Consider the following 144,179-nt stretch of genomic DNA (forward strand, 5'->3'; position numbering starts at 1 on the left):
CTTGTAATCGTTTATCTAAGTTTTTGTTTCACTGTCATGAAAGATTAGCAAACATAATATAAAGATGATAAATTTTCAAACTTTTTAAGGAAACATTCCCTTTGGTGAAAGACATTTTCCTTCAAATTAAGAATGTTTTATTTTAAATGAAAGATTAATAAATCCTTAACTTTACGTCTTGTTATTAAATACAAAAGTCTAAAATGAAGGTTAAAATCGGGAATCCGGAGCGGGTACCTTTTTTTCGCTCCGATCCGGATTCCTTTTTCGCTCAGCTCCGCTCCCGGAATGGTTCGTGGCCTAAGAAATCCGGCATATAAACTATTCCAGTGTACGGGGAATGGGAGACACTGTATTCTTGCAAAGAGTAGTGTTACTGTTTTTCTTCTTCCGTCGCTAAGAAGATTTAGTAGTAGCCAGCCTTGAAATAAACAAGTCTCATTACTGGCTGGCTTTCCTATGTATGACACACGATTCAGAGATGCCGCCCTCAAACCTTAACTCGATGGTTGAAGCCGCTCCTCTAGGGAAGAAGAGCCTCATTGGAGAAAGTGATGCTAATGCAAATCAACAGATATGGGGAAGTTCGGATGTCAACGAAAAGGGTGAGCTAAATATATTATAACGTGCAATCTGGCGATTTGTAATAAAAGGGTTAAACCGACCTTTATTACCAGGAACAGGCAGGAGGTACAAGATAGGACCTTTGTGTTGGAAGATATAATTGGAAGAATATGCGACTGGGATGTGTTGGATGACCAGAGTTTCTCTGATCGTCGTTATAGTAGTTTCAGCCTTGGAGAAAATACTGCAGAAGTGGTACCTCGGCTAAACAGAAGAAAGGCAAATTCTGCACGTCGATCCCTTCTAGACCAGAAAAGGAAGTGGAAACTATGGAGGATATAGACAAGCGGAGCACGAAGGCTCTGAATGATGCTTGTGTCACCATGTCCTAGTGGTAAGCCAATGCGCAAACAGCGACCGCCATGGTGGACCACAGAGCTGGTTGGTCTATGGAAGGACTGCAGAAAACTCTTCAACAGAGCACCACACGATTGGGACATCTATAAGCCTGAGGTAAGAAAATATACGGGCGAGCTGAGAAAGGCTCAGAACAAATCCTGGGTAGAATTCTGCAGCTTCGTGGAGGATACATCTGAAGTTCTAGGGCAAGGAAGATTCTGTCCTCGAGACCTATTACCGTGGGGTATATTCAGAAGTCAGAGAATGTATAGACAATGTGTAGACAGGAAACACTGGAACTACTCATTGATACACATTTCCCAAGAAATTCTCCAACGGACGAGGTGGTGCCAGAAGAGGTTGTCACTGGTATGCATTCCTCGAAGGCTATAAGGGAAATTGTGTTTGAGCCGAAAATCCCTTGGGGGATAAGAAGTTTCGACTCACTTAAGTCGCCATGCCCTGATGATGTATCACCGGTTGAATTACAATCTCTGTCTGATAGACTGGTTCCCTGGCTTGAGGAGATATACTCTGCTTGTATCAGAATGTCATACAATATATACCTGTGGGCTGGAGGGCCACGAAGGTCATTTTCATTCCGAAAGCAGGAAAACCTAACCACACGAAGGCGAAAGATTTTCGTCCTCTTAGTCTGTCATCCTGCCCTTGCGGTTAAGGGAAAGTTTTCCAGCACTCAAAGAGATATACTTCAGGAAGCTCTACGTGCAACAGCGAAGTGGGCTACCGAAAGCGGTCTAGGTATAAATCCGTGCAGGACAGAAGTAGTTCTTTTAAGCAGGAGATACAAGTTGCCTACAGTAGAACCTGTTTTCTTGGGTGGAGAGAATGTTCCATTTACAGAAAACGCAAAATACCTGGGTGTTTTGCTGGACAGGAAATTGAACTTTAAATACAACATTTTGGAAAGGTCAAGAAAGGCAACTTTTTCCCAATACACCTGCAAGAGAGCCATTGGCAAAAGTTAGGGGGTTTAGACTGCGCAACATGCATTGGGTATATACTGCAGTTGTCAGACCTATAATGCCATATGGTTTGTGGTCTAGTGGATGGCGCTTCAAAAGTCCACCTACTGCTCAATATTTAACCGAATCCAAAGGATGGCTTGTTTGTGGCACACAGCCGCACTGAGGACGACACCATCTGATGCGCTGAATTTAATGCTACATCGTATGCCTCTGGACATTGTGGCTAGACAAATGGCAGCGACCACTGCCGTGAGGTTAAGGGTGCTTTCTCATTGGTCATGTGGCGGTTACGAACACTGTGTTATCCTTGATATAATATCCGATGTTCCAGGTAGTGTGGATTAGACCCCACATGTGCCGCTTTTTGATAAAAGGTACTGTATTCCTGATAGAACCGATTGGAACTACGATATCCCCGGTAATAGGAGTTACATAGAACTTCTATACGGATGGTTCCAAACTAAAAGACCAGGTGGGCTTTGGGCTTTAGAATTGGTCATTTCGAAAAGGTTACCCGACCACTGCAGTGTGTATCAAGCGGAGATCCTTGCAATGAAGGAAATGGTGGAATGGCTATGATATAATGTCATTATGACGATTGGCATAAATATCTTCTCAGACAGCCAGGCAGGCATTAAATCCCTGGAGAACGTATTTTTGAATACAAAAATCGCCCTCGACTGTTTCAGATCTCTCAACGAGATGGCTGAAAAGTTCAAAATCACCTGTTATTGCAAGACTAGGACAAGGGTATGCTTCTAGCGACATGTAAGCTAAGTTTTCAGGACCAGGCCCGAAGGACAACGAATGATGGATGGTTACAATGAGAGGGCTGTGAGCATTCCAAAACTATGTGGCCTAATCCAGATTTGCAGAGGTCTACCGCTTTCTTGTCATTGGCAAGAACAGACGTCTCAGTCATTGTGTGCGACATGAAAGGTCACTGTGTAATCGGAAAACATGCCGACAGAGTGATCGTTGCCAGCAACGACTTTTGCAGAAACTGTGAGGACATCGAAGAAGAAGAGAGTATAGAACACCTTCTTCTAATATGTCCCGCACTAGCAGTCAGAAGAAGTTTAGGTTCTCATTTCTTTGAGAACCTGTCTGATTTAGCGGATGTGAACATTCCCAAGTTGTTGGGCTTTTTAATGCGATCTGGATGGTTCAACGATAGGAACTAGAAAGCATATCCTTCTTCTGTTCCTGTGGCATCACAATGGACGAAAACGTCTATATGAGTCTGATGGCAGACTGCCACTTAAACCTAACCTAACCTATGGCCAGTTTACTGTCCTTAAAGGTGTTCACACTCGACGTCCTCGCGGTAGCACCACAACACCTCGCACATTCCACATTTCAAATTTACCCAAAATTGGTATAAAAATTTTACTACGCTTTATGAAAAATGTCTATTCTTTTATGAAATTTTGCTAAACTATGGTAACGTATCCGTATTTACTTATATATGGGTATGGATATTTCCAAAAAGGTTTTCATTATAACCGGTTTAAAAAACTTAAAATCTCTTTCAAAAATACTCGCTAAAGGAAAATTACATACTTAAATGTAATATGGGACATACCAAAAAAAAAAATTTTGCATGGAAAACACATGTTGTAGCAAATTTTTACTGCAGCTTATTACCATATATTTTGAGTACATGTCAGTAGGAAGTCTAACACGTTATTAGAGCAAGTTTAATATAAAATTTTTTAGTTAGTGGAGAATGAAATGTGGTGTACATGATCCTTAAAATATGTAAAGGCATTTTTAGACATTTGTAATAGGATATTGTAATATACAATGTATAGATATACTCCATTACATTACAGTTAGTATGTTTTGTTGCGACCTTTGTCATAAATTTTCGTTAACGAAACTTATTTAGTTTTTAGGAAATTCTTATGTTGAAATTAATAATTTTCATAAATGATGGCAAATGGTGATCACGGTACCCTATTTTAATACTTTTTAACAGGATTCAGCAAAACAGATGATAACTTCTTATCGAAAAATGTTTGATAAATTTGTGTGTTTTTTATGATGAATGTGTTTATCAATGCTTGTATATACGTGGATTTTTTATTTGTGGGTTTCTCTTAAACTGAAACAAAGCAGGCGAATTGTGTGAGTCTGTATGAGAGTGGGTGCATTAGAAAAGTGTGTCTGTATGAGTGTGTGTCCGTTAGAAAAAGGTGCGTCTGTATGAATGTGTCCATTAGAAAAGTGAAGGATTTTTTTGTATGTTGTATTGTGGCATGTCGATCGTTAGCTGTTTGCTTTATTATTTGGCAGTTTGCTTTATTACTTGATAGAATATGGCTCGTCAGAGAGCAACCGAAAAAAATGTGGGTTCATATAGCCACAAAAATAAAATAAATCAAATGGCCCTATGGTAAAAAGCGTGACTGTATAATCAATTGAAGATGTAGAAGGAAACGAATAAATTGTTTTAGCAGTCTGCTTTAATTTTTAAAGGTTAATATTTCAGAAGGAATTTTAATTATTTTCCTAACAAAAATATCATTAAATTTTCTCGCAAAATTTACAGATTATGTGAGCATTAATAAATTTTTCATTTTTGATGCATAGAATACAACTAACAGCTGAAAACGTCATTTAAGGTAAATTATATTTAAATAAATTTGATTACTTTGTAGTTACTCCAATAAGTTGTTATTTTTTAGTTTTGATTTTAGACATTCTCTGTGGAAAATTAAAACTCTATTTGCATCAAATGAATATCCAAAGCAGCAGATAAATATCCATTTAAGGTAAGTTCTATTTAAATTTTCTTAATTATGTTATAGATACTTACTTCAACAAATTATGTTTTTTGTTTTGTTTTCATATAAGACATTGTATACGGCAAATGGAAACCATAAGTAATCATGGCTTTTTGCAACGAATATTAGAATTTATTGAATGCCTATTTAAAGTACAGGGTGAATTATGCCATGACTTATCCGAATTAACTAGTTTACATTTTTGTATAATTAAGTTTAAATTATTTAATTAAAAATAATAATTAAAATTTTAAAAACAAAAAATTAAGTTAAACTATATGATAAAGAAATTTGAAAACAAAGGGAAGGAATTACTAAAAAAATTTAATTAAAAATTTTAATTTATTTAAAATTCATGTGGAAGAGTATTCCAAAGACGTTCTAATCTTGCAAAGAGATAATTTGAGCTGCAATTGGCGAAGAGTTCACATCCATATATCAAACCGGGAACTACGAAGATTTTCGCTAAAGGTGCTCGTATTTGAATTGAAGTGAAGGAGTGTGTGGCCCATGGTGCACGCAGCTTCGCATATGTTTGACCGACAATGATATTCACATGATCAGACCAACATAATGTCTTGTTAAACACAACACCTAAGTTCCTCACGCTAGATATGATATCAATATTCTGAATATTTATCACTATATCCGGATCTTGTATGGAGAAGTGCTTATTTTTATGGATTATTATTTCGACTTCTGGGGATTTAAAAAAAGTCCATTCGCTGTAGCCCACTTATACACTCGGGAAAGGTCTTCTTTGAGTTTCGTTATGCATTCACTAATCTTATGAATGGAACCACCTATGTACATTTGTATGTCTTCTGCACACATCATAACTTCGCTGTGAATTAATTGAATCGGAACATCATTTGCGTATAACGAAAACAGTAACGGTCCGATTATCGAACCTCGTGGAACTCCTTTAAGATTGGCAAAAACAAGTCGAAGGATACGGATAACAACTCATCTTAAAAAAAGGAAATTTTTGAGATACAATTATTTTTAAATGTGAATAAAAGTCAAGTGCTTGACTGAAACTTAAAACTTTTTCTGATGGTTACGCCAGGATTCGATCCCAGGCGTTCATCGTCATAGGCGGACATGCTAACCTCTGCGCTACGGTGGCCTTCAGTTGGTATTGGTAAAGCATTCATGGGAACTAGTTATTTCTACTACCTAATGCAAATAAAACCTTTTATATATGTATATCCTCTATTTGCATTTGGAGTACATTAAATATATTACAATAAAATATGACTATCAGTAAAATATTCAGTGTGAACATAGGGCATCAACAAGCTCTCTCCATTAAGCTCTATCGTTGAACAAAGCCTTGGCTTGACCTTGGCGTCGTCAAATTTCTTCATTTGAAATACGGTTTGGCCAGAAAATTCGAAGTATTTGTCGTAGGCAGCGATTCATAAAAACTTAGATTTTGCGGGTAGTCGCTTGTGTCATGCTCCAAGTTGTGCAGCCATATATAAAATTGGATTTCAAGCTACTGGTGAAGATTCTGACTTTTGTATTATGTGAGATGTAACTGCATCTCAAAACTTTGTTGAGTTTAAAAAAGGCGTTTTCAACCTTGTTGCTACGTTCGGGTATGTCTGCTTCCGATCCTTCGTCCTTTGTTATTTTTTTTCTGCTTAGATAGGAAAAGTGTCGACGTCTTGTATCGAATTTTATGTTCCTATCCTCTTCAATTCGGCTTTGCTATGGTTATCTTCAGGCCTACTTTGGCAAGGCGATGCGCAAAGACACATAGTCACCAAGGAAGTTGTATTTACCCCAGCGAATGCCATAGAAAGGCTCAGAATTTGTCGCCTCTAAGACGAAGTCTAATAGAATAAAAAATAGCGTTAAGCGATAATATGCACTCCTGCTTCACTCCTTTATCGCTTCCGAAAGGACGACTTTCTTTTCCATTGAAACCGGGCTGAAGCTTCAGCAATCCCTTCAGCTCCCTAATTAGCGTCACGGTCTTCTCTGGGATGCCCTTATTCAACACCGTACTCCACATAGAGCTTCGCGAAACTGTGTCAAAAGCAAGCTCGAAGTCTATGAATAAAAGGTAAAGGTGTGTACAAAATGCTGTCAAGTGGGCGAAATTAGCTGCAGCAGAAGGCTTGCCATTACCTTATTTATTGCATTTATCAGAGTTGTCCACTGGTTGGCGTCACCCTTCTTTAGAATCATGACCATGATTCCCTTCTTCCTTTCTATAGACAAATCCTCTCTGATGATTGGGGTGACTGATTGAGCAATGGCATGTGCTCCATTTCACAACAGTTCGGTAGGTACGTTGTCAGGACAGGCTGAATTGACGTTTTTGAGTGAGACCAAAACCGCTCAATTTCTTCGCAGGTGGGTGGTGCTGTAGATATATCCTTGCGTCGGTTTCGGTATATTGGGGGATTAAGAGGACCGGAGCTTACGCAAATAAACCCTAACTTTTATTTATTCTCCTTATATTTGAAACGGTGAAATTAATTTTTATTAAACAAGAAAAGGAGATTACTTTTTAAGATATACATGACTATTCCGAAATCTTTATGTAATAAATAAGGGGTATCATACGTCAAATTTGTATAAAATTGGTATCAGAACGCGTAAGTATTTTCTTTAAAATTATGTTCAAAACATGCTGAAATTGATTGAATACAGATATCCCAACTTCTTGAACATTTCAATTATATTTGAGATAACTCTTGGAGACCACCGTGGCGCAGAGGTTAGCAAGTCCGCCTTCGACGCCGGACGCCTGGGTTCAAATCCCGGCATGAACATCAGAAAAAATGTTCAGCAGTGGTTTTCCCTTTACCAATGCTGGTTACATTTGTAAGGTATCCTGCCATATTAAATCTTCTCTACCAAATGGTGCCGCTACGCGGTATGCAGTTGGGAATAGAGCTGGCAAACAATCGATATTCGTAACATTCGATATTTTCGATAGTTTTAATAATAAATATCGATAGTATCGATACTGTCGATAATTTTCCATCCCCTATGTTTCCAACGAAAATGAGGAGCAAAAATTAGGAGATCGATTTATATAGAAGCTATATTCATGCACAGACCAAATAAAACCAAGGTGAATAAAGTCAGTAGGAAGTCATGATAGAAATCATTGTACAAAATGTTAGCCTAATTAGACGAAAATTGCACCTATAGAGGCGCGATGTATCTTAAAGGATACATTCAGTGTCGGATTGCTTATTTTTGTTAAGTTTATTAACTTTTTAACTTTTGCGATAGTATTCATCGGAAAAATGTCAATCGATATTCAGTCAAAAAATTAAATATCGATAGTGCCATCGATATTATGCAGCTTTAGTTCGGACGCGCATAAACAAGAAGGTCCCATATCGGACTGCACTCATTGATATGAGAGAAGTATCCCCTGTTCCTTCATGGAATGTTCTTGAGAATTCAGTAGAGTATTAGTATTTCAACTCAGTCGCATATACCTAAAATAAGAAATTGTGTATACCAAACGGGGTCTACATTGCGAACCCAAGGACTGAGATCTGTTTTAGATTGCCTGACCATAAAACGGTCCTATAGGAGAAGATCCGGTCGATCACGGAATGCGTGAGATGGTATGGTGTTTACGTGAGGACATCGAGTAACAACATCTTTACGGACAGTAAACAGGCCATAAGGGCAATAACAACCAGGACGGTAAGATCACGAACAGTCTTGGAATGTTAGAAGGAGATTAAAGCCTTCTCTAAGGATGCACGATCCACATCGTTTGGGTGCCGGGCCATAGCGGAGGAACTGGGAATGATAAAGCAGACGATTTGACAGTGAAGGCCAGAGAACCGCCGTCAATAAACTTGGTTAACCCTAAGCATTTCGGGTCCACGCAGTCCGATTTAAGGGTGTGGGCGACGAATGCGCATGTAAAACTGTGGAACAGCGAAACGGTCGGTAGAACGTCGAAAATCTTATGGGGAGATCCAGAATGTAATAGGAAAGGAAGTAAGCAGGAGGTCAGTATAAAAAAAAATCGGTGCGGCAAGTGATGGCATGTGTAGGGCATGCGGGGAAATGATGAGACGTTGGAGCATTTCTTTTGTCAATGCCCGGCTATCGCGTCTAACAGATACCGGTACTTAGATGGGGACACAATCACAAGCAACTGGGATATAATAAGCATATAGTTTTAAATATAACAAGTAAAAGCGTGCTAAGTTTGGCCGGGCCGAATCTTGGGAACCCATTTCCATGGATTCTGCTAAAATTTTACATAAAATAAGTTTAGTTGAAGGGTATTTTTTTAATTTTATTTTTGAAGCGTACTTGGCACAGTTGTTCGAAGTCCTAACAGACTACACTACATGCGAAATTTCAGGCAAATTGGACGAGAATTGTTGCTTCCAGGGGCTCAAGAAGTCAAATCGGGAGACCGGTTTATATGGGAGCTATATCAGATTATAGACCGTTTTGGACCGTAATTGACGCAGTTATTGCAAGTCTTAACAAAACACTGCATGCTCAATTTCAGCCAAATCGAACAAAAATTGCGGCTTGCAGGGGCTAAGTTAGATATTGAGTTTGTTTTACTTACTTTGCTTCACTGAAGTTGAGCCTGGGCCTATTTCATTACAAACCATTTCCAATCATCTAAGCCACACCCTAGAAAAAAATGCGTGACATCAGTCAAAAAATATTTATTTTTGCTTTTGACTATTAATTATTTTTACGGCCACGTTTTATTTTCTACGACAAATTCTTTCGATTATCTTTCGAAGACACTAAAATAACCCATAATTGTATACCCACCACCATAGGATGGGGGTATACTAATCTAGTCATTACGTTTGTAGCGAAATCACTAAAGCGGTCGAACACGTAGAGCTAGCCGCACAAATACTTTATATTGATGTAGGTCGTTGGGGATTGCCAATGGGTAATATCGGTTCAGATTTGGATATAGCTCCGATATAAACCGATCTCCCGATTTGACTTCTTGAGCCCCTTGAATAAACAATTTTCACCCGATTTGGCTGAAATTTTGCACATAGTGTTCTATTATGACACGCGACAACGGAGCCAAGTACGGTCGAAATCGGTCTGTAACCTGATATAGCTCCCATATTAACCAATCTCCCGATTTGACTTCTAGAGTTCTTATAAGCCGTAATGTTTGTCCGATTTGGCTGAAATTGTGCATGCGACTTCCAACATCTGTGCCAAGTTCGGTTCAAATCGGTCAAGAACATAATATAGCTCCCATATAAACCGATCTCCCGATTCGATTTCTTGAGCCCTTACCAGCCTCGATTTTTATCCGATTTGGATGAAATTTTGCATAAAGTGTTCTGTTATGACTCTCAACAAGTGCGCAAAGTACGGTCCAATTCGGTCTATAACTAGATATAGCTCCCATATTTTAGCAGAATCCATGATGGTTGGTTCCCAAGATTCGGCCCGGCCAAACTTAGCTCGCTTTTACTTGCAAGTATTTAGAGCGCACAACAAGCCGATTACTAGCTTAGGTGCACGTCCAAAGTGGCATAGGGCGGATTAATATTCGCACCCTCTTTTTTTATACCTACCACCATAGTATGGCGGTATACTAATCTAGCCATGTCCGTTAAGGATTGAAAATGGATCATATCGGTTCAGATTGAAATATAGCTTCCATATAAACCGATTTCCAGTTTTAACTTCTTGAGGCCCTGGAAGCCACAATTTTGTCCGATTTAGCTGAAATTTGCGTGTGATGTTCTGTTATGACTTCCAGCAGCTGTGCTAAGTACGGTCTAAAATCTGATATATTGGGTTGCTCAAAAAGTAATTGCGGATTTTTTAAAAGAAAGTAAATGCATTTTTAATAAAACTTAGAATGAACTTTAATCAAATATACTTTTTTTACACTTTTTTTCTAAAGCAAGCTAAAAGTAACAGCTGATAACTGACAGAAGTAAGAATGCAATTACAGAGTCACAAGCCGTTGAAAAATTTGTCAACGCCGACTATATGAAAAATCCGCAATTACTTTTTGGGCAACCCAATAGCCCTGGAAGCCGCAGTTTTTGTCCGATTTGGCTAAAATTGAGCACGTAGTGTTCGGTTAGGACTTCGAACAACTGTGCAAAGTACGCTTAATGTTCAATTTAAAAACACACTGTGTGTGGTTACAACACGAAAAAATCGCTTTGACTACCATTTAGCTCCATCAAACTTTTTTTTTTTTTTTGATTGTTTTCGTTTTATTTTCTTTTAAGCTTATAAAAGTAAATGCAAAAGCAGTAATTATCGAGATTGTAGTGGGCATAAAATCCGTTAGGAGCTGACTTTCTGTAATTATTTATATGGGATGCCTTTGGGGTAATGAGACAATTTGTAACTAAAGATAATAAATTAATGCAAATGTCATGAATTTGAACTTATAGCGATACAAATGGGAAAGTTATTTTTTAATACCAGCGAATAAGGGGCAAAATATATACAAAACAGTTACAAACAGAGGAGCATTCAAATGGTGGGGACACGGCGTGCAGCATTAGGGCTTAAAAGCGATGCATTGCCATCGATGGCGTTGAGACGATTCATAGAAATATTGTTATGCGTGTAGGTTGACATTGTTCCAGTCTGGACATTTTTCATGGAGCCAGCGGGCCGAAGTCCTGCAAATGAATGATGTTTTGCATCAGAACTGTGGTGATTATGTCCCTCGTATAGTGTTTACTTACCAATTTTCTCCAGCACGGAGTGCCACACGCGTTTCTTAAAAACGAATATGAAGAAGACGGAAACACCCAGCAGCACATTGAAGGAATCGCTTATGGCCCAAAAGAATATCTTCTTATGATCATAAAAGATTATACTAAGCAATTCGAGGAACCAAGTAATTCCCATAACCACAAACAATTTCGTATTCATCGCAAAGCGGGCCTTATCGACGAAAAAACGCCTGCGCATAATCGGTTTCTCAGCATTGGAACTCTGCATGCGGAAGATTTCGCGTTTCACCCGGTTGCAATAGCGTAAAGTTAGTATAAATAGGATGAGGTTGATTAGAAAGAGTATGCCCACGGGCCCCGAGAAAAATAACAAATTAGCCGATCCCGCTGAATCATCTGCAGTCATAAAAAAATTCACTATGAATGTCGTTGTGTATGCTTCCCCGATTCTGGAACTACTTACATGTAAACCAGCATCGGCCGTGTCCGAAGTTGGGTCGAATATTATCGCTTAAGACATCAGATTTCGTCAAAGTTACTGTGATAACTGTAATGGCCGTCGGCAGACCCCATCCGTAGAGCGAGTACCACAAAAATCGTTTGTTTTGACTACTTTTAAATGTATGGTGTTTCTTTTTTGCTGAACTGAAACAAAAAAGAGCACAAATAACATTTATTAAAACAATTAGATGAAACATAATATGCATTCATTTTTAACCAAAATCTGAGATTCGTACCAAAATGTTTGAAGATTTGTGAATCAGAGTATAAAAATTTACACAGTTATGCTGTTCACAGATCAAATATTAGTAAGACTTCGTTTGTATACCCTCCACCATAGGATGGAGGTATACTAATTTCGTCATTCTGTTTGTAACACATCGAAATATGCGTATGAGACCCCATAAAGTATATATATTTTTGATCGTCATGTTATTCTAAGTCGATCTAGCCATGTCCGTCCGTCCGTCCGTCTGTCTGTCGAAAGCATGCTAACTTTCGAAGGAGTAAAGCTAGCCGCTTGAAATTTTACAGAAATACTTTTTATTAGGGTAGGACGGTTGGGATTGTAAATGGGCCAAATCGGTCCATGTTTTGTATAGCTGCCATATAAACCGATCTTGGGTTTTGACTTCTTGAGCCTCTAGAGGGCGCAATTATCGTCCGATTTGACGAAATTTTGCACGTAGTGTTTAAGTATCATCGAATCGATCAATAGCTTTATACCTGTAAGCGGACTGTTGTAGTCACAGATTGTAAGTAAAACCCCAACATGGAAGTAAAAGAAAAAATGAAAGTTTTTCTATTTAAGTTTACGCTAGCTTATTTGCAGCATTCACTTCTTACCGCGTCAGTCCCTTTATGTCAAGTGGAGTTGCAGCCGCAACCGTTGAGTGGAGAGGACGAGCTTTCATTTCGCCCCTCGAAGAAAAAAATCCATACGGAATAGGTAGCTATTGAGAAAATTTTTAAAGCCTTTCAGGAGTAGGCTCAAAACGGACTCCAAAGACCCAACAATTGCGGTGGTGGCATCAGACCGTAGTATGTTGTCCTTCCCTCCTATAGGTGCACCCGTAGTCGAGAGTAATGCTTCAAGCGCACAACCAGTCGACAGACAAACAAATTAGAAAGAGACGGATAAACCAGAGGGGTGCACAGTTCGTCCCCAACCTTTAAGTAAAGGTGGTGTTTCCTATTCAGATTCAGACAGCGACAGTGTCAATGAAACAGTCATCGCAGCTGAATCGAGAGATGAGGATAGCGGGATAGGGGCAGAAGTGAGCGATGGCTTTGCTAAGCTCACAAGCAGACCGAGAAAGCGATGCGCAGCAGACAGAGGAGTGTGTAACGGTAGCACACCGTAGATGCCAAGTGGAGTATCTGGTACCCGAATGGGTTTTCGAACACGTGTTAAACTCTGAAGGTGGTCCACCCATACAAATTATGAGCTGCGAAAGTATAACGGGGACATCTTAACGTGCGCTTTGCGTCAGCAGAATGTATGAATACAGTCAGACCATGAGACCATAAACTACTCCCAAGAAGCCCATTTACTCAAGATTTTGAGGGCAAAGGTCCTAAGAGCCTGCGTTATTTGTCATAAAAATTTGAATTATATACCAAAAAAATTCGGAATTTTTGTATTACTTTATACATTTAGATATAAAGAGAAGCGTATAGTAATAGTATTCTATTCATGGACAAATGTTGATTCGGTGAGTCCTTAACACTTAACACTTCAAACTAACAAATTCATAAAAGGATTAGATCGGATGCGTGTCAATTGATAGCGAAGTTGTAGTGTTTGTCATAATATGACGTTTAGGTGTGGGGAATAATTTTTGAGTAGCCCAGTACTGCAATCCTGTAACTTATAGCAAACATCGTTTAGTTAAATTTGTCTACAAAAAAACGTTTGCACTAACGATTATAAATGGTTCACTGTTGATAGAAATTGACAAAACAAAATGTGTGAAATATTTGTTTGACGGCGTCGGCATCAGCAATCATGTGGCCTTTATATGTTGATGAAATCTTGTCATAATAAAAGCATTCATTTAAAGAGACTTTTTTGAGAAAAATATCCCAGTATTTCATTATTCTTATTGCATGTTCAATAAATTTTGAATATTTATAATAGCGTAGCTTGCTATTGCTGGCGCAGAAATGTCAAAAATTTGGATGGAGAGAAAGTTTCTATTTGGCACAGAAAAATGTACATTTTCATCGGTGTAAAAAATATCTACCAGATAATTTTTTACATCTAACCATAATGAATTGCTATCGTTTGGCACCTCCATTGTGCACCAACTAATAAAACTTGTGAACTATGGTATTAATTTCGAGGTCCAGTTAGCCGAAAAACAATTTAAAGCAGAGGAATTGGAAGTAGTACTCCATGGGAACATTTGTAAAACGCTGAATTACCATTGGGAATCGTAAAATTATTCATTTCCCTATGCAATTGGATTTCATATAAAAAACCAAATGATGCACAGTAAGATGGAATCAAAAAAAAAAAAGTAAAAGCGTGCTAAGTTCGGCCGGGCCGAATCTTATATACCCTCCACCATGGATCGCATTTGTCGAGTTCTTTCCCGGCATCTCTTCTTAGGCAAAAAAAAGGTTATAAGAAAAGATTTGCTCTGCTATTAGAGCGAGACCTGGAGACCTGTGTAAAATGTCAGCCAATTCGAATAAGAATTGCGCTCTTTGTGAGCTCAAAAAGTAAAATAAAGAGATCGATTTATATGGGAGCTGTATCGGGCTATGGACCGATTCAAACCATAATAAACACGTATGTTGATGGTCATGAAAGAATCCGTCGTACAAAATTTCAGGCAAATCGGATAATAATTGCGACCTCTAGAGGCTCAAGAAGTCAAGATCCCAGATCGGTTTATATGGCAGCTATATCAGGTTATGAACCGACTTGTACTTTATTTGACACAGTTGTTGAAAGTAACAATAAAAAACGTCTTGCGAAATTTCAGCCAAATCGGATAGGAATTGCGCCCTCTAGAAGTTCAAGAAGTCAAGTCCCCAGATCTGTTTATATGACAGCTATATCAGGTTATGAACAGATTTGAACCATACTTGGCACAGTTGTTGGATATCGTAACAAAACACGTCGTGCAAAATTTTATTCCAATCGGATACGAATTGCGCACTCTAGAGGCTCAAGAAGTCAAGACCCCAGATCGGTTTATATGGCAGCTATATCAGGTTATGAACCGACTTGTACTTTATTTGACACAGTTGTTGAAAGTAACAATAAAAAACGTCTTGCGAAATTTCAGCCAAATCGGATAGGAATTGCGCCCTCTAGAAGCTCAAGAAGTCAAGTCCCCAGATCTGTTTATATGACAGCTATATCAGGTTATGAACCGATTTGAACCATACTTGACACAGTTGTTGGATATAATAACGAAACACGTCGTGCAAAATTTCATTCCAATCGGATAAGAATTGCGCTCTCTAGAGGCTCAAGAAGTCAAGACCCCAGATCGGTTTATATGGCAGCTATATCAGGTTATGAACCGATTTGAACCATACTTGGCACAGTTGTTGGATGTCATAACAAAACACGTCGTGCAAAATTTCATTCCAATCGGATAAGAATTGCGCTTTCTAGAGGCTCAAGAAGTCAAGACCCAAGATCGGTTTATATGGCAGCTATATCAGGTTATAAACCGATTTGAACCATACTTGGCACAGTTGTTGGATATCATAACAAAACACGTCGTGCAAAATTTCATTTCAATCGGATAAGAATTGCGCACTCTAGAGGCTCAAGAAGTCAAGACCCAAGATCGGTTTATATGGCAGCTATATCAAAACATGGACCGATATGGCCCATTTACAATACCAACCGACCAACACTAATAAGATGTATTTGTGCAAAATTTCAAGCGGCTAGCTTTACTCCTTCGGAAGTTAGCGTGCTTTCGACAGACAGACGGACGGACGGACAGACGGACGGACGGACGGACGGACGGACGGACGGACGGACAGACGGACGGACGGACAGACGGACGGACGGACAGACGGACGGACATGGCTAGATCGACAAAAAATTTAACGACGATCAAGAATATATATACTTTATGGGGTCTCAGACGAATATTTCGAGTAGTTACAATCAGAATGACGAAATTAGTATACCCCCCATCTTATGGTGGAGGGTATAAAAAAACTGGCAAAAATTTGGCGTTTGAGAGCGGGTAGAAATGACTCTTAAAAATATTGAATGGTTAGAGCTGAGGTGATTTTTGAGGACTATCCAGCAAAGAAATGTGGAAATCGGACCACAAATGGAGAGTTTGCAGCTTGAACAAATTTTCGAAATGCTGGGATGGCCAACTTTAGGGGCCTTGGGCCTTGATATTTTATCGTTTCCCTAAATTTTAAAGAATAATCTCTACCCTAAAACGGCAGACTTCTTTTTCTTGGTGGCCGGTCATAACGCCCAATTTTTTCTGGGTATTGTGACCTTCTTGTAGGCGGACATAACGTCTAATTACCAAGATGATACAAGGCCCAATAAATGTGTTGCCGCAACCTAGGTGACTCCGGACAAAGTAATAAAAAAAGTTTCAACAAAACAAACATTAATTCTTAATATTTTTTAGAATAAAAAAACAAGAAAAACAAGAAAAAAGGCGTTTGGATACCCACCACCTCGGGTATATATGTAAACCACCTTTCATCAACATCCGGTGAAAAATGCATACTTATGCCCCATAGCAGCTATATCGAAATATGTTCCGATTTGGACCAAATACTAATAGGTACAAGTCATTGTTCAATTGCGTATAACAAAATATTGGTCTTTTTAAGCAGCTATATCTAAAAATAAAAATGTCGAAGAGGCTAACACAACTCACCGTCCTAAATTTCAGCGACATCGGACAATAAATGCGCTTTCTATGGGCCCAATACCTTAAATCGAGAGATTGGTCTATATGGCAGCTATATTCAAATCTGGATCAATCTGGGCCATATTGCGAAAGGATGTCGAAGGGCCTAATACCACTCACTGTCCTAAATTTCAGCGACATCGGACAATAAATGCGCCTTTTATGATCCCAAAACCTTAAATCGAGAGATCGGTCTATATGGCAGCTATATTCAAATCTGGACCAATCTGGGCCATATTGCAGAAGTATATCGAGGGGCTAAACTCACTGTCTCAAATTTCGGCGACATCGGACAATTAATGCGTTCTATGACCTAAGACCTTAAATCGGTTGATCGGTCTATATGCAAGCTATATCAAATCTAAACCGATCTGGGCCAATTTGAAGAAAAATGTCGAAGGGCCTAGAACAAATTACTGTCCCAAATTTTAGCAAAAATGTCGAAGGGCCTAGCACAAATTACTGTCTCAAATTTTAGCAAAACGGTATAATAAATGTGGCTTTATCGGGCCAAAGACCCTAAATCCGCGGATCGGTCTATATAGGGGCTATATCCAAATCTGAACCGATCTGGGCCAAATTGAAGAATAATGTCGAAGGGCCTAACACAACGCACTGTCCCAAATTTCAGCAAAATCGGAAAACAAATGTGGCTTTTATGGGCCTAAGACCTTAAAACCATCCTTCGGTGGTGGTTATAATAACATGTTTTTATTTTTATAGTAGACTGTTGTATCCAATTCGAGGTCTTTAAATTAAATCAAAAAAACACAAAGACCCCGAGCTTGAATTGAAACAGCAAAATTTAAAATGAAAATGTTATTGATATGCTGTCTTTAAAGAAATTTTAATAATTTTCTGACAAAAATGTCATTGAAAATTAAAAAAATAAACAAAAAGTTTAGTTAAAATTTGGTCTTAAGAAAAAATTGCATGAAAATTTTGTTTAAAGGAAATTTTTTTAAATTTTTATCTTAAGAACAAATTTTATTAGAACTTTGTGTTAAGAAAAAAAGTCATTCCAATAAAACATATGTCATTAAACTTTTTAAAAATTTCATTGAAATTTTTACCTTTAGAGAAAATTGCATCGAAATTTTGTCTTTAGTAAAATGTAAGAAAAATATCAATAAAAGTTTTTTTTTTTAAATATATTCTTAAAAAATTTTCTTGAAATTTTGTGTTTATACAAATTTTTATTACAAATTAGTTTTTGAAAAAGGATTTCATTTTACAATTCTTTGGAAAAAACTGCATTTAAATTTTGTTTAAAGATTTCTTTGAAATTTTGTATTTCATTTCATTACAGTTGTATGCTTTAGAACAAATTTCAGAACAATTTTAAACTACAAAAAATGTCATTGAAGTTTTGTTTTTAGAAAATTTTTATTAAAATCAAGTCTCTATGTAGAATATCCTTCAAAATGCGTACATAGTTTGGGATTCATAAAGGAAATAGGTGTGCAAAATTTTGAGAAGATCGATTGATAAATGCGTTTGCAAAAGCTCTGGAAGTGAAATCGGGCGACATTTCATGTGGGAGCTATATCGAAATCTGAACTGATTTCTATGAAATTCACTAGTAATCAGAAGAGTCACAAGAGAAACCTTCGTGCTTAATTTCACGAGGGTCAGTTGACAAATGATATTATTGCAGCATTGGCCCAAATCGGACGAACATATACGAGGTCTGATCAAAAAATAACCGTTATATTAAACATTTTGTGAGTTACGTATTTTCGATTTTTGCATTTTTTGTCTGTTCTATTGATACACATGGGTGTTATTTATGTTGGACATATCAGCCATTTTGGATTGTCAGTTTTGTGTTTGACAGATAAAATGTTAAGTCAATTTCTTGTGCTCTTTGATTTTTTACTATTCAGAAAAAGGGATCAAAGAAGCTATATTAAGCTTTGTGTATCGAGATTTGGGAAAAAATGGAAAAATGTTTAAGGGGGACAAGATAGTAATTGATGAATATATAAATATTTTTTGAAAACATTTAAATTAACGGTTCATTTTGTTCAAACCATGTATACTTTGTTGGGTCGCGGATCGTAACCTTGATGAGTTACAAACGGAAGGACTATTACTTTGAAGGGAACAACATAGATATTGATGAATAGATAAAAATTTTAAATAATGCATTTATTTTTGTATCAGACCTTATATATGATAGCTATTATATATCCAATTCTACAATTTCAATAGATTAACTTAACCCATTGACGACGAATGTCTAGAAAAATACCCAAAAATAGAACTGTTTTAGAAAAATTCTAGCTCGAGTTAGGAAAGTGGTAATCTAATGACATTTGAATTGGTGTAAGGTGAACGAATGAAACACCTTAAAAATTTTTTCTCGTCATATTGAAACATGTTTTGAGGGAAAATTGGCTTGTCGAAAATCGACAGTTTTTTATAGCTCAAAAATCTAACAAAAAATTTTCTCAAAATTTTTAGGATTGAGATTTCTGGAAACCATTTAAGAGCTTTCTAGCATTAAAAAAAATTGTCAAAAAACTGCCGGAGTCGGAGTCGAGTAAAAATTGTTCGATTCCGCAGCCCCGGCCGCAACACTTTGGAAGTCTGAAGTACAATATTAAATCTATTCATGTACTTTTCAACTAAAAATATTTACTAGAGTAAGTACAACCTTTACATTAATTTGCTATGTATTTGAATGAACCCGCTGATTTTCATAAAACAGCAAATTTCTGCTTGGTAAAGAACCTCCAAGCCAAACCAAAATTGCAAGCTCTAAAGTACCAAACTCTCAAAATTTTGCTCGCTCTCTTCTGTTGGCAAATAAAGTATGCGAACGATTTCTTTTAACAATTTGCACAAATATTTGAGTACGCGACATTGTGTGTAATGTTTTTATTATTTTAAAACTAGAAACGGCCATAAAGCCCAATGGACGTTCCGACCGTTTTTATGGCGTCCTCAATGTCTAAAAATGAATTGGGCGCTATAACCGCTTAAACGTACGTCATAAGGCGCAAATTTTTTTCGAGCGTTATGATCGGTCACCTTTTTTCGATTATATCCCACTGTGTGGCGTTAAATCAATCAACGACCAGTTTATTTGTCAACAATTTTTTGGAAAAAAAACCTGTCCCCTTTTGACTATAATTTGTTTCGATCGTTCGCTAGCTTTATAGATAAATAAAACGCTCTTCCCGCTATATGCTTTGTATTTTAATGTTGGCAGCACTGACACATATCCAAAAAAATCAATTATCAACAAAAAATACAAATTTTGCCTATGAATATTCCACTAAGGGCCAAATTTGTCACATATCAATGAGTGCAGTCCGATTCGAGTTTTTAAGCTCAATGATAAGTGGCCTCCTTTTTATAGCCGAGCTCGAATGGCGTGCCGCAGTGCGACACCTCTTTGGAGAGAAGTATTTACATGGCATAGTACCTCACAAATGTTGCCAGGAGAGAACCCAGGCGTTCAGCGTCATAGGCGGACATGATAACCTCTGCGCTACGATATCGACACTACAAACAAAATAAGTCATTTCTATTTAAAATAAATGGTTATCGGAGTTCATAAATAAAATTTTATTAAAATCCTAAATAATTAAACCATTCCAGAACGTTTAATCATTTAATAAATATGTAGAGTTCTTCCTTTTTTAGTTAAGTCATTCTAATTGAATGGTGACATCATATCTTTTAGTAAACGGCGATAAGATTAGCCGTTTAGCTAATCGGGAACGGCATTTTTGTCCATAAAAAATAAGCGAGAAAATCGGCTTAATGGGTCAGCAACAAAATACTCTTCAAGTCTATATATATAAGGTGTGTTCGCGTACTTTTCCGGTCAAAAAATATGCAGAAGAGTAAGAACAGCCTTTATTATCTTTTGCTATTTTTTTTAAGAAAACAGATAGTTTTCATAAAACATCTGTTCGAAGTTGCAAATTGCTCCTGGGAAAAATTCCTCCAGCAGAACAAAAACTCTCAATTACCAAATTCTCAAAATTTTGATTGCTCCCACGCACTCTCCCTCTCTTGACTTCCGGTAAAAAATTGTAAATTTCCACAAATTTTTAGTACACGAATACACTAATAAAACGAGTGTATGTTTGTTTGTTCCGTATAGATTAAACGGAAATTTTTACAGATTGTGAAAGTTGGTCGGGAGGGAACTATAGGCTATATAATTTGTTGATATCTGATACGAGGCGGGCGTTCTCCCTTACTCCAACACCTTGGATATCAAAAGAAAGGTATTGGAGAGTAGACTACGAATATGTTATGGAGCATTGGGTGCAAGGTGCCTTCCAACCCCAAAACAACCACTAAGCCGGGAATATTAACGAACAGTAACATTATGCGGTTAAAATTAAATATATTTGAGAGTATTCACTAATACTTAATATTCACTTCCGGGACCAAGTGTCAGAGGGCTACCCAAACCGTTAAAACGCACCGCGAACAACCCCCCAAAGAGATATATTGACCGATCATGACAATATGGGACTCAAATAGAAGGTTTTTTGGAGTATAATACGAATCTGATAGTATATTTATACCCTACACTACCACTGTGGTACAGGGTATTATAACATAGTGCACTTGTTTGTAACACCCAGAAGGAAGAGAGATAGACCTATTGATAAGCATACCGACCGACTCAGAATCACTTTCTGAATTGATTTAGCTATGATTTTTTTTCTGTCGGCCTGTCCACGTTAATATCTAATAAGATCTAATAAAGATTTGGTACAGGCATGTTTCGCGGCCTAGAGACGAAACCTATTGAAATTGGAAAAATTCGGTTCAGATTTGTATATAGTTCCCATATATATGTTCGTCCGGTTTGGACTAATATTGCAATAATTTGGTCATTTTTTAACCAATTCTGTCGAAATTTAAAAGGAAGGATTTTTTATGACTCCCGGAATTACCGGTGAATTTCATAGAAATCGGTTCAGATTTAGATATAGCTGCCATACATGTATAGCCCCCGATTTTCACTCCTTGAGACACTGTAAGCGCAATTACTGACCAATCTTCCCAAAATTTTGTACAACACTTTCCTCGACAACTACCACAATATCTATAGAGTTTGGTCGAAATCAGTTTAGATTTAGATGTAGATATGTTCGACCGATAGAGTGCTCTTTTGTTAACCGATTCTCTCGAAATTTGGCAGTTAGAATCTTCTTAAGACTCTTAATATGGAAATCGGTTCAGGTTTATATTTTGCTGTCATATATCTATATTTCCCGATTTTCACTTTAAGAGCCATTGCAACCGCATTTATTAACCAGTCTTGCCAAATCAATCCAATGGCAGCCGGTTGTACGTGCTGGATTGGCCCGATGGAATCTTTTATCGACAAGGGCTACCGCCTCAGTGTCCAACACACTGATACAACAACAACAACTACCACAATATCTAAGCTCCCAAATATATGTTCGTCAGATTTTGGGTAATTTGCAATAATGTTGTCATTTGTCAACCGTAGTTATTGCAGTTTGGACATATTCTCTCGAAATTTGATCAATTATTTAATGATCCATCGAAAACTTCCGCCGAGGTCCATCAAAAGTGATTCATAATTAGATATAGCTCCTACTTTATGCTTAAAGGGTTGGTGGAGGGCAGGCACGTAGACAAGGGTGCGGGGGCCTCTGGCCCGAGCCAACCCAACCCCACCCACCAAAATGATTTTTTTGAAAGAAAAAATTTTAATTAAATTTATTCTAAACAAAAAATTTCACCAACATTTTTTAAAAAGAAAAAATTGCATATTTATAATATTCTCCAAAGACCACATTTTGCTGAGGCCGGGGCCGTCTTAAAACTATTTTTCTTAAGGTCAAAATTGTAATGAAATTTCTTTGTAAAAGCTAAATTTGAATAAAAAAATTTCTAAACAAATTAAATGAAAAACAGAATTTCAGCGCAACATTTTCCAATGACAAAAATTCAGCACGGGCCCGACTCCCTTTGAAACTATTTTTTAAAAGCAAAATTCCTTAAAAATTTTTTAAAGATAACATTTCAATTAATTTTTTTTAAATAATAAAAGTTACATTATATTTTTTCCTAAAGACTAAATTTTAATGATTTTTTAAGGATTCAGCGAAAAACACTCTAAAGATAACCTCGAGAAATCTCGAGATTATTTTTTAAAGCCAAATTTTCAATAAGTTTTCCAGTTTTTTTAAGTTTTTTTTATTAAGCTTATCTGTCCCAAATAATATTTTCCTAAAATTTTTTCTGTAGATAAATTTCAATAAACATTTTTAAATACAAAACTTAAACCCATTACGCCTCACAATCGATTCCGTTATCTTGATGAAATTTTGTATATTCAGAATTTAACGAATTTATATTGACGTAGCAATTTCTTTAAATATTTTGAATTAAAGCCACTACAACAAAAAAATCATTTTCTTAATATTTTATGACCATTTGGCGAAGAAAGCTGGATTTAATGATTTGGGCATAAAATCGTACCTGCTGTCAAAAGAAGTAGGATTATTGCCATTAGCTTATTTTCTTTTGTATTGTAATATAGAAACCATCAAATGCAACAAGTCATTAAAACAGATTCCATAAATCTTACTCTTAAGAGTTTTGAGAGTTTTTTGTTCGATTTTTGGAATATAAAAAATTGCCGGCTTTCGACAAGCCAATTTTCCCCCAAAAGATAACGGGAAAAATTGTTGTAGCTGTTTTCAGTCGTCCAATTTACGCCAATCCAAATTTCATTGCGATGCCTCTTTCCTAACTCGAGCTAGAATTTTTCTAATTCTTGCATATTTTTCGTCGTTAATGGGTTAATGAATTTTTTTTAAAGACGAAATTGCAACATATTTCTTTTAAAAGATAAAAATTTTGTGATTGCTTTAAATGAAAAGTTATTAAAAGTTGCTTTGGGCCCAAAATCTTCATGGAATTTTAAAACAAACACTTTTCTAAGACGTAATTCTATATACATTTTTTCTTAATTCTCGTTTTATTATTTTAATTGAAGTTTTATCTATAGAAAAAATATTATTATTTAAAAATGCATTTAAATGGATATTTTGCTTGTTAGTCTGAGAAACTTTTCTAAAGAATAATTGGTAATTTTCGTTTTGTTTCTCTTTTGAGACGAGCTCAATGGTCGAAGATATTTGTAATGGAAAAGGAAAGCCAAAGACCACTACACACACCAACCACTATGAGAAGCGTTTCACCATTTGGTTAGAATAACTCATTGGCCATATTATGTGTGGAGGCTTCATGGGACAAACATTGGTCATACTTCTATCGAATATACCGCGAAAACGTGTCTACTATGTAAGCACGACACAAACACAAGTCTGACACCTTTCACACTAGCTGTTCTTTTCCGTCGCATATATTTTCTTTGTATTGATAGACTTTTTTTCTAAACACCTACTTAGCTTCCACAATATACACATGCCATTTGTGTGCATCTTGTGGAAGTTGTATTTATGACTTCGAACGCTACACAACGGCAACGGCTCTCGCTGCCGATCATTGATGCAGTCTCGAAAGACAAACAAAACGAAAAACTGCGAAATTAAATGATCTTCGCCTTAACAGGCGAAAATAAACTTGAAGATATTTAGTAATATTAAATTATAAATTATTTGAAATGGATCAGCAAGGAAATGAAAAATTTTAAGGACTCGGAAGCAGAATTTTAAAAGTCCAAAATGATCACCCAGATTAATTTACTTTTCAAATAAAATAATTATCTTATATATAAAAATCAATTTTTGTTTGTTTGTAGGTTTGTTTGTTTGTATGTTTGTGTGTTCCTTATAGACTCAGAAACGGCTGAACCGATTTTCTTGAAATTTTCACAAATGCTGCCTAATGATCCCGTGGTGAAAATACATTTTTTGATATCTGAAGGGGAGGCGTACCCTACCCCTTACACTAATTTTCAGAAATGCCAGATCTCGGAGATGGGTGGTGCGATTTAAGCGAAATTTTGTGTGCTCTCATATAGTACCCTAAAAATAAAAATTTGGTATCCAAATTTCGGAAGGGGTACCTAGGGGGGCCGCCCCACCCTAAAACCTACTAAACATAAATTTAGACCAATCACGACAATATGGGACTCAAATGAAAGGTATTTGCGAGTAGAATACGAATCTGATATCCTTCCGAAAAACACCACCCCAATCCCCAAAACACCCCTAAATCGGCCATATTTACAAGAATTGATACCCACTTTCGGGACCAATTTTATGGGGGTCAACCCCTTTCCCAAAATACCCCACAAGCAGCAATTTTTTAGTGACCATCGCAAATTGGGGTTCAAATAAAGGTATTTGGGAGTAGAATACGAATTTGATATCCAAATGTAGGACAATGTATTTAGGGCACCACCCCTTCCCCAAAACACCCCGCAAAGGGTAACAATTTTTCGCCTATGCCAATATGTGGTATGTAAGATTAGAAAACGAATTTCATAACCTATTTTGGGCCATGTGTTTGGGGGATGCCTCATCGTGTAAACTCCCCTAATACAATGGCAATATGGGGTTAAATGGTTTTTGAAAGAAGAGCACGATGCTGATATTTTTTCAGGGCCAAGTGCCTAAGGGACAACCTCACCCCCGAAAACACCCCTAAATCAGATATTATGAGAGTAGCAGACTGAAATAAAGTATTTTAAGAATGGAGTACACCTTACATCCAAACTTAAATTCGTAGACCAATAAAGATCATGTGGGATTCGGACAAAGGCACTTATATTGTTAAACAATTAGTCAAGCGATATACTGTTATCGTAGCATAATATTTCACTAAAAACTCTTTAATTTTCGAAAATAAATATTCCAAGGAAACTTTTGTTTCATAAAAGGTAAAAGAAGGCGCTGCGGAGCGGGCCCAGGTCAGATAGTGCCAAATAAAACCATTTCGTTTTTGCCTTGGAATTCCGTAATTAACAATACAGTAGTAAGGCAATTGAAACGGAGTTCATAGCGATTAAGGAACAAAAAGTCTAGTAGAAATTTGATAGTTCTGTTGGCTTTGGACGTAAATTTGAGCACAGTGAAATATTATTTAAAATATTTCAAAATGTACTTTTTTAATTTTTGATTTCCTATATGTACGAAAATCTTGAATCAAATTCGACGAGTCAAATTGCAAGTTTTCAAAAAGTTCGTGTTTCACAGTAAAATACCCATGCTTTTCACGTTTACTTTTTTGGAAAACTACAAAATTACACTGATAACATAACACTTTTATTAAAATTTTACTATAAATAATGGCAATGCCCCTGTTAATTCTTTATGTTTTTTTTTTTTTTTTTTATTTGGCAACAAAATAAAACAAATCGTAAAAAGAATTGAATGTTTTGTTTTTCCGCAAATTCACATGCAAGACATTAAGTATTGTTTTTCAGTATGAAACTCAACACTTTATTTTTCATGTGCCACTCAAATTAATAGCACAGCAAGAAATTCAATGCTAATGTTGGTTGCCTTTGAGAAATTCTGCATGAGCAACTTCGGCACACTTTCTTGCGCTGCAATTTCTTGTTACTATTCTCTTCTTTTTGCATATTTTTTAAATGGTGTATTGTCTTACGTTGCGATTTCTTTACTTTCTGTTTATTTTTGAATTTTACACTTTTGTATATTTTGGTTTAAATAGGGAAACATTTTTAATAATCACAAGTAGTACAAATTCAACCTATCTTCACCTTTTGTTTGAATTTCCCTCATAAAAAGGTGCGAAGAAAACGAGCTTATGCCCCAATTAATAACATCATATTTATTCAAAATCTATTATTATAAGACACACCTTAGGTGAGGAAGTGTGTTAAAATAATATTAGTCCAGCAAAAAATCTCATTACCAAATAACCAGAAAGGTAAACTCATTCAAAACCTAATGACTACTTATTTTTAGGCATCGTTTCTAATTACTTTTACATGGCAATGTCCTAGAAGGAAAGTCCTTCCGCACAAGCATACCAATAGTTCAAAAATAAGTACTTTACCCAAGCATACAAGTTTTCAAAAAGTAATGACATATTATCTCAATTGAACGTAGCTTAAAAATAACTACTTAGACTCAAGTATGTTCGCGACTTTCCCCAATACCACGTTATCAATGCTCAGTTTCTTTGAAGACAAATTTTATATGAATAATTCAAATTATAAATGAAATTAAAACTTTACCTTTATCGCAGCCGAGAATTGAACATAGAACCTTCCGTTTTCAAAGCAGACACTCTACACATTCATCCACATTACTATTGTTTGAATAATACACTATTATCTCCTTTCAATATTAGCTAACAATACAAAACGCAAACTTTAATTTTTTTAAGTTTAAATAAATTTTATCAAAGATGGCCATGCCCTTGTGTTTATGTTTGACATATTCTATTTATAGACACAATATTCTAACACATGGGAGTGATTTTAGTAGTTTTGTGGCATAGAGCGTACATTAGAAGATTTACAATACCAGCAAAAAGATTTTTAAATTTTTTGTTTATTTAAAATTACGCCCATAGCATGCGGAACAATCAAAGAATTTGTGTGGCGGTAGAAAAAATTAAAAATATTTCTTATATATATTTATATAACGCCACAGTATTTCACCTTCTAGAACTCGTCAATAAAATGGAGGGCCCTTATCATTGAGCTTATCCTTGTAACGGACAGCATTCATGGGTATGAGATTATTTTGAAAGCATTTTTTTTATGGCATGTTTATCAATACCAAGATATAATAATGGTTTTTTCTTTTATTACAAATAAGTGTTTATTCTTGAGCTTCATTGATTGTTGCATGTAATGACATTTGCACTACCGGTAACACAGATGGTATTCCTGTTGATAACTCGTTATATTTTAGCAGGCAGTAAATCTAAGGATAATGAGTTATCCATTATTTTACATGCCTAAAATAATGGCATGTACTTACCAAGTTTTTGCTGGATAGTAAAAAGACTTCTATCTACTAGAGCAAGTTTAATTTCACACTTACGTCTGCCGTTGGTTCATTTGACATTAATTAGTGGGCAAAGAAAGAAAAAAGTTTACAACTGTAAAAACGTAGAAATCTCTTTGTATTTCTGATTTTTAGTTCAACCTCCTTTACTTATTTTATCTCCATAAATTAAGGAAAACTTTAGAACTTATAAAGACATGAAGGAAATTATAAGCATATTCGGCAATAGTTGAATGAAATCTTTACCGGACATCTTTTTCATCAAAAACGGATTTTCGATCAATTTTAATTAAGTTCGAAGAAGAAATTAGCGACATCATTTAAGCAGAATGTAGATGGCTCTCCATAAAAATTGGTCAAAATGTATTGTTTGCAAATATTTAACAATTAAAGTAAACTCCCCCCCCCCCTAAATAAAATCCTGGCTACGTCCCTGGTGGAGGGTAATATACAGTCGGCACTGCATGACTTTTGCATTTCCCTACTGGTTTAAGTAAAAATATCTGTGGGGCCGCCCAAACCTCGAAAACCTCATAACCCACATATTGGTTGATTATAACAGTAGGTATTCGAGAGAGGAACATGACTCTGACAGTTAATTTTGGGTCCAAGAATCTGGGTAAAGGTTGTGTTTCTAAAACCATCGCAAAATGGTGGGAATCAAGCGAGATGTATTTGATTAGTAGAGTGCGAACATCCAAGCTTGTGCGTAACAGTTCGAAGGGAAGGCGCAAAAAGGAACACAGATTCAAAGCTTTTAGAGAGTAGGTTTAATTACAAACGTGACATGTTTTCCTCGTTTTGAAAGCGAAAGCGTAGTGGAGCGGGTTTGATAGAAAATTTAACTGGCGTGCTGATAAGCACTCCACAATTATCTCAAATATTATTAAAGGGATAACCACTGCTAAACATTATTTTCTGATATTTATACAAAAATTCGAACCCAGGCCTTCAGTGTCATTGTCGAAGATTCCAAAAAATGCGCAACGGTGGCACTAGATAGGCCGAAAAAAGTGAAAATTCGATTGATTTCGAAAATATTGTATTTTATATAGTGTACCAGAAGCGCAACGGAGCAGGCCGGGTTCAGCTAGTCTATTATATAACGAGTGGGAAAAGGCAAACGTCGGGCGGAACCGACTATACAATACCCTACACCACTGAGTCTACGTACTACTTTTAATACATGGAACCTACTCAGACTCTAATTTTGCATCCCTATTGAAATATTGAATAGAACCTTGTACGCTGAAAAAAGTGTATCGTATTATGTAGTAAAACATTTACCCATAATTGGTATAAAACATATACCAATTTACAGACGGAATTTATTAAAATCTGTTTTGTTTACATTTTTGGCAAAGCTATTGCATGCTGAAGAACTAATGTATGTGAGCAAATTGCCGTGTAAACATGTATGAATACACACATAAAATCATGAGGGCAATTATCTGCTTATTTTAGTTTTGATGGTCGGCTTAGTCAGTTGGTTGGTTTCAATTTTATTCTATTCTAATTTATATTATTATACCCTCCATCATTGGAAATTAGTAAACCCCAACTAACTTCGTCATTTTGTTTGTAACACACCGTCCGTCCGTCCGTTCGGCCGTCTGTCGTAAGCACGCTAACTTTCGAAGGAGTGAAGCTGGCCGCTTGAAATTTTGCACAAATACTTTATATAAGTGTAGGTCGTTTAGGATTGCAAATGGGCCAAATCGGTTTATGTTTTGATAAAGCTGCCACCTAAACGGATCTGGGGTCTTGACTTCTTGAGCCTCTAGGGGCAATTCACATCCAATTTGACTGAAATTTTGCACGTAGTGTTTTGGTATCACTTCCAACAACTGCGCTAAGTATGATTCAAATCGGTTCATAATCTGGTATAGCTGTCATATAAACCGCTCTTGGATCTTGACTTTTTGCGCCAATAGAGCTCGCAATTCTCATCCGATTTGGCTGAGGTGTTTTGTTATGACTTCCAATAACTGTGCTAAGTATGGTGCAAATCGGTACATAGCCTGATATAGCTGCCATATAAACCGATCTTGGGTCTTGACTTCTTGAGCCTCTAAAAGCGCAATTCTCATCCGATTTGGCACAAATTTTGTACAACGGCTTCTCTTATGACCTTCAACATACGTGTCTAATATGGTCTGAATCGATCAATAGCTTCATACAGCTCCCATATAAACTTATCTCCCGATTTTGCATCTTGAGCCCCTACAAGGCGCAATTCTTATACGAATGTACTGAAATATTACACAATGACTTCTACAATGATCAGCATTCGTTTATGGTCCGAATCGGAATATAACTTGATATAGCTCCAATAGCATAACAGTTCTTATTCAATATTCTTTGTTTGCCTAAAACGAGATACCGTGCATAGAACTCGACAAATGCGATCCATGGTGGAGAATCGCACCATGGAGAGCGTGCGGCCGGGCCGAACTTAGCACGCTCTTACTTGTTTTATTTTGGAGTATTTTTATACCCTCCACCATAAGATGGGGGGTATACTAATTTCGTCATTCTGATTGTAATTACTCGAAATATTCGTCTGAGACCCCATAAAGTATATATATTCTTGATCGTCGTGAAATTTTATGTCGATCTAGCCATGTCCGTCCGTCCGTCTGTCTGTCGAAAGCACGCTAACTTCCGAAGGAGTGAAGCTAGCCGCTTGAAATGTTGCACAAATACTTCTTATTAGTGTAGGTCGGTTGGTATTGTAAATGGGCCATATCGGTCCATGTTTTGATATAACTGACATATAAACCGATCTTGGGTCTTGACTTCTTGAGTCTCTAGAGTGCGCATTTCTTATCCGATTGGGATGAAATTTTGCACGACGTATTTTGTTATGATATCCAACAACTGTGCTAAGTATGGTTAAAATCGGTTCATAACCTGATATAGCTGCCATATAAACCGATCTTGGGTCTTGACTTCTTGAGCCTCTAGAAGGCGCAATTCTTATCTGACTGGAATGAAATTTTGCACGACGTGTTTCGTTATAATATCCAACAACTGTGACAAATAAGGTTCAAATCGGTCCATAACCTGATATAGCTGCCATATAAACCGATCTTGGGTCTTGACTTCTTGAGCCTCTAGAGTGCGCAATTCTTATCCGATTGGAATGAAATTTTGCACGACGTGTTTTGTTATGATATCCAACAACTAAGCCAAGTATGGTTCAAATCGGTCCATAACCTTATATAGCTGTCATATAAACCGATCTTGGGTCTTGACTTCTTGAGCCTCTAGAGGGCGCAATTCCTATCCGATTTGAATGAATTTTGACACATAGTATTTTGTTATGATATCCAACAACTGTGCCGAATATGGTTCAAATCGGTTCATAACCTGATATAGCTGTCATATAAACAGATCTGGGGACTTGACTTCTTGAGCTTCTAGAGGGCGCAATTCCTATCCGATTTGGCTGAAATTTCGCAAGACGTTTTTTATTGTTACTTTCAACAACTATGTCAAATAAAATACAAGTCGGTTCATAACCTGATATAGCTGTCATATAAACCGATCTGGGATCTTGACTTCTTGAGCCTCTAGAGGTCGCAATTATTATCCGACTTGCCTGAAATCTTCTACGACGGATTCTTTCATGACCATCAACATACGTGTTTATTATGGTCTGAATCGGTCCGTAGCCCGATACAGCTCCCATATAAATCGATCTCTCTATTTTACTTTTTGAGCTCACAAAGAGCGCAATTCTTATTCGAATTGGCTGACATTTTACACAGGTCTCCAACATATAATTTAATTGTGGTCCAAACCGGACCATATCTTGATATCGCTCTAATAGCAGAGCAAATCTTTTCTTATATCCTATTTTGCCTAAGAAGAGATACCGGGAAAAGAACACGACAAATGCGATCCATGGTGGAGGGCATATAAGATTCGGCCCGGCCGAACTTAGCACGCTTTTACTTGTTTTATTTTGTTATTCTCTAAACTCCGGTTAATATTATTAAAACCACAAGCAACCATGACCTTTTATAGCAGATTTTTTGTTGTGTTTTTCTTTTGTTATACCCTCCACCATAGGATGGGGGTATACTAATTTCGTCATTCTGTTTGTAACTACTCGAAATACTTGTCTGAGAGTAAAATAAATATACTCGAGGGAGTAAAGCCAGCCGCTTGAAATTTGCGCAAATACTTCTTATTAGTGTAGGTCTGTTGGGATTGTAAATGGGCCATATCGATCTATGTTTTGATATAACTGCGATATAAATCGATCTTGGGCCTTGACTTCTTGAGCCTCTAGAGGGCGCAATTCTTATCCGATTGGAATGAAATTTTACACGACGTGTTTTGCTATGACTTCCAACAACTGTGCTAAATTAAGTTTAAATTGGTCATTAACCAGATATAGCTGCCACATAAACCCATCTGGGATCTTGACACCTTGAGCCTCTAGAGATCGCAATTATTATCCGATTTGCCCGAAATTTTGTACGACGGATCCTCTCATGACCATCAACATACGTGTTTATTATGGTCTGAATCGGTCTATAGCCTGATACAGCTCCTATATAAATCGATTTCTCTATTTACTTCTTGAGCCCCCAAAATGGCGCAATTCTTATTCGAATTGGCTGACATTTTACACAGGTGTCCAGCATATAATATAATTGTGGTCCGAACCGGACCATATATTGATATCGCTCTAATAGCAGAGCAAATCTTTTCTTTTATCCTTTTTTTGCCTAAGAAGAGATGCCGGGAAAAGAACTCGACAAATGCGATCCATGGTGGAGGGTAAATAAGATTCGGCCCTGCCGAACTTAGCACGCTTTTACTTGTTTTTATTTTATACATTCTCCTATGCTCCTAATTATAACTACAACTAACCATGGCTTTTTGCAGCAATTATATATCCATATTGTCTAGATGAATGGATAAAAACGAATCAAAGAATACAGATAATAACTCATCTTTAAAATAAATAAATACTTTAGATTATTCATTTATTTATGTGAATCAAAGGGGAAGTGAAAGTGTTGTTAAACAAAATTGTATTGTTAGCTTGACTGAAACTTAAAGATTTATGATCATTTTTCAAAGTTCTCTTTTTTGACTAAGTGAAAATTGTACAGGTAAAATAATTAAATATCTGCAAATAAAATGATAAAATTTTGTAATTAATAATTCTTTTAAACCACAATTTATTAACCAATATAAAAGTTTTCATGGAAACTAGGTATTTGTTCTCCCTAATGCAAATAGGACCTTACTTTTATTTACATCACTATTACCAAAATTATATGTATTAAATTATGGGTTATAATCCGACATATAATATTTGTATGCAATTGTTAGTAAAACGCAAACGAATTTTCCTTATAATTATGTTCCAATACCAAAGGGTACAAACAGCTTAAGCGTCTAACCATGGTCAAGTTTACTACCATTTTCATTCATTTGCGTTCGCGTTTTTTTTTTTGCTAGATTTTCTTTCGATAAGACCAAATATTTGGCTACTATAGCTTTAAACAAATGTTGTTACGATCGGATAAAAATTGTGGTGACTACGGCCTTCAAAGGCCATGTCGGATGAAAGATATATATGGGAGCTATATCTAGATTTGATCCGATTTTTCAAATTCAAAATTATTAGCGTTCATCCTTGGAACATAAAAGAGACTTGTGCAAATTTTCATGACAATCGAACAACAAATGCGATCTGTTAATAACAAAAATACATGGACAGAAAGACGGACATAGCTAAATCGAATCAGGAAGTGATCCTAGGCCCATCGATATACTTATCAATGGGTCTAGCTCTTCTCCTTCTTAGTGTTGCAAACAAGTGTACAAACTTATAATACCACAGTGGTGATGAAGGGTATGAAAATTACAAGTGAAAAATGCTCAGTAGCATTGTTTAAAAGGCGGATATAACTATGAGTGAACTGACAATAATCTTTTCCAGTTAAGCGGAATTTGCAGTTAACCGATAATTCACTAGAGCGATTTCATTTGCATTGAATCTCTGCCACCATAGCGCAGAGGTTAGCATGTCCGCCTATGGCGGACATCAGAAAATTGTTCAGTGGTGTTTTTTTCCACTTAATGCTGGCGACATTTGTGAGGTACTTTTCCATGTAAAAACTTCTCCCCAAAGAGGTGTCGCTCTGACAGCACTCATTGATTTGTGAGAAGTTTGCCCCAGTTCCTTAATGGATTGTTCATGGGCAAATTTGCATTTTTGCAACATAAACAAGTAAAAGGGTGCTAATTTTGGCCGGGCCGAATCTTATATACCCTCCACCACGGATTAGGGGATTTCGCCCTTAAGGGTCTAAAAAAGTAAAATATGGAGATCGTTTTATAGGGGAGCTGTATTAGGTTATAGACCGTTTCAGACCATATTTGACACGTATGTTGAAGGTCATGAGAAGGTCATGAGAGAAGTCGCGACCTCAAGATGCTTAAGAAGTCAAGATCCCAGGTCGGTTTATATGGCAGCTATATCAGGTTATGGATCGATTTGAACCATACTTTTCACAGTTGTTGAAAGTCATAACGAAACACGTCGTGCAAAATTTCAGGAAAATCGGATAGTCAAGACCCCCCATCGGTTTATATGACAGCTATATTAGGTTATGCATCGATTTCACCCGCATTTGGCACAGTTGTTGGAAATCATAATAAAACACCTCATGCAAATTTCAGCCAAATCGGACAGGAATTGCGTCCTCTAGAGGCCGAAGAAGTCAAAACCCCAGATCGGTTTATATGACAGCTAAATCAGGTTATGGACCGATTACAACCATACTCAGTGAAAATCATTAAAAAAACACCTCATGCAAAATTTCAGCCAAATCGGATAAAAATTTCGACCTGTATTGGCTCAAGAAGTCAAGATCCAATATTGGTTTATATGTCAGCTATATCAAAACATGGACCGATATGGTCCATTTACAATCCCAACCGACCTACACCTACAAGATGTATTTGTACAAAATTTCAAGCGGCTAGCTTTACTCCTTCGAAAGTTAGCGTGCTTTCGACAGACAGACGGACGGACATGGCATAAAATGTCATGACGATCAAGAATATATATACTTTATGGGGTCCGAGACGAATATTTGGAGGAGTCACAAACAGAAAGACGAAATTAGTATACCTCCACGCCTCGGTGGAGGGTATAAAAATTAATGGTTCTTTCCATTAAGTTTCACTTAAGTGGGATTTTTCACTAAAGCGTATTACAGTTATGCGGTTCCGACTGTAGTCTCAAAAATAGCTCAACCGAATTTCTCCACTTTTGCACAGATGGGAGAGTTTAACCCCCCGGTGAAGAAAATAGGGTACTTCATTTTGTGATATCCGCGAGGAGGCGGACTTTTCCCTAACCCCATTTTTCAAAAACGCCAGTTCTCGGAGATGAGTGTATCGATTTAAATGAAATTTTGTATGTCACCTTATGCTAACTCCAACGGACGCTTTGCCTAAAAACCCACTTAAATGGACATGTCTACCGATTGGGGCAATATGGGTATCAAATGAAATGAATTTAAGAGTAAAGTACGAACTAAATATGACAATTCGACCTCATGTGTTACGGCCCGCCCCACTCACAAAAACCACCCAAAAATTAAATGTTTATCAATTGGTGCAATATGGGTATCGAAAGAAAGGTAATATGAAACTTTGGGGTCAATTCCCAGGAAACCGCCCAACCCAAAAATCATCTCCAAACGGACATGTAAGTCTATCGGGACAGTATGGGATCCAAACAAAAGGTTTTTGAGAGTAGAATACGAAGCTTATATAAAAGTTTAGGAGCCACCTGAGGATAGGTGGCTCGCCCCACCCCAAAACTATGCCCCAAATGGGCATGTACACCAAACGAGACAATATGGGACTCAAACGAAAGGTATTTGAGAGTACTATACAAAACTTATATAAAATGTTTAATGAATTCCCGGGGAGTCGCTCCACCCCAATATTATGCCCCAAACGGGACAATATTCGGATGAAAGGCATTTGAGAATTAAATACAAATATATATTATTTTCCAATTCAGACCAAGTCAAAAGAGGGACGCAAACACTTAAGGGTGTAGAGAAGCACACCGGGCCAGCTAGTCTTGTATATAAAAATAATTTTTGGCTGAAAATAAAATGTTAAATCGTGTTAGTGTTTTTACGAATTGTGACCAATGTTTTTGCATTTGTCTGGAAAACAAATAGTTAATGGAGCCACTAAGTCCACAATGGTGCGTAAAATGGTGGTTTATTGGCGCCAATTGAAAACAAGTCCTTCATCGAATTTCTTCCTTTAGCAAACAAGGCTTGCAACATTAATTTATTAAGTGGTCGTTACACAGAAACGACCAACATTATAACATGGTTTCATGGGATTTGGTCACCATTAGTCAGCCTTCCATCATCCATCATGTGGTTGCAGTTAGCTCATATTTATCAATAACTGGCAAATAAACTGTATATTAGCCAGCATAAAGTTCAATGGATGGGGAGAATAATTAGATAAATATTTCTATTTGCCCAATTCATTTATGGTGCTAACCACCCCTATTGGGTGATTGAATTTGATATCAATTGGTGAAACGATGGCGTTAATGGATGTTTTCAAAAACAATTAGCCCACAAGGAGGGTGATTAATATCAGCGGGATTTTAGGGCATTCAATCAATGTAAATGCTTCCATAGTACCAGATCAAACAGAAAGGGGATCGCGAACAAACCGACATGTAATAAACTAAGTAAAGAGACGACATACACTCATAGAGAAAAGACTGCTGATAATAGCAAACACTGCTGACTGTTAGTAGTTAATTTTGCTGCCATTACAGCAGTAGTTTGGATCCGCCGATTTGTAATAAAGACGTTACCTTTGTATCGGATGATATAACTGGAGGATATGCGACAGGAAAGTGTTGGATGACCACAGCTTCCCTCATCATCATTACATTAGTTTCAGTCCTAGAGAATATGATGCAGAAGTGGTCCCTCGCGCTATACAAAAGAAGGGCCAATTGGGCAAAATTTCGGCAAACATGCTGCACCACAATCCCTTCTACACCAGAAAAGAAAGTGCAAACTGCAGAAGATTTAGACACAATGGACAAGCGGATCACGAAGGCCCTGAATGTCTCGCTGATGTCAGTATATTCTAGTGCGAAGCCAAGTGGCAAAGAGCGACCGCCCTGGCGGACCCTAGAACTGGTTTTTCCAAGGAAGGGCTGCAGAAAACTCTTCAATAGGGCGAAAGCCACAAGAGCACCACACGATTGGGGCGCCTATAAGTCTGAGTTAAGAATAGACTTATATAGAAGGGCGAGCTGAGAAAAGCTCAGAACAAATCCTAGATGGAATTCTGCAGCTCTATGGAGGATAAATCTGAGGCTTCTAGGCAACGAAAGATACTATCCTCGAGACCTATTACGTTGGGATATATTTAGAAGTCAGGGAATGAATTGACAATTTCATGTGAGGAAACACTAGAACTGCTCGTTGATCACATATCCCGGGAAACTCTCCAACGGACAACATGGAGCCAGAAGAGGTTGTCACTGAGTCGCAAATCTTTTGGGTGAAAAAAAGTTTCGGCTGCTTTACTCGCCAAGCCCTTATGATGTATCACCGTTGAATTACAAGCTGTGTCCGATAGGCTGGCTCCTTGGCTTAGGGAGATATACTCTTCTTGTATCAGCATGTCGTATATACAATGTCGTATATAGTATTTGTCTGCCATCCTTTATGCTGAACACTGTAGAGAGGTTGATATAAACTTAGGGCAAAAATCTCAGAAATTGCCTGTCTCAACAACTACATGTAAATAGTAATAGACACCTACAAAGAGGGTTCTCTCACTGTCTTGGTTCTCTCACTGTCTTGAAATTGAATGAGTTTTCAATATGGTTAAACCGACGTCAATCATGAAAGAGCTGGAGTCTATAGGCATCAACACTACCGTAAGAAAGTTTATTAATATTTTACTTATAAAAGATGCACTACTGCAGGCTTGGGATTTGTAGATCAAAAAAGTAGTTATTTTCAGCATGAGATACAAGTTATATACAGTGGCACCTGTGTGGGAAGAGAATATTTTATTTACAGGGTGTTTTTTCTGGAATGTAAATTGAACTTCAAATCCAATATTTTGGAAAGGGCAAAAAGGCAACTCTTGCCCTAAACACCTGCAAGAGAGGAAATTTTGAGAGCAGACGAGCTTAAGAACTACCCTACAAGTTTCTGGGGAACTGGGGCTCAATTCTCTTCCTATGAAAACACAAATTGCAAGGTTTTTTTCATAGCGTTTCTGATTATAATTTTATTTAACATAGAAAAGCTATCAACAAGTTTTCCTATGAGAAACATTTTATTTATTATTAAACAGAGTAGGTGATTCTTATTCAGTTTAACCATGAAAATAAATTAGAAAACGTTATCATAAGAGAAATATTTTTTCTTTAATATTTTTCGAGTAAAAATGGAAGTGTACAGAGATTAATAGTGAAATTTGACGTAAAATATTTCTTTTTTAAAGCACCATTTACCTAAAATGAATTTTCAGGTTACCATGTACCAGGTAATGAGTACCGCACGGGCTGGAACTTTGAACTTCGATGTATGGGTGTTCATCGTTTTCATGAGAAGCTCAGCTGAGGGCTATCGGACATTGGTTGCGAATATGTTCCATACGGAGTAGATGAAACTGCAGTCGCGGACAATCAGCAGCGATCTAACGAACTTGCTCAACTAAAGAAACTTGGAGATGATTGATACATGCAAATCTGTGGCTATTACAATAACAAAAGTATAGCATAATTTAGAGCTTTCTTGCGGAGTGTGCTTGCTCTTGTCTCATCGCACTGTAAGATAGAATAGAAAAAACTAGTAAAAAAGCTGCCGTTTGAAAACTGGCAGAGATATCACTATGTTGTTTGGGCTGACAAATTTTAATTTTTAGTCCAATTATCCTTACAAATCCTTACAAAAATGTCAACTTGAGGTCTGCATTATCTGTTTTGGGTATTTTGGGTATTTTTGTATTTGTGCAGGCAGTATAATTTTATTGTTTTTTGAGGACACTTTTATTTGCAAACTTCAGAAAGAATTATTAAGATATAATGATACTTTATTAGCCAAAAAATGCAAAAAAATTTTTTTTAAACAATTTTTTAACTTCGAGATTACCAAATTTAAGGGCCTGCCAAGAGGCGGCCGGACCACCAAGGTCCTTAAAATTTTGCATATGATCTTGATAACACCTCAACACTAACTATGTAAAATGTTAAAGTCATATCTCTACCATTCTCAAACAGCAGATTGTTTACTAGTTTTTTTTTTTCACTGCACTTAGGATGCCTTCCCGGGTGGTGGATAGGGGAAGGCTTATCAGATATAACGGGTGACTCAGGAATAAAAGCGTAATGCTCACTTTACTTACATTAATTGGCTATGACAGAATATTTGTTTCACTAGGCGAACCAACGTGTTTGCTTTCAAAGGACTTCATGGTTCATACGTCGCCTATATTCTCCGTTAACGCAAACTGGTCCATATATCTTACGAAGAATCTTTCTCTCAAATACTCCAAGCACTGCCTCATCTGTTTTCACAAGCACCCATGCTTCAGAACCATATAACAGCACGGGTAGTATCAGTGTCTTGTATAGTGTAATCTTCGTCTGTCGAGAGGTGGCCTTGTTTCTAAACTGCTTACTTTGTCCAAAGTAGCATCTATTAACCAGTATTATTCTTCGCTTAATCTCAAAACTGGTGTCATTCGTTTCGGTTACGGCGGTGCCGATGTAGATAAAGTTACTGACTGTCTCAAAGTTGTGGTTCCCAACTTTCTCCATGTTCTTTATCTGCTCGGTTGTGCAAGGCTTTTTGGGAGTTGAAACCATCCATTTCGTCTTATCTCCATTTACAGCCAGACCCATTTTCACTGACTCTCTCTCGATTCTTTCAAAGGCTGCAGTTACTACTTCCGGTGACCGACCTATGATATCGATGCCGTCGGCATAGGCGAGTAGCATGTGTTCTCTTGTGATTAGTGTGCCATATCTATTCACATCTGCATCTCATATAATCTTCTCCAGCAGGATATTAAAGAGATCACACGAGAGGCTGTCTCCTTGTCTGAAACCTTGTTTGGTATTAAATGGTTCGGAGAGATTATTTCCTATTCTTACAGCAAGCGTCATCCTGCAGAGTCTTATTAATTTTGCAGGGATATCAAACTCAGACATGGTTTGAAATACCTTTGAACGTAAAGGAGTATCGAAGGCGGCTTTGTAGTCAACAAAGAGATGGTAGGTGTTGAGTTGTCCTTCTCGAGTCTTTTCCAGGATTTGGCGTAGTGTGAATATCTGGTATAGGGTGGATTTACCAGGTCTAAAGCCGCATTGATAGGGCCCAATAATCTCATTGACTTTAGGTTTTAATCTTTCACACAGTACGCTCGAGAGTATCTTGTGTGCGATGGGGAGGAGACTTATTCCTCTGTAGTTGGCACATTCCGTCTTGTCTCCTTTCTTGTGTACGGGACATAGTATGCTGGGGTTCCAATCATCGGGTATGCGTTCTTCTAGCCAGATTGGGCAGATAAGCTGATGCATTCCCAGTCCATCGGACTTCCTGTAAGGCGGTAATATCTGCCTTGTATTTCTCTAATACATCCGCCAGCGCGTATACTGCATCTTCTCTATAAAAAGTGCGAACATTCCAGGTGAAGATCCGCAAATCATGGCCCTTTTATCGTTTGCATGGGTCGTCGTAGGGGGGGGGGGGTCCGTTATTACTGTTCCTTTGTTTCTCATAGTAGTTCTCAGTTTTCCGGGGCGGGTTACTGGTCCAGCGCCCCAACCGCATGGGTTTTGTGGGATTGCAAACGTATCCCTCGATGTGGCGAGCCGATTGCTCCAGATCCAACGTTCGTCGCCTGCCACCCCTAACCTGGGAACAGACGCTGATGTTGGCCATTGGTTATTTGAAGGCGCCAATAACTCGCCTTGTCATCTCAAGTATCATTGGCACTCAGTATTTAATTAAGAGCCAGTGCCACCTGACTCCTCACTGAGACTCTCCTCTCGAAAAAAGCGTAATGCTCTTAGTACAATTCATGTTTTCAATTTGACATGTGTAAAATTTTGATTTTTCATTTTCGATAACAAACATAATAATCAATATAAAATAAAATAAATATTTTTTAAATTTATTTTTATGCCTTGTAAGCTTCACTCAAGGAACTTAGGTCCATCGTGTCGCCCCAAAAAATATTGAAAAAGCGCAGAAGAACCTAGGTAAAATTTACGTCAGTACAATGTCAGATATTAGAATGAAGAAGCCAACTTGTATGACAAAACGGCAGTCAGGCTGGAGAGTTCCCTCCAATCTGCCATTTAAAGCTATAGTAGTCAAGAATGGCGAAAGGACTATGTGCCTGAAGATAATTTAGACATAAACAAGGTGTTTGTTTAGCCATACATCCTGCACTTACCACCCACATCATGCACCTACCAACCACATCCTGCACCCATTTACATCCTGAAGCTACCCCCGCAGTTTCTGGGCAATGCCACAAAGTTGCTCAACCGTCTATAACTCCTCCTCATCCCCACAAATCAAACGTAAGTCCGTCATGCGTCCAGCGCGACATCAAAGTTCTGACATTGCAATGAGTGCGGTAGCTTCACCCCGTCTAGGAGAGATCCCCTGAACACACCAAATTGTCTCATATTGGTGAATAGCACAAACTTTGTGTTTCGGGGGATACATCAAGCCCATTGGCCAATCCTGCCACACGAACACACACCATGATGACAACGTCATAGTCGTAGCCAAAATACTTTAACTGTCCTCTTCAAATGACCTGAAAATCCCACAAATATCTAAGAGTTTCCAAAAATCATACAAACTCTAGTTAAAATCTTCCTGTTTGAGCCCTTTGCTAGTAGTACGCTAATTATTCTGCAGCATTCAACATCAGCTTCACTTGGTAGCTATCTACCGCTATAATAACCTGGTGAAATCTATGTCTTCTTGATGGTTTTGTGGGTTAAGCCTTTGGAGCTAATGGAAATTTTGTAAATTTTTTAATTTCCGAAAATTTTCCGAAACTTACAAACTTTGACATATCAAGTTCCCCAAAAAGATGCTCAATTGTAGTAATTCGCCGATGCGGCCACCTTATTTAATACGCTTTGATATAAATATTCCATTTAATATATTCAAAACAATGTTTCCATGTTTTTTATAACTTAAATCAGTATCACAATATTTAATACAGTCGGACCTCGATTATCCGCGAACCTCCACTATCCGGGAAAGACAAAATACTTTTCAATTCTTATTATTGCTTCGAATATCCGTGATTGCCTCAATTATCCGGGAGTATAACAAAATGAAAATCAATTGAAGATGGGAAGTGCCTCAGTTTGTGGGACTTAAAACTTAAAAGCCTTGGAAAACACAGAACTAAAAGTGGACTTAGAAGGACTTGTAGTTGCCAAAAAGTTTGTGGAAAATTGAATAAATTTACTTCAAGACGTTGCAGATATTAATGCGCCCCATGCCACTGTGGACATACACCCATGGAAAAACTAAGCAATAAGACAAATTTATAATGGAGATGAAACTTATTTGAAGTGTTTGCAAAAAAGCAGTTTGTTATGCCTTGATGAAGGAGTAATTGATGAGCAAAGGAGAGGCTAACTGCATTATTGTGTGCTAATGCTGCTAGTACTGTCAAGTGTAAAGCGTTAGTTTTTGGAAAAAGTGCTTGGCCAAGATTTTTAATGGGTTTTAACGAAGTTTCTGTCATTTATGAAGCCATTAAAAAAACAGTCTACTAAATTTCCCATTAAGAAATAGGCGATTCTTTTCTCAGATCAATGAGTGCAGTCCGATTAAAGTTTAAGCTCAATGATAAGGGATCTCCGGCGCACCACTTGGTAGAGAAGTTCTAACATGACAGGATACCCTACAAATGTAGCAAGCATTTGTAAGGGGACACTAACCGCTGAAAATTTTGTTGATTTTCATGCCGGGATCTGAACCCAGGCATTCGGCATCATAGGCGGAGAAATAAAAAAAAAGCTTAGCTAACTCAACATGGAATTTCGGACCAAGGCAAAAGATATTAAAAATATGTGTAAAAAATGATTACTCCATTATACGGGAAAATCGATTATCCGTAGTGCCTCCGGCCGCGAGCATTTCGGATAATCGAGGTTCGACTGTACTATGAAATCTTATATGTACAGTACTGATGAAAACGAAAATGAAAATATTTATTACATTTCACTTTTTCATAGAAAGAGTATTGAGCGCCTGGAATCTAAGGCTATCCCTCTGGAGATGCGTAAGCAAAGTCTTCAAGATTAAGTTCGAGGGGCAACGAATGTCAAATGGCCACAAAGTTGTGAACAACCCATAATTATGTGGCCCGATCTAGACATGCAGCCCACCGCTTTGCTGTCGCCGGCTAGAATTGACGACTCAGTCATTGTGTCCGTCATGACAGGTCTCTGTCTGATCACTAACCTTACTGACAGACTGGAGGTTGGAAGTAAATACTTTTGCAGAAGCTGTGAGGACTTCAAGGAAGGGGAGACTATAGAAAAGCTGCTGTGTGTGAGTCCCGCACCGCCAATCGGGAGAATTTCCACTTTAGGTTCTTATTTCATTGAAAACTTGTCTGATTAACGGATGTGAACATTTGCAAGTTGTTGGGCTTTTTAAAGCGATCAAAAATTGGGTTGTCATTTCAGCAATAATGCAAATGCAAATTTGTCCATGAACATTCCATTATGGAACAGGGGCAAACTTTTCACATATTAATGAGTGCTGTCCGATTCAAAATTAAGCTCAATGATAAGGGCCTCCTTTTTATAGCAGAGTCCGAACGCAGTGGCACAGTGCCGCAGTGCGATACCTCTTTATTGAGAAGGTTTTTTCAGGAATAATATTACAGCAGATTTTGTTGAGCGTTGATATAGCGGACAAAAATGTTTGCTAGAACAGCAACACTGTGTTTTGAGTAACAAATTTCGTTGAGATGTGGGAAATATTTATCCTTTGAACATTCGATTTAGCCGATGCCGATGCGTTCGGCGTTATAGGTGGGCATGTCAACCTCTGCGCCACGTTTTATGAAGTGATATCATAAAAACATCTCGAAAATTAAAATAATACCTGGTTTGCCTATTAAAGGGCTGCACAAGCCGGATTGAATGGGTGCGTGTTTGCTGTCACAGGAGGCCATTGTTAAGCCGTTAAAACTGAAAAACAGATGCAGGCCACAACAATTGCATACATCACAAACAAATACATGCACAGGCGGCCAAGCGCGTCATGGCGTGAAATAACAGAGACATGTTGGTGACGATCGTCACAGGTATATAAAAAACACAGCCTGTATTGAAGAGTGATTTGGTGGCATGAGCTATTTCATACGCAAGAGAGCTCTGCAAAGAAACTGTTTCATGGAAGTGACAAATATGGAGTACATTTTTCCAAATGGTGGAGAATATACATTTAAAAGAATTTTTAAAACTGAAATATCAAATTTTTTTTACAAACAAACAAAATGTTTTCTTACGATAACTTATACATGGCTGGTCAAAAATCAGTAATTTTACACAAGTGATATTTCTGGAAACATTTTTACTGTCCCTTGGTGTTTGATGATTTCTTTAAAAAATATTTTATTGCGATAAGCCCACTATTTGGGGCTACAGGTACAATTTTATGTCATGAGTACTAAAATCTAATTTTCTTCGGTAAATGGTAATGTAATGTAATATGAAAAATTTTTTTCGGTAAAAACATAAAATTAAAAGATTTTTTTTTAGTTTTTTTAATAAATTAAAAAAAAAACGTTGTAAAGAAAACAAAAAAAAACTACATTACTATAAGTGCCCTAATTGGCAAATTTATAAAATTTCATCAATATTGGTCAATGTAATTGATGTGTTGATTTTATTGGGTTTTTTTTTTTTAATTTTCAATCAATTTATGTGAGCCATGTTAAAAAATACAGAAATAAAACAAAAAATACCACCGTTTTTTAAATACATAGCTAGTTGCAGTTTATGAAAAACTCTGACTCATTCCAAATCAATATGGACCATAATATACAAGTATACAGTAACATAAATACAGAAAAATTCTTAATTACAAATTAGGGATTACGTTTTTATGATGCCTTCACCCATTTTCTCAAATATCCGTTTGACCGCCACCATATAACTGAAAATGCAAATTTGCCCATGAACATTCCATTAAGTAACAGATGCAAACTTCTCCATATCAATGAGTTCTGTCCGTTTCAAATTTAAACTCAACGCTAAGGGGTCTCCTTTTTATAGCCGATTCCGAACGGCCTGCATTGCGACACCTCTTAGGGAAGAAGTTTTTATATATCATAGACCTCACATTTCGCCAACATTAGGAGAGGATAACCACCGTTAACATTTTTTTCTGATGTTCTCGCCAGGCGTTCAGCGCCGTAGGCGGACATGCTAACCTCTACACTACGGTGGCCTCCATATACATAACTAGAAAATAATTATCATTGGTTTTTATACCCTCCACCATAGGATGGGGGTGTATCAATTTCGTCATTCTGTTTGTAACTCCTCGAATTTTTCGTCTAAGACCCCACAAAGTATATATATTCTTGATCCTCATGACATTTTAAGTCGATCTAGTCATGTCCATCCGTCAGTCTATCGAAAGCACGCTAACTTTCTAAGGAGTAAACCTAGCTGTTTGAAATCTTACACAAATACTTCTTGTTAGATTTGGTCGGTGTGAATGGGCGAAATAGGTCCATGTTTTGATATAGCTGCCGTATAAACCGATCTGGGGTCTTGACGTCTTCAGCCACTAGAAGGCGCAATTCCTTTTCAATTTTTCTGACATTTGGCATAACCTGTTTTTTATGACTTTCAACAACTGTGCTAAGTTTGGTGGAAATCGATTTATAACCTGATATGGCTGTCATATAAACTGATCTGGAATCATGACTTCTTGAGCGTCTAGAGGGCGGAATTCCTATCCTATTTTGCTGAGATTTCGTATGACGTGTTTTTTTATGACTTTCAATAACTGTGCTAAGTATGGTTCAAATCGGTCAATGTTTAGATATAGCTGCCATTTAAACCGATCTTGAATCCTGATTTTTTGAGCCACCACAGAGCGCAATTCTTATCCGATTTGGCTAAAATTTTGCATGGCGTGTTTTGCTATGACTTTCAACTTTCAACATCAAATCGGTTCATAACCTGATATAGCTGAAATACAAACCGATTTGGGATCTTGATTTCTTGAACCTCTAGAGGGCGCAATTATTATCCGATCATGGCTTCTCCCATGACCTTCAACATACGTGTCAAATATGGTTTGAAGCGGTCTATAGCCTGATACAGCTTCCATCAGGGACGTAGCCAGGACTTTAAATTAGGATGGGGGGGTCACCTCGCATTTTTTCAAAATGGAAAATTGCAAAAATTCTTTTATTACTGTGAAATTGGAAAGATACCTCAAAAAATTGTGGTCGCTATTGGGTACAGGAACTGACCCTTCGGCGGTGATTGCCATATCCTAATATTTCAAAGCCTTCAAAGTGTGGTTGTATTTATGAATGTCTTAGTTTTATATTGAAAGTTTCCGCATGTCAGCTCCAGTATTTTGATGAAATTTTATCATTTGCACTCATTGTTGCTCCCAAACTAGTTTTATGATTTCAACAGGTTATTGTTTGTGCCGGTCTTTTGGGTTTCAATGATTTTTATTTATATGCAATTGTACGAAAGCAAACTGAAAACATTAATGTTAACCAATTTTTATGAAGAACCATCAACATTCTGCCAAATTATGTCGCTAATATCTTCTTCGAACTTATTTAAAATCGATCGAAATCCGGTTTTGATGGAAAAGATGTCCGGTAAAAACAGCATCCAACTATATATACGCCTATAAATTCAATCAAGTCTTTATAAGTCCAAAAGTTATCTTAAATTATTGGAGAAAAAAAAAATAGGAAAAGGTGGTAGAACTAACCAGTAAAAACATGCTAAGTTCGGCCGGGCCGAATCCTTCCACCATCGATCGCATTTGTCGTGTTTTTCTTTTTCTCCCGGCATCTTTTCTTAGGCAAAACAAGGATAAAAGAAAAGATTAGCTTTGCTATTAGAGTGTCCGGTTCGGACCACAATTAAATTATATATTGAAGACCTGTGTAAAATGTCAGGCAATTCGAATAAGAATTGCGCCCTTTGGGGCTCAAGAAGTAAAATAGAGAGATTGATTTATATGGGAGCTGTAGGCTATAGACCAACTCATATTTAACACGTATGCTGGTGGTCATGAGAGGATCCGTCGTACAAAATTTCAGGCAAATCGGATAATAATTGCGACCTCTAGTGGTTCAAGAAGTCAAGATACCAATTTGAACCTAATTTAGTACAGTTGTGGAAGTCATAGCAAAATACGTCGTGCAAAATTTCATTCCAATCGGATAAGAATTGCGCCCTCTAGCGGCTCAAGAAGTGAAGATCCCAGATCGGTTTATATGGCAGCTATATCAGATTATGAACCGTATTTGGCACAGTTGTTGAAAGTCATAATAAACCACGTCATGCAAAATTTCGGCCCAATCGGATCGGTATTGCGCCTCTAGAAGCTAAAAAAATCAAGTCTCCAGATCGGTTTATATGACAGCTATATCAGGTTATGAACCGATTTGAACCATACTTGGCACAGTTGTTGGACATCATAACAAAATACTTCGTGCAAAATTTCATTCAAATCGGATAAGTATTGCGCCCCCTAGAAGCTCAAGAAGTCAAGATTCAAAATCGGTTTATATGGCAGCTATATCAGGTTATTGACCGATTCGAACCTAACTCAGCACAGTTGTTGGAAGTCACAGCGAAACACGTCGTGCAAAATTTCATTCGAATCGGATAAGAATTGCGCCCTCTAGAGGCTCAAGAAATCAAGACATAAGATCGGTTTATATGGCAGCTATATCAAAACGTGGGCCGATATGGCCCATTTACAATCCCAACCGACCATCACTTATAAGAAGTATTTGTGCAAAATTTCAAGCGCCTAGCTTTACTCCTTCGAAAGTTAGCGTGCTTTCGACAGGGCTTTAAAGGGTTTGGTCGGGCCATTTCGATTTTGGTAGATTTTTAACGAAATTGAATTTTTCACCCACTTTCATTATCATTCCGTTTGCAAATATTGGGACAGATCCAAAATTTTTTTAGATTAAATGGGCCAAATTGGTCTAATTGGTCTTTATTTTAGATATAGCTTCCATATGGACCGATGTGCCGATTAAGTGTCCATAACAGCCGCATTTACCATCCGATTTTGATGAAATTTTGAATAATGAATTGCAATAGGCTCATATATTGATATTCGGACTAAATATGGTAAATATCGGACTATATTTTTAAATATAGCTGCCATAGAAACCGATCTGCTGATTTGGGGTTTTGATCACATGGAAGTCAATTTTTTACCCGATTTTGCTGAAATTTGCTACAGTTAGTTGCATAAGGCCCCTCGACCCCTGTGCCGAGTATAGTCAATATCGGATTATAGTTTGATATATATGAAATGTTGTATTTGAACCTCATAAGGCCATGGGCTCAAAACACCTAGCATTCAGTCCGACTTGATTTTATTCCTGTTTTCTTTTTGTATTTATGCGTGTAGAATAGACAAACCTTCGATGAATTCTGCGAATTTTTAGGCCAAGAAACCATCAATCTAAATCTTCAATCGAGCTTCCGGCTGGATGAATGAATAACCTCCGCTTATCATCCCCCAGGCTAAACAGCTGCAGCTAGCATAGCACCATTGAATTTAGCATGAGATTAACATTTGAATTTAGCATGAGATTAACATTTGTTGGTAAAGTGCGAGATAGGAATGGGTTTGGGAAAATTTTGGCAATAACCGTTAAGACAGTACTAATTGTCATACCATCGTTTATAAGTGAAATGAGTAAGCTAAAATGCAAATTTAAGTTTAAGATCAATGATTAGAGGCCTCCTTTTTATAGCCGAGTCCGAACGGCGTGCTGCAGTGCGACACTTCTTTTTAGGAGAAGTTTTTACATGGCATAGTACCTCACAAATATCGCCAGCAATAGGAGGGGATAACCACCGCCAGGGTTCGAACCCAGGCGTTCAGCATCAAAGGCGGTCATGCTAACCTAGAATTCTGAAAACTTAAATGTAAAAAAATTCATTTGGAAAATCATACTTTTCGGATACTCGTACTTTTCTCATAGTCCTATAAATATTGAATAACTAGTTTATAGGAAAACAAGTAAAAAGGCGTTAAGTTCGGCCGGGCCGAACTTTGGATACCCACCACCTCGGGTATATATGTAAACCACCTTTCGTCAGAATCCGGTGAAAAATGCATACCTTATGCTTCATAGCAGCTATATCGAAATATGTTCCGATTTGGACCAAATACTAATAAGTACAATTCATTGTTCAATTGTGTATAACAAAATATTGGTCTTTTAAGTAGCTATATATAAAAATAAACCGATTTGGACCATGTAGTACACGGATGTCGAAATGCTTAGCATTAGTCACTATGTAAAATTTCAGTGAAATCGTATTATAAATGCGACTTTTATGGGATCAAGACTATAAATCAAGATATCGGTCTATATGGCGGATCTGGACGGATCTGGGTCAAACTTGAAAAGGATGTCGAAGGGCCTAACACAACTCACCATCCCAAATTTCGGCGTCATCGGACAATAAACGCGCCTTTTATGGCCCCAAAACCTTAGATCGTGGGCACCGAATGGCTCGTTTGTGTCAGCATGTCCTAGTGCTAAGCCAAGGGCAAACAGCCACCGCTAAGGTTCACCCCAGAACTGGTTGGTCTAAGGAAAGACTGCAGAAAACTCTTCAACAGAGCAGAAGCCATAAGGGCACCAATCGATTGGGACGTCTATAAGGCTGAGCTAAGAAAATTCAAGGGCGAGCTGAGAAAAGCTCAGAACAAATCCTGGATGGAATTCTGCAACTCTGTGAAGGATACGTCTGAGGCATCTAGGCTAAGGAAGATCCTAGCCTCGAAACCAATTACTGTAGGATACATAAAGAAACACTGGACCGACCCGTTGACATACATTTCCAAGAAAGCTCTCCATCCCACAACGTGGTGCCAAAAGAGGTTATCACTAATGGCCCTGATGATGTATCGCCGGTTGAATTACAAGCTGTAGACTGTCTGCAGTTGTCAAACCTATAATGCTTTATGGTGTTGTAGTCTGGTGGACAGCTTTTCAAAAGTTCACCAACTGTTCAATACTCAACCGGACCCAAAGTAAGGCTTGTTTGTGCATAACAACCGCTCTGAGGACGACATCATCTGCTGCACTGAATTTAATGCTACACTTAACTTGCGAATGTTCACATCCGACAAACAACTCTTCAAAGATATAAGATCCAAATTAATGATATTGTATTCTGTTCTCTTCCTCGCGTCCTCTCGCCTTCTGCAGAGATCGGTCTATAGTTGTATGACTGCTATTTCCAAATGTAGGTTAATGGGAACGGCATTAAGAGTGGTGCTCTGACAGTATATAAAAAGTACAATATGTATTTTTATATGTTAAATTATTATCCAAATCGGATAATTATTGCTTCCTCTAGAGGCTGATGAAGTTTGATTTTAGTTAAAAATGTGATTGAGATACCCTAAAAAATTTGATTCTACCTTAAGAGGTTTGTCAAAATAACTTCCCCAAGTTTAAGAGAACAAATTTTTGACGAACAAACTTCAATAGGACCAATAAAAAAATTAATTAACTCTTTCAAAGATTTTTACTTAACATTTTTTTTAATTACCTGTTTTGAAAACGGTGTTTGATATTATCACTTTCGTGTTTGAGGTAGTTTCAATTAAAAAATTTATTGAATTTATGCTCCATAGCAGCTATATCGAAATATGTTCCGATTTGGACCAAATACTAATAAGTACAATTCATTGTTCAATTGTGTATAACAAAATATTGGTCTTTTAAGTAGCTATATATAAAAATAAACCGATTTGGACCATGTAGTACACGGATGTCGAAATGCTTAGCATAAGTCACTGTGTAATATTTCAGTGAAATCGTATTATAAATGCGACTTTTATGGGATCAAGACTATAAATCAAGATATCGGTCTATATGGCGGATCTGGACGGATCTGGGTCAAACTTGAAAAGGATGTCGAAGGGCCTAACACAACTCACCGTCCCAAATTTCGGCGTCATCGGACAATAAACGCGCCTTTTATGACCCCAAAACCTTAGATCGTGGGCACCGAATGGCTCGTTTGTGTCAGCATGTCCTAGTGGTCCTAGCGCTAAGGTTCACCCCAGAACTGGTTGGTCTAAGGAAAGACTGCAGAAAACTCTTCAACAGAGCAAAAGCCATAAGGGCACCAATCGATTGGGACGTCTATAAGGCTGAGCTAAAAAAATTCAAGGGCGAGCTGAGAAAAGCTCAGAACAAATCCTGGATGGAATTCTGCAACTCTGTGAAGGATACGTCTGAGGCATCTAGGCTAAGGAAGATCCTAGCCTCGAAACCAATTACTGTAGGATACATAAAGAAACACTGGACCGACCCGTTGACATACATTTCCAAGAAAGCTCTCCATCCCACAACGTGGTGCCAAAAGAGGTTATCACTAATGGCCCTGATGATGTATCGCCGGTTGAATTACAAGCTGTAGACTGTCTGCAGTTGTCAAACCTATAATGCTTTATGGTGTTGTAGTCTGGTGGACAGCTTTTCAAAAGTTCACCAACTGTTCAATACTCAACCGGACCCAAAGTAAGGCTTGTTTGTGCATAACAACCGCTCTGAGGACGACATCATCTGCTGCACTGAATTTAATGCTACACTTAACTTGCGAATGTTCACATCCGACAAACAACTCTTCAAAGATATAAGATCCAAATTAATGATATTGTATTCTGTTCTCTTCCTCGCGTCCTCTCGCCTTCTGCAGAGATCGGTCTATAGTTGTATGACTGCTATTTCCAAATATAGGTTAATGGGAACGGCATTAAGAGTGGTGCTCTGACAGTATATACAAAGTACAATATGTATTTTTATATGTTAAATTATTATCCAAATCGGATAATTATTGCTTCCTCTAGAGGCTGATGAAGTTTGATTTTAGTTAAAAATGTGATTGAGATACCCAAAAAAATTTGATTCTACCTTAAGAGGTTTGTCAAAATAACTTCCCCAAGTTTAAGAGAACAAATTTTTGACGAACAAACTTCAATAGGACCAATAAAAAAATTAATTAACTCTTTCAAAGATTTTTACTTAACATTTTTTTTAATTACCTGTTTTGAAAACGGTGTTTGATATTATCACTTTCGTGTTTGAGGTAGTTTCAATGAAAAAATTTATTGAATTTATGCTCCATAGCAGCTATATCGAAATATGTTCCGATTTGGACCAAATACTAATAAGTACAATTCATTGTTCAATTGTGTATAACAAAATATTGGTCTTTTAAGTAGCTATATATAAAAATAAACCGATTTGGACCATGTAGTACACGGATGTCGAAATGCTTAGCATAAGTCACTGTGTAATATTTCAGTGAAATCGTATTATAAATGCGACTTTTATGGGATCAAGATTATAAATCAAGATATCGGTCTATATGGCGGATCTGGACGGATCTGGGTCAAACTTGAAAAGGATGTCGAAGGGCCTAACACAACTCACCGTCCCAAATTTCGGCGTCATCGGACAATAAACGCGCCTTTTATGACCCCAAAACCTTAGATCGAGGGATCGGGCTATATGGCAGCTGGACCGATCTGAGCCAAATTGACAAAGGACGTCGAAGGGCCTAACATTACCCACTGTTCCAAATTTCAGCAAAATCGGGTAATAAATGTGGCTTTTATGGGCCTAAGACCCTAAATCAGCGGATCGGTCTGTATGGGGGCTATATCAAGATATAGTCCGATATAGCCCATCTTCGAACTTAACCTGCTTATGGTAAAAAAAATAATCTGTGCTAAGTTTCAGCTCAATATCTCTATTTTTGAAGACTGTAGCGTGGTTTCAACAGACAGACGGACAGACGGACGGACATGTCTAGATCGTCTTAGATTTTCACGCTGATCAAGAATATATATACTTTATAGGGTCGGAAATGGATATTTCGATGTGTTGCTAACGGAATGACAAAATGAATATACCCCCCTTCTTCGGTGGTGGGTATAAAAAAATACCGAAAAAAGAAGACGAACGTAAGATTTTTAAGATACATTTGTCGATGAAATTTTATTTAATATCATTGTAAGGGCATTTTAGTGCACTTCGAAAATGTACATTGACTCTTCCCATTCACAAAGTATCGTAGCTTCAGTTGCTTCGTTTGGGCGTAGAAAATCTATTAGTTATCATTTAAATTTTATACCCATGGTTTTTGGTAGCAAAATTTTTAAATTCATATTACGATTTTGGCAATCATTTTGTATTTTTCTTTTTTAACCCACCCAATAATTCCACTTGTGATACAGTGTTATGTTACATATTATCTTACCCAAAAGTCTGCCAAATATCAAAACAGGTAACATTCATCCAGGAGAAAGCGGCCATCAGGCAAAAATATATGAAAAAACCTAAAACAGATATTATAACTTGAGAATAATAGTTTTTAAGGTTTAGTGACTCAGATGCCCCATTGAAAAATTAGTTTGTTCAATAAGCACAAGAAACATTTTAAAACACATTTGATAAATAAACCTAGGCTAAGTTTCAGTGGCATTATGTCATCTGACATTTTAGTCCATTGTGATTGCTACCAGTGAGGAGGGCTGGCTGGCTTTAAAAAGCCTATTAACTTGCGAATGTTCACATCCGACAAACAACTCTTCAAAGATATAAGATCCAAATTAATGATATTGTATTCTGTTCTCTTCCTCGCGTCCTCTCGCCTTCTGCAGAGATCGATCTATAGTTGTATGACTGCTATTTCCAAATATAGGTTAATGGGAACGGCATTAAGAGTGGTGCTCTGACAGTATATACAAAGTACAATATGTATTTTTATATGTTAAATTATTATCCAAATCGGATAATTATTGCTTCCTCTAGAGGCTGATGAAGTTTGATTTTAGTTAAAAATGTGATTGAGATACCCAAAAAAATTTGATTCTACCTTAAGAGGTTTGTCAAAATAACTTCCCCAAGCTTTAGAGAACAAATTTTTGACGAACAAACTTCAATAGGACCAACAAAAAAATTAATTAACTCTTTCAAAGATTTTTACTTAACATTTTTTTTAATTACCTGTTTTGAAAACGGTGTTTGATATTATCACTTTCGTGTTTGAGGTAGTTTCAATTAAAAAATTTATTGAATTTCGTGCCTAAACCCAATTTTTTTTCATCTTCCGCCGCTTGGCACTGGGGATTCAGTAGTAGCCAGCATTGAAAATAACAAGTCCTCACACGATTCAGATTTGTCTCCTTTAAGCCTTAAGTTGCTCCTTGAAACCGCTTCTCTAGGGAAAAAGAGCCTCATTGTGGGAAGTGATGCTAATGCACATCACCAGAAATGGGAAAGTTCGGATATCGACATTAGGTGTGAGTTGCGTATCGATTTTTTTGCGACCTGGCGATTTGTAATAAAGAGAATAAACCGAACTTTATTACTAGGAAAAGGCAGGAAGATCTAAGCGGAAGGATATGTTGGATGACCACAGAAGAAGGGCGGAAGGGGCGACTATCCCCTCTTGAACAGAAAAGAAAGTGGAAATTGCGGAGGATATAGACATTATGGTCAAGCAGATCACAAAGGCACTGAATGGCTCGTTTGTGTCAGCATGTCCTAGTGCTAAGCCAAGGGCAAACAGCCACCGCTAAGGTTCACCCCAGAACTGGTTGGTCTAAGGAAAGACTGCAGAAAACTCTTCAACAGAGCAAAAGCCATAAGGGCACCAATCGATTGGGACGTCTATAAGGCTGAGCTAAGAAAATTCAAGGGCGAGCTGAGAAAAGCTCAGAACAAATCCTGGATGGAACATTGCAACTCTGTGAAGGATACGTCTGAGGCATCTAGGCTAAGGAAGATCCTAGCCTCGAAACCAATTACTGTAGGATACATAAAGAAACACTGGACCGACCCGTTGACATACATTTTCAAGAAAGCTCTCCATCGCACATCGTGGTGCCAAAAGAGGTTATCACTAATGGCCCTGATGATGTATCGCCGGTTGAATTACAAGCTGTAGACTGTCTGCAGTTGTCAAACCTATAATGCTTTATGGTGTTGTAGTCTGGTGGACAGCTTTTCAAAAGTTCACCAACTGTTCAATACTCAACCGGACCCAAAGTATGGCTTGTTTGTGCATAACAGCCGCTCTGAGGACGACATCATCTGCTGTACTGAATTTAATGCTACACTTAATGCCTCTGGATATTGTGGCTACAAAAATTAATGCGACCACAGGTATACTCTGAAGAACTAGGACTGGTCACTGACAAGCGGAGATCGTTGCAATTAAGGAAGGGATTGATTGGCTAAGATATAATGCAGTGCCGACGATTGGAAGAAATAGTTTCTCAGACACCCAGTCAGCCACTAAATGTCTCGGGAACATATTTCTAAATTCGACTGTCACATATATCTCAACGAGATGGCTGAACAATTCAAAATTGATTTGTTCTGGGTGCAGGGGCGCAGAGATAACCCAGGAAATTGTAGAGCAGGCGAGCTTGCGAGACTAGGAACTACCTTACACATTCCGCTGGAACTGGAATCTGTTGGTATGTCTTTAACGAAATTATAGCTTATTCTTCAGAGCCGGGTGGGTTGTGAACATTCCAAAATTATGTGGCCCAATCCAGACTTGCGGAAGTCTACCGCTTTGCTGTCGCTCTCAGTCATTGTGTCCGTAACGACAGGTCCCTGTCTTATCACTAAACATGAATTGTAAGTAACGACTTCTGGAGATGCTTTGAAGACGTCGAGGACGAGGACATCTACTGAGTGTGTGTCCCGCACTGGCATTCCTTTGACAACTTTTCTGATTTAGGCGGATACGAGCATTCGCAAAGGGTTGGGCTTTTTAAAGCGAACTAGATGATTCAACGGTAGGAACTAGAAGTCATCTTGCTTATCCTGTTCCTGTGGTATCACAATGGACGAAAACGTCTAAGTGAGTCTGATGGCAGACTGCCACATAAACCTTACCTAAAATATCATAAATAATTTTTTATTTTTATTATATTTCAATATATGTATGTATAGATAATAATGATTTATCTTTTTCTGTCGAGAAGCTAAGATATTTTGTGTACTTTAATGTATTGAAATACGGGTTTTGGTTTTTTTTTTCATTAGGGGAAACCCAGTTATTACATGAAATGATGAGTTTCAAAATAAGTCACATTTTGCTTATTCGAGCTTCTTGAACCACTTATGTATGTACAACTTATTCAATATATCGACTTACCTGATGCAAAGCAAATGGTTTCGTTTGGAGTTGGCATTAACTGACCCAACGCTATTCCTAGATAAGCCGTAAAAAGACTACTGACAAGACAAATCAATATTTTTCCTGGCAGATTTCTCAGCCGTGATATCGATAAGTACACCACCAATGTTGCCGCATAGAACGAACAGGAAATCAGTAGACCAATGGTGTAGAGCTTGAAGCGTATCCGGTCATTCCCGACAACTTTCGTATCGAAGCAAAGAAATGTGTACAACTAATGTAAGAATTTTACTCGTATCAAAACGACATATTTTCGATTGCTACATTTCTAATTGCGAGTGGAAGTCATTTACCTTTTGGTCTGCCCATGTCGCATTGCGTATCTTTTCGACACAATACTGATTGTTGGTATAGTGTTTCCTTGTGGCCGCCACAAAGAGCGAGCCGTCCCGTTCGCTAATGGTATGGGCTTCATCTGCATAAGCGTCGGGATCCAGGCGATATTTGCTACAATCCAAACTGCGGAGTACGCCAAATACTGAAATACACAAACATCAAAATATGACAAATTTCACACCTAATTGTGATCTTGAGCTATTAGTGAGCATTATAATTGACTAAAGAACTCAAATAACCAATAATAATATGTAAGAAAGTGGCAAAACCAAATAAAAGCGTGTTCAGCTGGACCGCATCATAAAGGCACTCCACCATGGATCAAATTTATCTTTGTACGATTTCTATTTATTGGTAGAAACTATAAGTCCATGTAGGAAGATCGATTGCATAGCAGCTTTACTAGGTTCTAATCGATTTGGATTATACTTGTTTTAGATTTTAGAAGACGCACATCACATCGTCATGTGTTCACGTCGAAACACGAATCTACTTTTAAACTTTAAGTGGTGAGGTGAAATTGTTTGCACACTACTTTGCGGCTCGGGGTAAATTTGACCCCCTTACGAACGCTCAGAAAAGTGGTTCCTACTAATAATTAAAAAACTTATTCCAATTAAGTAACTCAATTTTAAAACAATTTGGTTATCCTTTGCCTAAAATGTCAAAAAAGCAAGTATTTACTAAAATTACACATCTTGAGTGAAAAATAGTTCATAAACTCGAATTTGGTTATGAATTTAACTAAACCAAAATTCTGCTCAAAAGTTAAAATATTGGTAGACAACGCTTTCATTAACTCATGACAAAAGTTTTGTTGTTTTCAGTTCAACGATTCGAAAAATCGAAAATTTTCTTCAAGTTGAATATTCATTCGTAAAAATTAGGTCATACAATTTTCTAAATTTGAATAGTTTTGTACAACTTATAAAAATCACAAGTTGTACAAGGCTGCGAGGCGACAAGGGCTGCCGCCTCAGTGTACATGGGTGAAAAAGATGGTCGCTGGAAAAGGTAAGGAGTCGCCCTCTAACGTCAGAGTGGCAGGAAGCAAAAGAAGATCTGGTGAGAAAGATGGACATACCTCAGCTCACAAATGCGAAGGACTTAGGGATCCCAAGTTGGGACGAAAAGTCGACTTTTATAAAAATGGCAAATAGTTTTTTTTTGCAAAACAGACAACTTTACACTTAATCAAAAAGTCAACTTTTCGACTTTATACAAACTTCGAATTTGTAAAAAGTAGACTTTCGACTATTTGTCAAAAATTTGCAAAATTTTCTTTATGCGATCCGCCTATGCCCAGACAACATATTCTCTGAACCTGTTGTATGGTCCTAAGTTTGCACTTTTTTTCCATAGCAGTCCACTAAACTACTGAGGCGTAAGTAAGTATTGGTCTAATCACGCTTCTGTAGATGCAACATCTGCGAGTCTTCTCAGTTCGCTTCTCAATGTGACACTTCCAATTAAGTTTCCTATCACTCCTAAATATTTGACCTTGTCAGATATGGACGTTTTATTCAGAAAACGTGGCGCGTCAAATTGGCCCACCTTCGTCTTCCTCGTAAACAGGCATATTTCAGTCTTCTCTGGGTTACCATTGAGACCCCTGGGTCTAGCCCAGTCATATGGAAGACCCTTTCGGCCATTCTGCATTGCTAGTTCAGATTCTTACCTTCAAAAAGTATTATAACATCGTCTGCATAGCAGACGGGTTCAAATCCTCAGTCAGCATCCGTAATAGGTCATTTATGGTGGCCACCCAAAGAGTTGGAGACAAAATGCCCTCTGTGGCTTGCCCTGTGCCATTTACTCCCTTATATTTATGCCATGGAGGCCACCGTAGCGCAGATGTTAGCATGTCCGCCTATGATGCTGAACGCCTGGGTTCGAATCCTGGCGAGACCATCAGAAAAAATTTTCAGCGGTGGTTTTCCCCTCCTAATGCTGGCAACATTTGTGAGGTACTATGCCATGTAAAACTTCTCTCCAAAGAGGTGTCGCACTGCGGCACGCCGTTTGGACTCGGCTATAAAAAAAGAGATCCCTCATCATTGAGCTTAAACTTGAATCGGACTGCACTCATTAATATGTGAGAAGTTTGCCCTTGTTCCTTAATGTTCATGGGCAAAATTTGCATTTTGTATTTATGTCATGGGACCTGCAATTTATTTACCTGTTCCTTAACCAATGGTTTATCTAGTCTCTAAAGACCCGGTCCACTGTTCGCAGAAATGCTTCCAGGTGGCAGGTTTTGCCGATCTGTTAATCTTAATGTATTCCTTGAGCAGTGTGTAATACACATCTTAATTTACTTTCGCTTTTTTACGGCATGCTCTGTTATTAAATCTGCAGACCTCTTTCTCCATGTTACGAATCGCCCCTGTCATCCAGGGGTTTTCATGGGCTGATTTCCTTTCTCGAAGAGGACAACTATCTTCATTACCATTAAACATTAAAACAACCGCCTACCCCGAATCGGAGTCTATCTATTCTAAATTCCATCTAGACATCGCTTAATTCGGTGCGAAAATCTCGATTTGTGATATGTACCCTTATATGGGGGCTACTGTAAAATGTTGGTAAATTCGTCCTTGGATTGGAATATACTTTCGCCAGGCGGAGAAAAAGTCACTTGGCAAAATGTGGGTCTCAGAGCAAAAATACCCAAAATTAGGGTTACGTTAGTATGGGACATACACCTAAAATTGGGCTGATATGGACAATATTCGATATATTCGCATTTTATACGCTTAAGATGTTTAATCTGTAGATCGATCTATACGGTAGCTGTGTTAAAATATGGACTGGGTTGAGTATAATATAACAAATTTTTCCAAACTTTAACAAAATCGGACATAAATACGCCTTTAAGATCGAAGGCTTATCATAACGGAATTTATGGCTAAGGAAGCCTTGACCTTGACCATTTAACCAAACCATAACTTCAAACCATTTAACTCTTCCGGATTTGATGGAATATTTCCGGCGTTACTACAGAAGGAGGCCGATTATCTGGCCACTATTTTCACAGCGTGCCTATGATTTGCATATACTCCGAAAGCCTGGCAGAAGGCAAGAGTGGTATTTATACTCAAGGCCGGCGAGGCAAGTTATGGAACTTATTGTGGATACCATGATAAAGAGTAGGACATCAAGCAAACTGCTCAAATATAAATTTCATACCTACGTCAAGGGAAATCGGTGGAGACAGCTCTGCACGAGGTTGTGCATAAAATAGAAGAATCCTTCGATGCCAAGACGTACACATTGGCGGTATACATTGACATTGTGGGGGCTCTTAACAATGTGCGTACCCACACTTTGACCTAATCCTTAGACCAGTACCGGGCGAACTAGATAAACCATATGTTAAGGAACAGGCAGATAAATTGCGGATCCCATGACATAAATATAAGGGAAAAAATGGCCACAGGGGGCATTTTATCGCCACTCCTATGGGTGACCACCATAGATGACTTATTAGGGATGCTGACTGAGGAGGGGTTTGAACCCATATGCTAGACAGACGATGTTATAATACTTTAAAGAGGTAAGGATCCGAACCAGCTATGCAGAAGGGCCGAGAGGGTCTTGCAGTTTGCATACGACTGGCCTAGACCTAGGGGTCTCAATGTTAAACTAGAAAGGTGGACCAATTTGACACATCACGTCACATTTAGGAGCGTGCTGAAAAGTCACACGGATGTTAGGCCCAATGTAGACGGGCTATATGCTCGATTAGACCAATAGCTTTTTACGCATCAGTAGTTTGGTGGAATGCGATGGAGAAAAAATGCAACGTTAGGATAATACAACAGGTTCAGAGAACATGTTGTCTTGGCACAGCCCGAGCGATGAGGACCACACCCACTAGAGCACTGGAGACTATTCTAGATATCCGACCCATTAACATAGAATCTCAGCCACTGCGACTATTAGACTTAAGGCGATGGGAGAATGGATTGTGGACAGGAGCAGCTCAGGATTAAAAAATGTTTCCGATCGGATACCCGAGATGACACCTAAGGTCGAGTGCGAGACACTGCTTCCAAAGGCAATGTCTTGAATTGACGGAACTCTTCTATTGTCATCTGGAAGACCATGCTATACAGATGGATCAAAGCTATAGGACAGATTGGACCTGAGTTCTACATTGAGGAACCAGGAACTGAGGTTTGTTTTCGACTGTTCCGTGAACATCTTTACGTACAGTAAAATGGCCATCAAGGCCATAACAACCACGACGGTAAGGTCAGGAACAGTTTTGGAGTGCAAGAAGGAGATCAACGCCTTCTCTGAGAAAGGCACAATCCGCATTGCTTGGGTGCCGGACCATAGCGGAGTTAGGTCGAATGAAAGAGCAAAGAATTTGACATTGGACGCCGGGTACTTTTATCACTTACGGAATTTAAGCAAACATTTTATATATATCTATTTTATTCCTATATTGGAATTGAAAAAGTGATTACAAACTTTCAACAACTCACTTCCACTTACCCTGGAAACATTTACGTCTGATCACTTCTGTGATCAAAACTGAAATATTTTGTTTTTTGAGTTCCAACAGAATAATAAGTTGCGCAATAGGTTACATTTATTCAAAGTTTTTTTTTTAAATATTTCGATATTAGCTTTAATTTTTCATGCTTTGTTTTTTTTTTACTGGATAGATAAGCCGTGAAGGGCAAAAATAAAACGCTAAAAAGTTTCCACCGCAAGTCTGTTTGTTTGGCATGAAGTGTTAACGTCATTTGCCAACCTGTCTAAGCAATGCTAGGAAAAAAGTGCAAATTTTTCTAAAATTTTTAACGAAAATTAGCAAAATTTTGTGGGCCAATCCTGACGACAGATGTTCTACATAAGCCTGCACTCGTTATTTATCCAGAACTTCGTTGTCCTGGATAGATGTCATTTTCATACGAATTGAATCGCACTGCACAATATAGTACTAAAACAAGTAAAAGCGTGCTAAGTTCGGCCGGGCCGAATCGTATATACCCTCCACCATGAATCGCATTTGTCGAGTTCTTTTCCCGGCATCTCTTCTTAGGCAAAACAGGATATAAGAAAAGATTTGCTCTGCTATTAGAGCGATATCAAGATATGGTCCGGTTTGGACCACAATTTAATTATATGTTCGAGACCTGTGTAAAATGTCAGCCAATTCGAATAAGAATTGCTCCCTTTGGGGGCTCAAGAAGTAAAATAGAGAGATCGATTTATATGGGAGCTGTATCGGGCTATAGACCGATTCAGATCATAATGAACACATATGTTGCTGGTCATGAGAGAATCCGTCGTACAAAATTTCAGGCAAACCGGATAAGAATTGCGACCTCTAGAGGCTCAAGAAGTCAAAATCCCAGATCGGTTTATATGGCAGCTATATAAGATTATTTACCGATTTGAACCTTATTTGACACGGTTGTTGAAAGTAAGAATAAAATACGTCATGCAAAATTTCATCCAAATCGAATAGGAATTGCGCCCTCTAGAAGCTTAAGAAGTCAAGACCCAAGATCGGTTTATAAAGCAGCTATATCAGGTTATTGACCGATTTAAACCACACTTAGCACAATTGTTGGATATCATAAGAAAACACGTTGTGAAAAATTTCATTCAAATCGGATAAGAAATGCGTCCTCTAGAGACTCAAGAAATCAAGACCCAAGATCGGTTTATATGGCAGCTATATCAGGCTATTGACCGATTTATACCATACTTGGCACAATTGTTGGATATCGTTCCAAAACACGTCGTGCAAAATTTAATTCCAATCGGATAAGAATTGCGCACTCTAGAGGGTCAAGAAGTCAAGACCCAAGATCGGTTTATATGGCAGCTATATCAAAACGTGGACCGATATGGCCTATTTACAATACCAACCGACACTTATAAGAAGTATTTGTGCAAAATTTCATGCGGCTAGCTTTACTCCTTCGGAAGTTAGCGTGCTTTCGACAGACAGACGGACGGACATGGCTAGATCGACATAAAATGTCGCGACGATCAAGAATATACAATATATACTTCATGGGTTCTCAGACGAATATTTCGAGTAGTTTCAAACAGAATGAAGAAATTAGTATACCCCCCATCCTATGGTGGAGGGTATAATAAAACACAACTATTATGATTGCATAGCTTCGAATAAAAACGTACTTATGTCAAACGATTACACAAAACAGATAAAGCGTTATTCTAAACTAATTTAGAAGTGATTATTGGTAAAAGACTGCGGAAAGGAATTGCCGAAGGATTTTTAAATAATATGGCATACATACATTTTCTGAGTTGTAGCGCGTAAAATAGTTTTAAGATATCTTGACACAACCTTCCCGATATGAAGTAATACCCAACTGCACTTGAGCAATATAAGTTCAGGTAGTTGCCGATAACAGCACCGCTATCACCCGTCATTTCCTCCAAACATACATACTAAAGGGTGATTTTTAAGAGCTATTGGAAAGCTTTTAAAAAAAAGCACATAAAATCCAAAAAAAATGTATGAAATCTTTATAGTACGATCCATCCGATTTAATGTTTAAAGACTTGTTCATGCAAATGTTAACCCTGACTGCGCCTCAAATTGTCCATCCGCTTAATCCAATTTGGCATACTCTTTCCAAAATTTCGGCCGGTATCCCACGATTAATGCTTCAATGTCATCCAATGCGTCAATTGAATCGGATAAGAATTGTGCACTCGAGAGGCTCAAGAAGTCAGGACCCAAGATCGGTTTATATGGCAGCTATATACAAATGTGGACCTATGGCCCATTTACAATACCAATCGACCTACACTAATAAAAAGTATTTGTGCAAAATTTCAAGCGGCTAGCTTTACTCCTTCGGAAGTTTGCGTGCTTTCAACGGACAGACATGGCTAGATCGACATTAAATGTAGCGACGATCAAGAATATATATACTTTATGGGGTCTCAGACGAATATTTCGAGTAGTTACAAACAGAATGACGAAATTAGTATACCCCCCATCCTATGGTGGAGGGTATAACTACACTCAACCAAATTTTCTATTCCAAAATAGTATGCTAAAACAGCAGCTTTTATCTGCTGAAAATGGAAAAGCAGACACTATTGCTTTTACAGCAAACATAGAGCTGCTGTAATAGCAAATATTTCAGTCAGCTAAATCAGCAAACAAAATCTGCTGTTATAAGTACAAAATTCTGCTGAAAAAAAAATATTATGCTATTTTTATATTTGCTTGTTACTTGTTTCGATTACTTTACACATTTTTTAGATTTTTTTTAGAAATTTTGTTGGAAGAGATGATATTAATATTACTGTAAAGAAGCTACATAATCCATCCATTGGTATACCTTTCGAAATGTGGCTGAGCTCGCTCTCATTTTTTGTTATTTCCCTACTTATCTGCACATGACTGGCATGGCCTTGTATATCTAAATTCAAAGAAAAAACATTCATTAGGCCTATTCTGGTTTTCGACTCCTCTTCTTACTAAATAGAAATTTGATAAAAGTATGCATTCCAACATACATTTAGCTAGGTTTGATAGATATAAGGCAAACAAAATCTTCCCTTTTGCATTTTCGAAAACCGGAACAAGCCTGTATGGAAAGTATACATTCAGACACACATTTACATTTGTATTTTAGTTTTTCTTCCAACATCCCCTTCATAGTTAAGCAGCAGTCATTTTCAGCAAACAACAGACTCTTCAGCAGTAAGTCTGCCGCTCTGAAATTGCAGAACTACTGCTGTAATAGCTGCAACGGTTGGTGAGGAAAGTAAAGTAGTACTGCTGTAATAACTGAACTACTGCTACAATAGCAGCAAAATTAACTACTTATATTCAGCAGACAAAGTTTGCTATTTTCAGCTAACTTTATTCTACGAGTGAAGTAAAAACGTGCTAAGTTCGGCCGTGCCGAAACTACGTACCAAATAAGGCAAACATGGAAATTATGCCAATTTAGAGCATACCATGGCCGTCATTTTCAAGATTGGAAACACAAGGATAGCCAAATATCCTCATATTGAGGTTTCAGGCGGTGAAGTGGCGGCGCACTCAATAATGCCTAACGGACAGGGGGCGGACGACAAGATTATCACCAAATCTCTCAATATTGGCAAGGCTAGGATAAGTAAAGATCCTAATACTAAGAAATCAGGCAGTGCAGGGGCGAGAGACCCAACACAGCCTAACGAACAAGGACCCGACGACGAAACCATCAACGACTTTCTCGATATTAGAAAGACTAGTACGGATAAAGATCCTAATGCTGAAACAACAGCCAGTGCAGTAACAGAGAACTCAATGCCGCCAAACGCATAGAGAGCTGACGATGAGACCGTAACCTACTCCCAAGAAGTCCAATTACTCAAGATTTGGAAGACTAGTATAGGTAAAGATCCTAATATTGGAACACCAGGCAGTGCAGGGATGGTAGACTCAATACAGCCTAAATAACAGGGAGCAGACAAGGAGACCAATGATTAAGGTCATCCAGATAAACCTCCACCAGAGCGAGGCAGCTACTCACGCTCTGATGGAGAAAATCATAAAGGGCAAGACTCATATTGCCTTAATTTAGTTTCTGGACTGAACTATATCAACTACCAATTATTCTATGCTAACACTGGTACTCGGCCGAGGACCTGCGTTATTTGTCATAAAAATTTAAATTATGTATTTTCCCCAGAGTTGTCAACGTCTGGTGCAACAGTGATGAGACAGGGAGACGGTTGAGCATACCTGGCATCACTTTATATGCCTTTCGACTCTCCGGCACCGCCAACTACGTCGGAGCAGCAACGGTTGGTGAGGAAAGCAAAACGAACAGGAAACGATATACTACTACGGTGCGATTCGAACTCTCACCATATTTCGTGGGGTAGTACCAACATTAATAAGCGGGGCCAAGCCCTGGCAGAATTCTTGAATACTAACGACCTAATAACACTTAAAATTGGTAACACCACTCCCTATGTTAATAGCCCTAATCCCAGACAATATGTTCGGAAAATCTAATCGATGAGGTTCAGGATTGGAGAATCTTAATGGAGCATTCGTTCTCAGACCATCGCTACATTAGGTTTGGAATATCACGGGCAGTGCCGAATCCGATAAGCTCACGTTGGAAACCAAATGGCCAAAATTAAGAATACTACTCAGAAGAAGATTTGGGCAAGATAATTAATATTGCCCAAACATAGAAGACATTGACGACAATGTCAACAAGATTACGACTGCACTAGTGGAGGCTTTCGAAGATAGTTGTCCTCTTCGGGAAAGGAAATTACTCCAAGGAAAAACCCTGGATGAATGGGGATATTCGCAACATTGGGAAAGAGGTCCGCAGCCTTTTTAACAGAGAACGTCGTGTATTACACACGGCTCAAGGAACACAATAAGATTACTAGAGGCGTTAATGAGCCGCCAAAATTAAAGTTTCTCTCAAAAACCCATATCCAAGCTGAGATGTTAGTAGACGACATGGGACTGAGAGCAGAAACAACGGAGGACATGTTGAGGCTTTAATGAAAACGCATTTTCCAAAGGATACGACGAGACTCACGGTGACACCGGAATCTTGGAATAATGAAGTTCATCGAAGGCTTATCAGATCGGAATTTATGGCCAAGGAGCTTCACACCATTTAAGTCACCCAGACCTGATGGAATATTTCCGGAAGTTACTACAAAAGGAGGCCGACAATCTGGCGTCTAGAACTTGCATATACTCCGAAAGCCTGACAAGAGGCAAAGGTGGTGTTTATACCCAAGCCCGGCAAGGCAAGTTATGCGACAACAAAGGCCTACAGGCCAATAAGCATTACGTCGATTCTACTCAAAACCATGGAACGCATAGTGGATACCAAGATAAAGAATAGGACATCCAGCGAACAGCTTAAATACAAACAACATGTTTATGTCAAGCAAAGGTCGGTGGAGGCTGCCCTGCACGAGGTTGTGCATAAAATAGAACAATCCTTCGATGCCAATACACGTTGGCGATTTGCATTGACAAAGAGGGGGCGTTTTATAATGTGTGGACCGACACATTGATCCAATCCTTAAACCAGTACCGGGTGGACCGAGTCCTAAATATAAGGGTACAATTGGCACGGGGTACGCCACGAGGGTGCATTTTACCACCACTTCTTTGGGTGACCACAATAAATGACCTATTACGGATGCTGACTGAGGAGGGATTTGAACCAGTCTGCTATGCAGACTATGTTATAATACCTCTTGGGGGGAAGGATCCGAATCAGCTACGCAGAAAGGCCGAAAGGGTCTTGCATATGGCACATGACTGAACTAGACCCAGGGATCTCAATATTAACCCAGAGGCGACTGAAATATGCCTGTTCACGAGGAAGACAAAGATGGGATGGTATGACAAAGGTCATACTTTCTGCTTTCCAGACATGAACCAACTTAGGGGAGTGGTATGGAAGGCAATTAAGGATTTTGTAAGTAGCACGGAATTCTTAACTTCTAAAATTCTTCTTCGAGGTTACTTTTTAGTTTTTAGAGCGCACAACAAGTCGATTACTAGCTTAGGTTTATGTCCATAGTGGCATCGGGCGGATTAATATCTACCCCCTCTTTTCAACCTAACCTAACCTAGAGCATGGTTGGCACAATTGTTGGAAGCCGTAACGAAACACTACATGCAAAATTTCAATCCATCGTATAACAATTGCGGCTTCTAGGGACTTAAGATTTAAAATCAGGAGACCATTTATAAAAAAACACAAGGGCTCAAGAAATCAAATCAGGAGATCGGTCTACATGGGAGCTTTTTCTTAATCTGAACCGATATGGCTCATTTGCAATACCCAGCTTTACGCTTTCGACCGCTATCGTGATTTCCACAGACTGAAGGGGACGAGGACGGACGGACAGATCGACTTGGAATGTCAATACGATCAAGAATATATAAACTTTATGGGGCCGCAGAACAATAATTCGAGGTGCAACAAACGGAATGAATAGATTAGTATACCCTTATCATAAAGTGGTGGGTAAAAAAATTGTATACAAGGTATAGGCCTGTTACTCACATACTTAGTAGAGACAAGAGCATATACGAGTACCACATGCATAATTGGGAAATCTGAAATTTGTTCTCTCGTCGGACGGTATGACTGATATGGCTAAATCGACTATCAATGTCAATAATGAATATACATACAGCGGTCAAAAAAAGTATTCATCATTAGCAAAATTGATAATAAATTCACTTATTTTGGGTAATTGAAGAAAATTTAAAGTAAACAAATAATGCAGTTTTATGCAATAGTTTATTTTTCGTAATATGTTTTAAAATAAATTCAAAAAATAAATTTAATTAGCGCAAAAAAATGCAATTTTATATAATAACACCAAAAACAGAACAAAAAAAGTATTCATCATTGATGTGCTATCATCAAAGTCAAATTCAAATATTATTTGGGAATCCCCCTTTTCTGTTTTATTTAGTAAAGGAGGCTTTGCCCTTGACAGCAAATATTTAATTTCATTGAAAATATAGTTTTTGTCAAAATGGGTCGTAAGCAAAACGAGGTTTCTGATGAGGTAAAAGTTTTGATAATAAAACACCACAGGAATGGTTTAACTCAAAAAACTATCAGTGAAATATTAAATAGACCACGATCTACTATACAATCCATCATCAGAAAGTGGACAGAAACGAAAACTGTTGACAATAAACCAAGATCTGGTCGACCAAAAGCACTTTCAGTTGGAGATGTGCGTTGGCTATTGCGGCAAGTTCAGAAAACTCCGAAGACAAATGCGGCCATTCTTCGTAAAAACACTATGGAATATTTAGGGAAGGAAGTTACTACACAAACAATTCGAAATACACTCAAAAGGCATAGTTACAGAGGAAGAACTGCACGTAAGAAGCCCTTTATAAATAAAATAAACCGAGTGAAAAGGCTAAACTTCGCAAAAATGTATGTAAAACAGCCCGAATCATTTTGGAAAACAGTCATTTTTGCAGACGAGAGCAAGTTTAATCTTTTTGGGTGCGATGGAAAGGTCATAGTGTACAGAAAACCAAATACAGAGCTTGAAGAACGAAACACAGTTGCTACTGTAAAACATGGTGGAGGTGGTTTAATGGTTTGGGGGTGTATGGCGGCTTCAGGAGCGGGAAATCTTGAAATTATTAATGGAGTAATGGATCATAAGTATTACATTGACATTTTAAAGAGGAATTTAAAAGATAGTGCTGTAAAACTTGGGCTTGGTAATAACTTTCAATATTATCAAGATAATGACCCCAAACATTCTGCTTTAAATACCAAGATGTGGATGCTGTATAACTGCCCCAAAGTCATTAAAACTCCTCCTCAAAGTCCCGACTTGAACCCAATTGAACATCTTTGGGAACATCTCGAACGCAAATTGAGAACGCGCAATTTTTCGAGCAAGAGTCAAATGCAACAGGTGATAATGGAGGAATGGACTAATATAGACCAAAATATAACCGCTAAATTAGTCCAATCGATGTCAAACCGTTTAAAAGAAGTTATAAGACGCGGTGGTCGAATAACAAAGTATTAATTTTTTTAAATTATGTTATTTATTTTTTTGTTTTTTTGCAATGATGAATACTTTTTTTGTTTAATTTTTTGTGTTCAGCTGTAAAATGGCCCTTTTTGTTCCAATAAATACTATTTTTTTCTTTAAAAACAATGAAATTGTGTACATATATATCACACAAGCACTACTGCATCATTAGTTTAATATGTTTTTATTCCAATTGTCTTTTGTAGACTTATTAAAAAAAAAACATTGAATGATGAATACTTTTTTTGACCGCTGTACCTACTTTACAGTCTAGAGTTTTGAACATTTTTTATGTTCTATTCCTCTGTATTAAAGGTAACGATATTCATTTTATAGGGACTGAGATCAATATTTTGTGGAGTTACATAGGAAGAACGAAGTAAGTATACATACCCTTTATCGTGCGATGAAGGGTTGTAATAAATAAAAACAAACAAAAATGTGCTAAGTTTAGCCTGGCCTAATCATCGGAACCCACCACCATGTATTATAGTAAAATTTTAGACAAACGAAGGACACATGTGTACTTTGCGTACAAAAATTCTGCCAATTCAGACAAAATTTGAAGATTTTGGAGCCGAATCGGGAGATGGGCTTATATAGGACCTATACTTACCATGGATGTTGGAAGTCTTAACAAAACACCACATGCAAAATTTCTGCCAAGTCAGATAACAATTCCGACTCCAGGGGCTCAAGATCTCAAATCAGAAAAACGGATTTGGATCGTACTTTGCACGGTTGTTGCAATAAAAAAAAAAAAATTATGTGCAAAAATGTCAAATCGGATGATAATTGCGGCTTCCAGGGGCTTTATATGCCAAATCGGGAAATCAGTTTATATGGGAGCTCTATCAGGTTATACACCGATTTGAACCATACTTGGAACGATTGTTGGAAATCATGACAGAAAATTTAAACCAAATCGGTTAACAATTACGGCTTCCAGGGGCTCAAGATCTCAAATCGGATGATCGGTTTATATGGTAGCTTTATCAGGTTATAGAGCCATTTAGACCGCACTTGACACGGTTGTTGGAGGTAGTAACGGTACACTTCATGCGAAATTTCAGCCGTTTTGAATATTTGTGTAAACAAATGTTTATAACAAATTAAGAAACAATTTTTCCAAGCGCATGTGCCGATTTAACTAAATTTGCACAATTTTGTGCAATGACATTTTCTGAAAATAATTTTGGGTCCTCGGTAGAAATGTTAACGCCACAACACCCAATGAAAATTTGCCCAAAATGAATAAATGGCATTAAACCCATATCCTTTAAGCACATTAAAGAAAAATATTGACTTATTCGTATGACACAGTTCTTTGAAAGTTTGTATGAAATCTCATTCTATGACGAGAAATACTTGCAAGTTGTCAAATACCACTTCGAGCAATAAAGACATTTTAAATTGGTTCTATTTTTTGCGATATGGATTGCTTGAAGTATCAAAAATCAATCATTGCAGGCCTTTATATATCGACATGGTAGTATTTAAATATTTGGTGGTACGTCACAACAAACAACATGAGAGCATTGCTTTCTCTTTTGTTATCTTTGAGGTTATCGCCTTGCTTAATTAATTTGAAAATTGCTTTACCTCCAAATGCAAAAATATATTACTTTTTGATGAAAAGGCGCGGCAGACGAATATTAAAAAAAATCGCGCAATTTCTTAATCTTTTGCCTGTGGCGCATTTCAAATGTCCGAAAGCGCCACAGACATACATTTTCGTCTACGATCCTTTTCCATATGTTTTACATTTAAAAGCGAAAATTTCTTTCCGTTTCCTTTTTTATATATAATAAATAATTGAGTGCTAAGTTCGGCCGGGCCGAATCTTTTATACCCTCCACCATGGATCGCATTTGTCGTGTTCGGATATAAGAAAAGATTTGCTCTGCTATTAGAGCGATATCAAGATATGGTCCGGTTTGGACCACAATTATATCACATGTTGGAGACCTGTGTAAAATGTCAGCCAATTCGAATAAGAATTGCGTCCTTTGGGGGCTCAAGAAGTAAAATAGAGAGATCGATTTATATGGGAGCTGTATCGGGCTATAGACAGATTCAGACCACAATAAACACGTATGTTGATGGTCATGAGAGGATCCGTCGTACAAAATTTCAGGCAAATCGGATAATAATTGCGACCTCTCGAGGCTCAAGAAGTCAAGATCCCAGATCGGTTTATATGACAGCTATATCAGGTTATGAACCGATTTGAACCTTATTTGCCACAGTTGTTGAGAGTAAGAATTAAATACGTCATGCAAAATTTCAGCCAAATCGGATAGGAATTGCGCCCTCTAGAAGCTCAAGAAGTCAAGTCTCCAGATCTGTTTATATGACAGCTATATCAGGTTATGAACCGATTTGAACCATACTTGGCAAAGTTGTTGGATGTCATAACAAAACACGTCGTGCAAAATTTCATTTAAATCGGATAAGAATTGTGCCCCTTTTAGAGGCTCAAGAAGTCAAGACCCAAGATCGGTTTATATGACAGCTATTGGGTTGCCCAAAAAGTAATTGCGGATTTTTCATATAGTCGGCGTTGACAAATTTTTTCACAGCTTGTGACTCTGTAATTGCATTCTTTCTTCTGTCAGTTATCAGCTGTTACTTTCAGCTTGCTTTAGAAAAAAAATGTAAAAAAAAGTATATTTAATTAAAGTTCATTCTAAGCTTTATTAAAAATGCATTTACTTTCTTTTAAAAAATCCGCAATTACTTTTTGGGCAACCCAATATATCAGGTTATCGACCGATTTGAACCATACAGTTGTTGGATATCATAAAAAACACGTCATGCTAAATTTTATTCCAATGGGATAAGAATTGCGCACTCTAGAGGCTCAAGAAGTCAAGACTTGGGTCCTGACCGGTTTATATGGCAGCTATATCAAAGCATGGACCGATATGGCCCATTTACAATACCAACCGACCTACACTAATAAGAAGTATTTGTGCAAAATTTCAAGCGGCTAGCTTTACTCCTTCGGAAGTTAGCGTGCTTTCGATAGACAGACGGACTGACGGACACGGCTAGATCGACATAAAATGTCGCGACGATCAAGAATATATATACTTTATGGGGTCTCAAACGAACATTTCGAGTAGTTACAAACAGAATGACGAAATAAGTATACCCCCATCTTATGGTGGAGGGTATAAAAAGATGTAAATCGCCGTTGGCGAAATTTTTTCCAGAAAAACTGCATAATTTACAATTGAATATATTGGGTTGCCCAAAAAGTAATTGCGGAAATGAAAGTAAATGCATTTTTAATAAAACTTAGAATGAACTTTAATCAAATATACTTTTTTACACTTTTTTTCTAAAGCTAGCTAAAAGTAACAGCTGATAACTGACAGAAGAAAGAATGCAATTACAGAGTCACAAGCTGTGAAAAAATTTGTCAACGCCGACTATATGAAAAATCCGCAATTACTTTTTGGCAACCCAATATTACCTTTTACAGGTAAGGGAAAGAAACCTGTTCCGAAAGATGAAATGGTACCCATGAAAACAAAACTAACATTTCTTCTTAAAACTTGCCCAAATTTTCACAAACTACAACTTGCGCTTCTTTTAATTCGTAAAAAACTATTAAAATTTAGTTAATTTTTTGAGATTGAACAAAAGAATATTTTAGTTGTTGAATGGAATTTTGGATAAGTAAAATTGCTCATCAAATTCAAATTAAAGATATCCAATATTTATTTAAAACTTGCAATTTTTCCTTGGTTTATGCAATATTTAACTAATTTATATTAAAATTTACTGGCTTAATGCAATAAGTTGTTTAATTAATTTTATGAACCACTTTTGTCCGAGTGTAGAGTCTCAAAAAGTCAAATCACAAAGAAAGTACCATTCCAAATCCGCAAAGAAAGTAGGATTTGGTAAGTTTTAGAACGAATTTCAAAAATCTCTCCTAGTCGCCCAATATATACTGTCAAGATGTAATTGTATCCCAATTTTGGGAGCTTTAGCTTAATCTGTAAAAATTGTTGTACTATCTTGTACGTTTACACTCATAGGAAAAAGTTTGCTGCAAATAGCAAACACTGCAGGCTGAAAATTAGTAGTTAATTTTGCTGCTATTATAGCTGACTACTGAAAAGCCTATTGTTTGCTGAAAATGGCAGCTGCTTAATTATGTTAGAACAAAAAAAAATACAACTGTAAATGTGTATCTCAGTGGATGTTCATAATCACCGCTGAATGTATACTTTCCATCATCTCACACTTGTTGGAAGTGATATCAAAACACTATGTGCAAAATTTCAGTTAAATCGGAAGAGAATTGCGCCCTCTAGAGGCTCAAAAAGTCAATAACAAAATCGGTTTATATGGCAGCTATATCAGGTTATGGACCGATTAGGACCATACTGCTCACAGTTGTTGGAAGTGATATCAAAACACTATGTGCAAAATTTCAGTCAAATCAGACGAGTATTGCGCCCTCTAGAAGCTCAAAAAGTCAACATGAACCGATTTGGCTCATTTACAATCCCAACCGACCTACACTAATAAGTAGTATTTATGCAAAATTTCAAGCGGCTAGCTCTACTCCTTCAAAAGTGATCGTGCTTTCGACAGACAGACGGACGGACGGACTAGTTCCACTTAAAATGTCACGACGATCAAGAATATATATACTTTATAGGGTCTTAGACTCATATTTCGAGGTTTTACAAACAGAATAACGAAATTGGTATACCCCCATCCTTTAGTGGAGGGTATAAAAATGCGAGCGAGCTCCGTCACATTTCGAAATGTATACCAATTGATGAATCAGGGAGCTTCCTCACATTAATATACCACAAATTAAAATCATCTCATCCAACTTAATTTTTAAAAAACAACAGCAAAAGCAAGCAAAACAAGTTTTTTTTTCAGCAGAATTTTATATTTAAAACAGCAGATTGTGTTTGCTGGTTTAGCAGACCGAAATGTGTGCTAACGCAACAGCTCTATGTTTGCTGAAACAGTAGTAATGTCTGCTTTCCCATTTTCAGCAGACAAAAAATTGTGTTTTAGCAAACATTTGTGCTGTTAAGAATAACAAATTTGGTTGAGTGTATTCGCCCGATATATACTGTTAAGGAGTACCTGCAATATAGTTTTGTGAGGTGTAGCGTAATTTGTACAATTGTACGTTTTAGTACTTAAATGTACGAAATTCAAGAAATCATCTAGTCGCCACTTATATAACGTCAAACCGCAACTGTATTCCAATTTTGAGAACTGAAGCTCAATCTGTAAAGAAAGTACCATTTTGTACATCTTAGTACCTAAATGTACGTATGACAAAAAAAATCGTCAAGTCGCCTGGTATATACTTTTGAGGTGTATATGAATCCCAAATATATCCTGTATCCCGATTTTAGTAGCTGCACCTCAGTCTTTAAAAAAAGTACTATTTGATAATTTTGAGAACTGAAGCTCAATCTGTAAAGAAAGTACCATTTTGTACTTAGTACCTAAATGTACGTATGACAAAAAAAATCGTCAAGTCGCCCAGTATATACTTTTGAGGTGTATATGAATACACTAACAGACGAATTGAAGAAAAAAACAGAAAATAACCTAAATATATTTTCTAGTTGAACGTACATGTGAAATTTCAGAGCTCTAGTTCAATCCGTAAAGGAAGTACGAATCGCTACCAAATACGGTAATGAACGCACGTTTCTCCCGTTACCAGTACTACAATATATTAATATATACCCCCTTTATATCGCAACAACATCCATGTAAGCCAAATTTGGAAGATCTATATTTACCCGTTCGCCCTATACAAAGTCCGCCTATTTAGTACCTTTTGGTACTTTTTAGTACCTAAATGTCCAAAAGTATAAAAACTCATTTGACCTCCCGACGTACGTTGCAATAGTCCACCAAAGTACCAAAAACTCTAGAAGCTCGATTATCAAAAAGGTACCAAAGTGTATCAATTTCGGTACTAAACATACGATTTCTCTCACTGTCGCTACGATTTTAGCAATTTTTTGTCACCAAATCTTAGTTTATAGAAACGCTCATTAATTGAGCCCCAAGTCATAATTTTAGCCCTATCCGTTCGCGCTGGCAAACATTCACCATTTCGAACTTTTTAGTACCTTAACGTACGAATATCACCAAACACGGCCTTATAGTGCACCTCCAACCCAAGACCAACATTCGTGCAAAATTTCATAATTCCAGCTTTAGCCGTTTGGGCTTGGCAGTGATCAGTCAGTCAATCACGCGTCTCTTTATACGCTTCACCACTACTGTGGTACAGGGTATTTTAACATAATTCGTTTGTGTGTTACAAACAGAATGAAGAGAGCTAGACCCATTGATACGTACAGTTGAACCTCGATGATCCGGGTCTCTATTAACCGGTTACCCCTGTTGACCGGCATGATGTGCTTTTGATTTTGAACCTCTATTAACCGTGCTTTACCTCAATTATTCTCCCACCAACCGTGCTTACATCTATTATCCGTGCACCACACACATGATTGGTTGATATAAAACTCTGGTATTTCCCTTTTTATACCCTCCACCATAAGATGGGGGGTATACTAATATCGTCATTCTGTTTGTAACTACTCGAAATATTCGTCTGAGACCCCATAAAGTATATATATTCTTGATCGTCGCGACATTTTATGTCGATCTAGCCATGTCCGTCCGTCCGTCTGTCTGTCGAAAGCACGCTAACTTCCGAAGGAGTAAAGGTAGCCGTTTGAAATTTTGCACAAATACTTCTTATTAGTGTAGGTCAGTTGGTATTGTAAATGGGCCATATCGGTCCATGTTTTGATATAGCTGCCATATAAACCGATCTTGGGTCTTGACTTCTTGAGCCTCTAGAGTGCGCAATTCTTATCCGATTGGAATGAAATTTTGCACGACGTGTTTTATTATGATATCCAACAAGTTTGCCAAGTATGGTTCTAATCAGTCCATAACCTGATATAGCTGCCATATAAACCGATCATGGGTCTTGACTTCTTGAGACTCTAGAGGGCGCAATTCTTATCCGATTGGAACGAAATTTTGCACGACGTGTTTTGTTATGATATCCAACAACTGCGCTAAGTATGGTTTAAATCGGTTTATAACCTGATATAGCTGTCATATAAACCGATCTTGGGTCCTGACTTCTTGAGCCTCTGGAGTGCGCAATTCTTATCCGATTGGAATGAAATTTTGGCACGTAGTATTTTGTTATGATATCCAACAACTGTGCCAAGTATGGTTCAAATCGGTTAATAACCTGATATAGCTGCCATATAAACCGATCTGGGATCTTGACTTCTTGAGCCTCTAGAGGTCGCAATTATTATCCGATTTGCCTGAAATTATGTACTACGGATCCTCTCATGACCATCAACATAGGTGCTTATTATGATCTAAATTGGTCTATAGCCCGATACAGCTCCCATATAAATCGATCTCTCTATTTTACTTCTTGAGCCCCCAAAGGGCGCAATTCTTATTCGAATTGCCTGACATTTTACACAGGTCTCCAACATGTAATAATATAATAATAGAGCAAATCTTTTCTTATATCCTTTTTTGCCTAAGAAGAGATGCCGGGAGAAGAACTCGGCAAATGCGATCCATGGTGGAGGGTATGTAAGATTCGGCCCGGCCGAACTTACCACGCTTTTACTTGTTATTTTTAGTTTAAGGCGAATACTAAATTACATTCAGTCTCTAATTGAAAATTGACCGGTCAAGGTATTTGTTCGAAAATGGCTCCAACAACAAAGGAGAAAAATATAACATATCCATTGGTTTGTTATCAGAAAAATATAATGTTGGCAAATAAAATGTACTCAATTTTTTATTAAATCGCGTACAGGAAACAATTTTAAAATTTGTCTCTAGAAGTGTATTTATGAATGGTTTGAAAAAAAGACACACTAAAAAATCAGTAAATCCAAAACTTGATTTCGCAGCATTCGAATGGTTTCGTCAAAAAAATTCAAGGAACCCCAAAATTTCGGGAGAGGACTCCAGTTAAACAATTATATGGCCTGACATAAAATTTGATTATGAATTTTAGGCGAAATGATAACTGAAAAGGTCAAATATTTTCATGAAAAACTAAACATAAATTCGGAATGCAAGTACTCAGCTGGTTGAGTAGAGAATTCCAAAAAACTAAAGGGTGATTTTTTTGAGGTTAGGATTTTCATGCATTAGTATTTGACAGATCACGTGGGATTTCAGACATGGTGTCAAAGAGAAAGATGCTCAGTATGCTTTGACATTTCATCATGAATAGACTTACTAACGAGCAACGCTTGCAAATCATTGAATTTTATTACCAAAATCAGTGTTCGGTTCGAAATGTGTTCATTCACCGTAACGTTGCGTCCAACAGCATCTTTGAAAAAATACGGTCCAATGATTCCACCAGCGTACAAACCACACCAAACAGTGCATTTTTCGGGATGCATGGGCAGTTCTTGAACGGCTTCTGGTTGCTCTTCACTCCAAATGCGGCAATTTTGCTTATTTACGTAGCAATTCAACCAGAAATGAGCCTCATCGCTGAACAAAATTTGTCGATAAAAAAGCGGATTTTCTGCCAACTTTTCTAGGGCCCATTCACTGAAAATGATTTGCAAGCGTTGCTCGTTAGTAAGTCTATTCATGATGAAATGTCAAAGCATACTGAGCATCTTTCTCTTTGACACCATGTCTGAAATCCCACGTGATCTGTCAAATACTAATGCATGAAAATCCTAACCTCAAAAAAATCACCCTTTACATGGAATTCGCAGGCTCAAAGCGACAGGGAAAAAAGAATGTGCTGATTATGAATCAGCCTCTCTGTTTGTAGAAGACTTACTTGAACAAATTTATAACGCCGACAAAACAAGCCTATTTTGGAAGTGTTTGCCTGAGACTTTGATTGACACTGGTAAATTATTATCCATTTATGGGTACAAAGCATCAAATGATGGAAAAACAGCCTTACTTTCTGGTAATGCAGCTGGGACACACAGATGCAAATTGATTGTAATAGGAAAAAGTGTCACTCCAAGAGCATTAACAAATCTTTGCAACATTCCTGAAATTTATAAATCAAATAAGAGAGCCTGGGTAACACAAGAACTTTTTCTCAAGTGGTTCAACAACAATTTTGTGCCAGAAGTAAGAGATCATTAAAAAAAAAACCATGCCTTCGATAAACGGTTACAAGTGTTTTTGCTTCTAGATAATTGTCTAGCACACCCGTATGTAAATGACCTGATATTTGAAAACTTTGCAGTAGCATTTGATACACCGAATTGCGCATGCTTAATTCAGCTTATGGATCGAAGCTTAAAATGCAATTACCGAAAATTAATCGTCCAAAAACATTTTGCTGCAGACAGCAGACATGATTTCATCAAGTCTATGAATATTAAGACAGCTTTGTGGACAGCTGCTATATCATGGGGAAAGATAACACCACAAGTTTTACGCAATGTTTGGAACAACCTGCTGTCCCGAGATGACGAAAACCTCTTTTAATCGTGTTTTCGATTTTCCGTGCTAATCTCAGTCCCGAGAGATAATCGACGTTCAACTGTTCGTCCAATTTGAATCAATATATGTATATATATTTGTTTCGCGCTGAAGATTTTGAAGAACTATATGTAGCTCTGAATGACTACCCAAAAGCTCTCAAATGTTTGAAGCCACACTGGAAAAAACACGAATCGTCAATCAACATTGCCCGTAGCAACCAGTGCTGTAAGCGTGCGATCAAAGTTACGCAAGACCTATATAACTCTTGCCGCAACAAGGACAACCTCCCACTAAAATTCATCCTCTCAATTGACAACGTTGATATTTCACTTCCTTGAGTGTTTGATGATGTCACATATATATGGCTCTAAAGTTTGTGTTCAATTATAAAGGGTGACTTTTTAAGAGCCATAGGAAAGTATAAAAAAGCACATAAAATTTAGCAACGGTCCATATAATTTAGTGTTTGAAGATTACTTCTTGCAAATGTTGACCGTAACTGCGCTTTAAATGGTCCATCCGCTTAGTCCAATTTGGCATACTCTTTCCAACACTTCGGCCGGTGTCTCACGAATAAATTCTTCAATTTTGTCTTCCATTGCGTCAATTGAAGCGGGCTTGTCTGTATAGACATGAGATTTAACATAGCCCCACAAAAACAGTCTAAAGGCTTTAAATCGCACGATCTAGGCGGCCAATTGACCGGTCCCGAACGTGAAATAAAATGATCACCGAACTCGCCTCTCAATAAGTCCATTGTTACGTATGCATCTCACGGTAGAGCTCACCATTCACAGTTACGCTCTGAATGCATTGGTAGTTCTTGCAATGCTTCTGGCTGACCTTTACTCCAAAATCGACAATTCTGGCTGTTACCATATTCGTTTTTCACAGGTGAAAACACAAATGTTTCACGGTTACTTGTTTGAAACACTTCAAAAATCTCAATGATAACATAATAATTTTATGAAATATTTTTCATAAGTAATGAAGGAATTTGCTACTGTATAAAATCAGCAAATTTTTCAAAATCTATAATCTAAAAAAAATTTCGCTAAAAGCGCATACAGTACCATGGGTGGCTGCGAATCCTTTACTCACGGATTCGCAGCCACCCATGCCCTAGACGCTCTAACTTATATACTGAAGGCTTTTCTAGATAACCGACCCTTAGACATATAAATTAAATGTGAGGCAGCCACTGCGGCTATGGGACTTAAGGCGATAGGTATATGGATGGAAGGTAGGAGCAGATCATACTATCGCGGTATAATCGAGGCGATGATAGGAATCCTAGAAAGATTGGTGCGTAACTTGGGGTCGAGTGCGAGGTCCTTCTACCAGCGGCACAATCTTACATTAACAGAACTCTGTTATTGTATTCTGGAAGTTCATGGTACACGCATGGATCAAAGCTAGAGGACAGAATGGGCCTGGGGGTATACATTGCGAACCGAAGGACTTATTCCTGTTTCCGAATGCCTTACACAGTTCTGCAGGCGTCGATTCGCGCGATCACGGAGATCTTGAGGAGTCATAACTGCCCATCAGCGTTAACGTTGAAACTAGAAATGTGCTGCTCCCATATAAACCGATCTGGGATCTTGACTTCTTGAACCTCAAATCTATCGAGATTTGATTTGAGAAATAAGAATTTAATTCGGGAAGATCGGTTTGACATACATTTCAGAGAATAGCTTATAACATTTTTAAGATATATAGCTACTCCGCCGCCATGGATATGACGATCCGCTCTAAACAGTTTGTATCCAGTAACGTGGAAAATGCTGCTATCGATTTCAGGATGGAACCACGTTTCTGATTTACAAATGGCATCGATGTCGGAGTTAATAAATGTATCGCGAAACTCATCCATTTTGTCTTTAAGACTTTGGGCATTTATGTGGACCAATTTTGCATGCATTTTATGTTGTCTTTGGAACTTTGGCTTGCTCTATCTATTATTATAAGCAAAATAAGTAATGCTACAAGGGTTTGTATATTTGGTTAGGACTACAGTGTGAAATTGACTTAAAATAAGTGGTGTAAAAATTATGTTGTCTATGAAAGAAAACAGTGAGTAACAATTAGTGAAAAAATAAGGAGAAATGTGATTAATTTATATTGATTTCTGAAATATTTTAGTTTTGGTCATTTTTATTGCTGGAACATTTTGCTGGCAGGTTGGTCGTTAGTTCAGGACCTCCGCGAAAAAGATTAATTAATTTGCTGGTACGATAAACCATTATAGGTGGCTTATCTTTAGTTCTTTTGCCATATTTTGTATTTTATTATGATAAAACCCATTCAAAAGACAATGTCTTATATTAAGCATGGGTTGGTAAATTGATAAATACAATGAGTTCAACAAGTTTTCATTTAAATAGAACAATAATTGGTAAAATAATATTTAACAATTTAAGCAAAGTTACTGATATAATATACATATAAATAAAAAAAGGCTAAAAAATAAAAAAAGCAGAAAAAGAAAATTTAACAATTTAATCAAAGTTACTGATAAAATAAATAAGTAAAATGTTATAAAAAGACAAAACCAATAAATAATTAAAATAAATGTAAATCGAAGATTTGAACTGTCATTCATTATTTATAATTTGAATACTATTGGGAAGATTATTCCAGAGACGTATAGCATTAACAAAGAACTGTTGTTCAGATACACGATATTGATGACGTATTTGTATTACTTGCTTACCTCTTGTAGAGTTGGCAAAACGCAATACAGAAGCCAGATATGACGGTTCATTGGAATAATAATCTTGTGGATCATTTGCAACGAGCGTGTCTTGAGGAACGAGTGAAATGAGACACTGCATACTTGTCTGGCAAAGTCCGATATCCGGTCTCTTCTACGGCTAGGCTACGTGCAATTTATTCCTATGAGTTACATCACAACCGTAAAAAACTTCGCAGGAGTATAATAGTTTCGGCAGAAATAGTGTCCTAGCCAAAAGCATTCTTATGAACAAAGCGGTGTACTGTCGACTCATATATAAGATTCGCGAAACACCAAAGGCCCTGCCCACTGTCATACTGGCATGATTCTTCCATGAAAGTGTATCATCAAACTGCAACCCAAGGTTTCTTGCAGATGAAACAATCTCAATTGCCGATTCCTACCAATCACAAGGCACTTTGACTTTGTGGGATTTAAAAGTAGCCCGTTGGTGTTTGCCCACGTGTTTATCCTATCCAAGTCACTATTGAGACCAAGTACGCCATCGCCATATACGAGGCCACGAAGACTGAACATTGACTCAATGCATTTTTGACTTTTTAGTTTAATTGCATTTGCAGTATCTTATAGTTATAACTGGCAAGATTTTCGTTTACATAAATATATTTAACGGCATCATATCCCACATGTTAAAGTTGCAATACTGGTTTATGACTTTTTTGAATTGCGATATATTTTTTAATATAAAGTTTTTGTCAGAGGGTGATGTTATATTCACCATGATTGTTTCTGGAGCATATGTATCTATTTTTATTAACATTGTTGACTCGATAAATTGCTCTGATTATTGGAGTAGCAATATTTAGATTGTTGCATAGGGTGTCGAAAATTTTAAATAGATTGGCTTTATTTGTTAAGGGATACCATTTATCCGAAGGTAACTCGCGACATGTAAATTTTCGTGTTTTTGTTGTTTTACATTTAGTTTCTCGATTTCATTTTTTTAAATATTTCAATATCTTGATTCATATTTTCAATTTTGTCTGGCACTGTCCCGATTTTTCCAACACGATTGGTTACATTTCCAAGCTTTTCTGATAGATTGCCATTTGGTTTTGGTTTAAAACCAAATGGAGATTTTGTAATAAATAAATAAAATCACCCACGGTTGCCAACCAATAAATAAGTTGAGCAACCATAGGCTTGGTAGTTATTAATGGCCTGCAAATGTCGCATTTTTCACTATTAATGCCATCTGTCGAAAGCAAATGCCTGCAATACATCAAACAATAGTGTAAATTTTGAAAATATTTGAGAAAAGAAAAACCCAAAGAAATTTTTTTACCTATTATATGATGGCGTCAAAATGTGTGAAAGCATCATAAAACTTGTATCCCTATTTTGTAATTAAGGATTTTTTATGGTACTGCAATTAGCTGTTGAAATGCAATTGCAGATATTTTCGGTATCTATGGTACTGTATTATGGTCCATATTGATGTATATTGTGTGCGAGTTTTCCATTAATTGCAACTATCCATGTATTTAAAAAATGGTTTTTATACCCTCCACCATAGGATGGGGGTATACTAATTTCGTCATTTTGTTTGTAACTACTCGAAATATTCGTCTCAGGCCCCATAAAGTATATATATTCTTGATCGTCGTGAAATTTTATGTCGATCTAGCCATGTCCGTCCGTTTGTCCGTCCGTCCGTCTATCTATCGAAAGCACGCTAACTTTCGAAGGAGTAAAGCTAGCCGCTTGAAATTTCGCACAAATACTTCTTATTAGAGTAGGTCGGTTGGTATTGTAAATGGGCCATATCGGTCCATGTTTTGATATAGCTGCCATATAAACCGGTCAGGACCCAAGTCTTGACTTCTTGAGCCTCTAGAGGGCGCAATTCTTATCCGATTGGAATGAAATTTTACAAGACGTGTTTCCAACAACTGTGCTTAGCTAGGATCAAATCGATCAATAACCTGATATAGCTGCCATATAAACCGATCTCGGGTCTTGAATTCTTGAGCCTCTAGAGGGCGCAATTCTTATCCGATTGGAATGAAATTTTGCACGACATGTTTTGTTATGACATCCAACAACTGCGCCACGTATGGTTCAAATCGGATGATGACCGGATATAGCTGCCATAGTTAACCGATCTTGAATCTTGACTTCTTGAGCCTCTAGAGGGCGCATTCTTATCCGATTTGGTTGAAATTTTGCATGACGTATTTTATTATGATTTCCAACAACTGTGCAAAGTAGGGTTCCCATCGGTTCATAACCTGATATAGCTGCCATATAAACCGATCTTGGGTCTTGACTTCTTGAGTCTCAAGAGGTCGCATTTATTATCCGATTTGCCTGACATTTTTTACGACGAATCCTATCATGACCATCAACATACGTGTTTATTATGGTCTGAATCGTTCAATAGCCTGATAAAGCTCCCATATAAATCGATCTCTCTATTTTACTTCTTGAGCCCCCAAGGGGCGCAATTCTTATTCGAATGGGCTGACATTTTACACAGGTCTCCAACATATAATTTAAATATGGTCCGAATCGGACCATATCTTGATATCGCTCTAATAGCAGAGCAAATCTTTTCTTTTATCCTTTTTTTGTCTAAGAAGAGATGCCGGGAAAAAAACTCGAAAAACGCGAACCATGGTGGAGGGTATAAAAGATTCGGCCCGGCCGAACTTAGCACGCTTTTACTTGTTAGTTTTGTAATTGTATTTTTTAAACATGCTCAAATTAGCTTCTCCTCAAATAAATTTATTTAAAATAAAAATGTAACTCATTAAAATCAACCCATCGATTGCTTTGTCCAATTTTGATGATATTTCGTATATTTGCTATTTACGAGCATTGATAGTGCCGTAACATTTTTAATTTTAATTTTCTTTTTAATTTATTGAATAAAACACAAAAAAAAAATTTCAATTTTTTTAGTCCCCAACTTTTTACTGCAAAAAAATTTGTATACCTAGCACTATATTACCATTTATCGAGAAAAATGGATTATAGGCTTATGACATGCTTATCGCTATTCCAATTTTTTTTTTAAATACAGCAGGAAATGCTACTGTACTGTTCCCCAAAATGTGACATTATTTGGTAAAAAGTTTTCAGCTGTCTTTATTCAATGAGAATAAAAACATTTTATTTTTTACTTCGAAATTCTCTTAAATATATTTTCCACCATTTATTTAGAAATATTACTCCATATTCCTCACTTCCAACCGTTTGCAGATCTCACTCGCCAATAAAATAGCCCATGTCAACAAATAACGCTTGACGGCATGCTGTTTTGTTTTTAATCTACCTGAGATGATCGTGGCCTACCTGCCGCTGTTAATGCGTGACATGCTGCTCTAGCTAGCGCTTGGATGCATGTATTTATGAGTGTAGTAAGCAATTGTGATGGCCTGTTGTCTGTTAGTTTATGGGTACGGCATAGCCTAAAAGGACAATGGCATGCTGCCACAATTCGGATTGTGCAGCCCTTTTGTAGTTATTCCCGTTATAAATGTCAACCAAAAATAAAACACACGATCTTAAACGCACATAGACAATAAAAAGAACTAAGAAGTATTTCATGCTTTACTGCTTCGAAAGTAATCATGCTTTCAACAGACGAACGGATCGACGTCTAGATCGACTTCAAAAGTCACGATCAAGAATATAAATACTTTATGTTGTCTTAGATGCATATTTCGAGGTGTTACAAACGGAAAGAGAAAATTAGTATACCTCCATAATGATGGGGTGAATAAAAATGCACTACTTCTAACATAGTTCACATTATTGGTAACACTAGCTAATTTGCATGATTTTTTCTTGTATCGAAATAACTCGAATAGAAGATCAGAGGGAGTGAAGTTATTCTTGTACCAATTAAGGAAGCCCAAGCACTTGAATGCTTCTTTCACACTGCAATTACATGCTTAGCCCAACGGACATCACTTTGTATTTTCATGCCCAGAACATCAAGAGTTTCTGATTGCTCAACATTTGTACCGATGATAGACAGAGATGAACGTAGTGGTTTAGCGAATCGTTTGTGTGACAACAAATAGCACTGAGTCTTCATCGGCACTAAAATCTACTCGATTCATTCGACCCCACTCAGAAATGGCCAGCAAATTCTGGCCATCTGAAGTGTACTGTCCATAATGCGCTTATTGTCCTCAATCTCTCGAAGACTCGGCCTATGGTCGAATGAGTACGAATAACACATATTACTGTCATCCTCAAATTAGTAAATCGGATTCCATATCTGACTCAACAGATTGTTGGTGAAAATGACAAAGCAAGAACCTTAGTATGTAGGCGCTGTTCGTAAAGAAATTCTTCGCGACTTAGCACTTTGGCACACGAAGATCTCCAAGTGCCAGTTCCTACATGTATGTACCACCCAAATTGTACCTAAGATGCGTAACACGCAAATTCATAGGGCAATTTGCACAAAATTCGCCACATGGAAATGCTTTACGGGGAGGGGGTTGAAGGGTGGCACATCTGGAAGAGGAAGTTTGTTTTTTTTTCTCATTACAGCGGGCCTGTAGTCAATTATGAGTTCTCCCCGGCGTTCGGTTCGATAGAGCCACAGCACGAGACTCAATGAATTTGTTGTGCGATGAATGAAAGAGGCGTCAAATAGTTGTTTGTTGGAGACTGCAACACCCAGTCTCCAGATTTACTCTGCATAAAATCCAAATTCTTTTCCATCCGTATTAAATGTGCTCATGCCCCGGCAGGAAACAAGGTCGAATAGGCCAAAGATATATGAGCACCTAGACAAAACATATGAACGCTGCCCGGCGATGACATTGAAATGAAGAAGGAACGTGTGATAATGGATTGAGGCTAATAGACTTCGCCGCGGAAATAACATGATAATAAAAAGATTTCAACATTGTTATATTCAAAAGAAAACATGGTAGTCCCCGACCAAGAACAGCGAACATTGATTCAGATCATCACTTTGTTGCAACAAAGGTTCGCATTCATCTAAACTTGGGAAGAAAAGTACCATCTCACACTGCACGGAAGCTAGACGCACTTGACTGACTCAATTGCTTAACGAAAGCACTCCTTGTCACGTTGATATAGGGCGCAATGGCAAACCATTACTCACTTCATGCCTCGAAATTCCAGAAGTGGCGAGATCCTACTGATCCCAAGCATGCGGCGTACACAGCAACTTTGCAGTCAAGGAGGCATAACAAATGTCTATCTCGTGAGTAAGCAAATCGAATCCGGAAACTCTACTAAAGAATTCAACATCAAACCCGATGGCTTTGTACAGGCATATGGTATGGAATATATACCGCCGAGTCAGAATGAATTCTATGTAGCAGTTACCCGGCCGAAACATCAAGGCAGCAGGAGCCGATGGGCTGCCGGCTAAACCATTTAAGACTAGATGCGTCACGCAGATGAGTCTTATGCCTCAGTTTGTCTGCGCTATTTGGCTAGAAGAACACATACCTGTTGATTATTACTTTAGCATACTTCACTCAGTTAGAATAGGAAAGGACTTCTCGAACAGTTCAATACCAAACGACGATTTGGCCAGGGAGACATCTGGTTGTGCTCTTTTTCATCCTTCTGGAGAAGATTGTACGAGATTCAGGTGTGAATAGATATGACAAACTATATATAAGGGAACACATAAGCTTGCATTTGCAGACAAAAAGTTAGAAGAAGAGTCTGTTAAAGTGAGTCTTGTAGTATAAGCGCACAGTGCGACTTGTAAACCCGAGCATAAGGAGAATGTTGGAAATGTAAAGATTGATATCCATGCAGCATTTGGTAAGGATCGGACCAAAATTGTGACTAAAAGGAGGCATATCGGATGAAATACATATGGGAGATTTATCTTGAGTCAAAAAAAGAAATTGTGCAAAATTGTACGACTGACTGGAGAAAGACATCTCGAAACTAGGTGTCAGAAATAGCAGGAGGAGTGCAGAATATCCAGGCTCTTCTACATTTTATCTCGGTTAGTGGAACAATAGTTCTTTTATAGCATACTAAATACTAAGTAAGTTAGACGGAGGCCACCGTCGCACAGAGGATTGCATGTCCGTCTATGACTGGATGCCTGGGTTAAAAACTTCTCTCCAAAGAGTTTTCGCACTGCGGCACGTCCGAACTCTGCGGAAAAAGGAGGTCCCTTATCATTAGGCTATATGCCTTAAAAAAAGAGAATACACTTAAGGAAGAAAAGTGGCTTGAAAATGTTTGTGGCTTTATTATACCCAAAACCATAGGATGGGCGGTATAATAATCTGAATGATGTACTCGAGGGGGATGAGGCCTCGATCTACACAGCTGGCTCCAAGATGGAGTCAGGAACTGGATTGGGGGTCTACTCTGATGCACTCAATATCAGTATGTCTCTGCGACTGCCCGACGAATGTTAGGTCTTTCGGGCAGAGGTCTGTGCCATTGCAGTGGCCGCAAGAGAAATTCTGGTAGGGATTTACCGCCCTTGAAACTCAGGATTTACGTGGACAGTATGGCGGCGCTCAAGGCCTTAGGGTCGGGGATAGTGAGGTCAAGATGCGTGGCGGATTGTTTGGAGTCACTGGATGGGCTTCAGGCCCACGATGTGCCGCTGACATGGGTTTCTGGGCATGAGGGAATTCCAGAGAATGAATGGGCGGACGAGTGAGCCAGGAGGGGTTCGTCTGCGCCGGGCGGACCAGTCATCGGTCTTGCCGACGTTCCCTTTGTCGAGCTACTGAACACAATAGAGGGTATGGCCAGGGCGGCGTCGGTGGCGCGATGGGACTCGGTGGATGGTTGCTGGACTACGAGGCCGGTCATTTACCGGAGGAGGACGAGCGAATTGTTGGCGTTCGATAAGAGGTCGATGAGTACTTTGACAGGGGTCATAACCGGACACTGTGCCATAAGCGGCGCGGATGATGATACCGCACAATGACTTCTGTAGGAGTTGCCTCGATTAGGATGAAGAGGAGACTACCAAGCACTTGCTGTGTTCTTGTCGTAAGCTCTCCTTTCTGGCTAGCTGTATCTTCTGTGATCTGGGTGAACTTGCGAACGTACCTCTGGTAAGTCTCATAGGATTTGTTGAAGGAACAGGATGGTTTCGACGGGGGTGCCACAAGCTCCGGAGTAGGTACATCCGTGCTTGCGGTAGGATGCGCGTTTCTTCATCCCCGCACGGGTTCTCCATTCCTCCTGTCTTTCTTTTATTCGTGTATAACCTCTAGTCCAAGGTCTTACATCTTCTTTCTCTTCCTTTTCTGTCTAGGGTACCGAGTGAACTCACCTTTGGTGGGCAACCCACTCAACCTAACCTATCCTGTTCGTCTCGACAGAGCAATGTCCGTCCGTCCTACCGTCTGTCGAAATCAAGATAGCGGTTGAACGCATAAAGCCAGCTGCATGAACTTTTGCACAGATACATGCTATTATTGTATGTCGTTTAGGATTGCAAATGGGCCATATCAGTTCGGATTCGGATATAGCCCCCATATAAGCCGATCCCCGGTTTTGACTTGTAAAGCCCCTAGATACCTCAATTTTCATCCGATTTGAATGCAATTTGGCAGGAGGACTTCTGTTCTGTCTTTCAGGTCCCGGTGATCTGAATCGGTCTACATACTGATATCGCAACCATATGAACTGATCCACGGATTTTACTTCTTGAGCTTCCAGGATGCTCAATTTTCATTTAATTTGTTTGAAATTAGACGCAAAGACCTCTGTTATTATTTCCAACATCAGTACCAAGATTTTTTCGAATCGGCCAATATGGTGATGCAGGCCCGCTTTTTTTATTTATTATAATTCTTATATATATACATTAATTCAAAATTACCTTAGTACCTCACCGACAAAAAGGCATAAAAGAGGCTAGTTGGCAAAAGTTAACTTAATTTTGTATTTGTAGTAATTGCATTATTATAAAACTCTTTTAAAATTGTCAATTATTTACAATACGTACATAGGAGCATAGCTATGAGTATTGTCATAAAAAAAGTTTATCAACATGAACTTTCATGCAAATTTGCCCATGAACACTCCATTAAGGAACAGGGGCAAACTTCTCAAATATCAATGAGTGCCGTCCGATTCAAGTTTTAAGCTCAATGATAAGGGGCCTCCTTTTTATAGCCGAGTCTGAACGTCGTGCAGCAGTGCGACACCTCTTTGGGGAGAAGTTTTTACATGACATTGCACCTCACAAATGTCGCCAGCATTAGGAGGGGATATCCACCGCTGAAAAATTTTTTTGTGATGCTCTCGCCAGGATTAGAACCCAGGCGTTCAACGTCATAAGCTGACATGCTAACTTCTGCGCTACGGTGGCTATTGATAACACTTTAAAAATTGCCAATTTCCCAGTTCATCATCCGCCAATCACTTTTACTCCATCAGTGGTCTTCACGTTTAAATACTAACCCTCTCAAGTTGAAGAGACACAAGAGAATAATTGTTGGTCCGGTAAACGAATAATCGTTTGTGGGTATCGAAACACTTTTGCCATTAAATAGTTTTTGGCTTTACAACAAAAAAGGTACTTTTACCGCAGGCGAAGTTGCTAAAGTGTTAACAATAAACACAGTTTGTTGCATTCAATAATGCTACGTTTATGGCTACCGTTTGATATGTTGAGGCGAAACGTTACATAGTTACATTAAACGGATGATTCCAAACTAGACGACTAGGTGCGCTTTGGAGTGTACTCTAAAGATCTAGAACTGGTCATATCGAAAAGGTTACCTGACCACTGCAGTGTGTATCAAGCGGAGATCCATGCAATTAAGGAATTGGCGGAATGGCTAAGATATGATGTCATAACGACGACTATTGTACCTTACACATTACAGGTGCACTGGAATCTGTCGGTATGCCTCTAGCGACATGTAGGCTAAGTTTTTAGAAGAAGAGGTCTAACGCTTTGCTGTCATTGGCTAGAACATACGTCTCAGTCATTGTGTCCGTCATGACAGGTCACTGTCTAATCAGAAAACATGCAGACAGACTGAAGGTTGCCAATAACGATTGTGAATCTGTGAGAGAACACTTTCTGTGTTTGTGTCCCGCACTGGCAGTCAGAAGGAGTTCCACTTAAGGTTCTCAAAGAACTAAGAACCTGTCTGATTTAGCGAAGGTGAACGTTCGCAAGTCTGGATGGTTCAACGGTAGGAACTAGAAGGCTTCTTCTTTCTTCTGTTCCTGTGGTATCACAATGGACGAAAACGTCTAAGTGAGTCTGATGGCAGACTGCCACTTAATCCTAATCTAACCTAATAATTTGAGAGTTCAACGTCTACTGATGTAATAGGGGATATTTAAAGGGGAATAGTTCAACAAGATTATATTTTCGATCTGTTGCGTTTTCAGTATTACAATCTTCTAACTCCAGCGATTTATTTGGAAGTTTTAAAACCATTATTATTTTTCAAAAAGTTATCAAATTTCATGTTTATTTTATGGGCAATGTCTCCACAAACCCCATAAATTTTATTTTTTGCATAATTTATAATAGCAATTTGACCAGACCGGAGGCCACCGTAACGCAGAGGTTAGCATGTCTACCTATGACGCTTAACGCCTGGGTTCGAATCCTGGCAGGACCATCAGAAATCATTTTCAGCGGTGGTTTTCCCCTCCTAATGCTGGCCACATTTGTGATGTACTACGCCATGTAAAACTTTTCTAAAGAGGTGTCGCACTGCGGCACGCCGTTCGGACTCGACTATAATAAAAGGAGGCCCCTTATCATTGAGCTTAACATTGAATCGGAATAACTCACTGAGAAGTTTGCCCCTGTTCCTTAGTGGAATGTTCATGGACAAAATTTGCAATTTGACCAGACTGTGAATTTTTTATTTGTGCCACAATTGGGCCTTTAGATTATTCCTAGTCCAAAGGTTTCAAATAATTCTAATGATTTTGTCTCATTATCATTAGATCTCTCAATAAAGTTTTTAAATTGGTTGTATTTTACATAGTTACGACTGATTCCAACCATGTTCCCCATCTAGTTATACAAGTTATCTTGTACATCTTGTCTTGTACTACAGGGTGCGACAGAGGAACTCACTTATTTGATAAGGGTTACCTTTTATATTTCGGGGTAAACAAAAACAAGTTTTAGTCATCGAAAATCGCTTTATTGTTTTTCAAAAATTTCCCATTAAGATCTACACACGTTTGCATACGTTTGAACCATTGAGGTATATCCAAAACATGCATTCTGAATGTATCAACCGCTTCTTCAGGTGTCGAAAACGTTGACCTCTCATTCTATTTTTTACGTACGGGAATAAAAAGAAGTCATTCGGTGCCAAATCGGGACTATAGGGCGGATGACTCATCAAATCGATGTTTTGAGTGCTCAAAAATGCAGTTGTTTGAGCCGATGTGTGAGAGCTCGCATTGTAACGGTGAAGAGTGATCCATCTTCGGCGATTGGTTTTCCTTATTTCTTGGAAGACAACTGGCAAAACTGGTGCGTACCACTGAGAATTGACTGTTCTAGTGGCACGATGGCGACATGTCCAGTTTTTCCGAAAAAAACATGCGATCATTTGCTTGCATGCGCTTCGTACGCGAGCAACTTTTGTTGGATTTGGGTCATACAGTCGAATTCTGTTTACTTCGGGCTCATACACGTAAATCGACGATTCATCACCTGTCACGATGTCCTATACGTGTTTTGAAGCGCCGCGATCATATTTTTAGAGAATTTCTTTCTAGAGAATTTCATCGTCAAAAATTTAATTAAGTTCATCGATGCACTATTGTTGAGTTAATCCACGTCGAAGATTGTGGAAAATAATCGCACGAAAATGTTCACGATTTAAATCCATTTTTATGGTGAGATGAATCTTTTAAGTTACTGTAAACAACACAAATAGCGCTCGTGTCTCAAAACGTTCTGAGTACGTATAACCTCAGAAATGAGAGTTGGCAGATTGCAACACATGGGTTGTCCAATCCCGAATTATAAACGGCAACCCTCTAGTTCAATAAAAACAAAAGTACTTCATCTATTGTCTTAATTGTTTTTTTTTATTTCAGTATACAATATCCCAACTTTTTTTCATGCAATCTTGAAAATGACATCGAGTAAATGGCGACCCCCATTGCGCATACATCGAGTCGATTTTTGAAATTCGTGTCCACCCTTTGCAATTTATCAATCGGTATGTTGGCAATGGCGTCGCGAATATTGTTCTAAGGTGTGCTATGGTCTGTGGATGATTGACATAAACCAGGGATTTCAAATAACCCCATAAAAAGCAACAAGTGAGCGACCGTTTGAAAAGTAGCTTCCGACATCTAGGGCCCGCTGCTCCCTACACTAGAGCATGATGGCAATTGACTGGAGAGAGAAACAAACATGGGGACTTCCCCCTCCAGATGCGCCCCCCACAACCCAACTCTGGAATTGTATTTGAGTTACAAGATATCAAAGATTGCGAAACTTTTTCGTAATATCTGGCTTGATACACCAACATCCAAGCTTAGTATGTCCCGAATCGGTTCATAACCTGATATAGCTCCAATAGCATAGCAATTCTTATCCATTAACCTTTTTTGCCTATAAATTTTTCCTTTATATATAAACTCTAGCGTAAAGAAAATGTTCAGTTTGGGCACCACTGTTATAAAGAAATGCCGGGCAAAAAACTTGACAAATGCAATCCGTAATGGAGGGTATATAAGATTCGGACCGGCCGAACTTAGCACCTTTTACTTTTTTAAGTTTTGTATCACAGTGTAATGTGTATGTATTCTAAGGCGTTGGTCAACTTGTCGTAGTTTATTGCGTAGTTGCGCGATTCACAAAAAAGATTTTTGCCGTCGGTTAAACTCGGTCTGATCGTTTTGTGGTAACACCCCGAATTCTGCCGAACGTTTTTTAGTGGCATTGACAGACGAAAAATGAACGAAAAATGCCTCTAAATATGGACGTTTTGCAAATAGGGTAAGTGCTCCTCAGTTCGACAGGTACCAGTAGTCGGCACTATTGTTTTTTTAACTCAAAAAAACAAAGAATATAAAAAACTTTTTATTAAAATAATCGTCAATAATATTCTTGGCTCTCCTTGGGAAAAAATATTTGAGATGAGATTACAGATTATGCTAGAATTTCGCTTTTAGTGATAAACAAGTGCAAAAGTGTCTGTTCTTAAGAAAAAATTAGTGGAAGTATCTGCTAAGTTAAGAGAGCGTAGAAAATTTTTAATCACAAATAATTTATAAAGGTAAAAACAATCAAAAGATAATTTTAGTCTTAGGGACCATGAAAAAATGGATTTTCCAGTAGTCGACAGTCGAGTGCCGTGTGGAAAATGGTTCTTCTGCGCTCTTCAGAAATCAAATTGGCAGATCGATTTTTAAGGAAGCTTTATCAAAATACTGTCCAGTGTAGACTATTTTCAAAATTAATCAGCCAATGCACAAAACAATATGTACTACATTGAAGGCCTCTGTGGCACAGAGGGATGTAGTCTGCCTCATCTATCAATGTCACTTATTAATCAATTTCACCTGACTGATATAATCAAGTTCCGGCTTTCTAAAATTAAAAACTGAAACTTGGTACACCCTATTTTTTCATCTATAGTCGGTTTCAGATCGAATTTGAAAGCCCATTTTCGAACGACATCTATATACAGCCCATATATAATTGATCACCATGTTTACCATCTTAACCCAATTTGTTCTGCTGCGCCCTCTTTTACTTTATATGGAATCCTTTGAATATTTATTTTCGACAATTAAAGAGCTTTTAGTGAAATATCATTCTACGAAAATAGTTTATGCATATCGCTTGACTTACACTATAAGAATATAAGTGCCTTTATCTGAATCCCATATAATCATTATTAGACTACATCTAACATCATTTAAGTTATGATGTTAAATGTACTCTATTCTTAAAAGACTTTATTTCAGCCCGATATTCTCTTGATGTCCGATTTAGGGGTGTTTTCGGGGGTGAAGTACCCCAGACAAAACATGGTGCAAAAATGCAAATTTTTTGCACATTTTGCCCATGAACATTCCACTAAGGAACTGGGGCAAACTTCTCACATATCAATGAGTGCAGTCCGATTCAAGTTTAAGCTCAATGATAAGGGGTCTCCTTTTAATAGCTGAGTCCGAACGGCGTGCGGCAGTGCGACACCTCTTTGGAGAGAAGTTTTACATGGCATAGTACTTCACAAAGGTTGCCAGTATTAGGAGGGGAAAACCACCGCTGATTTTTTTTTTTTTTTTTGATGGTCTCGCCAGGATTCGAACCCAGGCGTTCAGCGTCATAGGCGGACATACTAACCTCTGCGCTACGGTGGCCTCCAATCAGCATCGTTCTCTTATCTCAAATACCATTTATTTAAAACCCGCATTGCAATTAGTTTAAGGAGAGTTCATAGGATGAGGCGTCCCCAACCACTTGGCCCCATAATTGGTTATTAACTTATTTTCCTAAATTCAAATACCTTTCATTTGAGCCACATTTTGGCATGGTCGGTAAATCTTTACCCTTTAAGGGGTGTTTTGGAGAAGGGGCGGTGCCCCAAATACATGGTCCCACTTTTGGATATTCGTATTCTACTTCCAAATACCTTTTTTGAACCCCATATTGCGATGGTCAGAAAATAATTGCTGTTTGTGGAGTATTTTGGGAATGGGGTAGACCCCCAGAAAATTGGTCCCGAAAGTGGGCACGATTTCGTACTCTACTCCCAAATACCTTTCATTTGGGCCCCACATTGACATGGTCGGTAAATATGCCCGATTTAGAGGTGTTTTAGGGCGTGAGGTGGCCCCCCAATCACTTAGCCCTGAAAATATATCAGCAACGTGAGTTGGCCTTGAAAATATATATCGGATTCGGTATATATATATATCGGATTCGGGTTCTAATCTAAAATACCTCTTATTTGAGGCCAATATTGCAATGGTCAGCAAATACTTCCTATTTGGGTAGTGTTATGGGGTTGGGGTGACCCTATAGACACATTTTCCCGAATATTGATATCAAATTTGTGCTTTACTTCCAAATGCCATCCATTTGCTATGATCGTAAATTTGTCCTTTATGTAGAATGTTTTTGGGGAGGGGCGGCCCCAAACACTTTGACCCACATTTGAATATCACATTCGTATTCATTTAAGCCCCATATTGCCATGGGCAGTAAATAAGTCCTGTTTGGGGAGTGTTTTGCGGAAGGGGTGGAACCCCAGAAAATTGGTCACACATTTGGACATCAGATACGCATTCTACTCGCAAATACCTTTCATTTGAGTCCCATATTGGCATGGTCGGTCAATATGTCCGATTTATGGGTGTTTTGGGGTGGTCCGCCAAACACTTGGTCCGACAATTGGGTATCAGATACTTTTTCTCATATCAAATACCTTTCATTTGAGTCCCATATTGTCCTGATTGGTCTTCATATTTATTTGGTAGGTTTTGGTGGTGAGGCAGTTCCCCTAGGTACCCGCACCACCCATTTCCGATATCTGGCGTTTCTAAAAATTTAGATGTCAAGAAATTTAGTACCACGGGATCATTATGCACCATCTGCGAAAATTTCAAGAAAATCGGTTCAGCCGTTTTAGAGTCTATAAGAAACACACAAACAAACACAAATTGATTTTTGTATATAAGTCTAATGGAGGCCACATAGCGCAGAGGTTAGCATATCTGCCTATGACGCTCAACGCCTGGGTTCGAATCCTGGCGGAACCATTAGAAGAAATTTTCAGCGGTGGTTTTCCCCTCCTAATGCTGGCAACATTTGTGAAGTACTATGCCATGTAAAACTTCTCTCCAAAGAGGTGTTGCACTGCGGCACGCCGTTCGGACTTGGCTATAAAAAGGAGGCCCCTTATCATTGAGCTTAAAAACTTAAATCGGACTGCACTCATTGATATATGAGAACTTTCTCCATTTTCCTTAGTGGAATGTTCGTGGGCAAAACTTGCAATTTGCATATAAGACTAACTGAGCCCGGCCCGCTCTGCTGCGCCCGATAATGCTATGTTAGATAAGAGTACTCTAAATTTGGAAATTTCTGCATAATTTCAGTTGAAAATGTATTCCAATTTTCCTGTGGATTTTTCTACACTCAAATACCTCTTATTTAAACCCCATATTGCAATGGTCAGTAAAAGTCCTTCTTGGGATGTGGTGGACCTCCAGAGACTTGGTCTCAAAAGTGAAAGTCAATTTGGTGCCTTTCATTTAAGATCCATATTGCCATGGTCAGGTGACCCACGAAACACTTAGTCCCATAATTGGATATCAGATTAGTTTTCTACTCTCAAATACCTTTAATATGATTCCGTTATTGTAGTGATTGATCTTATGATTATTATTCTTGCTCTAAAATTTTGACCACATTTTAACTAATAAAATTTTTCTCCAAAATCCTTTTTTTAAATAAATTTTTTGTATTTGTTTCTATGGCAAGGATTGACGCTCTGCCCTCTCTCTGTTCATGTTCTCCAAATTAGCGCGATTTACTGCATTTTGGATCAACTAAATCCACTTGGATCAACTCCAATTGAAAACAGCCAGTAGATGGCGCTAATTTAAATGTTAGTGCTACTCGCTTGGTGAGGATCATCATGTGGTGATTGTTTATGAATGATAATTTAGTTTTTTTTTAATGAAATTAAATTGCCATATTAAATGATTTTCTGAGGTTAAGAACTAATTTGCCAGTCTATATATTTGGTGCGGTGCGATAGTTCTTACTATTATACCATGTAAAACTTTTGAACAAAAAAGTGTTGCCCAGCTGCACGTCGGTGGTATTGTCTATCGATGAGCTAAAATTGTTTGCAACCTTAACGTTAAGGTTTCCACCTACTACTTTCACGCTGAACTTCATAATTTTGGGGGTATGGCGGCCTGTTGGTCATTACGATTGATCGACTGTTTTGGGTTGAGGTGGTCCGCTAGATATATGAGCAGAATAATGGTATCCGATTCGCAGTCTACAACATTTTATTACCTTTAATTTAAACCCATATTGTCATGATTGGTGTATACAGCCGTTTGGTGGAGGGCGTCTATATTTGGGTTGTGCGCCACACCCCATCTGCCACTTGAGCACAAATTTGGTTGACGCACTGTACTCAAAAAAATCTATCACTTGATTCCCCATTGTTTTAATAGCCTATTTGAGTCGATTTTAGGAGGTAAAACACAAGGTTTAATGTCATATTCGCAATTGGCTCTCAAATGCCTTTCATTTGACTTTCATCAAGGTATAATCGAGTAATATTCTAATATTCCCATTTGGGGGGCTTTTTGGGGATGGGGCGACCATGAATTACTTGGACCTCAGTTTTATGTCATATTCGTATTCTACTCCCGAATACCCTTCATTTGAGTCCTATATTGATATGGACGTCAAATGTGTCTGTTTGGAGCAGTTTTTGGGTTTGAGCGACCCCTTGAACCCAAATTTTTTACTTGCACCAAATGTTTATACCATATTCGTATTCTACTCTCTAATATCTTTCATTTGATATCCATATTGTCGCTATCGGTCCCTCTAAATTCGCGTCGAATATGATCCAAATCGGACCATATTTCTATATGCATAGCTCTGTCTCTCTATTGGGCTTCGTGACCTCATAAATGGCGCTTATTTTTTTAACAGATTTCCCTGAAATTTGGATAATTGGGTAGTACAGACCTTTCTACATCCTTCCTCAATACGGTCCACACTGGATCTTAGTGGAATATAGCTATTATATACACCTACTTCCAGTTGAAAAATGTATCTATGGTTGCGACTATCTGATTTTGACCCGAGCGAGTTTATGATATTTTTTGGGGGTTTCCTTGCATTTTGCGAGTAAATAATGTTAACTTGCGTTTTAAATTAAAATTCGGAAAAAAGAGAAAACAACTTAAGTAATCATATAAATGACCGGTAACAGGCTTACATAAATGATAGCAAAATGTATATTTTCCTTAGCAAAATACTATTTGCCGACTTTAGGAACATGACATGCCGAACATTAGAAAGTAGTGCCGACTATTGGCAAAACAGCAGTGTTTTCAAAAAATTGGAAATTCACAAATTTAGTAAAATAAATTGAAATTTTTGCGTATACATCTAAAACAAAGCAAAATTTGAGATTGTAAATAACAATTGAATTGTAATTTCAATTGAATTGAACATTTGTATTCGGAAGGAGGATAGGATGAACAAGTAAAAAGACATTAAGGTCGGCCGGACCTAATTTTGGATACCCACCGCCTCGGATATATATCTAAACCATATTTCGTTATAATCCGGAAACTATATCGAAATATGGTCCGATTTAGACCATATTCGGCACGGACATTGAATGGTCTAATAAATACAAGTCACTGTTCAATATTGGCCTTTCAGGCAGCTATATCCAAATATAGACCTATCTGAACTATATAGGACACGGATGTCGAAAAGCCTAACATTAGTCACTGTGTCGGCGAAATCGGATTATAAATGCGCCTTTTATAGGGCCAAGACCTTTAAACGAGAGATCGGTTTATATGGCGGCTATATCCAAATCTGGACCGATCCAGGCCAATTTGAAGAAGGATATCGAGTGGCCTAACACAACTTACAGTTTCAAATATATATAGATATACCCATCTTCGAACCAAAGGCCAAGACCAACAATCATAGAGTGAATGCATAAAATGAGCTCTTCAGCAAAAAAAAAAAATTGATTCGGATTACAGTGAGTGCACGTTGTACAATGCATGATTCGGGTACATTTCGCTTCAGATAAAGTACTATTATTGTTGTCGTCTGCTTTCGTAGTACGAAATTAGTATGAAGGAAACGTGGTTGATTTGGCAAAAGCATGGGTCAATACACACATACGCCTATTTTTTTTATATATGAGAAAACAAACAGTTTGCAAACGATGTGTGTGATTAATTGATATTTCGAAAATGACATCGAGACTCTTTCAGCGAGTAATTTCACATAACTCACTGTAGCGACTATGAATTCAAGGTAAAAATACTCCCAATTACTGAATGGTGGTTGTTTTTCAAGATTACCTACTCAACAGCAACTTGGTCGATTTACTCTATCTTAAATATCTCGCTCTTCAATAGTCCTGAAATACAATATCCAATAGCTTCAGTGTTCCCGAGTTCAGCAGTCACCATGGTGAATGGTTTTGTGCAGGGCTTTGCTTCGAACTTAACCTGCGTATCAGGATCCACTTATAAGGTGAGGTCATGCGAACAGCTGAGTACAATTTTTTTATTTTTGTTTTGATTTTGGAGTAAATCTAACTGTCAAAGGCTTAATAAAACAGCTGTAATTTGTTTCTTAAACCATGTTTCGACTAGAGCCCAAATCCACTTGATTTGAGATAATCCCCAAAACCCGTTTCCACTACGATTTATGCGGTTTTTATTTGATAGCGTTTTTATTGTGAGCATTTTTATTGTGTTCAGCATATACATTGCGGTCGGCTGATTTCAACCGACAGTTAGGAAGTCTTGGATTTTTCGATGATCAAGAATATATATACATATGGGTCGGCAATGGATATTTCGATGTGTGGCAAAAGAAATGACAAAATGAATATACCCCCATCCTTCGGTGGTGTGTGTAAGAAGAGAAAATCTTTCTGCATTTCAAGTGTAATAGGCAATATATGCACAAACAAATCAATGCCATTTTAATGTATTGTTCTTGATTCGTATGGATATAGAGGGTGCTTTTTTAGCAGGACACAAATCTAATATAAAACTGAGAGCCAGAAACGCGCAGCAAAAAACAGCGCTTGCAGTACACTGTGCTGTCAACAAACATGAGCCAGACTTGGAGAGAGTGAGAGTATTGGATAATGAAAGAAACTATAACAAGAGAATGACGCCAGAAACACTGCATATTAATATAAACACAACAACAACTAAACGCATGAACTACAAGGCAGACACAGTGGGATGTGCAATCAACTACAGATTGCTAATAAACAGAGTGAACAAAGTCCAATAAGAAGAACTAGTGACCAAACAGACAACGGCCAGTAAAGATGGTTGCATAGCTTTTAAGTTTTGTTTGTAACTTCTTTATTACTCTAATTGTTGAAAATTAGCATTAAAAGATGTGATTATTGTGGTTTGTAAACATATATATTTTAAGTTAGATTTTCTTGAAAGTGCTCACCAACGGATGGGCGAAATATCGAAAAAATAGGTAAAAAAAAAACAAATCTGAAGACCTCGAGCTTGATTTTACAAAATTTAAATATTATTTTTTGGCAACACTGGTTTAAACAGCTCACGCGCGTTTCGTGTTTTGTTTTACTGTCAAACATCTTCAGTTTGGTCTACAATTTAACCAGTCGAACAACGCTTGCAAATTATTGAATTTTATTATGAAAATGCGTGCTCTGTTAAGAAAGTTCATCGCGCGCTGTATGTGTTCAGCGACGAGGCTCATTTTTGGTTCAATGTGTACGCAAATAAGCAGAATTGTGGATTTTTGATTAAAGATCAGTCAAAAGCATTGCAAGAGCTATCAATGCCTCCAGAAAAAGTCACAGTTTTGTGCGGTTTATGGGCTGGTGGCATCATTGGACCGTACTTCTTCAAAGATGAAGCGAATCGTAACGTAACTATGACTGGTGAGCGCTATTGTGAGATGATATCCAACTTTTTTTGCCCAAAATGCAAAGGCTTGACTTGTTTGAAATGTGGTTTCAACAAAACAGTGCCACATGCCACACAGCACGCGTAACAATGGACTTATTTCACGTTCGGGACCGGTCAATTGGCCGTCTATTTTTTGTGGGACTATGTTACAGCTCATGTCTATACAGACAAGCCCGCTTCAATTGACGCATTGGAAGACAACATTGACGCATTTATTCGTGAAATACCGGCTGAAATTTCGGAAAGAGTATGCCGAATTGGATTAAGCGGACGGACCATTTGAGGCGCAGTCACGGTCAACATTTGCATGAAATAATATTTAAGCATTAAATTATATGGACCGTATCGATTCAAAAAGACATATCGATTCAAAAAAGATTTAGTGCGTTTTTCTGAATTTCATGTGTTTTTGTTTTTGGAGAACTTTCCTATAGCTCTTAAAAAATCGCCCCTTATAATTGCCTTTGTATTTAGAAGAATGGCAACGAATATGCATTTGCATAGAATTCCAAACCCCATCTATCACTGAGCTTCACATTGAATCTGACAGCACTCATTGATATGTGAGAAGTTTGCCCCTGTTCCTTAATGGAAAGGTCATGGGCAAATTTCCTCTCTTTTGAAAATTGTAGCAGTCGATCAGAAATTATGATAAATATATTTTGAAAAGTTTTTTCTTGATTCAAAGAAACAAGGCGGCTTTAATTCTAAGATAAGATCATTTTTTTAAATCCTACTTTCTTGGCTCGAAACTATCAATAAAGTCATTTAGTCAAGGGAAAAAAACTTCATGTTTAAGTAATCTTATTTTGTCTGTATATCCGACTGGAAGAACGCATACCCACTAAATGGAACTTTTGAGCATAATTTGGAATGCATTATTTGCCCATGGAAGAGGAAATAATAGATAATCATACCCCAAAAACAACTGATTAGAGAGGTAACAGAATAACTCCGTCCACTTACTACTTAATGACAATACCATTGCAGCCGTTTGTACGTACCGGATTGACCCGTTGGAGTCTCTCATTGGCAACGGCTGCCGTCCCAGTGAAAAACATACTGCTACAACAACAACTATTACTATAAAAAAGCAAATTACACGAATCTTAGGGAGTTCTTCGAAACAGTATGCTTTGAAACAAAGATATTCACATTCCCAACCGAAAAGCATTCATGTGGCAATTTGTGTACTACATAGTTGTTCTTTTCCTTATTAAATAAACAAATAATCGACCAGTGTACAAATTCTAAACACCCGATTCGATGTTTAATCATTTTTAAGAATACGAAACAAGCCAACAACAAGGGCACCAATCGAGCAACAAAATATTGAACACGGGGAGAGACTGGCATACAGACAGTGTGAGAGAGGGAGAGGTAGCAAGATTTACACACATTCTATTTATACACTTGGTCAAGCATTTTTCGATATTTACCTGGTGGTTTAGTAAAATTGCCACTAATTTCCAGACTCTCAAAGCTATGATATGTCGTATCCGACTCGTCTCGCCTGCAGTAAGAAGTGGCATTGCCCTTACTAAACATTTCTCCATCGTTGCAACAACGTCGGATGCAGGGCATACGGCGGCAGGTGGTGGAAACGTCGTCACAGGTCCTCACCAAAAATTCCTGCTCCGACAGTGATGGGGAAGAGCCGATATTGTCTATGGCCTCGATGCAATACTGATTCGATTCAAAAACTTTATTCAATGGCCGCAAATATAGACGACCATTTATGAGGGAGATCTTATACTGGTTAACTTTATATTCGACAAGGACTTTGTCCCGGGCACAATCAATCGGATTGTCATTGAAAACCGCGGCAGTCTTAAAGAATGGCTGATACAAATGGAAATTGGATACCCCTAAAGGGTTAAGCACGCACTTGTGTTGGTTGCTGTCGTAAATGTAGTTGTGGGGGCAACATTTATGCCCAAAGGAGATCTTTCGCGTCGACTTAATATCTTGAGGGCAGGAAATCGAAATGATTTCATCTTCAGTGCCCATTACACAGGCATCAAAGGGAATTTTAATACTTTCCTTTCTGGGGAATCTTTGCAGTATTTGATTTTCGCATTGGGCAAGAATATTTGAGTTGGTGTCCTGAACCTCGCCTACGCCTAATCCATACACTGGGTAAACATGGTGCAAAGAGTCTGTTTCGCTTTCATATGAAACAGTTTGAGTTGTATCCTCATTAGAAATTTGCGGCACACAGGCAAAGGAAGGTGATCGCAGAGGGCCTTTCGAAATCTTGGCCAGCTTCGTGTTGATGGAAGGACAACATAGTGACAAAGTGGAATTGCGGTCATCAACTCCACCCACCAAAGTTTGCATACTAGCAAAGAGCAGTACCCAAACTACTTTGAATGGCATTGATGTGTTAATTTGATGGCCTGAAGTTCGCCAGTGGAATTTTCTTTGTTTTGCCTTTATGTGGCCAACAAAACACGATTGCAAGTGAAACTCCTCGAATAGCGACGACACTGGTTCCATTCAGCATTTTTACCAAACTCTTTAATATATTGATGGACGGGGTAACGCCATCGATTCTGATAACACCAAGCACCTCAGTGACGAAATTCAACCTTCAGCAAGTCCGACGATCGCGAAATAGAAGTGATCGGGTTTTTGTGTTTGTTTACCAACTAAACTTCTTAATCTTATCAGAGGCCCAGAAATTGACTTATTTTTTGCGATATTCTCTTTTATTTCCGATTTTGTTATTCTCACATGAAAAATTGAAAACACGGCAAATATTTGGATTGAAAATAAGTTTTGTATAAACAAACAATGAACAAATGATGATGTTGATGGCAATGATTCCAAACAATTAGTGCCTTTTCCCTCGTTCGGCCGAAAGTTTTCTTTTACACTAGAAGAACTAACGTGGCCTTTTGGGCTTTGTACTGGGAACTCGAAGTCGTCCGCACGGTTAAGGTTCTCTCTGGCAACTGATTGTTAGCTACTGCTCTGGCCATTGGAGTGCCACAAGCAAAGTAGAATGTATTCTCAGAGGTGAAGTGTTTATGAATGAATGATGGAATGGCCGACCACATAAATTGTTGTTGTTGTTGAATAAACACAAAAACAAATAACACCTCCCCATTTTATCGCTATTTAGATCCCAATTAATAAAGAACCCCATTAAAGATAAGCACACTATTAGACGCAAAGAATTGTTCTCTCTTTTAATTATGTGACATTTGGGGCAAGCAAGGCAAGGACTTCGATAGCCCCATCGGATGCATGAAATGTGGATATGAGTTAATTCCTTTTTATTATAGTACGCTTTATGGTTTTCACTGTTGCAGTTGGCATGAAATTAAATGGTATTCGAGGGTAGTATAAAAATGTCGGTTCCTAGTGAGCGCGCACGGCGAACCAAAGCGATAGTAATGGGACCCGTTCTCGCCAGCCTTTGGTCTGTCGCTAAAAAGATTAAACCTATGATGTCACATTGAATTATAAATTGTTAAAGAAGATTTGATTTGGATACTGGCATCCTAATCTAATTTTCAGATGAAACTCTTGTTGGACTTTTATGATGGGTGATTTGTAACACTTTGGCATAATAAAATTGGGCCCCATAAAGAGCATCACATCTGCACAACAAAAGTTTTTTTAAATCTAGTGTAGAAAATTGTATTACATTACCCTGCAAATAGAACAAAATGTGTCTGTGTATTTGTCTCTGAAAGAAACGCTTATTTTCGAAAGACTCAAGTTATGAAAACTTAACTTTGTTTGAAGTACATCTATTAGGTTAGATTTAAGCTAGGTAAGGTTTAAGTGGCAGTCTGATATCAGACTCACTTAGACGTTTTCGTCCATTTCGATATCACAGTTCCGACCGTTAAACAATGCTCTGCAAACAAATGCCACAAAAGCAACACCCCAAAGTTAAAAAAATTTCAACTTTGACGACTTAAATCGAGCGTCATTCTGTGTTGCCGTGCGTGAAGTAATGCTTTAAAGCATCAAAGTTAAAAATTATTTTACTTTTGCGCGTTGCTTTTATGGGATTTGTTTTCCAATGCGATACTCAAAAACATAGCACAACGCGCTTATTCTGTTTTGGCTTTTATTGATCTCCGCTAAAGTTGGCCAGTGTTGACAAACACAAACCCACATACATAACATGATGCTTGACAGGCAATCACATACACTGACATCTATTGAACAAGCATGGGGTGGAGCCAAACGAAAGCAACACAACACACATTATTACGAACAAGAGAATAACAATAAAGCAATTACAGGGAATACTAGAAAAAATGTGTGATCACATAATATCTTAGCCATTCCACCACTTCTAGAATTGCAAGGATCTCCGCTTGATACACACTACAGTGGTCGGGTAACCTTCTTGATATGGTTGTCCCCCTGGTTGTCTAGTTTGGGACCATCCGTATAGAAGTCATAGTTCAGACAACTACAACATAGGCATGACGCTCTATTTTAGCCCCCATCTTTTTCCAAATGTTTCTTTTGCAGGTGTATAGGGCAAGAGTTGCCTTTCGTGACCTTTATAAAATGTTTGATTCAAAGTTCAGTTTTCTATCCATCAAAGTAAATGGAACATTTTCTCCTCCCAAGGAGTCTGGTGCCTCCGTAAGCAATTTTTTTTCTCCTACTGAAAACAACAACTTCTGTCTTAGACGGATTTACGCTTAGACCACTTTCGGTGACCCCCTTCGCTGTCCTACGTAGGGCCTCCTGGAGTAAGTATGTATGAGTGCCGGGAAACTTTAACTTAACCGCAATAGCCACGCAATCTGCGTACCAATTTTACACTTATTTGGGGTTTATATTGTTACAATTGGGGTTTATTAGTTTTAATGTTCGTTTTAGTTCATTTTCCAAGTCAATTATTCAATCTTAATGTGTGCTGATGACGTCAAAATTTTGCAATCGCTCTATGTTCCTTCTGAGCAGGATTTGTTACAACTCGATCTTGATAACTTTTGTTTATGATGTAATGTAAATTTAATGGAACTAAATATCTCGAAATGTAAATTAATGTTTTTCTATAGAACGCAACACTTGTCAAAAAGTTATTATCTTAACGATCGTGAAATTGACATTGAAGAAACTTTTCTAGATCTTGGCATTCTCTTAGATCGTAAATTAAATTTTAGACAACATATTTCTATGATGGTGCATAAATCTTTTAGCTCCCTTGGGTTTATGAAAAGATTGAGTAAAGAATCGGTTGACACTATTCACAGAAATAAAATTGAGTCAGTATAGAAAAAATTTCTGCTATTTTACCTTCGTAATCGTGGTTGTAATTATCAAACACTTCCTTCCTATACGGTTAGATTAAATTTAATAAAGCTCTCTACTCTCAGTAGCCGCAGGAAAATGTTGAAAATCTAGTATTAACTCGATAACTCTAGATTAACTCGATCTCAATTGTTTTGCACGGGAATTTGAAGTCCGAATTTTTGTTGAGTCGGCTTAATATTAACGTTCCTTCACGACCAACGAGAAATTTTCAACTGCTTAATATTCAAAATCACCAAAGCGATTTTGATTTATTTATTTATTACTTAGATTTTAATAAATATTACCACCTTTTTTATCTTTTATTAAACTTATTAAATATCAATCTTGTATGTATATATGTATATTTATATTAGTCTGTAAGGATATATGTATCTATAGACTTAGGAATAATAAAAAAAAGAAAAACAATTTCCGTTATTTAAAATTTCAAATTGTCGACATTTCATTTTCAACCAAGAAAAATCATCAGAAGGAGATGTAAAATGGATCTTCGAATAGAAAGTACTAAACAATGGTCTAAACCCGGACAATATCCTGTAATGGAATCTTAATAAGATTTTAAGACCAATAAAAAAGCGCAAACAGACAGATTTAAGTTATCGAGTTAATACTAGATCACGAAGTTACCATTTTGGGTATTCTCGAAACATGGTGTGGCCAGTAAGAGGTATATAAGGCAGTGGCACAATACAGCACGAGTGAGACTTACAGCGGTCAAAAAAAGTATTCATCATTCAATGTTTTTTTTTTAATAAGTCTACAAAAGACAATTGGAATAAAAACATATTAAACTAATGATGCAGTAGTGCTTGTGTGATATATATGTACACAATTTCATTGTTTTTAAAGAAAAAAATAGTATTTATTGGAACAAAAAGGGCCATTTTACAGCTGAACACAAAAAATTAAACAAAAAAAGTATTCATCATTGCAAAAAAACAAAAAAATAAATAACATAATTTAAAAAAATTAATACTTTGTTATTCGACCAACGCGTCTTATAACTTCTTTTAAACGGTTTGACATCGATTGGACTAATTTAGCGGTTATATTTTGGTCTATATTAGTCCATTCCTCCATTATCACCTGTTGCATTTGACTCTTGCTCGAAAAATTGCGCGTTCTCAATTTGCGTTCGAGATGTTCCCAAAGATGTTCAATTGGGTTCAAGTCGGGACTTTGAGGAGGAGTTTTAATGACTTTGGGGCAGTTATACAGCATCCACATCTTGGTATTTAAAGCAGAATGTTTGGGGTCATTATCTTGATAATATTGAAAGTTATTACCAAGCCCAAGTTTTACAGCACTGTCTTTTAAATTCCTCTTTAAAATGTCATGTAATGTAATACTTATGATCCATTACTCCATTAATAATTTCAAGATTTCCCGCTCCTGAAGCCGCCATACACCCCCAAACCATTAAACCACCTCCACCATGTTTTACAGTAGCAACTGTGTTTACACTATGACCTTTCCATCGCACCCAAAAAGATTAAACTTGCTCTCGTCTGCAAAAATGACTGTTTTGAAGGAGTAAGGTAAAATGGAGTCAGCAACTACTGGCAACAAGGTGGAACTCCAAAAGCAGTTGTAAGAGAAATTTGAGCGCCGTAAAATTGACGTCAACGAATATAAGTTTGATAGTAAGGCTACTTCATGTAGCTCTGACGCAGGTGACGGTGTCGGATAGGCAGATAAAGTTATACCAGGTATGCTCCGCCGTCTCCCTGTCCCACCACTGTTGCATCCGACGTTGATAACTCTGGGGAAAATATATAATTAACATTTTTATGACAAATAACGCAGGCACCTCGGACGAATAATTGGTAGTTGATATTGTTCAATCGAGAAACTTTGTTCTGGGTCATCCGTGTCTCCTAAATTAAGGCAATATGAATTTCGCCCTTGCTGATTTTCTCTATCAGAACGTGAGTAGCTGTCTCGCTAAGGTGGAGATTTATCTGGATGACCTCATTAGATGGGCACTGCCTGATGTTATCGTATTATGTTCTTTGCCTATCCCAGTCTTTCGAATCTGTATAAAGTCGGTAATGGTTCCATTGTCGGGTCCCTGTTCTTTAGGCTGTATTGAATAGCGTGTCCCTGTACTGCCTGATGTTTCAATACTTGGATATTTGCCTATCTTAGTCTTCCAAATCTTAAGTAAGTGGGTTCACTGTTCGTTAGGCTGCATTGAGACTCTGGTCGCTGTACTGACTGATGTTATCGTATGAGGTAATTTGCCTACCCTAGTCTTCCGAATCTTTAGAAATTCAGTAATGGTTCCATCGTTGGGTCCCTGTTCATTAGGCCGTATTGAGTTTCCCGTGGTTGTACTCCCTGATGTTTCAATATAAGAATCTTTACCTATGCAAGTCTTCCTAATCTTGAAGTCGGTGATGGGTCCGTCGTCGGGTCCTGGTTTGTTAGTTGGGTCTCTCATCCCTGCACTGCCGGTTGTTTAATGTTAGGATCTTTGCTTATCCTAGACTTAACAATATTGAGAGAGACGGTGATTTTTCTCGTCGTCAGCCCCCTGTTTGTTGGACGGCATTAAGTCACCTGCCACTGTACGGCCTTGTGTCTCAATATGAGGATTTCTGCCTAACCTAGTCTTCCTAATCTTGCAAAAGACAGCCTTGCTCCCGTAGTGCGCCATACCTTTAGTCTTAGCCAAACTTGTCGCAGAGACTTGATTAATCCCAACCACAAGGAGAATCCGAACTGGGGCAAACTGTGCATCCCTCTGGTTTATTTTGCATTTTTCAAAAAGTAGACTTTATGACTTTTTATAAAAAAGTTACAAAACTTTCAAAATAATTTTTGTATTAAGGAAAAAGTCAAAATTGGCGCATTCTCATATCGTACCACCCCGCCATCTTAAAGCCAATATGGCTAATATCCTATATGTATATAAAAATAAAATTTGTGTTTGTTTGTAGGTTTGTTTGTGTGTTCCTTATAGACTCAGAAACGGCTGAACCGATTTTCTTGAAATTTTCACAGATGGTGCAAAATGATCCCGTGGTGAAAATAGGGTACTACATTTTTTGATATCTGAAGGGGGGTGGACCCTCCCCCTTACCCTAATTTTCAGAAACGCCAGATCTCGGAGATGGGTGGTGCGATTTAAGCGAAATTTTGTGTGCTCTCACATAGTACCCTAAAAATAAAAATTTGGTATCCAAATTTCGGATGGGGTACCTAAAGGGCCGTCCCACCCTAAAACCTACCAAATATATATTTATACCAATCACGACAATATGGGACTCAAATGAAAGCTATTTAGGATAAGAAAACGTATCTGAAATTCAATTGTCGGACGAAGTGTTAGGGGGACCACACCAACCCCCCAAAAACACCCCAAATCGGACATATTCACCGACCATGACAATATGGGACTCAAATGAAAGGTATTTGCAAGTAGAATATGAATCCAAATGTGGGACCACGTTTCTGGGGGTCCACCCCTTCCCCAAACAGGACTTATTTACTGTCCATGGGAACATGGGGCTTAAATAAAAGGTATTTGAGTGTAGAATTCAAATCTGGTATCCAAATATGGTCTTTGGGAGTAAAGCACGAATCTGATGTCAATATTCGAGAAAAGTATCCAAAGGGCCACCCCACCCCCACAAGACCAACCAAATAGGAAGTATTAGCTGACTTTTGCAATATGAGGCTCAAATAAGAGGGTTTTTAGAGTAGAATACGAATCCGATATATATTTTCAAGGCCAACTTACTGAACGGCCGCCCATCCATCAAAACACCCACCATGCCGGTCATGTTTGCCGATTATGGAAATATGGGGCTCAAAATAAAGGTATTTGGGAGTACACCACGTATCTGATATCAACATTAGGGAGCAACTGTCTAGGGGACGTCCCACCACCATAACAACCCCCATATAGGACGTATTTGCTCACCTAGACAATTTGGGTCTTAAAGAGAGTGGAACTAAATATTTATAGCTTTTAGGGCCAATACCCCAAACCGGACATATTTGCAATAAGGAGTTTAAATGAGATTAGAAAACGAATTAGATAACCAATTTTGAGGTCAATGGCAATATGGGGTTCAAATAAATGAAATATAGATATATGAGAATAGAGCACGTTGCTGATATATTTTCCGGGCTTAGTGTTTGGGGGACCACCCCAATCGCCAAAACACCGCTAAATCGGGCATATTTACCGATCATGTCAATGTGGAGCTTAAGGGAAAGCTATTGGGCGATAGAACAAGACTTGATACTCACTTTCGGGACCAATTTTCTGGGGTCTACCTCTTTCCCATAATACCCCACAAACAGCAATTTTTTACTGACCATCGCAATATGGGGCTTAAATAAAGGTATTTGGGAGTAGAATACGAATTTGATACCCAAATGTAGGACCATGTATTTAGGGCATGTGTCATGTCATGTGTTTGGGGGGTTTAAATAAATGGTATTTGAAAGAAGAGCATTATGCTGATTTTTGTTAAGGCCAAGTGTCTGGGGGACCACTTCACCCCCGAAAACACCCCTACATCAGACATCATGAGAATATCGGGCTGAAATAAAGTATTTTAAGAATGGAGTACATTTTACATCCAAACTTAAATTCGTAGACCAACAAAGATCATATGGGATTCAGATAAAGGCACTTATATTGTTAAACTGTTAGTTAAGCGATATACTATTTTTGTATCATGGCATTTCACTAAAAGCTCTTTAATTGTCGAAAATAAATATTCCAAGGAAAACTTTGCTCCTGATAAGGTAAAAGGCGCAGCGGAGCGGGCCCGGTTCATCTAGAAATGAATAAAAAATACATTTATGCCAAAATTTAGCTTACATTAACATAGAACTATTAAGATGAATCTCACACTTATAATGACGTAATCCCAAAATTTGGCGTGGATATTCACAAACTTTGGCAAGAGTTATTTATGGCAACAAGAGTTAACCAAAGCGACAACATTAGCAAAGCCAAACTTGTCTCTGTGCAGCTTTCTTTTCGACTATTAAACTTCAAAATAGATTATTCAACTTTCTGATCGTTGAAAGTCGACTAATCAATTAGGCTAAAGTCGAATTTGGGATCCCTAGGTTTGACGCCACCACCGCTGCTGTTAGGTCTTTGAAGTTCATTTGTAGCCTACTCCAAAAAGGCTTTAAAATTTTTCGTAAAAGGTAGTACCTATTCCGAAATAGGAATATTTTTCTTTGAGGAGCGCAATGAAATCACGTCCGCTCCACTCAACGGCTACTTTAAGTTTTTTGCGCCTTCATTTACATCACGCAAAAAAAGATGTTCCTTATTCTTACTCCAAAATTTTGACAACATTTTAATTAATCACAAAAAAGTTGTTTTTAGAATTAATTAAAAATCTTATTTCAATTTAGTAAGCCAATTTAAACATAATTTGGTTAAATTTTCCATAAAATAAGGAAAAATTGAAAAATTTTCGGAATATAAATTTGTAAAAAAATAGTTCATTAAATTTCCTAAATTTGAAAAGTTTTTTGCAACTTAAAAAATACACACGTTTGAACTTTATTTTATTTTAAATGGAGTTCGTTTGAAAGGTTTTTAAACTGAACTAAGCAACACCAAAAACTGTCGAAGTGTAACTACAAATTTCTTTCATCTGCACTTCAAACAATTCTTTCTAAATTGGTAAGAACAATTTTTTACACGAAATATTGAAAAGGGTGCGTTATTTGTTTTCAATATATCATTCAGTATTTCTCACATATGTACGTTTTTATAAAAAAAATGCTCATTTTGCCCATGAGCATTCCACTTAGGAACAGAGACAAACTTCTCACAATGATCAATGATTGCAGTCCGATTCAAGTTGAAGCTCAGTGGTAAGAGACCTCCTTTTTATTATAGCTCAATCCGAACGGAGTACCGCAGTGCGACACCTCTTTGACATGGCATATTACCTTACAAATGTTGCCAGTATTAGGAGGGGAAAACCACCACCACTGCTGGAAATTTTTATACCCTCCATCATAAGATGGGGGGTATACTAATTTCGTCATTCTGATTGTAACTACTCGAAATATTCGTCTGAGACCCCATAAAGTATATATATTCTTGATCGTCGTGAAATTTTATGTCGATCTAGCCATGTCCGTCCGTCCGTCTGCCTGTCGAAAGCACGCTAACTTCCGAAGGAGTAAAGCTAGCCGCTTGAAATTTTGCACAAATACTTCTTATTAGTGTAGGTCGGTTGGTATTGTAAATGGGCCATATCGGTCCATGTTCTGATGTAGCTGCCATATAAACCGATCTTGGGTCTTGACTTCTTGAGCCTCTAGAGTGCGCAATTCTTATCCGATTGGGATTAAATTTTGCACGACGTGTTTTGTTATGACATCCAACAACTGTGATAAGTATGGTTCAAATCGGTCCATAACCTGATATAGTTGCCATATAAACCGATCTTGGGTCTTGACTTCTTGAGCCTCTAGAGTGCGCAATTCTTATCCGATTGGAATGAAAATTTGCACTACGTGTTTTGTTATTATATCCAACAACTGTATCAAGTATGGTTCAAATCGGTCCATAACCTTATATAGCTGTCATATAAACCGATCTTGGGTCTTGACTTCTTGAGCCTCTAGAGTGCGCAATTCTTATCCGATTGGAATGAAATTTTGCACGACGTGTTTTGTTACGATATCCAACAACTGTGCCAAGTATGGTTCAAATCGGTCCATAACCTTATATAGCTGCCATATAAACCGATCTTGGGTCTTGACTTCTTGAGCCTCTAGAGGGCGCAATTCTTATCCAATTTGAATGAATCTTGGCACGTAGTATTTTGTTATGATAACCAACAACTGTGCCAAATATGGTTCAAATCGGTTCATAACCTGATATAGCTGACATATAAACCGATCTGGGATCTTGACTTCTTGAGCCTCTAGAGGTCGCAATTATTATCCGATTTGCCTGAAATTTTGTACGACGGATTCTCTCATGACCATTAACATACGTGTTTATTATGGTCTGAATCGGTTTATAGCCCGATATAGCTCCCATATAAATCGATCTCTCTATTTTACTTCTTGAGCCCACAAAGGGCGCAATTCTTATTCGAATTGGCTGACATTTTACACAGGTCTCCAACATATAATTTAATTGTGGTCCAAACCGAACCATATCTTGATATCGCTCTAATAGCAGAGCAAATCTTTTCTTATATCCTTTTTTGCCTAAGAAGAGATGCCGGGAAAAGAACTCGACAAATGCGATCCATGGTGGAGGGTATATAAGATTCGGCCCGGCCGAACTTAGCACGCTTTTACTTGTTTCTGTTGGTCTCGCCGGAATTCAAACCCAGACGTTCAGCGCCATAGGCGGACATTCTAACCTCTGCGCTACGGTGGCCTCCATGTACGTCTTTATAGCATTCATGCAATCATATCTCGATTGAAATCTAAAAATTTGAAAAACTCAAAGTTCGGTTTATGACTTGAAATTATAGGGGAGAATTGATATTAATATACTCCTCCTAAGAAAGCACGTTTCATAGAAATACTGTTACCGGCAACTACTTGAATTTATATTGTACACGTGCAAATGGGTTTCATTAACAAGTTAAAGGTTGTGTAGAGATTATTCAAAAACTTTTTATACCGACTACTACTCAATGATGTATCGCCGCGAAGAATACGCCATATTTTTATACCCACCACCGAAGGATGGGGGTATATTCATTTTGTTATTCCGTTTGCAACACATCGAAATAACTATTTTCGACCCTATAAAGTATATATATACTTGATCAGCGTAAAAATTTTAGACGATCTAGCCATGTCCTAAGACCCAAAATCCCACATTTATTATCCGATTTTGCTGAAATTTGTGACATTGAGTTATTTTAGGCCCTTCGACATCCTTCTTTAATTTGGTCCATATCGGTCCAGATTTGGATATAGCTGCCATATAGACCAATCCGCCGATTAAGGGTCTTAGGCCCATAAAAGAGACATTTATTATCCGATTTTGCTGAAATTTGTAACAGTGAGTTATGTTAGGCTGTTCGACATCTTTCTTCAATTTGGCCCAGATCGGTCCAGATTTGGTTATAGCTGCCATATAGATCGATCTCTCGATTGATTGTCTTGCGCCGATCTCTCGATTAAAGGTTTTGGGCCCATAAAAAGCGCATTTATTGTCCGATGTCGCCGAAATTTGGGACAGTGAGTTAAGTTAAGTCACTCAAGATATATATGCAATTAGGCCTAGATCGATCAAGATTTGCTTATAGCTGCCATATAGACCGATCTCTCGATTTAAGGTTTTGGGTCCATAAAAAGCGCATTAACAGTGACTTATGTTAAGCTTCTCGACATCCGTGTCTTATATGGTTCAGATTGGTTTATTTTTAGATATAGCTACTAAAAAGATCAATATTTTGTTATACACAATTGAACAATGACTTGTATTTATTAGTATTTGGTCCAAATCGGAACATATTTCGATATAGCTGCTATGGGGCATAAGGTATGCATTCTTCACCGGATTTTGACGAAAGGTAGTTTACATATATACCAGAGGTGGTTTGTATCCAAAGTTCGGTCCATACGAAGTTAAAGCCTTTTTAAAAGATTATTTAAAGATCCTTCGGCAATTATTTTCCTTTTTTTTACCGATTATCACTATTAAATAAGTTTAGATTGACTATACATTTCTTTTGTGAAATCGTTTTACATTATTCAACTTTTAATCAAAGATATTAATAAAATGGAGCGAAAATCGGATAAAGTACCTATTACGGTTTTTTATTGATATATTGTATATTTTGTTTGGGGTTAAACTTGGCAGTTTATACAAAATAATATGTTAATGGAACGCAAATTTAATGATCTATAAACCTTTGTGTTCGCACTTAAGATAGTTTAGAAAATAATACATATAATGTATATCTTCTTAAAAAAATTTTAGTGTAGATTGATATAGATATTTTTTACTTAAAATTTGGAAAGGTTTGCTTCTTTACCATTGCCATAATGTTTAAATAGATTAAAAAAAAGTAGTTAAATGTAAATTGATTGAAAGAATGATAATACTAATACGGCCTTCTACAGTCTGCCTAATATAGAAGAAATTTTCATTTTCCATTAAATAATGTTATATTTTTATACCTGTGGCAACATTTAGTTTCGAAATATTTGAAAAAAAAAATTAGAGTAAACAATGACCTATTACGCCAATTATTTTTCTGCTGCAACTCAAAAAAATTATTTCACTTTTTATCGCGGAAGTGAACGGACGTCACAATTTTTCAATGTACGTATAGGTGAATAGTTGAAAAAAAAATGAATCACTGTTTTAATTCAAATTAATAAGAGTAAACGGGATATATATAAAATTTAGCGTTAAATGCCGTAAGTTTTGACTTTTATACCCATCACCGAAGGATGGGGTACATTCGTTTTGACATTCCGTTTGCGACACATCGAAATATCCAATTCCGACCCTATAAAGTATATATATTCTTGATCAGCGTAAAAATCTAAGACGATCTAGCCATGTCCGTCCATCTGTCATTCTGCCTGTTGAACGGTCTTTATAAATAGAGATATTGAGCTGAAACTTTGCACCAAATTTTTTTTTTTTTTTTTTGTCCATAAGCATGTTAAGTTTGAAGATGGACTATATCTTCATATAGCCCCCATATAGACCGATCCACCGATTTAGGGTCTCAGGCCTATAAAGCCACATTTATTATCCGATTTTGCTGAAATTTGGGACAGAGAGTTGTGTTATGCCAGTCGACAACTTCTTCGATTTGGTCCAGATTTGTATAGCTGCCATATAGACCGATCGTTCGATTTAAGGTCTAGAGCCAATAAAAGTCGCATTTACTGTCCGATTTAGCCAAAATTTGAGTTGTGTTAGGCCAGTCGACTCCCTTCTTCAATTTAACCTAGATCGGTCCAGATTTGGATATAGCTGCCATATACACCAATTATTTTTCTGCTGCAACTCAAAAAAATTATTTCACTTTTTATCGCGGAAGTGAACGGACGTCACAATTTTTCAATGTACGTATAGGTGAATAGTTGAAAAAAAAAATGAATCACTGTTTTAATTCAAATTAATAAGAGTAAACGGGATATATATAAAATTTAGCGTTAAATGCCGTAAGTTTTGACTTTTATACCCATCACCGAAGGATGGGGTACATTCGTTTTGACATTCCGTTTGCGACACATCGAAATATCCAATTCCGACCCTATAAAGTATATATATTCTTGATCAGCGTAAAAATCTAAGACGATCTAGCCATGTCCGTCCATCTGTCATTCTGCCTGTTGAACGGTCTTTATAAATAGAGATATTGAGCTGAAACTTTGCACCAAATTTTTTTTTTTTTTTTTTGTCCATAAGCATGATAAGTTTGAAGATGGACTATATCTTCATATAGCCCCCATATAGACCGATCCACCGATTTAGGGTCTCAGGCCTATAAAGCCACATTTATTATCCGATTTTGCTGAAATTTGGGACAGAGAGTTGTGTTATGCCAGTCGACAACTTTCTTCGATTTGGTCCAGATTTGTATAGCTGCCATATAGACCGATCGTTCGATTTAAGGTCTAGAGCCAATAAAAGTCGCATTTACTGTCCGATTTAGCCAAAATTTGAGTTGTGTTAGGCCAGTCGACTCCCTTCTTCAATTTAACCTAGATCGGTCCAGATTTGGATATAGCTGCCATATACACCGATCTCTCGATTTAAGGTCTTGGGCTCATAAAAGGCGCATTTATTGTCCGATTTCGCTGGACAGTAAGTTGTGTTAGACCGTCTTCGACAAATTTCTTCAATTTGGCCCAGATTGATCCAGATGTGGATATAGCTGCCATATAGAACCATCTCTTGATTTCAGGTTTTGGCCCTATAAAAGGCGCATTTATTGTCCGATTTCGCCGAATTTTGGGACATGGAGTAGTATTGGGGACTTCGACATCCTTCTTCTATTTGGCTCAGATCGGTTCAGATTTGGATGTAGCTGTCATATAGACCGATCTATTAATTTAAAGACATAAAAAGACACATTTATAATCCGATTTCGCTCAAATTTGACACAGTGGCTTATGTTAGGCTTTTCGACATCCGTGTTGTATATGGTTCATATCGGCCTATTTTTGGATATGGCTACCAAAAAGACCAATATTTTGTTCTGCAAAATGGAATGACTTGTACTTATAAGACCACTAAATATCCGTGTCGAATTTGGTCCAAATCGGATCGTATTTTGATGAAGCTGGGGGTTTACATATATACCCGAGGTGGTGGGTATCAAAAATTCGGCCCGGCCGAACTCAACGCCGTTTTACTTGTTTTCCTATTCAAATAATTTTTTTATCCAACAGAATTATGTAGAAGAATCTGGATATAATGATTATCACTATTTCTCAATTCATTGGCATGGCCCAGTAAACAATAAAATTAGCAATGCGAAGTATTTTATTTGTTTTATTTAACTGTTTTCAGAAAATTTCAAAAAAAAGTAGTGGGAAACAATATTTAATGCACTGAAAGAATACTGGGGTTTATTCAATGGATTTTCTACTAGTAATAAAAGTCGAACATACACCTATTTTGTTGGTAAGTATGTATTAAACTGAAAGTAAATAGTAATAATAAAATTATGCTATCGAGTTGATAATGCGAGAAGCAGCGAATCTAAGGAACTTCTTAATATGGCGGAAACGCCATATTATAATCCTTTACGACTTATCTACAAATTGCAAAATTTATCTAAATCGAATGAGTATTTTTGAATGTGTTGACATTCAAATATACCATATATTTGAATGTCAACACAAAAAAAGTGATGGATGAAAATTTTTTTTAGCACTGGTTTTGCAGTATTTTTGTTAAAATTTATTTACATAGAAGCTAAAAAAATTATTTTCATTGTTTGTCATATGCTCGGAATAACGAATTATTTCTTATATTTAGTTAAAATTGGCCCAAATAGAGCCCTAGATTTTGTCAAATTTGTATGCATTTTAATTTATTTATAGTGATAATTTCAAATATTTTATTCCAACAATCAATTTCAAACGAGTTAAAATTGTCATACACTTCGTTCTGTATATATGTATGTATGTATGGTAAAATGTACAGAATGAAGAAAAAATTATTTTTATCAAATTATCGTTAAATTAACCAGAAGTTGATATGATTTCGCTATTTTTAACAGCAACATAAACTAAATTCGAATAAAAATGTCTTTAAGGTTATATGAAGTTTAGTTTTATTAAAACTCAAAAATATCTATCACTTGATCCCACATTGTTTTAATGGGTCAAATAACCTATCGGAGGCGATTTTAGGAGGTAAAGCACCACCTAGATTCTTGAACACAAAGATCAAATGGGCCTCAGTTTTTATGTCATACTAGCTGGACAGGGCCCGCTCCGCTGCGCCTTCTTTTACTTTATATGGAACAAAATTATCATTTAAATATTTCTTTTCCACAATTAAAGAGCTTTTAGTGAATACCATGCTATGAAAATAGTAAATGTATATCGCTTGGCTAAGCGTATACCAAAATAAATGCCTTTATCTGAATTCTATATAATCTTTATTGCTCTACGAATTCGCTCGAATGGTTAAGGGTCATTTAAGCTTCTCTCAAATAAAATTTATTTTAACCCCATATTGCCATTGGTTTAAGGGGTGCTATGGGATGAGGCGTTTCTCAAGCACTTGGCCCCAATATTGGTTATCAGATTAGTTTTCTAATTTCAAACACCTTTCATTTGAGCCACACATTGGCATGATCGGTAAATTTGTACTCTTTGGTCCCGAAAGTGGGTATCAATTTCGTGCTCTACTCTCCAATACCTTTCATTTGATCCCCACATTGATATGGTCTGAAAATATGTCCGATTAAGGGGTGTTTTGGGGAGTGGGGTGGTCCCCCAAACAGTTAGCCCTCATTTATTTGAACCCCAAATTGCCATTGGCCTCAAAATTGGATATCAAATTCGTTTCATAAACTCAAATACCTTTCCTTTAAACCCCTTACTGCAACAGTCAGCAGTATGTCCGGTTCGGGGTATGGGCCCTAAAAACGGTTGGTCTTGTCTATCGATGAGCTAAAACTGGTTGCAACCCTAACGTTAAGGTTTGCAACTCTTCCTTTCACGCTGAACATCATAATTTTTTGGGCATGGTGGCCTTCATTTATTTGTGTCCCCACACATTAATTAAATCCCACAGTGTCCTGTTAGGTCATTATAATTGATCGACTGTTTTGGGGTGAGGTGGTCCATATGCCACTTGAGCACATATTTGAATGACGCACTCTACTACCATTTGATTCTCCATTGTTTTATTTTTATTTATTTATTCATTTGTTTATTATGCAATTATAAGCCATAAGTGGCCGATTAACAATCACAATCCAGCTTGTATAATAACTAACTGTTGCTAAAAATGCTGTTTTATAACTGTTTTAATTGATCAAATAATCTGTTGGAGATGATTTTTGGAGGTAAAGCGCCACCTAGATTCTTTGACACAAATTTTAATGTCATATACCTTTCATTTGAGTCTTATATAGCGATGATCAAGTAAAATTCCCCCAAAGGGCCTTTTAGAGGGGGGCTACCCGCAAATACATACACATCATTTTTTGTCATATTCGTAATCTTCTCCCAAAAACCATTCATTACAATCCTTTATTGATATGTACGTCCAATATGTTTGTTTTGGGAAGTTTTTGGGGTTGGAGTGGCCCCTGGGTTCCTTGGACCCAACTTTAAATACCATCTTCGTATTCTACTCTCCGATACCTTTCATTTGATGGATATCATGGTTGATATCCATCAAATGAAAGGTATCGGATATCCATCAAATGAAAGGTATCGGAGAGTAGAATACGAATCAACCTTGGTTTTGGTAGGTGTTTCTGGGGTAACGGGGGAGGGTCCGCCCCTTCCAATCAACAAATTATTGTATATAGCCAATTCCTCCTTCCTGACCATATTCGTAATCTACTCCCGAATGCCTTTCATTCGAGTCCCATATTGTCATTATGGTCCAATATGCCTATTTGAAAGCGGATTGGAGTCGGGGCAGCCCCCACGGAACTTGGACCCAAATTTTGATATCAAATTTGTATTATACTCCCGAATACCTTTCATTTGAGACCCATATTGTCCCGATCGGTCCACTTTTATTTTTGGGTGGTACTTTTGAGGGGAATGTCTGCCCCCCTATGAGACATCGAAAAATTATATATCCTTTGCTCCTTCCGGACCACTCCCCACAATCTGTGAAAATTTGAAAGTAATCGGTCCAGCCGTTTTTGAGTCTATACGAAACATAAAAATTCACAAACCCAAAAACAAAGAAACAAACACAAATTCATTTATATATATATATAGATAGAGATAGAAGATAAATAGACAGATATCTTTGTTTTAAGTTTTAAGTTTTATTAAAAATGCATTTACTTTCTTTTAAAAAATCCGCAATTACTTTTTGGGCAACCCAATATATATATTCTTGATCGTCTCGACGTTCTGAGTCGATCTAGCCTTGTCGGTCCGTCCGTCTGTCGAAATTACGATTGCGGTCGAACGCGTAAAGCTAGCCGCTTGAAATCTTACACAGATACTAATACTGACATATGGCTGATTTGCAATCCAATGGGCCATATCTGTTCAGATTTAGATATAAACTCCCGTATAAACCGATCTCCCAATTCGATTTCTTGAGCCCCTGGACGCCACAATTTTTGTCCAAATTGGCTGAAATTTTGCATGTAGTGTACTGTTAAGAGTTCCAAAAACTTTGCTAAGTACGGTCCGAATCGATGCATAACCTGATATAGCTTTAAACCGATTTACCGATGTGACTTCTTCAGCCCTTACAAGACGCTATTTATGTCCGATGTGGCTGAAATTGAGCATGTAGCGTTTTGTTATGACTTTCAACAACTGTGCCAAGTACGGTTCGAATCGGTCTATAACCGGATATAACTCCCATGTAAACTGGTTCTCGATCATCCTTGTTCTGTTCCTAGACGCTTTAATTTTTGCTGTTTTGACAGAAGTTTATAATTTAGAATAATATTATGCCCTTCAATTTAATTTATTTTGTATAAATTTTTGGCAGAATTTATACAAAGTACGGTCCGAATCGATCTTTAACCTGATATAGCTCCCATATAAACCGATCTCCCAATTTGATTTCTTCAGCCCTTACAAGTCGCATTTTTTGTCCAATATGGATGAAATTTTGCATGCGGTGTTATGATTTCAAAAAACTGTGCCAAATACGGTCCAAATCAGTCTATAACCTGATATAGCTCCCATGTAAACCGGTTCTCGATCATTCTTGTGCGGTTCCTAGAATCGCCGTGTACTCTGTTCATAGCCATATCATTGGCTCGAATTTATTACCAAAATCCCAAAATTAAAGACAAAATCTTTAAGGTTGAGTAAACTTATTTTTGTGTGTAGTGGAAGTCGCCGTTGCCGTTTTGGGCTTTTTCTACCAAAATTGGTAGGATTTACTTTCAATTTTAAGGGTATGGTCGGATGGACGGCCCGTTTCGATTTTGGTAGATTTTTAGCGAAATTGCAGTTTTATATCCGCCGCCATAAGATAGAGGGTATATTCAATTTAGTCATTCTGTTGATCGTTGTATTCATGTTACAGCCTTCAAAATTGGGATATTGAGCTAAAATTTGGCACAGTGAGCGATGTTAAGGTCCCCAATATGCGTGTAGGTTATGGTCTAGATCGGATTGTACCTTAAGTTCTCATATACATCGATCCCCAAATTTAAGGCCTAAGGCGCATAATAATCGAATTTATTTTCCGATATCTCTGAAATTTGACACAGTGAGCTATGTTTTGCCCTTTGATGTCCTTGGAAATATGGTTTGGATCGGGCTTTTTGGGTTTTTCCCCCACATAGGCCGACCTCCCGGTTGAAGGACTTTTTCCCATAACTGGCCTATTTATTACCCAGTTTCGCTGAAATTTGTTAAACCCTAACATACTTCTACTAAATTTCGCACAAACGTTCCATTGAGGAACAGGGGATATTTCTCTCATATCAATGAAGGCAGTCCGATTAAAGTTTAAGCTCAGTGATTTTTATACCGACATAGCGACACCACTTGGTAGAAAAGTTTTAACATGTCAAAAGTAAGCGGCGTTCGGCGTCAGAGGCGGACATATTTACCTCTGCTCCCCTACATATTTTCCCCGAATATCGCCCAGATAAGATCATATGTGGATATAGCTGCCATAGATTTCTTTCTCCCGATTTACGGTCCTGACCCCATATAAGACCTTTACCCGAATTCACAGGAATTTAGAACAGCGAATTGAGGCGAGTTTGGTCAAGAACAGAAACATATATCGCCGGATTTGGCGAAATGTTGTTAATATATACTCGAAGTTGTCCATCATCCACATCCAAAGTTCAGCCCGGCCGAGTATTCCAAAAGAGGTTTGTGTTCTTTGGCATGAAGTTCAGTCAGTTGCCAATGACATTTGCCTTATAATATTTTAACAACGGATAAATACAACTTTGGCAACGCATTTATTTAAACATTGAAGTAAATATTAAAAGGAATCAAAGTAACTAATTGTGTGACCACACTATGCAGTTAATAAATGAAATAGTTGACGGAGAATTAAAACAAGTAAAGGAAAGAGGGTGCCTTGTTTTTGCCTACATTATGTGAAGGGTCCCATATGTTTTAAGGTAAAAAATCAATATCTTTTTGTATGTTTCTAAGTTCGTATAGACTTAAATTTACTTGCAATAATCAGATAGTCTAAAATGAAAATGGTAATGTGATTAAAGTAGTGCACTTTTTATGTCAATATCAGAAGGGGGTGTGAGGGAATGCTCTGCCACTGAACAACCCAACGCGGCATGTAGCGCGATCTGGAAATATGTGGTATTGAATGGAAGGCAGAACGAATCGGACATAAAAATAATAATAAAAATGTGTCAGAACCAATTGGTTCAAATTTAAGGTATTTGAGAATAGAGTAGGAATTTAAAATGAAAAATTTTGGCAAACAATCTCAAGGGCCTCCAAACTTGCTCGTAAGGACATTTTGCAAATTTAAAAAATCTGGGTCTAAATAAAAGGATTTTAGGAATAGATTACGAACGCAACATTCAAACATTTAACAAGTGGTTCAGAAACGCCAGATCTCGGAGATGGGTGGTGCGATTTAAGCGAAATTTTGTGTGCTCTCATATAGTACTCTAAAAATAAAAATTTGGTATCCAAATTTCAGATGGGGTACCTATGGGGGCCGCCCCACCCTAAAACCTACCAAACATATACTTAGACCAATCATGACAATATGGGACTCAAATGAAAGGTATTTAAGATTAAGATTGGATATCATATATAATATCCAATTGTAGGACCAAGTGTTAGGGGGACCACCCCAACCCCCAAAACAGCACTTAATCGGACATATTTACCAACCATGGCAATATGGGACTCAAATGAAAGGTACTTGCGAGTAGAATACGAATCTAATATCCAAATGTGAGGCCACGTTTCGGGCGTCCACCCCTTCCCCAAACAGGACTTATTTACTGACCATGGGAATATGGGCCTTAAATAAAAGGTATTTGAGTGTAGAATTCGAATCTGATATCCAAATTTGTGTCCAAGTGTTTAGAGGGCCGCCTCCCCCCAAAAATATCCCCCAAAATAGAAAAATTTACGACCTTAGCAATATGGGGCTCAAATGAAATTTCTTTGGGAGTAAAGCACGAATCTGATATCATTATTTGGGAAAAGTGTCTATGGGGCCACCCCTATCCCCACAACACCACCCAAATAGGAAGTATTTGCTGACTATTGCAATATGAGGCTCAAATTAGAGGGTTATTAGAGTAGAACACGAGTCCGATATATATTTTCAAGGCCAACTCACTGAGTGGCCGCCCATCCTCCAAAACACTCCTAAGCCCGTCATGTTTGTCGACTATGGAAATATGGTATTCAAATTAAAGGTGTTTGGGAGTAGACCACGTATCTGATATCAATATTAGGGACCAATTGTCTAGGGGACATCCCACCAGCATAACAACCGCCAATAGTACGTATTTGCTCACCAAGACAACTTGGGTCTTTGAGTGGAACTAAATATTTATAGTTTTTAGGGCCAATACCCCAAACCCCACCCACCATGTCAATGTGGAGCTTAAATGGAAGGTATTGGGGGGTAGAGCAAGAATTGGTACCCATTTTCGCTAGAAATGATACCCAAAATACCCCACAAACAGCAATTTTTTAGTGACCATCGCAATATGGGGCTCAAATAAAGGTATTTGGGAGTAGAAAACGAATTTGATATCCAAATGTAGGACCATGTATTTAGGGTATCACCGCTTTCCCAAAACACCCACAAAGGGAAAAAAATTTTCAAACTTGCCAATATGTGGGATTTGAGTTTGGAAAACGAATTTGATAACCTATTTTGGGGCCATGTGTTTGGGGGACGCCTCATCCTGTAAACTCCTCTCAAGTCAATGGCAATATGCGGTTTAAATAAATGGTATTTGAGAGAAGAGCACGATGCTTATATTTTCTTAGGGCTAAGTATCTGGGGGACCACCTCTCCCCCTAAAACACCACTAAATCAGACATCATGAGAATATCGGGCTAAAATGTAGTATTTCAAGAATGGAGTACACCTTACATCCAAACTTAAATTCGTGGACCAATAAAGAGCATATGGGATTCAGATAAAGGCACTTATATTGTTAAACTGTTAGTCAAGCGATATACTATTTTCATAGCATGGTACTTCACTAAAAGATCTTCAAATGTCGAAAATAAATATTTCAAAGAAACTTTAGTTCCATATAAAGTGAAAGAAGGCGCAGCGAAGCGGGCCCGGTCAGCTAGTGGGAATATAATATTCAAATGAAGGATATATGGCACAAAGGTAAATCCTTGACACAATGACCAATGTTCCAGGTAGTTTGGATTGCATGTTGCTTGAGCCATTTTTTTTTTTTTTTTTGATTAAAATTACTGTACTACAAGTTCTGATAAAATCAATTGGAACTTTGATACCCTGGTAACAGAAGTAACATACACTTCTATACGGATGGATCCAAACTAGACGACAGTAGGGCTTTGAAGAGTACTGTACAGAACAAGGACTGGTCATATCGAGAAGATAACCCGACCACTGTAGTGTGTATCAGGTGGAGATCCTTGCAATTTCTCAAAAGCCGCCCTCGACTGTCACGGATCTCTCAACGAAATGGCTGAACAGTACAAAATTCACCAGTTCTGAGTGCTGGGCCACAGAGATATCCCAAGTAATTACAGAGCAGACGAGCTTGCGACACTAAGATCTACCTTTCACATTCCAGAAGGACTGGAATCTGTGGGTATGCCTCTAGCGACATGTAAGCTAAGTCTTCAGGATCAGACCCGAAGGGCAACGAATTATTGATGGTCATAAAGGGGATGTTGTAAACATTCCAAAATTATGTGGCCATATCTACCGCTTTACTGTCTCAGTCAATGTGTCCGTCATGACGGGTCACTGCTGTGTGTGTTCCGCACTGGCTGTCAGAAGGACTTCCACTTAAGGTTATTATTTCTTTGAGAACTTGTCTGACTTAAGGTATGTGAATATTGGCAAGTTGTTGAACTTTTAAAAGCATGTGGATGTTTCAACGGTAGGAACTAAAAGACATCTTGCTTTTCCAGTTCTTGCGGTTGCACAATGGACGAAAACGTTTTAGTTGGTCTGATGACAGAAACATATTTCACTATGGCCAAATCTACATCAAAAGCTTACAGAAATAATAAAATTCTAAGAAAATGAATGCGGCTTGCTATTGCAAATGCAAATTTGCACATGAAAAACTTGCAAACTTGCCTGAGAAATGGTTTCATTTGAAATAATTATTTCAAAACTTAGAGCAAACAGTGTGATCATTTTGGCCTTTTAAAATTGGGTTTCCGAACCACTAAAATTGTTCATATCATTGGTGATAGTGATATAATTCAAACAATTTTGAATTAAATATTACTTCTTATATTTTGGAAACCATTTGCATAATAAACTAAAGTTTTTTTAGACTAACAGGCAAAATAATCGAAGTATTTCCATTTAAAATTTATTTTTAAATTACATTTTTTTTTACAGATAAAATTCCCATTAGAATAAATAATTAAAACCAGAATCAAGAGAAAATTCATAATGAATTATGTCTTGGAACATTTCGAAACAATTTTTATTGGAAAAAATCCTTGAAGATTTTGCCTAAAAAAAAAATTTTAAAAACTTTTTGTTTAAAACAATCTCAAAAATTTTATCTTTTGAAAAATTTACATTGCAGTTCGGTCTTTAATAAAAATTTCACTAAGATTTTGTCTTATTGAAAATTGACTTTAGGAAAATTTCGTTCGAATAGATGTTAATGAAATCTTTCGTTTAGAAAATATAATCATGACGGGCCCATGCCTGAGCAATATTTATTTATTATAATTTTGTCTACAGAAAATCTCATTAAAATTTTGTCTCTAAAAACATTTAGTGAAAAAAAATATTAAAAAAAATTCGAAAGAATTTCATTTGAAAATATGTTATTGGAATCTTTCTTTTAAAAGATATTATTTCCAGGGGCCCATGCCTAAGCAATATTCATTGAAATTTATTCTTTTGTTTTTGAAGTTTTAGCTTTACACAGAAAAAGATTCATTTTGTTATTAGTATTGTGTCCAGAATAGACAAATGGGTTCTGTTTTAAAAAAAGTTTAGGCAAAATGCAAAATTAAAAAAGTTTAGGCAAAATGTTGTGTCTCAAAATGCATTGAGCAGGCCTAAATATTTTATTGAATAAAAACTTAATCCTTTTTGTTTGGTAGTTAACTTGTTTATTCTATAATGCAATTTTTGTTCGGCTTGAGGTTTTTTTTTCTCTTTAAATAAATTCACTGGATTTCGGGTGTTTTTAATTTAATTTTATTTTCATTTGGTTTATTTACGGCCAATATTTCGATTACCCGACTTCCAAAAAAAATAACATTAGCATTCACCAACATTTAACACAATTTCACAAAATAATATTAAATATATTTGTTTGAGTTGAAGAGTACTAAATGGAGTTGCTTTTGAACTGTTTGGTGTCTCTTTGTCAACTATCTCATTTTTGCTCCATGCTTTTTAACTATGTGCCTGTACATTTGTGAGCACTTGTTATTGCCTGTCTTGTAATTCAGTCTCGTATCTGGGGGAATGTTCGTGATGCGTAGCATCTCCAAGATGTATTGTCTGAAATGGCTCTTCTCTTCCAGCAATACATGAACATTTTCAAAGTTCGGTCGGTCCCCCGTAGTTGCATAGTGGGAGGCTAATGCAGTTCTTTACTTCATTGGTTTATTTCGCCATTTCTGGTCAGTTTTATGCGATGATAATCTTGTTTTTAGTTTTGATTTCTTTGTCCCTACGTATGACTTCTGGCATAAATCAGACTCGACGCCATTGCACATTATCCGGTATACTTCATTCGATTTGTCACTGCAATCGTAAATTTTGTTGATCGCAACAAAATCACTTTTCTGGTTCTTTTAGATCATTCTAAGGCGTTTGACTCTGTTGACCCCAAAATTCTCTGTCTTAAACTTAAACATTTTTTTTAAATTTTCCAAATCGTCAACAAATCTGATTTATTCCTATCTTTCCAATCGTAGCCAATCTGTGTCAGTTGGAAATCGTAATCCTAGATGCCTTCCAGTTTCACGAGGTGTCCCACAAGGTTCGATATTAGGCCCTCTCCTTTTTTCTTTATACAGCAATGATCTTCCCAAACAGTTGCAGAGTCGTAGTATACATATGTATGCCGATGATGTTCAACTGTATATAAGCACGTCAGCTGAGAAAATAAATGATATTATAGATCGCCTGAATAACAACCTTAACAATATTAATGCGTGGGCGAATGCGAATGGCCTTCTATTGAATCCCTCGAAGTCAAAATGCATAGCCATTTCCAGAAATCGCACAATATTGCCGCTAAATATTAATATTGTAATTAATGGTTCTGCAATCGAAATTGTGACCTCAGCGAGTAGTCTTGGCGTAGTTTTTGATGATAAATTATCATGGGCGAATCATATTAACTCGGCAGATGGCAAGACGTATGGTGTATAAAGGACCTTATATATGAGTCGCTCGTATACTCCCATAGAAATCAAATTGATCTTGGCAAAAACATATATCCTGCCAAAACTTTTATATTCTTGTGAAATTTTTTCAAAATGTAATGCAGTTCTTAAAAATAAATTACATGTTGTCTTTAATGATGTTTCTAGATATGTTTTTAGTTTGCGTAGGAGAGATCGGATATCGGACTTTGCCAAACAGTTATATGGTGTCACTTTCGATTCATACCTTAAAATACGTTCGCTGCTGGCACTGCACAAAATAATTTACACAAATAAGCCGTCTTATTTGTCTGCTATACTTCGTTATGCTAATTCTAGTAGAGGCAAACAAGTGATTAAAATACGACACCAATATCGCATATCGGAGCAACAGTTTTTTATCAGTGCAATACGCCTCTGGAATACTCTTCCCAATAATATCCAAACTTTAAGTAAAGAAAAACAGTTTAAATCTTCGATTTTTAAACATTTTTAATCTTTTTAACATATTCAATCTTTTTACACACAATTTATGAGCAATTATAATTAGTTTAACCATTTGTTATATAAGTTAAACAAAAATTTGAGCAAATTTATTTATTTAATTTAACCCCTTTGTTGATACACATTGTTAAAATGCGAAAATGCATATGTATTTAAAATTTACTATATAGTTATTTTATACAATTTATAAATTTTTATTTCTCTTTTATTAATTTGATCTCTGAATTTTCATTGCCGCCTTCAATTTGTTAAAATTAAAATATATTACTTTATTTTTACAACTGCAACTTAGTTAGCAAATCAAAACTGTGCGATTACCTGACCCATACTTTATATAAGACCTAGTCTTTTGTATGGGTATTATCACAATAAAAACAAGTAAAAGCGTGCTAAGTTCGGCCGAGCCGAATCTTACATACCCTCCACCATGGACAGCAGTTGCCGAGTTCCTCCCGGCATCTCTTCTTAGGCAAAAAGGATATAAGAAAAGATTTGCTCTGCTATTATTATATTATTACATGTTGGAGACTTGTGTAAAATGTCAGCCAATTCGAAAAAGAATTGCGCCCTTTGGGGGCTCAAGAAGTAAAATAGAGAGATCGATTTATATGGGAGCTGTATCGGGCTATAGACCGATTCAGATCATAATAAACACGTATGTTGATGGTCATGAGAGGATCCGTATTACATAATTTCAGGCAAATCGGATAATAATTGCGACCTCTAGAGGCTCAAGAAGTCAAGATCCAAGATCGGTTTATATGTCAGCTATATCAGGTTATTGACCGATTTAAACCATACTTGGCACATTTATTGGATATCATAACAAAACACGTGGTGCAAAATTTCATTCCAATCGGATAAGAATTGAGCACTCTAGATGCTCAAGAAGTCAAGACCCAAGATCGGTTGATATGGCGGCTATATCAGGTTAAGGACCGATTTGAACTATACTTGGCACAGTTGTTGGATATCATAACAAAACACGTCATGCAAAATTTCATTCCAATCGGATAAGAATTGCGCACTCTAGAGGCTCAAGAAGTCAAGACCCAAGATCGGTTGATATGGCAGCTATATCAGATTAAGGACCGATTTGAACTATACTCGGCACAGTTGTTGGATATCATAACAAAATACGTCGTGCAAAATTTCATTTAAATCGGATAAGAATTGCGCACTCTAGAGGCTCAAGAAGTCAAGACCCAAGATCGGTTTATATGGCAGCTATATCAAAACATGGACCGATATGACCCATTTACAATACCAACCGACCTACACTAATAAGAAGTATTTGTGCAAAATTTCAAGCGGCTAGCTTTACTCCTTCGGAAGTTAGCGTGCTTTCGACAGACAGACGGACGGACGGACGGACAGACGGACGGACATGGCTAGATCGACATAAAATGTCACGACGATCAAGAATATATATACTTTATGGGGTCTCAGATGAATATTTCGAGTAGTTACAAACAGAATGACGAAATTAGTATACCCCCATCTTATGGTGGAGGGTATAATAAATGCAAATACAAAAAGATGTCTTTACAATAGCATTACTTGTCTTACTCGCCGTGTTTTCCTCTTTTCGAAAGCAAGACCTAAAATATCTCCATATTGCAACGTTATTTGCAATATAACTGCTAGCAGTAATGGAAATATTTTTGAAAAAATTTCATTACGCCAAAAATTAATATTTCCTGGACTTTTCCTGTATTATTATGTGGCGCGCACATCTTGTTTACTTTTGATTTTTGACAAACGTCAAAATTTGTCAGTGTTAGAAAAAATGGTCGATTGGCACAGCAATCGAATCAGTGTAAAAAACAACCCCCTGCGACATTTTTACATCTTACCATAGGGGATTGCTATCATTCGACACACGCTCTTTATGAAATATTTCTAATATGAAATGTTATCATGAAAGAAAATTTTGTGTTTAGATTAAATTTAATTCATTTTTGTTTTTTGAAAAAATAATTTTGGGGGTATGGGACTACCAGTATCGGAACTGGTAGCCCCTCTGACTACCTCCATGATGGGAGCTATATCTAAATCTGAACCGATTGATATTGTAATAGTCGTAGAAAAAAGCGTTATTTATATTCCTCCATCATCTTCAAAATTGGCACAGGCATTTTTTAGAAAGGAGACGAATCCTTTTGGAAATGGAGATATTTGGTTCAGATTTGGATATAGCTTTCATATATATATTCGTCCGATTTGGACTAGGTTAGGTTAGGTTGGAATGAGGGTGCGGACATTAATCCGCCCCATGCCACTATGGACATACACCTAAGCCAGTAATAGACTTGTTGTGTTCTCTACACACGAAAAGTAGCCCCGAAAACGAAAATTTAAGTCAGGAATTCCGTGCTGCTTACAAAATCCCTAATTGGTTCCCATACCACGTAATATGTCTGGTATTGTTTCCCCATATAAATGCCGGTGTATGTGGTTATCAGGTCATAAAGAAGAAATCTAATCTAACTCATGTCCTTTTGGGTTGCTGACCAAATTTCCAACCACTTTTCCTCGAAGAGTGTCCACATTCGATTACTCATTTGAAAGATAGACCGTGTGCTAAATTAAAAAGGAAAAAAGTAGCATTCTCGAAATAACTTCAAGCTGTAGCCACACAAACCTTTTTTTATACCCTCCACCATAGGATAGGGTATACTAATTTCGTCATTCTGTCTGTAACTACTCGAAATATTCGTCTGAGACCCCATAAAGTATATATATTCTTGATCGTCGCGAAATTTTATGTCGATCTAGCCATGTCCGTCCGTCCGTCTGTCTGTCGAAAGCACGCTAACTTCCGAAGGAGTAAAGCTAGCCGCTTGAAATTTTGCACAAATACTTCTTATTAGTGTAGGTCGGTTGGTATTGTAAATGGGCCATATCGGTCCATGTTTTGATATAGCTGCCATATAAACCGATCTTGGGTCTTGACTTCTTGACCCTCTAGAAGGCGCAAATCTTACCCGATTGGAATGAAATTTTGCACGACGTATTTTGTTATGGTATCCAACAATTGTGCCAAGTATGGTTCATAACCTGATATAGCTGCCATATAAACCGATCTTGGGTCTTGACTTCTTGAGCCTCTAGAGTGCGCAATTCTTATCCGATTTGAATGAAATTTTGCACGACGTGTTTTGGTATGATATCCAACAATTGTGCCAAGTATAGTTTAAATCGGTCCATAACCTGATATAGCTGCCATATAAACCGATCTGGGATCTTGACTTCTTGAACCTCTAGAGGGCGCAATTCTCATCCGATTTGGCTGAAATTTTGTACAAAGGCTTCTCTCATGACCTTCAACATACGCTCCCATATAAACCTATCTCCTTCTATCTTCTATCTCCTACCTTTTGCTTCTTAAGCCCCTACAAGGCGCAATTCTTATCCGAATGAACTGAAATATTACACAATGACTTCTACAATGTCAATCAGCATTCAATTATGGTCCGAATCGGACTATAACTTGATATAGCTCCAATAGGATAACAGTTCTTATTCAATATTCTATGTTTGTTTAAAAAGAGATACCGCGCATAGAATTCGACAAATGTGATCAATGGTTGAGGGTATATAAGATTTTGCCCGGCCGAACTTAGCACGCTCTTACTTGTTATATATTAAAAATATTTATTATTCAAACTTTTTGATTATTTTTTTTTTTATTAACTCAAAAAATAATTTTTTAGAGAGCGTGATATACTCTCTGCCGTGTATAATTTAAGACAAATCTGCCAGGATTTCTTCTCGGCAACGTTTTCAATCATCTTTTCTTTAGAGGACGAATGGGAAAGTTTTGTGGATGCATTGAAATCCTCCAGCGAATTAGAGGACCAACCGCTGACATAGCCATCTGCATCATCGCTATGTGAAATTTCATTTTGCGCCATATTCAAATCATCATCGTCCAATGTTAATTCTATATCAGTTTCTTCGGTTGTAGTCAAATGAGATTCGTTGACGTTTAAGATTGTCTCGTACATCTCGACCAATAATACAAAAGGATATTCATAAAATGAACGATCTGGGTATTTGGACATTAGATAATTTCCTAAACACTTGCCAAAGAGAACCTCAGGGATGTACTGATTGTAGAGCGTATATACATGAACCGCTAAGGTTCGTATCTGGTATATCCACATTTTCAAAGTGTTGATAATGTCATTCACGAAATTAGTGGCATTTTTACTGGAATGAAAAAATTATTACAATGCTTACATAATGATGAATTCTACAACAGCTTGTCTTACAACTGTTGCAACTGTTTGATGTGGTCAGTCTTTAGGCTTTGCTCGAACGTTGTGGATATCTCACGTACACCCACTAGCACGTGGCGCATTCCCATTAGTAATGATAGCCTGGTATTCTCGGTAAAAGTCCTTCAAAAATTAAAACCCCTATTACTACGATTGGCTGATAACAAAGAAGGCTCACACCACTTACCTGTTCTTGGCATCAACTTTAACATCTGGCAGCATGCGTTCCATAGTGCTAGCGAAGTTTCCGATTCCCTTAAAGAGCCATTTTAAGTCATCTGTCAGGGCTGAGTCCGCTATGGTCCTGAAAAAATATCACTTTAAATGCCTGAAATTACATACATAAATGTCACTCCGTAAGAAATAAGTACCTCTTTTGGTTTGCATTCGGAGCACAGTATATGGGCTTAAAACTAAGCAATAAGATCAAAGAAAGGTTAAGTTTTCTTAAAATCATCTTGAGCATTTTACCGGACCTTGGTTTAACGAAGATCAATCGGAGACTGAAGTAATTGTCGAAGAAGGCATCCTTTTTAATAACATTACAGGTATAAACCAAACAGGCAATATGACAATGACGGCATTGGTTGATAGATTTTTCTTCGCTACCTGAAATATTTTTTTGTTCTTGGAAGAAGTACTTAGGATTATTACTATCATAATTTGAATGCAGCGGTCGCCAATAAACCTACCAACAATGCGCGAACAGCGTATTACCGGCTGAAAACAGTCGGTGTGCTTGGATTTATGATATGCGATTATACTATACTCTTTAGTACTTTTTAAATCCTTCCTTACTAAAAGGGCAACAATTCCGAAATTATTACACTGAAAATATATGTACCTAAATTCGACAGATTAAATATGGCATTGAACATAAAAAGTTTTTCGAACAAGGTGTTATTGCTTAATAGTTTTTGACATAGACATTCGATTTTCTTTTGTATCACGGCGAAATCAAGTGATTGTTAACAAAGGCACACGTTGAACATATTTTTAATTGTACGAAATAAATTGTTATTTAATAGTATAAAATGTGCATTGCGCATTGGGATATAATGATGTTATTTAAGCTGGGGACTTTAATTTCAATATTCTTATAGATGCCAAATAGACCCACAATATGTTAGCACTGGGTCTCTCCCCTACCAATTCTAGAAACCCCACTCATTTTTCGTCAACTGTTAATACTCTTTCGGATATGTTCTTTGTGAATAATACTTCTAATATTTCGCTCTATGACCAAATAAATGACCCTTGTTTCTCAAGACATAATTTGATTTATCTGGCTTACAATTTCTCTGTGCCAAAGACAATGGAGAAGTTTTCGTTTTTAAATTTTGACTATTCTGCCTTAGATGAAAGGATTCAGGAAGTCTATTGGAATGGGATATATGATATTATATCTATCGATGAGAAATGTAGCTAACTTTAAGATAAAATTGGACGTATCTATGATACAACAGTCCCCATTCGGACTAAGATGAAGAAATCGGATACTAAGCCTTGGTTTAATTAGGAATTTTATTCGTATTAGGAATTTTATTCGTAACAGGGACCGAGCCTACACGAGGTGGAAACGTTATAAAACGCCTGAACTTCATGAGGAATTCCGCATGGCAAGAAATGAAGTTAATGCTCTCATTAGTGTTACAAAATTACGATATTATTCATTCAAATATTATTCGGCGTTAGACACGAAAGGCAAGTGGAGTAATCGGAATTGGAAAATCCATGGCAACTTCTAATTACTATGGTGAGATAAATGAATTAAATGAAACTTTTGTTAATATTCCGATCTTAGATATAGACTCGACTTTTTACCAAGACACTAATAGGCTTTCAGAAAGCACAAATGTTGATTGCTGTTTTGAGTTTAGATGTGTATCGCACGACGAAGTTTTACATTGTCTTAGATCAATCAAGTCAAATGCTATTGGTTTTGATAATATTTACCCAAGACTCATTAGAACATTAGTTCCTTACCTTCTACCTTATTTTACTCATCTCTTTAATTCAATTCGAATCACCGGTGCATATTCGACTATTTGCAAAAAATCAAAGATCCCTAAATCGAATAATGATTTCCGTCCGATTTCTATATTATGTTACCTCTCGAAAGTATTCGAGAAGATTTTGCATAATCAAATGTCCGAATATCTCCATCATGAATCTTCGTTGTCCGATAGACAATCCGGGTTTCGTGCCCATCATAGTTGCGTTAGTGCATTAGTTGAAGTTTCGGAATCAATTAAGAGCGAAATTGATAACGGCAATGTTATTTTTCTCGTCCTACTAGATCATTCAAAGGCTTTCGACTCGGTTGATCATCATAACTTATATATGAAGCTCAGAACATTTTTCAATTTTAGCGATACTTCTGTCAAATTGGTTCAGTCGTATGTTAGTAATCGGCAACAGTCAGTGTACGTAGGTGATTCAATACCAGAGCCAATTCTAGTGCCTAAGGGAGTTCCACAAGGCTCAATAATTGTTCTGCTCCTTTTTTCGCTCTACGCAAACGATCTTCCTACCCAGCTGGTCCATAGCCAAATCCTTATGTATGCTGATGACGTTCAGTTATTCCTTAGTGGCTCTATTAATAATATTAGTGAATGCGTTGCAAAACTCAACGAGGATCTGTCCCATGTCTATAAGTGGGCTATAGCAAATTGTTTATTTCTGAACCCCCAGAAATCGAATGTGATTGTTATTTACAACAATAAAAAATAAATCAACAGAAAATTGATATTGGTCAAATCAAATAAATGCTATTGCCGGGCAGACATAAGCAAAGCTGCGTGCACTGTGGATAACACACTCTTATACACCGATTGAAATGCGAATTCTGTTCGCAAAGACATTTCTAATTCCTAGTCTGATCTCTGTGTTTGAACTTTTTTCAAACTGCGATTGACTAAGCCAACGAAAATTAAATGTAGTATTCAACAGCATTATTAGGTATGTCTATGGTATAAGAAGAACTCAATATGTTTCTCACTTGGCTACTTCCCTTCATGAATGTAGCTTCGACAATCTACTTAGAACTAGATCTCTACTATTCTTACATAAAATCATTTGGAAACAAACAGCCAAATACCTCCATGACAAATTAATATTTGCCCAATCTAGAAGGGGTAGGAAACTTGTCCCTTTTAGAAGAAGGAGCTTAGTATCTGAATGGCAGTTTTATACGAGTACCATACGTCTTTTCCTCACAATATCAAAAACATCAGCAACGCGTCAATTTTTAAAAAAAGACTCCATTTTTCTCCCTGCCACCCACAAAATCTTAATTGTTTTCGATGTCACTCCCCTAAGTTGGTTCATGTCTGGAATAGTGTCCCCACCTAAGTGCCGGTGTCTGTTAGATGCGAAAGCCGGGCAATGACAAAGGAAATGCTCCAACATCTCATTATCATCCCCGCATGCCCGACACATCACTTGCTGCACAGATTTTACATAAGTGAGCTCGTAGTCCTATGTGCCCCGTTATGATACCAATAGCTGTACTGACCTCCTTGCTTCCTTTCAATAATAGCCTCGTCTTCTCACGATCTGGATCCCCCCATAGGATTTTCGCCGTCCTACGGACACATTTCGCTGTTCCAAAATGTTGCATGGCCATTCGTCGCCCACTCCCTTAAATTGGACTGCGTCGACCCGAAAGGCTTCGGGTTAACCAAGTTTATTGGCGGCAGTCCTCTGGCCTTCACCGCCAAATCGTCTACCCTTTCATTTTCCTTTACTCCGTTATGGCCCGGCACCCAAACGATGCGGATTTCCCATCCTAAGAGAAAGCGTTAATCTCCTTCTTACACTGTCGGTAAAGATGTTCACAATAGACGTTCTCGGGTTAGCACCACACCACTTCACGCATTCCGTGATCGCCCGGATCTCCGCCTGCAGGACCGTATTTTGGTCAGGCGGTCTAAAACAGATCTCAGTCCCTGAGTTCTCAATGTAAACCCCCAGGCCCACTCTGTCCTCTGGTTTTGATCCATCCGTGTAACATGATCATCCAGGGCAGCGGTGCCTTGCACTCGACTTTAATGTTAATCTCAGGTATCCGATCGGAAATCTCTTTCCTTCCTTCCAGGTTTCCTATCGTCGCCTCGATTATACCGCGATGGATAACTATAACATTTAATTTTGTGGTGTATGTATTCATTAAATAAATAAATATTAACTAAGTGTTTGTGCACCATTTCACACATGTTCATCGTGAAAAGAAGTGAGAATAATTTAAATGTATGTCTCGCTTCTATCATATACAGAAGCAAAGTGGAGTGACAAGAAAAAATATAGAAAGTAACCTTTTTTTTATATCCTCATAAGATATAATTTATTTAATACTAATTTCAAAGAAAAAAAAAACAGTTTATTGTGAAAAACGTTACGCTGAAATAGTTAAAAGCGGAAAACTGGGATGTGAACAAATAGAATGGATAAATTTGAAACGCAACAAATTTGTGGAAAGTGTAGAATACAAACGTGGTATATATAACATTCATTATTATTATTCGATTAATATCTTTATCTGATATGGCGGTACTATAAATTATGGCCATATCGTTATGAGTTTGAATCGTTACTGCCTTCGTAGTAGCCCCTTGGTAGTGATGATAAAAAATTGGGGTACCATCTTCCTTCTGTATAGCCCTTTGGCTATCTAAATAAGGGAAGGATTCGGGCGGTACTTTACCCTTTTGTATAGTGTTTTCTTACCCTTTTGTATAGTGTTTCACGGATGAATCCGTGTAGTAGGGAGCCATTCTCAAATTAAATTCAACCGATTGAGTACAACGTACAATATGATTTCTAATCAAATGAATTATAAAGGTGTCTATACGACTTATGTCGGCAATGTTATATAATTTCCTATTTGACACAAAAATAGCAAATTTTGCCCATGAATGTTCCACTAAGGAACAGGGGCAAACTTCTCACATATCAATGAGTGCAGATCGATTCATGTTTTAAGCTCAATGATAAGCGGCCTCCTTTTTATAGCCGAGTCCGAACGGCGTGCCGCATCGCGAAAACCACCGCTGAAAATTTTCCTGATGGTCTCTCCAGAATTCGAACCCAGGCCTTCAGCGTCATAGGCGGACATGCTAACCTCTGCGCTACGGTGGCCTCCTATTTGACACGTATTTTTTAAAATTACGTTGAGGTGATCGGTGTGTTGATAAGCATGCTCTTAGTATTTTCCGCTCTAAAATCCTTTTTTCTCCATGTATGAAGGTGATATGTTGAACCAAATTGGGCAACCATAAGTAAATTATTTTCATATTTAAATCCAGAAATTTTGGGTAGAATAACGATTTATTAGAGAAAAAGGGCCTTCTTGTCTTATCTAATACTTGAGTAATATGACCATTAAAATATAGGAAATTGTCCACATGTATCCCAAGATACTTTACTGTCTTGTAAACTTTAAGTTGAGTATTTGTGTCTTCAGATCTGATTCCGAAGGATTTCCAATGTTTCCTGATATTGTCGTAACATTTTTTCACAGGGGAACGAATCAAAATTGTATTTGCATTTCTCAATATTGATCCTCATGTGCCAATCTTTCGCATACGTTTCAACCTTATCGTACAATGATTGAAGATTGTCACTGAATTTCACAACTTTGTCGTCCGCATGATATATCAAAATATCATCGGCTAAAGAAATTATAATACTTTCTGTCTTAGTGAGTAAATCTAGAAGGTAAATATTGAACAGTTTTGGGGCCATTACTGTACCCTGTTGTAAACCATTATACAAAGTGAATGGCTTACTTGTTGCCTCATTCATATAGGGCTTGAATTGTTTGTTTGTTAACATATTGTGCACAAGTACAATAAGATTCAATGGAAAATCGTAGTCCCTTAATTTGCATATCAGTCCCGAAATCCAAATATTGTCAAATGCTTTTTCCATATCTACACAGCAAACCCCAGTACAAAATTTCTTGTTCCAGTATTAATTTATATTAGACACCAAGCCATTTATCGCATTAATAGACGAATGTTGTTACTTGAAGCCAAATTGTATGTCACTTATTAAATTTCTTTCAGTACATATGCTGTTCACGATATTGTTTCGATTTTTATCCTTTTTAGGCAGAATAATTGTTAATTAAGTTATTAAAGACTGTGCAATAGTCCAAAATCATTCTCTCCAGTAGATGTTTTAAAATTATATTTGATATATTTTCAATTCCGGTTAATTATTTTTGCTCAAATTTCTCAAAATGTATTTTAATATGTTTTTCGTAACGAAGAACAGCCCAGCTTCTTTCTCACTTAAATCGTTAGCCCTGTTAACGTTGGAGAATTGTGTGATGACCGATCGATTATTTTCCAATAAGCTTTTATCATCTAAAAATATATTGAATTTACGATCTACATATAACTGATTAAAGTTGTCATAGTCAATCTCTTTTTGAGAGTGAATTGTCCCAAAGTATGAACCTATAGTGTTAGCAATGTCGTGGTCACCACGTACTATATTATTGTGTTCTGAATCCTTCTCGAGATCATCTAAGTCCAAACCGGGATTGACCAAAATGTTCTCGGAATTTTCTGGTATGTTCAAGGAATCTGTATTGAGAGAGATGTTCTTACGAAGAACTGTTATTCTACTAAATATATTACTCGAGTTCTTGGTGTCCAAATTTTCAAACTTTTTCCTTATATTTTTATTCATAACAACCTTTATATTTTCGTTGATTAAAGTTCTAATTCTATTTAACATTAAGTCTTTGTTCGGGAATAAATATTTCCAGCCTGTTATGTCGTTTAATTATTTGCAAGATTCGACTCTTTTCCGCGTATAGTTTCCCAATTAGTGGATTTATGAAATCTTTGCAGCTCTTTGGTTTGAACTTAGGTACCACATCTCCAATGGTCTTATTTAGTATGAAATCAAACTCCCTTATAAAATAATCTAGCTCTTCGTTGGAAAGATTACGATTATTTGACACTTCGTCAGTTTCTTTAAAGTTACGAAGAAGTCGCGTGTTAAACTTTTGCCAATTTGTAAATTTGTAGTTGTAACAAACATGTAATGTAATGGGATTCTCGTAAGGCATGACTGCAATTATTTCTTAAGCAGAATGATCACTGTCATATTCGATAGTTCGTAAGCAGTTAGGTAAGCTGTTCTGTATTTGTGCCTTAATTCTATTGTCTACAATGCAAACATCGAGAAATGAATTAGCTCGCGGAAAAGATGCATATAATTTGCACCTAAAGTTTATTAAATTCTGTACAATTCAGTCGAACAATATATTCCCTTTAGAATTATTCTCTCGGTTGCCCCATTCTTTGCGCTTACTGTTCCAATCACCACAGAGAAAAAAAATAATTTGTACTATCCTGGCACATTAATTGATGCAAAAAGTTCTTGTAGTGTTCGGAAAGGTAGTAAGCAGATATTACAAAAAGTGATTCATTGTTACGCAAAGGCATTTTTATTATAGTTGTCTCCAGAAATTTTAATTTATTTATTGTGTTATTTGTAAATTTTTCAAAGTTAATTAAATGCTTAATAAAAATAGCAGTTCCACCAGCCCTTTTTGAATTTGGTCTGTCTCTTCTACCTACTTTATATCCTTCGGATTGTATCTTATGTCTAGAGTTTAATTTTGTTTCGTTTAGCAAAACAATATCAGGGTCATGTAGTTTTAAAAAGCGTTGTAAATTAATTCTTCTATTAATTTGTATTAAGGAATTTACCTTGAATTTAATAATTTTCAAATTTTTTTTAGTAAGGGTGGTCATTATGTTTCAATTAAAGAGATAATTGTGTCTATTCCTGATTATTGAAGTTGAAGTTGCTTTTGTATATTTGCTATTAGGGCTGTTAGGTCTAACATCATAACTTTTACTTCTTGTATGAAAATATTTAAATTATTATTGTTCGCATTAACCTGTGAAACATTTGCTCTTTTTCTTTGTGCATAGCAGCCGCCATTAGGTACGTTTACGAAAGCGCTTTGACTTATGTATATTATTCTTGGCTTGTTTCTTTGCTTGCAATTTTTGGTGCAAATATTTGTATACCTTACAACCTTTAAATGATGATGGAGTCCATATTCTTTGCATAGAACACAATAGAACTCATCCCTATTGATGAGTTCTATCATCGCTATAGAACTCATCGCTATCACATTTGCCCTTCTCGTGGTTTCTGTTGCATTTTACGCATTTGGGAGGCAGGTGACAATTCGACGTGCTGTAAAAAAATGCTTGACAATTTCTGGCCTTTTTAGGTGTTCCCACCTAACGCATCTGTGTTGTATGCCCTTAATTGTTTTCAAGTAATTGACATTCCTATCTGGGCTCAGTTGTACCAGGTATGTACATATATAGGAAGTTTAATGCCATCCTTAATGAATTTGTTGGTTGTAAATTGTGATACTTTCAAAAACTGAAGATTCTCAGTTTCGACGTCACAGAGTTCTTGAAAAAGTTCATTTATATCCATGTCCGCATCGAGACCTTTAAGTAGATACGTTTTATTTTTCACTCCCTTGGAAGTAAAAGTATAGAATTTAGCCTTTACTTTCTCTAAGTATTACTTCACTTTAAAAAAAATCCTTTAACCAGTCCAAAAACTTGAAGTTGTTAATTTTTAGACCATTCTTAATAAATCCAGAATGGTCTAAAAATTAACATCTTCAACTTCTTAATAAATCCAGAATCTTAACATTGTAGCCGTTGAGTGAAGCGGGCGTGTTTTTATTTCGCTCCTCAAAGAAAAAATAAATATATATCCGTATCTCGGAATAGGTACTACCTATGACGAAAAAAATTTTAAAGCCTTTTGGAGTAGGCTAGAAATGGACTCCGAAGACTCAACATTTGCGGTGGTGGCGTCAGACCACAGCATGTTGTCCTCCCCTCCTATAGGTGTGGGTGCCTTGGTGCCTGTAGGCGAGAGTAATGCTTCAAGCGCACAACTAGTCGGCAGTTTACTTAATTTGACACAGAAAGTGTTTTTCAATATCTGTCAATTAATTACACAGAAATGTGTTAATTGACAGGTATTGAAAAACACGTTCTGTGCGAAATTAATAATTAAATAAAATCAAAGAAAATAATAAAATCTATATACCGCTTTTGGCAAAAGCTGTACACGCGATGAGTACAATGTACATTATGTGCCGTCTAAATGGGTCATAATTGATAAAACGTTTCTGTTTCTAAATGGTATCGATTGACGTCAATTATAGAAAAAATAAAAATTATGGTTGGTGGCTATTGGTTATTTAAAGGCGCAAATAACTCGCCTTGTCATATCGAGCATCATAAGCACTCAGTATTAATGCAAGAGCCGCTGCAACCCCACCTCTCACTGATTGTCCGCGACTGCAATTACAGCTACTCCGTATTGAGCATTCCACAATCCGCAACCATCTGGACGCACCTGGTAGTTCGCAGCTAAGCTTCTCGTGACAGCAATGAACACTACACATACCGGCCCTCAATGTTCCAGCTTACGTGGTGCCCACAGCTATCCCGTGCCGGGATCGTTGTTGTTGTTGTAGCAGTATAGCGCGTTTTCACTCTGGCTGAACGAAAAAACGCGCTTCACGACTGGCTGAACAGGTGACGTGTGTCGTGTGGTCCCTGGTCAATGATCTTATAGATCTGAATATTATTCCACTGCGTATCACAAAGCTGACGAGACCACACTGGCGCTCTAAACTCACCACAGACTGACCAATTGCTTTGTACGTCAACAAGGTTTCTTTGTCAGCACCCAAGTGCTGCCGGCAATTGACTTGAGAACCTTGTTTCTACTTTTGACTATCGCAAATTGCTGAGGCATGTGAGGAGAATTTGTAAGAGCTGTCAAATGTAACACCAAGTATTTTGGGACACTTGATGGTCGGAATTGTCATTCCGTTGACCATCATTTTCAGCTCCCTACGCACCTAATGCGTGTATGTAGTGAACAATGTGGCTGAAGATTTGGTGGCAGATATGTTCAAATTTCTTGCAGCGAAATAAGAGGCAAATTCGTTGAGGTCAGATGTCATCGATGGTCCGCATATGATACGATCTCTATGAGGTCTGGAGGCGGTGGAACGGAGGATAGGTAGATGTTAAACAGTGCCGGAGATATCACCTCGCCTTGTGGAACTCCCTTTTTTACTCTACGGTGTTTCGATTTCTTATCCTTAAGATCATTCGCGACTCAGCTTTTCAGGCCTGACTGGAGGGACGTATTGATGATGTACTCAAAGAGTTTGCCACGACTGAATGTGTTGATTGCCGTCGGTAGGTCGAGTGCCAAGAGGACCGTCCTATCACATGGCCTGGGCTGATAGAAGCCACAGCAAATGTGTGCGGTGATGGTATGCAAAGCAGTTGTGTTGTGCTATGCAGTCTTCCAAATCCATGCTGATGCTCGGCGAACAGAAATTCTCCAATGAGGCTCGGGAGAAGTAGTCCCTCAGCTGTTGTTGTTGTTGTGTTGTTTTTGTAGCAGTTTATTGTGTACTATCTTTCGTCTGCTTGATTCTGTTGAGTGTCAAGACCCAGGAACTCCGCGACTAAGATGGGGTGCGTCCACAGGGATCTGGGTCTGAGTCAAGTGGGTCTGGCCGGGCAGTTAAACAGGTGACGT

At 37.5% G+C, this 144,179-nt stretch overlaps 2 protein-coding genes across 2 annotated transcripts; both read right to left on the reverse strand.

The window, feature by feature from the left end:
• Positions 1–10,978: 10,978 nt before the first annotated feature.
• LOC106088594 (G-protein coupled receptor Mth2) lies at positions 10,979–104,212 on the reverse strand. Its single transcript, XM_013254185.2, has 7 exons — positions 102,714–104,212; positions 56,714–56,898; positions 56,379–56,634; positions 53,463–53,541; positions 11,903–12,084; positions 11,449–11,835; positions 10,979–11,382 (listed from the first exon to the last, which is right to left on the reverse strand). The coding sequence occupies exons 1-7, from the start codon at positions 103,771–103,773 to the stop codon at positions 11,231–11,233; spliced, it is 2,301 nt and encodes a 766-aa protein (XP_013109639.2). The 5' UTR covers positions 103,774–104,212; the 3' UTR covers positions 10,979–11,230.
• Positions 104,213–132,959: 28,747 nt separating this feature from the next.
• On the reverse strand, positions 132,960–134,294 carry LOC106088588 (uncharacterized). The gene is made up of 6 exons (XM_059365545.1): positions 134,243–134,294; positions 134,027–134,177; positions 133,922–133,963; positions 133,738–133,854; positions 133,545–133,673; positions 132,960–133,482 (listed from the first exon to the last, which is right to left on the reverse strand). The coding sequence occupies exons 4-6, from the start codon at positions 133,779–133,781 to the stop codon at positions 132,960–132,962; spliced, it is 696 nt and encodes a 231-aa protein (XP_059221528.1). The 5' UTR covers positions 133,782–133,854; positions 133,922–133,963; positions 134,027–134,177; positions 134,243–134,294.
• Positions 134,295–144,179: the final 9,885 nt, after the last annotated feature.

Source organism: Stomoxys calcitrans, chromosome 3, assembly GCF_963082655.1.
Source record: "Stomoxys calcitrans chromosome 3, idStoCalc2.1, whole genome shotgun sequence".
NCBI lineage: Eukaryota > Metazoa > Arthropoda > Insecta > Diptera > Muscidae > Stomoxys > Stomoxys calcitrans.

Bases quoted from the DNA above. Each gene is read 5' to 3' on its own strand.
- LOC106088588 (XM_059365545.1), bottom strand. From the start codon at position 133,781: ATGGAACGCATGCTGCCAGATGTTAAAGTTGATGCCAAGAACAG. The intron at 133,674-133,737 runs GTAAGTGGTGTG...TAATTTTTGAAG, and splicing joins AAAGTTGATGCCAAGAACAG to GACTTTTACCGAGAATACCA. The intron at 133,483-133,544 runs GTAAGACAAGCT...TTTTCATTCCAG, and splicing joins ATCAAACAGTTGCAACAGTT to TAAAAATGCCACTAATTTCG.
- LOC106088594 (XM_013254185.2), bottom strand. From the start codon at position 103,773: ATGGAACCAGTGTCGTCGCTATTCGAGGAGTTTCACTTGCAATCGTGT. The intron at 12,085-53,462 runs GTAAGATAATAT...TTTTTGTTTCAG, and splicing joins GATATTTGGCAGACTTTTGG to TTCAGCAAAAAAGAAACACC. The intron at 11,836-11,902 runs GTAAGTAGTTCC...TTATGACTGCAG, and splicing joins CGGCCGATGCTGGTTTACAT to ATGATTCAGCGGGATCGGCT.